The sequence below is a fragment of the Nelumbo lutea genome, chromosome 1 (assembly GCF_056320005.1).
Source record: "Nelumbo lutea isolate HS-2025 chromosome 1, American lotus-T2T, whole genome shotgun sequence".
NCBI classification, from domain to species: Eukaryota; Viridiplantae; Streptophyta; class Magnoliopsida; order Proteales; family Nelumbonaceae; genus Nelumbo; species Nelumbo lutea.
In genome coordinates, this window is record NC_142684.1 from 68,667,010 (window position 1) to 68,811,188 (window position 144,179).

At 40.0% G+C, this 144,179-nt stretch overlaps 2 protein-coding genes, 1 long non-coding RNA gene, 2 other non-coding genes and 3 pseudogenes across 10 annotated transcripts; 3 read left to right on the forward strand and 5 right to left on the reverse strand.

The window, feature by feature from the left end:
- Positions 1-2,144: 2,144 nt before the first annotated feature.
- LOC148875115 (protein translation factor SUI1 homolog pseudogene) lies at positions 2,145-2,483 on the reverse strand (annotated as a pseudogene).
- A 2,424-nt stretch (positions 2,484-4,907) lies between these two features.
- On the forward strand, positions 4,908-12,829 carry LOC148875116 (scarecrow-like protein 21 pseudogene; annotated as a pseudogene). 3 transcript variants are annotated; one of them, XR_016105349.1, is made up of 3 exons: positions 4,908-5,042; positions 8,065-8,136; positions 10,640-12,829. The product of XR_016105349.1 is annotated as a scarecrow-like protein 21 pseudogene, transcript variant X1 (transcript). The 3 variants fall into 3 exon arrangements; XR_016105351.1 differs by lacking the exon at positions 8,065-8,136 and having other exon boundaries at positions 4,924-5,042; XR_016105350.1 differs by lacking the exon at positions 4,908-5,042 and having other exon boundaries at positions 5,173-8,136.
- Positions 12,830-13,768: 939 nt separating this feature from the next.
- Positions 13,769-62,348, reverse strand: LOC148875117 (putative WRKY transcription factor 20). Of its 3 annotated transcripts, none has more exons than XM_088964748.1 (6): positions 61,591-62,348; positions 60,200-60,394; positions 45,561-46,131; positions 45,294-45,462; positions 45,034-45,192; positions 13,769-14,545 (listed from the first exon to the last, which is right to left on the reverse strand). In XM_088964748.1, the coding sequence occupies exons 1-6, from the start codon at positions 61,933-61,935 to the stop codon at positions 14,035-14,037; spliced, it is 1,950 nt and encodes a 649-aa protein (XP_088820874.1). In that variant the 5' UTR covers positions 61,936-62,348; the 3' UTR covers positions 13,769-14,034. The 3 variants fall into 3 exon arrangements, with proteins under 3 accessions (XP_088820874.1, XP_088820875.1, XP_088820876.1); XM_088964749.1 differs by having other exon boundaries at positions 45,294-45,504; positions 45,672-46,131; positions 61,591-62,234; XM_088964750.1 differs by lacking the exon at positions 13,769-14,545 and adding an exon at positions 18,070-18,423 and having other exon boundaries at positions 61,591-62,234.
- LOC148875118 (THO complex subunit 5A-like) lies at positions 28,511-39,467 on the forward strand (annotated as a pseudogene).
- A 16,613-nt stretch (positions 62,349-78,961) lies between the features above and the next one.
- On the reverse strand, positions 78,962-79,049 carry LOC148875119 (small nucleolar RNA SNORD96 family). Its single transcript, XR_016106032.1, has one exon. It is a non-coding gene; the product is annotated as a small nucleolar RNA SNORD96 family (small nucleolar RNA).
- A 22,765-nt stretch (positions 79,050-101,814) lies between these two features.
- LOC148875120 (small nucleolar RNA SNORD96 family) lies at positions 101,815-101,902 on the reverse strand. The gene has a single exon (XR_016106031.1). It is a non-coding gene; the product is annotated as a small nucleolar RNA SNORD96 family (small nucleolar RNA).
- Positions 101,903-116,845: 14,943 nt separating this feature from the next.
- On the reverse strand, positions 116,846-118,833 carry LOC148875121 (uncharacterized). Its single transcript, XR_016110872.1, has 2 exons — positions 118,491-118,833; positions 116,846-117,206 (listed from the first exon to the last, which is right to left on the reverse strand). It is a non-coding gene; the product is annotated as an uncharacterized LOC148875121 (long non-coding RNA).
- A 2,184-nt stretch (positions 118,834-121,017) lies between these two features.
- LOC148875122 (Protein kinase superfamily protein) lies at positions 121,018-122,799 on the forward strand. Its single transcript, XM_088980645.1, has 2 exons — positions 121,018-121,203; positions 121,434-122,799. Exon 2 carries the CDS (start codon positions 121,505-121,507, stop codon positions 122,396-122,398), a length of 894 nt encoding a protein of 297 aa, XP_088836771.1. The 5' UTR covers positions 121,018-121,203; positions 121,434-121,504; the 3' UTR covers positions 122,399-122,799.
- Positions 122,800-144,179: the final 21,380 nt, after the last annotated feature.

Genomic DNA, 144,179 nt, shown 5'->3' on the forward strand with positions numbered 1-144,179 from the left:
TATTAAATTAATTATTTACAATAACAATAAATTAATGTAAATTATTTAGTTTTTAAGCCTAAATGGTTTACTATTAATCAAAGTAAATGCAATTATAGTAAATTAATGTAACTATGATAAATTACATTGTTTCTAATTAAAAGTAAACCATTTGTTGTTAATTATTGTAAAGCCAAGTATGATCAAGGTCAACCAAGTGGTCTAGATTGGTGTAAATAGACTTTAATAATTTTCCTAAATTATTTAATAATTATTTATTAAAATAATAATAATGGATTATTATTTAAATAATTATGAAGCAATTTCTGATAGATTAATTTCCTAATTTAATTATCCTAAATTTTTAATAATTATTTATTTGAATAATAATAATGGATTATTATTTAAATATTTTTGGAGAATTTTTTAGAGATTAATTTCTTAAAATTTTAATTACTTATTTAAAAAAGCAATTATAGATTATTAGTTAAAGGGTTTCCCTAAATTATTTAATAATTGTTAACTATAATTTTTGACTTCATAGAAATTAATAAATTGTGCTAATTAGTAATATCTTTTATCAATATATTATTATTATTATTATTATTATTATTATTATAAAAAATTAATGAAAGTTTATTAAATTACAATGATTAATGTAAATTACAATAAACATTGATTATTTATTAATTTTTTGTAGATTATTAAATTATTTAATATTTGTTAAATAATGGATTATTTCTAAAATAATTATTTCATAATTTTTGGTAAAATATTTTCTAGAAATTTCTAATAATTTTCATAACTAATGAATTATTTAATAGTAATGGAAAATTCCATGAATATATTGGAAACATCGAATTCCCCTTATTCCCCTCTTTGCTTGAAATCACATTTACAGATATAAATATTGTTTGATTTGGAAAACCGAATCTTAATAAATTATGACCCAATTTTTATGGGAGAGTGGAGAGAATAGAGGGAGATTAGAGATAGAAGTGAAGGAGAAGATAAAACATATATTGAGCTAATTAAGGAGAGAAGTTAGGTTGATATAGAAAGTGAGAAACATGAGTTGTGGGGGAAGAAAGAGAAACCAATGAGAAGGGAGAAGAATGAAGAGAGAGGGTGCTGAGATGGCAAATTGGGAGTGAACCGTCTTGCTATATATATAGATGGATAAAATACAAAAACTTCCCCTGAAGTTTCTGACAATCATAAAAATCTCCCTTATAGTTTTACTTTAGCAAAAACCTCCCCTAGATTGTTAAAGAATTTGATAAAACCCCCCCTTCCATCAATGTCTAAGACGGAAAGCACTAAATGGAAGAATCATTTTTTCTAAATACCTAATTTACCCTTTTGCAAATTAGTTGCACCTATTTTTAGTTTTTTTACTGAAATAATACCCTTGCTGATGTATTATACTCTTTCCTCTCCCGTTGACCTCTTTACCCCTGAACTCACCGTCCGAAGAATAGGAACACAACATTCATTTCACCAATCCAAACCCATTATTCAGCTCTCCTTTCTTCTCCTCCCTCCTCACCGTCCCTACACAACACACCGAATTGTCATCGGAACCTTTCTGTGGGGGTGGTTCGGTGTTGTATTCCAATGCATGAAATTAATCTAGCTCTCTCTTTTAAACCATGAGAACTTGAAATTAATCCATCTATATTCCAACTAAATAGAACGTGAAATCTAATGAATCTTTGATTGAGATTTGAGGGACCATATACTGCTATACTGGAAAAGCGGAGGTTGCAGCCTGCAGGTTAACCAGCAGCTGTCCTGCAAACTGCAATGAAGATTGAAGAATGATCATAACTCATAACATAACATGACCTCTCTCTTTCTCTCTCTTCGTTTGACATTTGAATCTGACCAACGGTCATCACCAAATCTGAGTGTAAACTTGATGGCCTGTCTTCTTCTTTAGATGGCACTTGGTTGGGAATGGCGACCACCGTGGCTCCAACGGTGGTGTTATATTCGTGGTGAAGATTCAGGCTATGTGGAGGCGGTTGGGTGCTGTGTAGGGACAATGATGAGAGAGGAGAAAAAAAGAGAGAGATAAATAATGGGATCCCTCCTCTTCGGACAGTGGAGTTCTCTACTGACATGCATAAAGTATGGTAATGTAGGGACTAGTCCGTTGCTGCTCAAAAACCATGAATCTTGATATGTTCCTTCTTTACAATTCCGGCTTGAACGAGGAATGTCAACACATTTTTCTATTGATCACATTGAAGTTGAATAAATTGGCCTAGCTTTGGGTCCTGGACAATAGTACCATTTCAGCAAAATTCCTTCTTCAGATCCTTGAGTATTTTGAAGTAATTGAATTCCTCCCTCAAACCTTGCACTGTTAGGATTTTCCAACCATTTATCTGCTATATATGCACATGCACATACTCCTTTTCCCCAACACCCGAGTCCTCAGCATTTGCCTCTGCAAAGGGATGGAAGGCTGTAGGAATCTGGATGTCGTGTTCAGACATGAACCTTGGACGTTGAAAGTGGAGGACTACAAATGGAGTTTCAAAGGTATGGCCAGTTGAAGAAGAAAGAGATATGAGAGAGAAAAAGGGGATAACATGTTGATAGGGGTAAAATAGGTATTTAGAAAAAATGATTAATCGATTTAACGTTTTTTGTTTTGGTCATCGACAAAAGGGAGGTTTTCATCAAATTCTTTAAAAATTTAGGGGAGGTTTTTTCTAAAGTAAAACTATAAGAGAGGTTTGTATGATTGTCAGAAACTTTAAGGGAGGTTTTTGTATTTTACCGTATATAGATGGATATGATTAATGTTTACTTATGTTCTTAAACTAGGTCTGGGGTGAGTATCTCATAATGGGTCCTGGTCTCATGGTGAGATGTGTGGTGTTAGATGGTCGAGGATTGGAACGTGATTTGTTGGCATAAAATCTCAACTCAAGTTCTGGCTATGCAGTGAGAATTGCACATGTAACAGTGGATGGATGCCATTAGAAGGACCCAGTTAATTTTTTTGATTCACTAACTGAATTTAAGGTGGCCGCCCCTCCACCTTAAATTTTGGGTACTACTGAAAAGAATCCTCCTTAAAGTGGCCTCCACCCTGTTGTTGCTATCTGAACCAGGATTAATACCCAAATGCTGCCGAAAGTTTGTGAGAAATGCTTCTAGTGCAACTGCAGTAGTATTCCTTGAAATTTTCAATTGCTGTATTAATTATTCTCCCTTTCTGAGTGTAGGAGGTGAAGAAAGTTTTATTAGGAGTCAGGAACCTTTGTTGCCTTGCTTCTGATCTGTGGGCCCTTGAAATTCTCCTTTAAACCATTAATCCGTGTTGATAAGGAATGTGGGCCATAAGATGCTCTTTCTTTAGAGCAGATAAAGAGTAATCAAGATTCCCCTTTTCCTTAATTAATTCCTAGAAGATAAAAGGAGAAAAGATAAAGTTAGTTGTCCCATTAGTGCTTCAGATTCAGCCCTAAAATTAAAATTTTGGTTGTAATTCACCGGCTTGGACTTTGGAGTGATGTTGGCATTTGTCCATTTCTATTGTTATGAAAACGCCCTCATCCCCTTCTCATTTCAAGCAAAAGTGGGGTTATGGCGGTTAATTGAATTCTCTTTCATATCTCCATATAGAAAAGACAGAGGCAAAGAGACAAAAGGGCCCCTTCATTGAGTTAGATGTCACATATTACAAACTTCATTCATCAGATTTCAGATCAGTAACGCCAAGAGGTCTTTAATTATTCAGCTTCAACTATCACTCCTGTACTGTTTGATCGATCTAAAGTCTCCTTTTTCCTGTTGGTTGCTGCCTTTGCTGGTTCATTTGATCTTAAAAAAGATTAATAATTCTAATATCAAGTACATTTTTTGGGTTTCTTCATCATTTGCAGTCAAATAAAATGAACCCAGATGGGGATTTGATTTCTGTCATTGTATAAAAAGCTGGAATTCATCCTCAGTAATAAATGTATCTCAGTGCTCATTGAATTGCATGTAGTGATAGGGAATTAGCTTCCTTCCTTCTTCCTCTGCTTCTGCTAGTCTGCTACTATCCTTCTTTACTTCACGTGGTGGTGAACTGGTGATATAAATAAGGAGGGCTAAAAAGCTTGTGGATTGGGTTGGGTTGGGTTGGGCCGTATATTAAGTGTTAAACTTTGAAGGGTGTTTTCGTAAATATAAATAAAATAAAAATGCAGATTTTAGACGGAACCTAAAAGGTGACGAAGGAACGAAGAAAGAAGTTGATGAAGTGGTGGAAGGCGCTAATTTCCACGTCGTGATAATAAAAAAGCAGAAAGGTGACGGTGCTTCGCGGAGACGTGTGGGTCAATGTCCCATCTTGACGCCGTTATATCTATTTCCTTATCAAATTACCAAAGTTCCGGTCGGGTTCCTCCCTACGCCCGTACGCCCACGGTTTCGTACGTAGGCTAGCTGCCCCTGGTTAGCGGATTTTTTTCCCTACAGTTGCGGGACCGTGTTTGAGAGCTGAATTCTGTCCAGTGTACTTGTGAGTTGTGACAGTTAAGTGAGTTAACATGGCATTCAATCCTACTAAGGCCGGTGAAGGCAGCTTCAATCACCATTTAAAATAGCCAGGTGGCAATTTTCTATTATTCAGCAACGTGCTCGCTTGATTGAGTTGAATAATTCTGTTGTTATTGGCGTAGGAAGCAGGAATTCATGATGCGGCAAACTTGGCGGCTGGCCTCCTATACCGATTTATTTAATGTCATGTTCACCATTGCTATGGAAACCGTAGGGGATTATGGAGCCTTAAATAAGGGTAACCCTAACCCCTGTGAGTAAGAACCAACGTGTTGCGGTGTTGGTGCCTTTGAACTCTGAAATTTTGACCGAAAGCGTAGTTTTGTTCTTGTTATAGGCAGATAGATTCTTTATTAATCACGGGTAGGCACGTAGTTTTGGATAGAATTCAGGGGCATTTGTTAATCAGGACTTGTTATAAAAAACTTATACCGGCTTCCGTTATACTGTCTTACGATCGCTGCTAAATATACCCAAACCTAAGAGAGTCCTCCCATACGGTATGTCAACCACCAAATGATTTGATACTGAAATTGATACATTCATTTCTTATTATCTTGTTTGTCTGTCTGCTTCTTGTTGCTTAGAGGGAATTTTAACTTTTTTTCCCCTGTTTTTTTTCCTCTTCCTAGTGAAGGTGTTTGTTTTGAGCTGAAATACAGGGTTTGCTGTGATGGTTTCGGTTTTAATTGCAGTTGTTTTGGATGAGATTGAGGATTTTGATTTCTAATTTCTGAGAGAACATATGATTTTCGAATATGGGTTGGCAAGCGATTTATGAAAAATGGAACTATGCTTCTGAAATGAAAATCCCTTCCTTTTGTTTTCCTTTTTCAAAATTAGTTTTTTCTCTCATCGTTTATGAACATTTGGCAGCTACGCTGGTCACTTCAGTTTGAGTCTTCGGTTTGATATGCATCTCAGAGTACAATTTTGAAGTCTTCCTTTTCTTTTTTTTACTAGTTCTCGAATTTTCAGAAGTCTGAATTTTTGCTTAATTGTTGAATTTTATGAAGTTCAATATTGGGGTTGCAGTGGTTTATTTCCATTTTATGTGGAATGCTGCTTTTGTGAGTTTTTTGCAGTTACATGTTAATTCCAAATTGGAAGTTTTCTTTTCTTTTTATTTTTCTTTCGAAATTCTATTTTCACCAGGAACTTAAAACTTGTTTTCTTCCCCTGTTCTGAAATGGCTTTGATCGACCAATGACCTAGGGCACCTGTGCTTGTAATTTTCTTTTTTTGCTCTTAATAAATGCCCTGCTTACTCGTTCTCGAATTTTCAGAAGTCTGAATTTTTGCTTAATTGTTGAATTTTATGAAGTTCAATATTGGGGTTGCAGTGGTTTATTTCCATTTTATGTGGAATGCTGCTTTTGTGAGTTTTTTGCAGTTACATGTTAATTCCAAATTGGAAGTTTTCTTTTCTTTTTATTTTTCTTTCGAAATTCTATTTTCACCAGGAACTTAAAACTTGTTTTCTTCCCCTGTTCTGAAATGGCTTTGATCGACCAATGACCTAGGGCACCTGTGCTTGTAATTTTCTTTTTTTGCTCTTAATAAATGCCCTGCTTACTCGTTCTCGAATTTTCAGAAGTCTGAATTTTTGCTTAATTGTTGAATTTTATGAAGTTCAATATTGGGGTTGCAGTGGTTTATTTCCATTTTATGTGGAATGCTGCTTTTGTGAGTTTTTTGCAGTTACATGTTAATTCCAAATTGGAAGTTTTCTTTTCTTTTTATTTTTCTTTCGAAATTCTATTTTCACCAGGAACTTAAAACTTGTTTTCTTCCCCTGTTCTGAAATGGCTTTGATCGACCAATGACCTAGGGCACCTGTGCTTGTAATTTTCTTTTTTTGCTCTTAATAAATGCCCTGCTTACTCGTTCTCGAATTTTCAGAAGTCTGAATTTTTGCTTAATTGTTGAATTTTATGAAGTTCAATATTGGGGTTGCAGTGGTTTATTTCCATTTTATGTGGAATGCTGCTTTTGTGAGTTTTTTGCAGTTACATGTTAATTCCAAATTGGAAGTTTTCTTTTCTTTTTATTTTTCTTTCGAAATTCTATTTTCACCAGGAACTTAAAACTTGTTTTCTTCCCCTGTTCTGAAATGGCTTTGATCGACCAATGACCTAGGGCACCTGTGCTTGTAATTTTCTTTTTTTGCTCTTAATAAATGCCCTGCTTACTCGTTCTCGAATTTTCAGAAGTCTGAATTTTTGCTTAATTGTTGAATTTTATGAAGTTCAATATTGGGGTTGCAGTGGTTTATTTCCATTTTATGTGGAATGCTGCTTTTGTGAGTTTTTTGCAGTTACATGTTAATTCCAAATTGGAAGTTTTCTTTTCTTTTTATTTTTCTTTCGAAATTCTATTTTCACCAGGAACTTAAAACTTGTTTTCTTCCCCTGTTCTGAAATGGCTTTGATCGACCAATGACCTAGGGCACCTGTGCTTGTAATTTTCTTTTTTTGCTCTTAATAAATGCCCTGCTTACTCGTTCTCGAATTTTCAGAAGTCTGAATTTTTGCTTAATTGTTGAATTTTATGAAGTTCAATATTGGGGTTGCAGTGGTTTATTTCCATTTTATGTGGAATGCTGCTTTTGTGAGTTTTTTGCAGTTACATGTTAATTCCAAATTGGAAGTTTTCTTTTCTTTTTATTTTTCTTTCGAAATTCTATTTTCACCAGGAACTTAAAACTTGTTTTCTTCCCCTGTTCTGAAATGGCTTTGATCGACCAATGACCTAGGACACCTGTGCTTGTAATTTTCTTTTTTTGCTCTTAATAAATGCCCTGCTTACTCGTCCCCCCCCCCCACCCCTCCCAAAAAAAAAAGACTTTATCTGCTTATTTTGAAACTTGAAAGTGACATCTTGTTTTCGCCTCTATTTATGGATGAGGGGGTTGGGGGAGGGGAGGGAAATTTATATTCTTCTTTCTTCTTTTTTGGAGTTTCAGTGGTCTTTGGATTGTTCCCCCTTTTCATTGTTATACTTATTCCATGTAAAAGCTGAGAGTATGGATAGTGCCAAATTATCAGGTGTAAAATCCCAATTTTGGTGAGGAAATAAGTTTTGGGCTTTTGTTTTGGCATCCTGTTAGGGTTTTCTATAGGGCTTTTCCTTCTAACCGATATATTCATCAGTCATCAGAGGGCAGAAAGTTGGTTATTGTACTTGCTTTAAACATGTCATACATGCAGGTGCTTTAGAATTTATATGATGGGTCTCATTTCAATGTTGTTCTGTCATAGAAAGACCTTATTAGATGATTGTCCTTCCAAGTTCCAACCCGTTAACTTTTTTTGGAGGTTCAGTATATCTTTTTAACAGTGAAATAGAACTCACTGACAGTATATCTAGGACCCAGTATCAGTTGGTGTAGTTGGTACTTTTGGCTTGTGGGATGTCCTGCTGATACGCACAGAATGTTGTACCTGACCTCTCTGTGTGTGTCACCCCAACATCCTCTGGATTTTTTACTACAAATAAACCAAATTCTTCTGTTGACAACAGGAAGGAAAAGAAATGATAGTGAGAACTCCTAATGACATAGCTGTACATTGTCCCTTGGTTGCCTACTATCTGGTAATACTAGTGCTCTTTTCTTTTCTGCAATTAAAATCTTTATTTTCCAAGTTTCTATATAGTATGCTGAAATTAATTATTGATTTCAAGAATCTATTAGAGATATTTTTACCGGATGTGTAATTTTCCAAGTTTCCCTCAAATAGCTGTAAAAACATCTAGGGTTCCTACATCCAAGATTTCGAAAGGATGAAGGTGTTGCTGAGGCATTACGGCCCAAAGAGGTGGAGCATAAGCTTCAAAAAACAAGAGTCATCAAACCTTATAAATGACAAAAAAAAAATAATAGTAAAACATTATACAAGGTAAAAGCATTTAAAAACAAGAGTCTTAACATAAGCTATATGTTGTAGCATTCAACAAGTAGCAATTTGTCAACTAACAACCATGAACCTTCCACATTAGAGTTCCAAAATCCAGATTTCCAAATTGTTCAAATGACCAATCCTAAATGTTCTAAGCTCCAAGTAATTTTTGTCCATTATCATATTTGTGGTCACTAATAGGATCATTTTCTGAACCATCCATTCAGAATGGGCAAATTTGTCAATAAAATCAAAGAAATTAATTAAAAGGAAAAAGGATGAAAATAGGGCAAATCATCAATTGCTTGTAGATGGCAATATTAAAAAAAAAAAAAAACTAGTTAGATTTCTGCTCACCCAAGGGTTTAGGAATGTCAGGAAAAAAAATGAATCAATTTGATTAAGAACAAGGAAAAACCATCACCCCGCTGACTCAACCCTATAAACCATGAAAAAGAATTCTGAGACCCAAAGAATTCGACATCTTTTCTATTATTTGGTCTATAATTACCAAAACTACCCTGTCTATGCAAGTTAAAGTTTTAAAAATATTAAAAACGAAATTAAAAAAATTACGTCAAAGAACATCTCGGTCTCTAAGTTTTGAGATTTAAACATTTAATTGCCTCAAGCGTTGAGGAATGAGGCATACACCTCATCTAATGGAGTGCTAAGCTTCAATCCTATACTTTGAGAATTAAGCCTTGAGGCATCTTCATTGTGCCTCACAGCCCTCACCACCAGGCATAGCATGCCTCTTATCTCAAGGCTTGTCTTTTAAAACCATGCCTGCATCTTCTATTTAGGCAAATTTAGTCTGAACCTCTTGTAAGAACAAGTTTTCTCTTAATAACTATGGGGCACTTTTCTTTTAGTTGATAAGATCTTTATATATAATAAGAAAATGAATAGGCATTTACTACATTTTCTGTAAGTTGCTTGTGCCTTTTCATGTATGTATGGCATGCCTAAAATGAATTGAAGAGTTATTTCAAACATCTTTTCACCTGAATAAGCCCTTGAAAATGATCCTTTTATTCTTTCAAAGCTTTCACGAATTCCTTAAGGGTATTATTTGTCTAGGTTAACCCAAAATCAACTGATCAACTTGACTTGTAGGCCAGGTGCCATCATTTTTTCAATCTCTAATTGGCCTTGAACTAGGAATTCCTGCCCCTTTACAATTTTCACTGTTATATAGTAGTAATTTCTTTGCTCAGTAGTTCTAAAGTTCTCCAAGTCTGGAACTAGGGGCCATTTGATAACAGATGAAGTGGCTGAACTGAATGACTTATTGTTTTGTCTTTTTGTGAATAAGTTACTAAGGAATCTCTGAGCTCCTTAATGGCTGAAGATGAAGTTGGGTTGATAACTATATCCTGAAATGTTTAGTGTTTAATTATTTTTATCCACTAAAAGACAAAGCAATAATTCATTCAGTTTAGCCACTTACAGGTGTTAGCAAGCAGCCCCATTAATTTGGTTCCAACTTATATGACATTGTAATTGTTATCCAAGCCTAACTTCAACCGATCAAGATAACCTGACCAAAACTGGACAGGTTTAAGTAAATTTCAGGTTAGGCACATTGCAATCAAAGTTTTGGTTCTCTTTCTGTTTGCACTATGGGTATATGCAAATCATATATTTCTGTATAGGACATAATATCATACACCTTCAATATGTAACATATACATATTGAGGAAACCATGCAAAGTGCACCAGGAAATATCACTATCACCTAGAGAATGCTTTGACAACCATGTTTTCAGCTGTTATTATGGGCTCCTAGCTTATCTCTACCTGCATGATCTCATATGCCTTCAATTCAACGAAAGCAAGTTACATGAACATTAACAGGGGGAATGCCAACAATCTTGTTGCACCAACTAGATCTCATAAGTACTTGTTCTCAATGTATCCAGATTGCCCCATATTTTTCAAGAAACCACAATTACATCAAAGATTCATCTGTGGTGCTCTGGACCACCATAATGTCTGATTCTTAAAGTATGGTTCGGTGTCTCAGACAACCTGTCTGGTGAATCCCTTATATATGGATAAACTAATTATTATGGACTGGCTAATTATTATTGGGATATCTATGGTGTTTTGTATTCTGGCTCTGCGTGTGCATAGTTCTCCTTAATCATTTTCACCATCAGATGTGATATGACCCTGTTTAATCTTTCCTGCAGGCTATGTTGAGCTGTTAGCTTTCCATTTTCAAGAGGCATAAATGGTATGGGAATAGGAGAATTATTTCTGGATCTGCTAATTCAGTGTGATTGTGGCTTGGTACTGTACTGCTGTACTGGCTGTTTACAAAAAGAAAAGTTCCATGCTGAATGCACAAATACCAAATAGCACCAGTAAGACATGACCTTTTAACAGATGAGTTCTCAGCTAAAGTCTGAGAACATTTCTTCACAAAAGAAGTATCAATATTACTCTGGGTTTCCTGTGGCTGGGTTAAGTCAATTAGTAGGCTATTCTTCAATGCAAACTTCTCAGAAATACAGACATTCAGTTGGGTCCCACAGCTCATATTATCAGCCTGTTCAGGAGGTTGGGTCCTATTGTTTGCCTCAGAATTTCCAAAATATGGATCACCAATGCTCCAAAGTAAGCAGCCAAGAGTCCAACTTTCCCATTCAAACTTCTCATGAACAGTACTGTACCCTGGAGTCATCTTCGGCAACTGGCAGTTACACCGTTTATAGTTCCCCGTCTACTCTCAGTTTCTCACCTAACGGGAGTCCCATATCACAGCAGGATTCTCATTCCTACCCAGCAGATCCACATCATTCTCATTCCCCCGACTGTACTCATGGATCGCCAGTAAGTGGGTCATGCATAACAGATGAGGTCAATGATCTAAGACACAAACTGAGAGAACTGGAAATTGCAATGTTGGGGCCAGAATCAGATATTGTTGACAGTTTCCATGAAAACCTTGGTGGTGGAGATGACCAAGCCCCGTTAGAGATAGAGAAATGGAGAGAAATAACGGAGATGATCTCTAGAGGAGACTTGAGAAATTTGCTCATTGCATGTGCACAAGCTATAGCAGATGACGATTTATCAACAGCAGATTGGTTGATGGCTGTGTCAAGGCAAATGGTGTCAGTCTCAGGGGAACCAATCCAACGCTTGGGTGCCTACATGCTGGAAGGTCTGGTTGCAAGGTTGGCATCTTCAGGGAGTTCAATCTACAAGGCCCTGAGGTGCAAAGAGCCTGCAAGTGCTGAGCTCCTCTCATACATGCACATTCTGTATGAGGTTTGCCCATACTTCAAGTTCGGATACATGTCTGCTAACGGTGCCATTGCAGAAGCTTTGAAGGATGAAAGAAAAATCCACATCATTGACTTCCAGATCGCACAGGGCAGTCAGTGGGTCACTCTTATCCAGGCTCTTGCGGCTCGTCCTGGTGGACCCCCACAAATCCGCATCACAGGAATTGATGACTCCACCTCAGCCTATGCTAGGGGAGGAGGACTTCATATTGTAGGGCAGAGGCTATCGAGGCTTGCAGAGTCGTGCCATGTGCCCTTTGAGTTCCATGCAGCAGCAATGTGTGGAAGTGAAGTGGAGATTGAAAACCTCTGTATTCGACCTGGGGCCGGGGAGGCTCTGGCTGTGAATTTTGCATTCATGCTCCATCATATGCCAGACGAGAGTGTGAGCACTCAGAACCACCGGGACAGGCTTTTGAGATTAGTAAAGAGCTTGTCACCTAAGGTGGTGACACTGGTAGAGCAGGAGTGTAATACCAACACTGCACCATTTGTTCCACGATTTATAGAGACACTGAACTATTATACGGCCATGTTTGAGTCAATTGACATGGCATTACCAAGAGATGACAAGCAACGAATCAATGTGGAGCAGCACTGCCTAGCGCGAGATGTGGTCAACCTTATAGCATGTGAGGGTGCTGAGAGGGTGGAACGTCATGAGCTTCTTGGGAAGTGGAGGTCTCGATTCACAGTGGCTGGGTTTACTCCATACCCATTGAGCTCGTTGGTAAATGCCACCATCAAAACTCTTCTGGAGAATTACTCTACAAACTATAAGCTGGAAGAGAAAGATAGCGCACTCCATCTTGGCTGGATGGACCGGTCTCTGGTTACCACATGCGCATGGAAGTGAATAATTCATATCACTTAGTGCCACGGAAGTAAATGGTTATTAGCACTTAGCACACTGATCATCGACTCCGACTCCTCTTTTGCTGTCTATTATTAGCTGTAGTTCATCACTCTAGTAAAATATGTAATGTAATCTTCTTGCCTTCCCCCTTCGAAGAGAAAAACACAAGTGCTTTGACTTGTTCTTGGTTTTCCAACTTAAATATTTGGAACTACTAAGTTCTGTCATTAAAATTTTGATGCTGTAGTTACTAGTTGGCCTTTGTCCAAATGAGTATATTATGGAAGGTGTCAGCTCTTTGAGCCTGTCTTTTCTTGCTAGGCAAATGGGTCTATGCAATAGCCTGATGAATGTTGATTTTGTACCAAAGCTAATTCATATTTATTACTATTATCATTATTACTGTTTTTTTTACATCGTAAATATCATATAATACACATTACAAGGGGATTAAGGGGGTGGGGACAGGGAAGGTGCACGTGAGGTCCACTGACCTTACCAGAGTTTGCAGTTAGCCAAGTGATCATGAATATCTTCTTATTGTTCAGCAAGTTTGGACTGTTATCCGGTGTCTCATTTTTTTCTTTTCTGAGTGATTGTATCTAGTGAATTTGTATTCTGAAAATTTATTAATTAAAGTTCCCCTTTTCCGCCTTAGGGTAATGTATTACATTGGTATTGACCATATGGTATGATTCTATTTCTGGATAAATCCAAAATGGATAAATCAAACCTAAATTAATCTCCTAAATCAAATAAAAAAGCTGCCCTAATTAAAGTTATGATGCGGATGATTAATCCAATTAAAGAAAATCAAAATATATGTAGGGTGGAGTTGCCCCCATACAACAATGGTAATTAATTAAGTATATCAAAACTTGAACCATTCATCGACCCAAAAAGCTGGCATGGCAACGGGTTTGGCAGTTCAACTGGGGTCGACTGTCAAGAACCAACTGGTCAACTTCCGGGTAACCAGATCACCTTTTAACCATCCAGGTCAATGACTAAATGATGGTTTGAAAACAGTGGAAGGCATGCATAGTGTATTTTCTACTTGTTGAAGACATGATTAATGGTATCTGATCTCCCAAATTGAAGTAATAGCAATTAGGGTTTTTCTTAGCAGAAACTAAGAAGTAAGAACTGTAAACAAAAAGGTAGCTCTTCTCTTAGCACGCTATAGTATACAAGTTCTGGGGTTATAAACTTTTACCTGTATACCCGTGTCACATTTGTACACATTGGGTTTTCAAAGGTTAATAATGGCATATACAATAAGAGGCAGCATTCAGGAGGAGAAAACACAGTTGCAGTAAACAGTTATGAGATACAGCAATAGGGGGATTTAGTGAGTTATATATACTTCCAACGAGATACTTGCCTTGGGATAACACCCACAGTTCTTATTGTTGTTGTTGGAACATGTAAATAAAACTTAAGGGCCCATTAGTAATTTTCCCATGTTCTGCTGATAGGAGTTAGATGAATGACTTAAAGGTGGAGCCTCAAAGCTAAAGTTTTCAGCTCTATCTTCTCTAGATCCATACCGAGCCACGCCATCATTTAAACCAGCATAATATGCCGAAACAGGGGTCGCCTGAATTATCATACTACAACCAGGATTGGTAATATTCATTTCAACACTTTGTGCAGGTTTAGCATCCAGTATTTGCTGCGTTTCATTTGATCTATTTTCGGGACTTGAGCTGATGCCAACCCCAAGATCAAGGCTAATATCGTTTTCTTCCACTCTAGAACTTAAAACACCATTTAATGTTGCACCATAATTGGTGCTTCCTGTTGTGTCATGACTACTAGCCCTTGCAGCAGGTACATCATGATTATGTTTTCCCTCGTATGTTGTAATAACTGCTTTTGGATCATGCGACGCCCTCTCCACATGTTTCCTAACTGGGCATCCAGCATTTGTACACTTGTAATAACTCCTACATGACATGAGAAGGAAAAGAAGCATCATGGACCCCAAATACAATCACAAAAACAGACATCACGTTTGACCAACTATCTTTCATAAGAGAACGATTTGGCAGTCAAGAAACAATGCATTCCTATCCAAAGTGAGCATGCTTAAAATAAAGATCTAGAGCCAGAAGCAGCAAGATGATAAAATTAGAAACAAGCACACATTTACAAAAATGCAGGTAGTTCAATAGGTTAAAAATATGTTAATTGATTCTCTTTCTTGCTTGGTGAAAAGAAAAGAACAATGATGTGTACAGCCTATTTGAGTAGGCTCTGACAGGGTATTGAAACTAAGTTAAAGAACAATGATTGATGAAAAGAAAAGAACAATGACAAAGAAATGGAAGTATGGTTTCGATCTGAAGGAAAATGGGGCGAGAAGAATAAAGGAAAACATAAGTTAAACAAGCAAGAAAGAGAATCAATTAAGTTTACATATTTATAATTAGTGTAGAAAGCACTTCTCTGGTAGCTTACAAGATGGTGAAGCTGAAAGGGCTACAATGAGCAACAACTCAAGGAGATTGAAACAATACCTAATTGACTGAAAGAAGAAAAACAAGGACAAAATTAAATCAATGTTTTAAAACGCAGAGGTATGACATGAGGCATTCCACTACCTGGAGGTGTGTGAGGTGTAGTTCAGAACGTCAGAGGCGTAAGCCTCCCGAACACAGAGGCACAAGAGGAGGGGGTGAGGAGGAAGGAGGGGGAGTAGTAAGAAGAGGAAGGAGGATCTCATTTTTCTTTATTTTTAATAAAAATCTTTTATACTAAGAAGAACAAAGATGTATAACATTAGCTGAAAAAGGTGGGTCTTGTCTTCCCTATATTTCTCCTTTTTCTTTCCATCCCTTCCCTTTTCTTTTCCCTTTTTTTTCTTCTCTTTCTTTCTTTATTTTTCTTCCCTTCCCTTTCTTTCCCTTTCTCTCCCTTTCTTTGCCTTTCCTTTCTCTTTTTTCTTTTTAGGGTTTTTTTGTCCTTTTGTATGAGGTGAATGTGAAGTGCATGGAGGCGTACACCTCTAGCATGCCTCATAAAAAAGGCATATGAGGCACACACCTCTTGCACCTGAGGCATATACCTCAGATGTATCAACGCCTCTGGCAAACACCTTAGGGCATTTGGGGGGCACCTCACTTACACCTCTCACACCTTTTGAAACACTGAAATAAATGTTAGGTGATAAGGATGAACACTGAAGTTGTAAGCATGTTTGAACTGAAATGGTAACTAAGGCTGCATTTGGTAAGAGTGCAAATGCTGAACCCAAACAAATTTATACTCCAGTCCAGTTTTGCAGGCATCTGCTAAGAACATGTTTTTGCACTGGAAATGACAGCAAATTAATTTTTTCTAACATATTTGCATCTAAAATAAGAGCAATGTTTGCTTCCAATTAAAACTTTGTACTCAAACTAAACCAACCTTGCATTTTGATGAACCGTAGATATTTACATTTGCAATCTTACCAAATGCAGCCTAAAGGTCCATAAAGAGAACAAGAAAACATTTTTCTATTGTGTAATAGAAGTTTCTGAGTTATTGAATCAAAAGGAACATCCTCTAATATCCTCATGCAAGATGACAAAAGAAGGCCTCTGAAAAAGTTGTTATGACCACAAACCTCAAAACCCACTAAGACCAGCCAATCAAACTGTCTACCCAGTCAAACTGCATTAACTGGCTTAAAAAGACAAAAAATTTGAAGTCTTAACATCTATAAATTTTCTTTCATCAGAATCCATAACCAGGTCAATCAGTTCATCCCTGAATCTAGACCAAGTTGAACTAATCCACTCAACTTTCAGTTAGGATATTTAAAATACTGATTCCGTACCCTCTTGACAACACTCCCAATTTACTGCACTAATTGGACAAGCCAGATTTGCACACAAGACCTTGTAATTGCAAGCAAAAGTGAAATCATTGAAATATCCATACCATGCATATTACTAATATACATATATGTTTAAAATCTTATTAAAACATCATAGAATCATATGAACTTCATAGTTTTTGTAATGCACACAACATTTCTTGGTGTAAGATAATATAAACTGATGCTGAAGACATTGTCTATGGTCGTCAAGGTGTTTCCCAGGCTGGTGCATGTTTGTCTTCTTTGCAATTTGTGATTTGTTTGTAAAGATTCATGGACCTTTGCTGGAAGTTGTTAAAGGGTTATTAATCTAATTAGACAATGCATGCAAAATCTAAATATTTTAACTGCCCTAAAGTCTCAACCCTGTTGGTCTTCCTACCAAATAAGCCACCTAGAAGTATCAAACCAAATTGTTCATCTTTTGGATAAATGTAGAGTACAATGTATTGAACTCCAATCTATTCCACAGCTTGGAAGACTAACTTTTCACGAGAATAAAAAATGATAAATAAATATAAGCCAGATACTCTTACACAAGCATTTTGCAACATGTATAGACTTTGTGGCATAGACAAAAGGCAAGGTACTAACCAAAAATGGAGCAGTTCTATTAATATCCAAAATTTGACAAGAAAAAAGAATACTTGGAGCTGAGTTTTATGAGGATACAAGCATAGTGAAACTAGGAGTCATTGCTTGGTGTAATGGAAAAGATCTAAAACAAAAATCAGGGCCAAATCCAGTCCACCACCCCTCCCAAGACCCCAGAAAGCTAGGACTAACATTGGGTAATGACCTTTTTATAATCATAGTGAAACTAGGTATCCCAACCTAAGACTTTAAAAATCAATAAAATAGTTTTCAAGTCAATTAGACATCATCTAGGCACATAGGCATTGACATTATATATACAAGTATTAAAACATATTGGCAGCTGAAGAATTAAGTTGTCGATGCATGAAGAGTGTATACATTGGAAAAGAAAAACAGAAGAAAAATATCCAATTTACATAGAAATGGCTTATTACAGCAGTCACACTTAATCAAATTTTGTGCATGTGGTGCCATGCTAAAGTATCCAAATTACATATGACATAAAAGAAAAGAAAAAGAAAACAGAATTTAAATGTATCACAAAATGTGCTACCTTTGTTAAAAAGATCTGGAAATGCATTAAAAAATATTGAGGAAACAGCCCAAATCAAAAAAGTCATGAGCATGTTTTCTGGTTGAAGAAAGAAATGCTAATACACATTTGTCCAGTAGAAATATTCTGTAAAGCATTAGCAACCAAGGGGCCATTGCTTGGTTTCATGGTAAAACCTCAGGTTGACACATGAGAACAGAGAGTTGAGTCTGAGAACAACCATTTCACACATTAGAAATGCTAGAGGTTAGGTATGTAACCAGTCCACCCCTCCCAAGACACAGGATATCCTGGAGCAGCATTGGGTAAATGGGCAATGGGCAATGGCCTTATTCAACATAAGCGACCAAAAGAATGTGCACAACCTTTACATTGATAATGCTTTTTATTTTTTGAGAAAAGGTAATGTATTGTATTAAAGAAAAAACACTGCCACTCTACACAACCAGAAACTGTGAACACAAAAAAAAAATCATCTGTACAAAAAGTGATGTTCAAACATTACAAAAATAACAAAGTGAAACTCAAAAAAGAGCTATAAGGAACATCTGTAAAATTTTCCATTGCAACCCAAGAGTGAATTCTACCCAGAATTCCTTTACAATTAAATCTTCTGAATTCTCCACCGCTTCAAAAATTCTGCTGTTTCTTTCCAACCACAGTCCAAAATAATGCCAAAGGAATCACTTTCCAAACTACTCCCCTTTTTATTCAGGCCCTTCAACTGCCAACTTGTTAACAGCTCTAGCACAGATTTTGGAAAACAAAAGTGTAGCCCAAAAGAGTCGAACACTTTGGACCACACCCATCTGCAAACTAGCAATGCAAAAATAAGTGGTCAACAGATTCCACTTCCTCACTACAGAAAACGCAGTTAGAGTTATCAATTAGAACCTCCCTTTTCAGTAGGTTATCTGTAGTCAGACATTTGTTGAGAGACGCTGGCCACATAAGAAATGCAACCTTCTTCAAAGCAACTGTGCACCAAACGCTCTTCCAAGGGAAATTGCCCATCCCTCTCTCCACCAGCTTACTATAAAAAGATTTAACTGAAAAACTGCCATCCTTGCCCCACCCCCCCACTCTTTTATCAACTTCCCCCAATCTGTTTGGTATAAAACTGTACAGTTTATGTTAGGGGTGCTCACAGTTCAGTTAACCGAACCATGGGCCTATTTTCCAAACTGAAATGGTAGTACCGGTTTTTGGAAAACCAGTAACCAAAACCAAACCAAAGCCAATCGGTTCAGTTAACCATCGATTTTTTGGTTTTTTGATCTTTATAATATATTATAAATATATAATAAAAAACTAGAAATACATATAAAATACTATATTATAAAAAATAAATAATATACTATATATTATAAATATATATATATATATATCTATATATAATGCATAAATATTCATTTATAATATAGAGATAATAAAAAATATATATAATATACATAAATATAATATATAAATATATATACTGGTCGGTTCGATTAACTGCCGGTTTTTTATATTGGTTAACCGAAACCAAACCAGTACCTTCGGTGTCTCAAAAATACCAAACTGATCGATTCAGTTAACCGGAATTTTCAGTTCGATCTCATCGATTTGGTTCAGTTTTTCAGTTTTCCATGATCACCCCTAGTTTATGTATTATATCAGCCAATTGCTCTACCTCCCAATCGTTTAAGTTTCTCCTTGTTAGTGAAGGAGTATTTCAGTCTTTGTACCTGTTGAGATTGCTGAGTTGTTTTATTATGTTAGTTCGAGTGCCTCTTACTTAAATAAGGGCACTGATGTCTTTTCCTATCACATTAATAATATAATAACAGGTCTGGCCAAAAGTAGGGTTTGATTTTTTCCTAATTTCGAACCAGACCTTTTCTCTCATTCTTCCTCTTTCTTCCTTCTTCTTGCTTGCTTGCTTTACTTGACTGTTAATAGACAAACAGACTTCTAGGGCAGGCCGAACTTTAACATGGTATCAAAGCCAAATTAAACAAATCGGACTTGCCTAGAATTCTGTCTTCTGTGCATTCGACCTAGGTTTTTCTTTGATTTCTCAGTTGTCGATTGGAGAATGGAAAAAGGGCTGAAAAGGAGTGATTGCCCTCTTCCCTTGGAGGTGTCTATGCCTCCGGTTGTGTCGTGTGTGGTCGGTTGCTGTGTTTTATCAGCCCTCCCCTAATTAATGTAGGGCTGGTACATGTGGTGCAGTGGGTGTTTTCTTTCTTCGTGTGGTTGTCCTTCAGGCGATGAGGTTCTTTTATGCATAATTTCTGTTATGAAGCACATAAGAGGTATGGTACAGATCGTATGGAGGGGTTTCAGGTTGTAGTGTGCTAGGGTTTATGCTGGTTTGTGTGTGATTCGAAGGGCAGTGGTGTTCACATAGTGGTGAAACTTCAGGTAGCTGTAGAGTAGGATCTGTGGTGTTGCAAGTGCAACTTTCAGCACTTATTATTGCTGAAATCAGTGTGCAGAATTCGGTGAAGTGTCCGTGTCCAGTGTGCAGTGTGTAGTGTGCAGAATTTGGTGATAAAAGAATTCAGCAATGGGAGATAACTGTGATAGTAAACCTAATGTGATGATATCTACGAACTACCTGGATATCCAAATGACCTCCATTAAACTGAATGGAGAGAATTATGTCCCTTGGGCTAAGTCTGTAGAGGTTTTTCTGAAGGCAAAGAAGAAGGTGAAGCACATAAGAGAGGAGAAACCCTCTACTACTTCTCATGAATACGAAGACTGGGAACAAGAAGATGCACAGATCATCACGTGGTTATGGAACAGTATGGAACCCAGAATTAGTGTGAACTTCATGTTTCTTGACACGACTAAAGGGGTGTGGGATCATGCTAAGAAATTGTATTCTAGTCAAGACAATACAGCCAGGGTATATCAACTGTATCAGGAATACTTCAATCTACAACAGGGCAATCAGAGTCTTGAGGAGTACTATGCCAGTATGAGAAACATCTGTAATGAGTTGAATGTTTATCACCCTCTCACTCCTGATGTCAAGATTCAACAACAATAGAGGGAGCAACTTGATGCGACTCGGTTTCTGGTGGGGCTGAAATCCAAGTATGAACCAGTACGAGCCCAGATACTAGGAGGATCAGCCCTTCCATCCTTAGAGGAGGTGTTTGCTCGATTTCGGAGGACTTCCATTGGATCTATGGAAAACCCTAATGTCTCAGATAGATCAGCATTTGCAGTGTCGAGAGGTCGAGGTGTTAGAAGTGGGGCTCGAGGAGCCCAGTCTGGCCGTGGTGGTAGTAGTGGCTCAGTATATGGCCGAAGTGGTAGTGGTGGGTCTACACATACCTGTGGTGGTGGTTGTACTAGAGGCAGAGATTCAGGGGGAGCTCGTGGTAGAGAACATGGCTAGGGTCCACGGAGGTGTACTCATTGTGGTTTGGATGGACATACTATTAATTACTGCTATGACTTGCATGGTCCACCCTCGACTTGGGCCAATCATGTCATGACTAGTGACACCAGTTCCAGTTTTAGGCAGGAGAACAGTTCAGCTGATCAGATGCCTCCTACCTCTTCAGATGGTCCAGGCAAGGAGATGGTGAGTGTTCCTCGTGATGAGTATGAAAGGTTTGTTCAATCCATGTCGCAAAAGAACACAACTACTTTTGCACACTCAGGTATGGCTTGTTTGGCATACACACCCAACCCCTGGATTATTGACTCTGGAGCCTCCGATCACATGACTAGAACTCCAGGTGTGTTTTCTTCTCTCACTCATTGCTCAACATCACAATCTGTTACACTTGCTAATGGCTCCACATCATCTATTTGTGGTGTTGGTAATGTTGACCTGGACCCTGTATCCCTATCCTTAGTTTTGTATGTACCTAAGCTTCCATTTAATCTTATGTCTATTAGTAAACTGACCAAGTCACTTAATTGCTCCATTACATTTTACCCCTCTATGTGTGTTTTTTAGGATCTCAAGAGGGGGATGAAGATTGGTGGAAGGCATGAAGCCGGTGGACTGTATTATCTTGATAGTGGTGGAAAAATGTCAACAGCCCTTCAGTCATCTATCTCTCCTCTCCAATGGTATTGTAGATTTGGTCATCCTTCGCTGCAAGTGTTAAAGTCTTTGGTCCCTTCGTTGAGTCAACTTTCTGTTCTAGATTGTGAGTCGTGTCAATTTGGGAAACACCATCGTGTTCCCTTTAGCTCTAGGGTTGACAATCATGCATTGAGTCCTTTTTCTTTAATTCACTCAGATGTTTGGGGTCCTTATAAAGTGATGTCATATAATGGGTACAGATATTTTGTTATTTTTGTTGATGATTTTTCAAGGATGACGTGGCTCTATTTAATGAAGGAAAGAAGTGAATTATTTACCATCTTCCAAAAATTTTATGTTGAGATTCACAATCAGTTTGGTATTTGTTAACAGGTGTATTATATGTACTGTACACAAGCTTAGTACCTGCAGGGGTATTTTCGTAATTCTGTAGACATTGTTATGTACGGCCAGAACAGTATAAATAGAAACTTCACTCGACTGAAGCTAAGTTTTGTTGAGGCCTTAACTCAGTTGCCTCTTATTCTTCTTCCTCTTTTCCTTCTTCTTCCTTCTTTTCTCCTTTTCTTCTTCTTGGTCTCCTGCTCAACATGGTATCAGAGCAAGTTTGTCCAGGCCTAGAAAACAAATAGTTGAGGTCTCTCTCTACTGCTACGAAGGAGCTTTAGTACTGATGCTTGAAGACAAGGAAGAGGAAGCTTTTCTAGTGCTGCGGTTAGTCTCCACTGCCGAGTAGGGCTCTGCTACAAGTATGCTGACTGTTCAACTTCCTAGCACAGAAAAAGGGTTCGGCTACATGTATTTTTGCTGGTAACTGGGTTGCTTCGGCTAAGAGGACTATAGAAATCCATCCCAGATGTTCGAAGGAAGGCTCTGACCTGAAGGGAAGTTCGAGTTTGTTAAAGTTTGACCTGCCCTAAAATTTTGTCTTGTTCGTTGACTGTAAAGTAAAGTAAAGTAGGAGAAGAAAGAAGAAGAGAGAAAGATGAGGAAAGAGATAAAGGCTGGTTCGAATTAGAGAAGGATTCATCTCCCTAGATTCGGCCAGACCTGTTATTATATTATTAACTAAATGGAAAAGACTTAAGTGCCCTTCTTTAAGTAAGAAGCACTCGAACTAACATAACAGTACACATCAACCTTCTCAACAAGTACAAAGACCGAAATACCCCTTCACTAACACCACTAACACTCCCCCTCAAGCTGGTGAGTATATATCATATAATCCCAGCTTGTTACATATGTAGTCCACTCTCCCCCGACTCAAACCTTTTGTAAACAAGTCTGCCCACTGGTTTCCCGTACTAACATATGCAGTTTCTATCACCCCACTCAGCACCTTCTCTCTCACAAAATGACAGTCAACTTCGATGTGCTTGGTTCTTTTATGAAACACTGGATTGGAAGAGATATGAACTGCTGCCTGATTGTCACAATAGAGCTTCATTGGAGTACTGATGTCATATCCTATCTCCTGTAGAAGGTTCCTCAGCCACACTAATTCACAAGCAGTATGTGCCATGGCCCTATATTCTGCTTTTGCACTGCTTCTTGCCACAACTGTTTGCTTCTTACTTTTCCACGTTACCATGTTACCCCCCAGAAAGGTGAAATAGCCTGTGGTGGATCGTCTGTCAGACATAGAACCTGCCCAATCAGCATCGGTGTATCCTTCTACTAACAGTTTTCCACCACTCCTGTACAGCAAACCACGACCAGGAGCTCCTTTCAGATACCTCACAATCCTTAGCACTGCATTCCAATGTGGGACCAAAGGTTTCTGCATGAACTGACTCACCACACTAACCGCAAATGAAATATCTGGCCGAGTAATGGTTAGATAGTTTAGTTTGCCTACAAGTCGTCGATATCTGCCAAGGTCTTCAAATACTTCACCTATATCACTACTCAGCCTCATATTTGTTTCCATAGGTGTCTCAGCCGGTTTAGTACCCAACAACCCTGTTTCTTCCAATAAATCGAGCACATATTTCCTCTGACACAAATTAATGCCATGCTTAGATCTTGCTACATTTATGCCCAAAAAGTATTTCAACTTGCCAAGGTCCTTTGTCTGAAAGTGTTCCTGTAGGAATGCCTTCAATCTGTCAATGCCCATTTTGTCATTCCTAGTCACAACGATATCATCCACATACACCACCAATATTATTTTGCCTGCTGAAGAGTCAAAACTGAAGACAGAGTGATCAACTTGGCACTGTTTCATACCAAACTTCTTGACCACCTCACTGAACCTATCAAACCATGCTCGAGGGGACTGTTTAAGTCCATAAATAGCCTTCTTAAGTCTGCATACCTTACCATCCTCCCCTTGAGCAACAAACCCTGGTGGTTGCTCCATGTAGACCTCCTCGAGCAAATCACCATGCAAAAAGGCATTTTTGATGTCTAGCTGATGGAGAGGCCAATCATACATAGCTGTAAGAGAGATGACGACACGAACTGACCCTATCTTAGCAACCGGGGAGAATGTCTCTGTGTGGTCAATGCCATAGGTTTGGGAGTACCCTTTGGCAACCAGCCGCGCCTTCAGGCACTCAACACGACCATCTGGCAAGTACTTAACACTATACACCCACTTACAACCGACAGCCTGCTTCCCAGGAGGAAGAGCGGTGACATCCCAAGTGTGATTATGATGCAGAGCAGAGAGCTCTTCTTCCACAGCACGGCACCAATCTGGAGAGGTAAGGGCTTCCTGGACATCCTTAGGGACAACCACGGAGGATAACAAAGAGATGAACTAGCGATGGGAGGCGGAGAGGTGGGTAAGTGAAACAAAATTGGAAATAGGGTGAAGGGTGCAAGTATGTTTACCTTTCCGAAAGGCAATAGGAAGATCTAGGTCGGAGGCTAGTGTCGGAGCTGGAGCTGGATCTGTCGACGGTGATGAAGCTGGAGGAGTTGCAGCCAGTACACACGGGCGATATGTATACACGTGACGGATGGGTGGACGGTCAACCAACGGTGATACCGGAGGCAAGGACGTAGGCATGACTGGAACCAGAGGAGGTGGATCAGCCACGGGAAGAGGAAGAGGTGGTGATGAGGAGGAAGCAGCAGCACCGGACCCGACGAAGAACGGAGTAGACTCGAAGAATGTAACATCAGCACATGCCAAGGAACGACGAGAACTGGGATGATAACACTTGTACCCTTTCTGAGTTCGGGAATAGCCAAGGAAGATACACTTCAGGGAACGTGCATCTAACTTGTCAGTCCCAAGACCCAGATTATGAACGAAGCAGACACACCCAAATACCCGAGGAGGAAGCAGAAACGGAGACATGTTGGGGAATAAGACACTAAAAGGAGAACGACCATCAAGGATAGACGTGGGCATCCGATTAATTAAGAAACAAGAGGTGAGCATTGCATCGCTCCAAAAGGTTTTGGGAACATTCATGTGATGCATGAGGGAGCGTGCAATTTCTACAAGATGACGGTTCTTTCTCTCAGCCACCCCATTTTGTTGCGGAGTGTAAGTACATGAAGTTTGGTGTATAATGCCATGTTGGTCCAAGTTTTCTTGAAAAGATGAAGACAAGTATTCACGTCCATTATCAGAACGGAAAATTTTGATGTGAACGCCAAATTGATTGCGGATCTCAGCATAAAATTTCTGGAAGATGGCAAATAATTCACTTCTTTCTTTCATTAAATAGAGCCACGTCATTCTTGAACAGTCATCAACAAAAATAACAAAATATCGGTATCCATTATATGACATCACTTTATAAGGACCCCAAACATCTGAATGAATTAAAGAAAAAAGACTCAACACACGATTATCGACCCTAGAACGAAAGGGAACACGATGGTGTTTCCCAAATTGACACGACTCACAATCTAAAATAGAAAGTTGACTCAATGAAGGGTATGGAGCACTTAAGGGACTTAGTCAGCTTACTAACAGACATAGGATTAAATGGAAACTTAGGTACATATAAAACAGAGGATAGGGATACAGGGTCTAGGTCAACATTACCAACACCACAGATAGATGATGTGGAGCCATTAGCAAGGGTAACAGATTGTGATATTGAGCAATGAGTGAGAGATGAAAACACACCTAGAGTTCCCGACATGTGATCGGAGACTCCAGAATCAATAATCCAGGGGTTGGGTGTGGATGCCAAACAAGCCATACCTGAATGTGCAAAGGAAGTTGTGTTCTGCTGCGACTTGGATTGAACAAACCTCTCATACTCGCCCCGAGGAACACTCACCATCTCCTTGCCTGGACCATCTGAGGGAGTAGAAGGCAACGGGTCAGCTGACCGGTTCTCCTGTCTAGAGCTGAAACTGGTGTCACTATCATGGCATGGTTGGCCCACGTCGAGGGAGGACCATGTAAGTCGTAGCAGTAGTTAATGGTATGTCCATCCAATCCACAATCAGTACACTTCCGTGGACCCGAGCCACGTCCTCTACCACGAGCTCCCCCTGAATCTCTGCCTCCAGTACGACCACCACCACGGGTATGTGTAGATCCATCACTACCACTTTTGCCAAGCTGGGCTCCTTGAGCCCCGCTTCTACCACCACGACTTCTCAACACTGCAAATGCTGATTTATCGGAGACATTAGAATCCATAGATCCAATGGAAGCCCTCCGAAGATGAGCAAACACCTCCTCTAAAGATGGAAGAGCAGATCCCCCTAGTATCTGAGCTCGTACTAGTTCATACTCAGACTTCAACCCCACCAAAAACCGTGTCACATCAAGCTGCTCTCGCTGTTGCTGTTGAACTTTGACATCAGAAGTGAGAGGATGATAGACATTTAACTCATTACGGATATTCCTCACACTGGCATAGTACTCCTCAAGGCTCTGACTTCCTTGTTGCAGATTGAAGTATTCCTGATACAGTTGATATACCCTTGTGGTATTATCCTGACCTGAATACAGTTTCTTAGCATGATCCCACACTTTGGTTGTGTCAAGAAACATGAAGTTCACACTGATTTTGGGTTCCATACTATTCCACAACCATGTAATGATCTATGCATCTTCCTGTTCCCAGTCTTCATACTCTTGAGAATTAGCGGGGGGGTTCTCCTCTCTTATATGCTTCACTTTCTTCTTTGCCTTCAGAAAAACCTCTACAGACTTGGCCCAAGGAACATAATTCTCTCCATTCAGTTTAATGGAGGTCATTTAGACATTCAGGTAGTCAGTAGAGATCATGACACTAGGTTTACTATCACTGTTATCTGCCATTGCCGAACTCCCTTATCACTGAATTCTGAGCACTGAATTATGAGCACTACACATTGAACACTACACACAGACACTTCACCGAAATCTGCACACTGATTTCAACAGTAATAAATGCTAAGAACTGCAACACCACAGACCCTAATCACCGAAATCTGCACACTGATTTTAGCAGTATTAAATGCTGAAAAACTGAACACCACAACCCCTACTCGCCGAAGTCTACAACCTGATTTCAGCGATATCAAGTGCAGAAAACCACACTTGTAACATCACAAACCCTAATCCACACTATTGCCCTTTGAATCACACACAAACCAGAATAAACCCTAGCATAAACCCTAGCACACTGCAATCGAAACCCATCATGCGAACTGTACTACACCTCTCATGTATTCCATAACAGAAAATATGCATAAAAAAAAAACACTTTACCTCATCGCCTGAAGGTCAACCACATGAAGGGCTGAGATACCACTGCACCACACGTACCAGCCCTAACTAGGGCTTAGAAACCACAGCAACCAATCACCAACGACACAATCGGAGGCATAGGAACCTCCTAGGGAAGAGGGCGATCACTCCTTTTCAGCCCTTTTCCCAGTCTCCAACTCACAGCTGAGAAACCCAAGAGAAACCCTAATTCGGATGCGCAAAAGACAGAATTCTAGCAAGTCTGATTTGTTGAACCTTGCTCTGATACCATGTTAAAGTTTGACCTGCCCTAGAATTCTGTCTTGTTCATTGACTATAAAGTAAAGTAAAGTAGGAGATGAAAGAAGATGAGAGAAAGATGAGGAAAGAGGGAAAGGCTGGTTCAATAAGTAAGAAGCACTCGAACTAACATAACAGTACACATCAACCTTCTTAACAAGTACAAAGACCGAAATACCCCTTCACTAACACCACTAACAGAGTTTATGACTGTACTGCCTATTGCTGGTACTGAAATTTTTTTTCTCCCTGTTTATGGCTTCTTGCACGACTGTTAATGTTCCAGAATCTGAGTAGGGATTGTTCCCCTTCCTCTGATTGTATGTTGCCCTAGTCTGCTCTCTAAGGGGTTGTTGATGAACCCTAGAACTTGAGTGACTATTTGGCTGCCCTGGAAAGTGGATATCAGCCGATTAGGTGTGGTGAATCACCACTTGTATTGCTGCTCCTACTGTGTTTTTCTTGCGGGGCTGAGAAGCTATATCAAAGTTGTGAACTGTAGGTCATTCAAACCTGGTTACACTGCATGTGCAGTTCGTATATTGTTTTGTGGACTCCTACACAGTGTAGGTGATAAACCCTAGTACTGTAGTTGCAGTGTTTGTGCTTGGTTCTCTGTGAGGCCGAAAATTAGCAAGTGTCTAGTTGTGGACTATTGCAACTCTGTAAAACTGTGCTGTGGTTTTGTGTATTTCTAAACTGAGAATCATGAGTAGTGAAGATTCAGCTACATCCGGAATCTCCACAATGCTGAATGGAATGAGTGGGAACAGTGATCTATCATTCCCTATGGCTGTTGTTCCTCTTGATGGGTTAAACTACCTATAGTGGTCAAGGGGAATCAAACTATACATAACTGCAAGGGGAAAAGTAGGTTACATAAATGGAAGAATCAAAGAACCACCTTCTGGAAATGCAGAACATGATAAATGGGACCACGAGAACAGTATGGTTATGTCATGGCTTTTGATCTCCATGCAACCGCAAATAAGGAAGAACTTTATGTGGGCTGAAACTGCAAATGAGATATGGGATCAGGCAAAGTCCACATATTCCGAACTTCGACACTATGCCAAAATTTATCAACTGCAACCAGCCTCATCAACTTATAAACAGGGGAAGAGGAGTTTATCAGTTTATTACTCTGACCTGACAACTGTTTGGAAGGAGCTGGACCATTACCAGAATATTGAGTGGAAGTGTGAGGAAGATACAAAATTGTATAAGAAACTTGCCTCACAGCAAAGGGTGTTTGCCTTTTTACATGGTCTCAATCCTATCTATGAACCCATCAGAGTACAAATTCTAAGTTCTAAGGATCTTCCTTCAATTCAGGAGGTCTATGCACTTGTCCAGTCTGAAGAGAGCAAAAGGAACTTGATGAACAGCACTGGAGGGGATGCAATTGTGTTGGCGGCAAAGGGGGGTCCCTCTACTAGTGGTGGACCTTCTTTCAAGAGAGGGGATCTCCAGAAGAAAGCAAAAGATAAGGAAAAATTGTGGTGCACTAATTGTCAGAAGCCCCGGCACACCAAAGATACTTGTTGGGATCTCCATGGGAAACCGAAGTGGGCTCAGGATTTACCTAAGAAGCAAGGCTCAGATGGTATTAGAAGACCCGGGCAGCAAGGTACCAAGAAACACCACATGGCCAATATGGTTACTCGGGAGAATCAACCCTCCACCTCCACTGTGACTCAACCACCACATGGCCAACATAACTACTCTGGATCCGACCCAAGGGATGCTATTGTCAACTCCTTCCGTGACCATTTGGAGCTTTATGGTAGAACAATTCGCCAGATGGATGCTCCTCTCACCACCTCTTTTGCATCCACATCAGGTAATCATACCACAGCTTTCCATGTTGCTTCTCACGACCTTGACTCTCCATGGATCATTGATTCTGGAGCGTCAAAACACATGACTGGTATGTCATCTTTCTTCCAAACTTATCACCCTCTTTCCGGAAGAGATAAAGTGAGACTAGTTGATGGATCATAATCTCCCATAACTGGTCAAGGAACTCTCTCTCTTCCCCTTGGCCTTACTCTTTCTAATGTTCTTCATGTTCCAAAATTTCCTATGAATTTGTTTTCAGTCAGTAGTGTTACAAATTCCTTAAACTGCTCCGTGATTTTTTTCCCTTCCTATTGTGTGATTCAGGATCTAGCCACGGGGAGGACAATTGGTAGGGGTCGTATGGTTGATGGACTATATATGCTGGAGAATACGGCTGGCCTTCTTGTTACAAAGTCTCTGAGTCAGTTCAGAAAGAGTAAAATGTATTTATGGCATTGTCGCTTGGGTCACTTGTCTTTTGAGTCATTGAAAGCTGTTTTCCCAGAACTGTGTAAGTCCGTGTTTGTTTCCAATTTTTCTTGTCAAACGTGTCAGTTAAGCAAGCATTGTAGTTTCCTCAAAGAAATTGTAAATCTGAGTTTCCTTTTCACATTGTGCATTTGGATGTGGTAGGGCCTGTTACTTTACCTTCTGAGAGTGGCTACAAGTACTTTATTACCTTCATTGACGATTATTCCAAATACACTTGGGTATATCCAATGCGAACCCGTGAGAAAGTACCAAAAATTATCCAAGATTTTCAGTGGATGGTCTTCACCCAATTTCAGACCGAAATTCAAATATTTCAATCAGACAATGCAAAAGAGTTTTTTCATAGTGACCTCACGGAGTTCTTTGCTTCACATGGCTCACTTCACCAGAGCTCTTGTGCTCGCATGCCACAACAAAATGGTGTGGCTGAACGGAAGAACCATCACCTTCTTGAAGTGGCACGGGGTTTACTACTCCACATGAATGTTCCCAAACGTTTTTGGCTTGAGGCCGTCCTTTGTTCTACATACCTCATTAACCGAATGCCCTCTCGTTGGTTAGAGTACAAAGTTCCACATCAGCTTCTCTTTCCTAAGGCCCCTCTTCTTTCTATTCCTCCTCGTGTTTTTTGTTGTCAGTGCTTTGTCCAAAACCTTTCCCCCACCCGGGGAAAATTGGACTCTCGTGCTATCCCGTGCATATTTCTTGGCTACTCATTCTCTCAGAAAGGGTATCGTTGCTTTGATCATGTTTCACAGAAATTCTATGTCTCCATGGATGTTACCTTCTTTGAGGATGAGGCATTCTTTCCTGTTTCTCCTCAGGGTGAGTGTAGGTATGAGGAGAAAGTGGTTCAACTTCCTCCTCTCCCTACTCCTTCTCCCCTTTCTCCCTCTGATCCTCCACCTTTCCGTGTTTTTTCTCGTCGTCGTAAAGGCCAATCAGGTTCAAGAGTTGAAGAGAATCCAGAAGCCGTACCTCAAATGCCATCAAATTCCTTGGGGGAAGATCATACTCACTCAGGTAACTTGACTCCTAACCTCCCTGTTGCTAATGATCTTGACCTTCCCATTGCCTACAGGAAAGGGGTTAGGTCGTGCACCACCAAACACCCCATTTCCAACTTTGTTTCCTATGAGAACATCTCACCTTCATTTCGTGCTTTTCTTACCTCCATTGACAGTATCCCTATTCCCAAGAATGTGGCAGAAGCTCTCTCAGTTCCAGAATGGATGAAGGCCATGAAGGAAGAGTTTGATGCTCTTCATAAGAATGGCACATGGGAACTTGTTGATCTCCCTAAGGGAAAGGATCCAATTGGTTGTAAATGGGTGTTCACTGTTAAGCATGGGGCTGATGGAACCGTAGAGAGGTATAAAGCTCGTTTAGTGGCAAAGGGTTTCACTCAAGTATATGGAGTTGATTATGCATAAACATTTGCTCCTATTGCCAAAATGAACTCTATTAGAGTTATTTTCTCTCTTGCTGCCAATCTGAATTGGGATCTACATCAGCTCGACATCAAGAATGCCTTCTTGAATGGTGACCTTGAAGAGAAAGTTTATATGGTTCAACCCCCCGGTTTTTTGGCTCAAGGAAGTGAACAAAAGGTGTGTAAGTTGAAGAAGTCTTTATATGGGCTGAAGCAATCATTGAGGGCATGGTTCAGCAGATTTCATACTGCAGTTCAGGAGAGGGGATACAAGCAATGTCAGTCAGATCACACACTGTTTGTAAAAAGAGTAGAAGGTAAAATAGCTGCCCTAATAGTATACGTGGATGACATAATTGTTACTGGTGACTGGAAGGATGAAATTCAAAGTTTGAAGGGCTTCCTTAACACTCGGTTCAAGGTGAAAGATCTAGGACCCGCCAAATACTTCCTTGGGATTGAGGTTGCCCGATCAAAAAGGGGTATCTTCATCTCCCAAAGGAAACATGTCCTAGATTTGCTCAAGGACACGGGAAAGATTGGGGTTAAACCAACTGACTCTCCCATTGATCCCAACCATAAGTTAAGTGACAGTCAAGGTCAACCACTTAAGAATGTGAAGCAATTTCAGAGGCTTGTAGAGAGATTGTTGTACCTTTCTATGACTCGTCCAAACATAGCATATGCTGTTGGTGTCCTCAGTCAGTTCATGCATGCACCTAGGTCCACTCATCTTGAAGCAGCGGAGAGAGTACTACGATATCTTAAGTTCCAGAGTGCTGGTTTATTATTCCAGAAACATGGACACTTGAGGGTTGAAATTTACACAGATGCGGATTGGGTTGGATCTCAAAGTGGCAGAAGGTCTACTAGTGGGTACTGCACCTTTGTAGGAGGGAATCTTGTTACTTGGAAGAGTAAGAAGCAAACCGTGATAGCTAGATCCAGTGCTGAAGCTGAGCACCGTGCAATGGCACACGGAGTAGCCGAAGGTATGTGGATAAAGAATCTATTGGGAGAGTTGGGTTTTCCAGTTGGTAAACCCATGACTCTACTTTGTGACAACAATGCAGCTATCAGTATTGCTGCCAACCCGGTACTACATGATAGAACAAAGCACATTGAAGTTGACAAGCATTTTATCAGAGAGAAAATCATCACAGGTGAAGTATGCACTCCATACATCAGCTCTGAAGACCAACTTGCAGACTTATTTACAAAAGGGCTAAACTATTCCAAACATAAATGTCTCTGTGACAAGTTGGGCATGATTGATATCTATGCCCCAACTTGAGGGGAAATGTTAACAGGTGTATTATATGTACTGTACACAGGCTTAGTACCCGCAGGGGTATTTTCATAATTCTGTAGGCATATTGTTATGTACGGCCAGAACAGTATAAATAGAAAGCTTCACTTGACTGAAGCTAAGTTTTGTTGAGGCCTTAACTCAATTGCCTCTTATTCTTCTTCCTCTTTTCCTTCTTCTTCCTTCTTCTTTTCTCCTTCTTTTCTTCTTCTTCTTGGTCTCCTGCTCAACAACGTTCACATTAAAATTTTCCGTTCTGATAATGGCCGTGAATAATTGTCTTCATCTTTCAAGAATACTTGGACCAACATGGCATTATACACCAAACTTCATGTACTTACACCCCACAACAAAATGGGGTGGCTGAGAGAAAGAACCAACATCTTTTAGAAACGGCATGTTCCCTCATGCACCACATGAATGTTCCCAAACCCTTTTGGAGTGATGCAATGCTCACCTCTTGCTTCTTAATTAATCGGATGCCCACCTCTATCCTTGATGGTCGTTCTCCATTTAATGTCTTGTTTCCCACCATGTCTTCGTTTCCGCTTTCTCCTCTGGTATTTGGGTGTGTCTGCTTCGTCCATAATCTGGGTCCCGGGAACGACAAGTTAGATGCACGATCTCTTAAGTGCATATTCCTTGGCTATTCCCGGACTCAGAAAGGGTACAAGTGTTACCATCCCAGTTCTCGTCATTCCTTGGTATGTGTTGATGTTACCTTCTTTGAGTCTACTCCATTCTTCATGGGGTCCGGTGATGCTTCTTCCTCCACATCACCTCCTCTTCCCCTTCCTGTGGCTGATCCTTTTCCTCTTGTTCCAGCCGTGCCTACGTCCCTACAACCGGTGCCACCCTCCATTGACCGTCCACCTATCCGTCACGTGTATACACATCGCCCACATGTACCGGCTACGACTCCTTCGGCTTCATCACCGTCGACAGATCCAGCTCCAGACCTGCCACTACTACCAACAGCCTCCGACTTTGATCTTCCTATTGCCTTACGAAAAGGTAAACGCACTTGTACCCTTCATCCTATTTCCAATCATGTTTCCCTTACCTTTCTGCCTCCTATCGCCAGTTCATCTCTTTGTTATCCTCGGTGGTTGTCCCTAAGAATGTCCAGGAAGCCCTTACTTCTCCAGAGTGGTGCCGTGCTATGGAAGATGAGCTCTCTACTCTCCATCATAATCACACTTGGGACCTCACCGCTCTTCCTCCTGGGAAACAAGTTGTCGGTTGTAAGTGGGTTTATACCGTTAAGTACTTGCCTGATGGTCGTGTTGAGCACCTGAAGGCGCGATTGATAGCAAAAGGGTACTCCCAAACCTATGGTATTGACTACACAAAGACTTTCTCCCCGGTTGCTAAGATAGGGTCAGTTCGCGTTATCATCTCTCTTATAACTATGTATGATTGGCCCCTATATCAGCTGAATATCAAAAATGCATTTTTGCATGGTGATTTGCTCGAGGAGGTCTACATGGAGCAACCACCAAGGTTTGTTGGTGAGGTGGTCAAGAAGTTTGGTATAAAATAGTGCCAAGTTGATCATTCTGTCTTCAGTCATGACTCTCCGACAGGAAAAATACTACCGGTGGTGTATGTAGATGATATCGTTGTTACTGGGAATGATAAAATAGGCATTGACAGGTTGAAAGCCTTTCTATAGGAACACTTTCAGACAAAGGACCTTGGCAAATTGAAGTACTTCTTGGGCATAGAGGTAGCAAGATCTAAGCACAGTATTAATCTATGTCAGAGGAAATATGTGCTTGATTTGTTGGAAGAAACATGTTTGTTAGATACGAAACCAACTGAGACACCTATGGAAACAAATACGAGGTTGAGCAGTGATATGGGTGAAGTATTTGAAGACTCTGGCAGATACCGATGACTTGTAGTCAAACTAAACTATCTAACCATTACTCGGCCAGATATTTCTTTTGTGGTTAGCGTGGTGAGTCAGTTCATGCATAAACCTTTGGTCCCTCATTGGAATGCAGTGCTAAGGATTGTGAGGTATTTGAAAGGAGCTCCTGACCATGGTTTGTTATACAAAAGTGGCAGGAAACTGGAAATATAAGGATACACTAATGCTGACTGGGCCGATTCTATGTCTGATAGGCGGTTTACCATAGGTTATTGCACTTTTCTGGGGGGTAACTTGGTGACGTGGAAAAGTAAGAAGCAAACAGTTGTGGTAAGAAGCAGTGCAAAAGTAGAATATAGGGCTATGGCACATACTGCTTGTGAATTAGTGTGGCTAAGGAACCTTCTACAGGAGATAGGGTATGACATTAGTACTGCAATGAAACTCTATTGTGACAATCAGGCTGCAGTTCATATCTCTTCTAATCTAGTGTTTCATGAAAGAACCAAGCACATTCAGGTTGACTGTCATTTTGTGAGAGAGAAGGTGCTGAATGGAGTAATAGAGACTGCATATGTTAATACGGGAAACCAGTGGGCAGACCTGTTTACAAAAGGTTTGAGTCGGGGGAGAGTGGACTACATATGAAACAAGCTGGGATTATATGATATATACTCACCAGCTTGAGGGGGAGTGTTAGTGAAGGGGTATTTCGGTCTTTGTACCTGTTGAGATTGTTGAGTTGTTTTATTATATTAGTTCGAGTGCCTCTTACTTAAATAAGGGCACTGATGTCTTTTTCTATCACATTAATAATATAATAACAGGTTTGGCCGAAAGTAGGGTTTGATTTTTTCCTAATTTCGAACCAAACCTTTTCTCTCTTTCTTCCTTCTTCTTGCTTGCTTGCTTTACTTGACTGCTAACAGACAAACAAACTTCTAGGGCAGGCCGAACTTTAACACTCCTGAAAGTAGGAGACCAAACTGTTGTTCCATTATGAAACAACAAACTGTCTGCCACCAAAGCTTCCTTGTTAACCGCCAAGTGAAAAAAGTCCAGGATATAGGTCTTTCAACCTAGCATCTTCACACCATAGGTCATCCCAAAACCTTACTCTCGTACCACAGTACCATACCCAATATTGTATCTTACTCCCATACATTGATAATGCCTTTTTTGGGGCAGTTATTAAAAAGCACAAAAATTATCTTGTCTCTATAAGGAATTACAACATGATATGACACATATATGAGTTGATACAGAAAAAAGAAGAAAAGAGAAACAAATTCAATTCTTTCTCATGTGGGTCCCATGAGTCACCTATAGCAGTTCCCAAAGTTAGTAAATGTTCAATCTTCTAGACTTTTTTTTATTTTGGTAAAAATCAAAATAAATATTTCGGTAATTTAAACTTAATATTTATAGTGATTTCCATAATTATTGTTTATAGTAAAACTATCATTTAATATTCCTCCTAATTTCTAGTTTCCATAGATTAGGAAATGGTGCATTAAAGAGCTTGTGCAAAAGTAGTTCTTGGGTATTAAGTTATCCTTGTCTTGGTCATTTAACTATTTGAGTTTGTTAAGGAAAGCCTAGGTCTAACCAATCAAAAAGGAAAGCCTGGACCTAGTCATTTAACTGTTTAATTTGTGGTATATATTGAGATAAAATAAAATTGAAGTATTTGATGTATAGTATGTTATGGACGCATTCCTCGGGAAGATGTACCGTCGCCACCGACAGCAACAGACACCTGACCCACCGCCAGCAGCAACAGTGATTCAATGATTCTCATCCTACCAGTCCGGCAACAGCAGCCTTATCTAGATTAGATTAGATCATCTTGCTTGTTCTTATCTTATTCTATTGCTCTTATCTTATCTTGTTAGTAGCTTATCAGATTAGGATTAGCTTATCTTATCCTTAGCAAGATAGAACTGGAAGTCTCCCTATTCAACAAGGAGACTCCTTTTGATTAGGACTCTTGTAATCTCCTATTTAAGGAGACCCCATTATTGAATGAGGATATCAAATTTCCAATCAAGAAAGAGAGTAAAAGGAGAGTTCGGTGATCTCTTGGACAAATCACCCTCTAGGACGCCAAGATAGGTTCAACTAGGAAGGGGAGGAACAAGGGAAAACAAGAGCTTTTCCCCGTGGACCAACCCGTGACACGACCCTATTCCCGGGCCCATAACAACTTGGTATCAGAGCCAACCGTCATGGGAGATCTGGAGCATCTATCATCCAGGGTCCACGAACTGGAGCATAGGCTCGTGGAAACCAGCGTGGAGGTTCGTGAGGTTAAAGACGATGTCCGGGAGCTGCAACGCTTGCTGGAATCGTATTTCTCTAACAAGGAGAGGAATCCAGAAGGGGTTGTAACCACAAACAGCCGCCGACTAGACTTGACGGAGTCATCCGGCGAACAGCAGGTCGTCGCCCTGGTAGCCGCAGTCATCCCCAAGTACAACAGGCTAGAATCCCCGTCGTACAATGGCAACGGAGACCCCTTAGGCTGGTTGTATCGCTGCGAGCAGTTTTTTCAGAATCAACGGACAGATGACTGGGATAAGGTAAATCGTTCTATATTGCTAGAAGAGAATCGTGTTAAAGCAGAAACAAAACGTGCTAAGGCACCAATAGATTTCACTACATTACAGCTCCACAATTTGATGTATGAGAAAATTCATTTTGTGAAAGCCATAAAGGTGCGCAAAGATTTCAAGTCAAAGTATCTGGATATTGAACTTGTGCTTGAGGAAGAGTTTTTCAGTTCAGCCCCTCAAAATATTAAAGGATATGTACTATCAAAAGACAGTGCACATGACCTGATGCTAAAGCAACTTAATTTTGAGCTTTTCCGGCGAAAAGAACTCTGCAAACTTCATGAGAAACTGGAGCAACACAAGAAAAGCCTTATGGAGACCATTGCACACCGAAAGAAGTTCCTTTCAAGTCTCTCGAAATCTCTGAAGAAAGCATCCTTGCCTGTCCAACACCAACTAGGGGTTCTGCATACGAAGAAATTAAAGCAGCATAATTTAGCAGAATTACTGCCACCTCCACTCTATGTGATTTACTCACAATTGCTGCTCAGAAGGAGGCATTTGGGGAGAGTATTGAATTGGAAATTATAGGAAGCATGAAGGATGCTCAAGCCTTTCCCCACCAGCAAGCAATTAAGGACAATGGTGTTTCTACAAATACAGAAATGAATAAGTTGGAGGATGATGCGCCTGATGAGGAAGAGGAGGGCCAAAGAAGGAGAAAGCGGCCAAAGAAGGTTACTGGAAATGAGAACCTTGACCAATCAGGAATCTATCGATCTCATCCTCTTAAAATCATCCTTCATATACATGATGATGAGGTTTCAAATTCCAAGCCTGCAAAACTGGTTACTCTGAGGTTTGAATACTTATTGCAGTTGAATGTTGTATGTGTTGGGATTGATGGCTCTCAAGAAGGACCTTAGAACAACATCTTATGCAACTTGTTTCCTGATGATACGAGTACTGAGCTTCCCCATCAGTCAACTAAGCTCTTTGTTGGTGCTACTGTTGAAGTCTTGGTAGAATGGTGTAATTTACCATCGGCCGAAGCCACATGGCTCCCATTGGCAGAGTTCCACACCATATATCCAGAGTTCGAGCTTGAGGACAAGCTCGTAGTCCAGGAGGGGAGTAATGTTATGGATGCATTCCTCGGGAAGACGTACCGTCGCCACCGGCAGCAACAAGCACCTGACCCACTGCCAGTAGTAGCAGCTATTCAATGATTCTCATCCTACCAGTTCCGCAACAACAGCCTTATCTAGATTAGATTAAATCATCTTGCTTGTTCTTATCTTATTCTATTGCTCTTATCTTATCTTGTTAGTAGCTTATCAGATTAGGATTAGCTTATCTTATCCTTAGCAAGATAGAAGTGGAAGTCTCCCTATTCAGCAAGGAGACCCCCTTTGATTAGGACTCTTGTAATCTCCTATTTAAGGAGACCCCATTATTGAATGAGGATATCAAATTTCCAGTCAAGAAAGAGAGTAAAAGGAGAGCTTGGTGATCTCTTGGACAAATCACCCTCTAGGATGCCAAGATAGGTTCAGCTAGGAAGGGGAGGAACAAGGGAAAACAGGAGTTTTTCCCCATGGACCGACCCGTGGCGCGATCCTATTCCCGGGCCCATGACATAGTACCTACAATGTTTTAAAAGATGCACCTTGGGCATGTTTGGCTCATTGCTATGGTTTTTTTTTTTTTGGTAATAAGAAAATTTTTCATTAAATAATAAAGGAAAAATTACAATCAAATGCTGAACAGATTTCACCATACAAGAAAGCTTAACTTTTTCTATCCAGAATTATATGAACAAAACCATACGCTTCCTAAAATCCCACTACTTTAGACCAAAGTAGACTATAAATTAGATATAAGTGCTTCCCTTTCCTTATTAGTATCTTTAATTGAGCGCTTCCCTTCATAAGTGCCTCTCTCTCTCTCTCTCTCTCGAAGCTCTGAATTAGGCAGGTTCCTAACAGATTGTTATCCAGAAGGTCAAAATCAGTGATCAGTTAATTTTTCCACTGAAGATTGGATTTCGCAACTGAAAATTTTAGATGGTAAGTTCCAACTGAGAGAGATAGGTAAGAAAGCTGCTTTCATTCAGGAAATAACCAGAGAGACCCAGATGTGTAGCCAGAGGGGGGATTCTCTTGGGTTCTACAAATTAGAAAGTGAGGGATGTGAAAAATGAAATTCTATGTGAGATCAGGTACTTCAACAAAGATTTTCATGGTGTCAATGAAATTGCTGAATACATTATTAGTATATTGCAGGGAAGAATCTGGATATGTCCCAGACTCAAGTGCAGAGAGTGTTCTTTAATTTACTTCAGATAAGATAAGCCCAGGAAGCATGCATGCCTTACAAAGATGTACAGAGCTGATTGTGTGTACACAGCAGATCCTGACTCATGGTAAGATGCTTAGGGTAGTAGGAATTTAGATTAGAGTGTTGATAACACAATACTCTAATTGATTGACACAATATGACAGTTTACTTTAAGAATTTAGATTTGCACACTCTTGTATGTTAAACTCTTATTTTGTTCTCCTTTTCAAAAATGGAACCTCAGGTTGCTCAGGTGTGTGTCTTGTGCATCAAGCCCTAGGAAAACCTTGGGTTTTAAACTGCACAATCCTTGTTTTATTTTCCATAATAACAGAACCTAGCTTCCTTCCTCTCTAATTTTCCTTCTTAAACCTGCATTATAGATCTGAAATTTATTTAATCTTGGATTTAGATATTACAGAAAATAAGATCCCTTTCTAACCTGTCATTAAATCCATCCCAGATCTGAAACCATTCCCTTCATTAACTTCAGATCTAACCCTCACATAGCCCACAAATGCTGAATTGGTGGGACCGTGGAACAAAACTTAAATGAATATACTAACTTTTTTGCGGTAGCCCAGCTGAATTGTCACCCAGGTGCCAATTTTTAAATTACCCAGGCCAGCTAAAATGGCATGATACTTGTACAAGACATTGGTAGATAGATAGCTTGTTAAGCCAGTTAGGTCCCTCACCTTGATACCATGATCTAGTTTCAAGAACTTGTTTACTGCTTAAGTATTAACACATTGACCACCACTTATCTAAATAAGTCTATCATAAAAGATCAAAAATCAAAATATGAATACGAGGCAAAAGAATCTCTGATCACTAGCCAATGCCCGAATCACTAACTCATCTAAGGAGCACCTTTGACCTTCAAAAATCCTACTATTTCTTTCTTTCCACAGGACCCAACACACTACATGAGGGATCGTACACCATAACACCTTACCCCTGATACTTAAGCCTGTCAACTTCCGAGAGAAAAGCAGTTCAGCTAAAGACTTGGGATAGCACCACCTCACATTTAGCAGGGAGAAAAAATGGCAGAGCAGCAGATGGGCAACCTCACAATGAATAAATAGGTGATCCACATATTCAACTTCTCCATTGCACATCACACAACTTGTGGAGGGCAGCACCAGACCCCTCCTGATTAACTGCTCCTTGGAGAGACATTTACCATGCACTGCAGTCCAGACCAAGAAGGAGACTTTAGTAGGAATGTGAGGAAGCTAAATCTCTTTCCAAGGAAAAGCCTGAACCGAAACAGCACTCAGATTTGAATAAAATGAGTTCACTGAGAAAATCCCATCCTTGGTCCATTTCCAAACTCTGGAATCTTGCTGATTTGGGTTCAGTTGTTAGTCCCGAATCGCTTGTAGCAGCTCTAACAGATAGAGAATTCCCAATCATTGAGATGCCTCCTAAACTTTGGACACCAGTATCCTGTATTTACCCACCGCTCAAACTGATCTGCCACCACCACATCCCTGTCTTCTGCTATAAGGAATAGCGACGGGACAGTCTCCATTAGGGAGGCACCATTGCACCAGGTGTCTCGCCAGAAACTAATCCTCTTGCCATCCCCTAAATTTAGCCTAATCCCTTGGATAAAATGAGGATAAACCTTCTCAATTCCTTTGCAAACTGAGCAGCCAGCAGGTGAGGGTGCAGGTCCAGGGCCCCATCCATAGTTTCTAGTTCCAAGCTTTTCCGCAATTATCCGCCTCCAGAGAGCTTTGGGGCTAGAAATTAAAGATCCACAACCATCTACCTAGGAGAGCAGTATTTACCTGCCTAAAATTTCTCACTCCTAAACCCCCTGCCGAGACAGGTTTGCATATGGAATCCCACTTAACCTGATGGATCTTTTGTTCACCATCCTTCCCACACCATAGGAACTTCCTTTCTAGCTTTTCCATCCTTTCAGCCACCTGTGTTGGGATTGGAAACAGAGATAAAAAGTGGATAGGTAGATTTGCTAAGACACTTTTCAACAGAGTAATCTTAGCTCCCTTGGACAAATACCTGGACTTCCAACCCCCCAACTTCTTCTCTATCCTTTCAATCACCGGGTCCCAAATGGATTTGGAGTGACATTTTGCTCCAACTGGAAGACCCAGGAACCTGAACGGGAGTTTTCCCACTTTACACCCAAGCTCCGCAGCAAGATCCTGGATGTTATTGACCTCCCCAACTAGGATAATTTCACTTTTCTGAAAATTCACCCGTAATCCAGAGATCACCTTGAACCAAACCAGAATCATCCAAAGATTACTTAACTGCTCCTTTTCTGCCTGAACAAAGAATAAATGCATACTGTAGTAAAAGGGACCACGGTTCCTCCCTCTGCCACTCTAAAACCTTCCACACAGCCTTCAGCCGCAGCTCTTTTAGCTAATCTAGCTAAAGCCTCCACCACACAGAAAAACAGCAAGGGAGAGAGGGGGTCTCCCTGTCGACGACCCCTCAAACTTCTAAAGAAACCAGAAGATGACCCATACAAGTACAGAAAACTTAGCAGTCACACTCTGACTCAATTCCTCCATTTCTGGCCAAAGTACATTTTCTGCAACACCAAGTCGAGAAACCTCCAGTTTACATGATCATAAGCCTTCTCTAAGTCAATTTTGCACACCACCCCATTGCTGCCACTCCTTAACTTCGAGTCTACCAGCTCATTAGCAATAAGAACACTCTCTAGTAATAGTCGATTGGGCAAGAAAGCCCCCTGCACCTCTGAAATGATCTCAGGAAGTACCTTCCCCATTCTATTAGCAAGTGTTTTCGCCAGAATTTTTTAGAAACCTCCTACCAAACTTATGGGTCTGTAATCAGAGATACGCATCGGATTCTGAACCTTTGGAATCAAAGTTATAAACGTAGCATTTAAGCTACGCTCTAAGGATGCTCTTTTGTGGAAATCCAACATAGCCTTCATCACCTCTGGCTTTATGAAACTCCAACATTTCTTGAAGAACAGCATTGTGAACCCATCGTGTCCAGGGGTCTTCTCCCTCTAGACTTTTAATAACCCCCCAAACTTCCTGTTCTGAGAAAGATTTCTCTAAGTCTTCTCTTTGATTGTTGGAGAGGGCTTCAAATAGGCTCCCATTCAGATGTACCAGCCACACCTCCTTATACAGGTTCTTGGAGAATTTCACCACCTCCCTTTTAATAGAAGATTCCTCCTCAATAATCCTGTCTCCCACCTGCAGCTTCTTCAAAGTATTCTCCCTTCTTCGACAATTAGCCACTGCATGGAAATACTTAGTATTTCTGTCTCCCGCCTTCAGCCAAGAGATTTTTGCCCGTTGTCTCCATTTAATCTCTTCCTGATACGCTACTTTGTCAAAACACAATTTTTCCTCAGTCTTAGCTGCCTTCTCTTCTTCAGATAGGTTCACCAGCTCTTCTTTCCTATCCAGCTCTTCAATGGTGTTTAACAACTCTCCTTTTCTTAGTTCTACTGCCTTAAAATTGTTTTTCTTCCAGTATAGGATTTTCTCTTTCAACATCTGTAGCTTCTTTGCAAGAATGATCCTGAGCCTTCTACCCCAAAAGATAACCACCACTCCTTCAACTTCTCTTCAACCCCAACCTCCTTAAACCACAAGTGTTCAAACCAAAAAGGACCTGGTTTCCTCCTCAGGCCCTCCCCCCTAAGAAGACTGGGCCTATGATCAGACACAGATCTTGGTAGGGCTTCCTGAAACAAGAATAGGGGAGGGTAGAATTTTGGGGCTAGCCCTCAGCATCCTTGTTGAGAAGTGCTTTTATATCTTCTTATTTTCTGTTTTTACATCTCTATTCAAAAATATGGGGCAAGAAAACATTGTTGACAATCTTAAACACATCAGATGTGCATAACTGCATACAAAACCACCTTCTGCACCAGTAAGATAAAGTTATTTGACACAAACCAAGGGTTCTAAAAGAGCTAGAGAAGGTCCATAAGGACATAGGTTTAACCAGTGTTTACAACCCACCGTTGACCCAGCCGGTCGAACCGTTTGAACCGCCACCCAGCCAGGATTCTGGGTCCAGTTCAGTCAAAACCCGCCAAACAATCAAGAACCATTTGACCTGGCTGGTTCAACCGTTGACCTGTTCGACCCTGTGAATGGGTCGCAGGTTGCACAATCGATGCATGCAAACTTTCAGAGGCCATAACTTTGCACTCCGATGCCCGATTGAAGTGATTTTTTTTTTATTTTGGGTAACTTTTCAAGATCTATGTGTCCCAAGGCACCTTGCCCTGTTATTTTCGTGAAAAAACCCCTTTTTTGGCCTCAAATTGCAATTTTTTATTTTTTATAAATAAAAAATTAAAAACTGAATTAAAAAAGCATAAATTAAATATAAAAATACATATAACATACTTATATATTATTTATTGATAATAAATATATATATATATATATTTATGCACATATATATACTCTAAATTACAAGTGGGACAGTTTGACCCATTTGATAGCGATGCAAGCGGATCGGATCGGATTCAAATCCAATCCGAAGATCCGATCGGATCTTATAGGACTCAATTTGATTTTGAAACCTATTGATAAGTCAGATCTTCGGATCTGATCCGATCCGAATTGTTTTCTTTAAAAATTAATAAATTATTAAAAGAAAAAAAAATATGCTAATTTAAATAAAGTAAAAACAAAAAATACAAGTATTTTTTAATTATTTTCATCATATATATACATTTTTTTATAAAAATAAATAAATAATATAAAAAATTTATAAAAATATATTTATAAATAAATAAATATCATATATATATATATGTATGATATATATTTATATTTATAAATATATAATATATATCAGATCAGATAGGAGTGATCCAAATCCGATCCGATTTCTGATCGAATCCTATTATCTGACCCAATCTAAAGATTCGAACAGGGGTGATTCAAATTCAACCAAATATGATCAGATCTCGGATTGGATCGGATCATGATCCGATCCATTTGCACCCCTACCGTTCAACCCGGACAATCGAACCTGTGACCTACGATCTAGAGGCAAAAACGGTTCGGCCTCTGTTTAAATAGTAATCCATGGCATCTTGTGTAGACTTCCTCAAGGTTGAGGCTGAAAAAAGAGATTGAGACATTGATTTTGACCTGAAGTTTCTGAACCATGATCATGGTAGAGTTTAGATCCCATGGATTACTCACTTAACATTGAAAACTGCAAGATAACACCAGAAAGGAGGAAGAATCATGTTAACCATTATGCATGGCCAATGGATGCAACTTTAATGACCACACACACCGGACTGATAGAAGAAAAACCAGAAATTTTTCTAAGTTTCATCAAGATCAATTAGCAAATCATAGAGAAAAGGTGAGAACCTATGTTATCCAGCTACAGCTGGATATGGCATCGGGTATGAAATTTACACTAAGAATTGATGCACCCAACATGGTACAGCACCCTTGTACAGGTATCCAAGTATCATAGGTGAGAATGATCAACATTTCAGATTCACAAAAATATTGTTTCTACATGAATACATGTTAGATAGAAAACAAACCTTGGATTAGGATTTCCTTTCACCACTTTCTGTCCATATTTGCGCCAACGATATCCATCATCCAATATATCAACCTCACTTAGAGTTTGAACTACAACACGTGGTTCCCGTGTTGGTTTAGCCATTGGAGTAACATCTACACAACCAATGTCCTTCTTCCTGATTAAAACATTTTGACATTTCAATGAAGGTTCACATGCAGTCATGGATGCACTGTCTTATGGAAAATACAAAAAGCCCCTATATCAAAGTTAAGGCACCTTCGCTTTGACTCAGGATCCTCATCATCATCAAAATCATCCCCGACCCTGTTAGAATATCCAACTGTACCTTCTACGTCATCATCACTCGCTGTGACAGGAGAGAGCTCAGGGGTACCATTTGGCTCAATATGATGAGTTGTCTGGCCACGTGGATTGGACGACTTATCTTCAATCATGACCATGTCAATACGGGAAGAAATATCAAGCACTACATTAACAAAAATGTATTAGAACAACAAAAAATCAGTGAAGATTTTCTGTTACCTTCTGAGCTGGTTAAGGAAGAAAATATATTAGATTTTTCTTCTTGGATGGACAAAATTGTACCAGATGCTGATCGGCGGCTAGATTGAGGTTTAGGATGATAATGGCTACCTTTATATATGATCTCCGTAATTTGCCTGTCATGAGAGCGTTCCACTTGCTTTTTCACTTGGCAATTAGGATGTGTACATTTGTAATAGCTTCGTGGAAACTCACTTCCTTTCACATGTTTCTGCCCATATTTTCGCCAGTTATATCCGTCCTCTGCTGTTTTCTCAGCTACAACAGGAGGATTATTTCCTTTATGATCATTATGAAATACCTGGAACCCACTATCAGAGCCTTGTTTGTGCTGCAATTCATCAGAAGCAGTTTGAAGAGGAACACCATCCCCTGAAGTAGCCAATTGACCTGGTGGGTTTGGTACAGTTACAGATAGTGTCAATTCATGTGAGGAGACAGCTGAGTTCTCGCTTTTAGCCGAGGATAAGGCTGCAAATGAGTGAGACTGATATTGACCCTGGACTTGCACAAGTGGTTCACGTTGCTGGTACTTCAGACCTGCAGAAGCCTTGAAAGAAAAATCAGAGTTAGGTTGTATACACGTAGAAACTTGAATAAATAAGCAAATGCTTCTAGGGGGACCAAAAGAAAAGGATAAAGTAGAACACTAAGTCCAATAGGAAGGCTTATTTCCACATTGTTGTATCCTTGTGCAGTTCAACTGGAAATAACTTTATGGTGGAAGTAAGGTTATCACCTTTTGCCACATATATAGCTAAAGACATACTATAAATAATACCTTTTTATTAAGGATAAATTTTTTTAAAATGAGACAGAATACAAAGATAAAAGAAACTACAAACGACAAGTCTAAAGATAAAAAGAACTATAATAAACAAAATCATCCTAGAAATGGAAACCAGGGCCCACTAATAGCGATGGTAAGATCAGTTCAGAGTGAAAGGAATATAAGAATATACCAGATAACCCATAGCCTAAAAGGCTAACCCAGTACAGTTGGGGCCTCAAACAGCTCATTCCTGGCACCTCCTCTAGGAACAATTGTTGAATAATAAAATCAAAATAAATATAAATGATCTCACCACAAAAAAATAATAAGTCCACCTCATTGCTTGCAGCATTGATTTGACAATTGATATCAGATTGTCTCCATAAGAGGGCAGTGCTGGTGCCTATCAATTAAGGGAACACATGTTCCATAATTATTTATATTACAGTTACTCAAGCTAAAATTGTTTACAAATTAAGCTTGTTCCTGACCACTGTGCTCCTTTTGTAAAAGTGGAATGAGAAGAAAGGACTCCATGCATTTTATCATCACCAACATCTCATAGCTTCTATCTGGAGTTGTCTATGATTCCTGTCCACTGAGTTTACTCTATCTTAGACCATAAAAAACTGTCTAAAGCCTTCAGAAATCAAGCCAAGGCAGTTGGGGCTTTTCCTTACCCATTTCAGGTATTTCAGTTTGCATCAAGTCACTATCTAATTGGTATTATTGTTGGTTTTTGTTGCCCATGACTAAACCATCTAATAGAAGATTCCTGCCAATCGATTTTGGGAAAAGAAAGTGGGGGCTTAAAGATCACAACCCTCTGACCACAGAGAAAATAACAGTAAAGCAAGTATATTCTCCTATGATATTGTCCTAAGAGGCAAGATTATCACCAGCTTGGTTAGTTTGGCACCATGTAGAAATGAACTTGCAACTTCAACCTTGGTAGATCTCTAATGCCAATCAAATTTGGAAGTAAATGCATCTTATTTGATCCTCAAAGATGTCTATTTATACCCACTGGAACATGATTGCCATGTTTGACTCCATTCCCAATTTCTCTTTACCAAATCCTCATTCTAAGCCATTATTTCTGGCCTCCAACAGGCATTGCATTCTTATTAATAGAAGTTATGATTCCCAAGTACAACCTAGGTTTGTTCTTTTGAGACGTGCGCTAAAACAAACACATAAATCTGCTTTTCTTACTTTTCGAAACAAACCTGTGTATGTTTTAAGCAACTAAGAATCAGTTAATGACCTCCAGTGTTGTTGCAAGATGAACAGGAAGAGATGCCATTTCTTTTTGGGTCTTCTAGCCCTAGAAAGGCTTCCAAAGATGGGCCATGAAAATATTGAAATAATGGATGGGAGTGTAACAAAACTTGTCAGCTAGTGTTATTATCCTCATTCTAAAATTTGAACCCATATTCTCGAACTTGCCAGCTACTGTTATCTACTCATCTCCTCCTCTTGTGTTCTGAACTATGCCTCACACCTCTAGGTAGTGGAATGCCTCACATGATGCATCAACATTTTAAAAAAATTGAATGGAACAACCTTCTTACAAATGACTAGATATCATAAAGGACTACCAGACCATCAATCACATAAAACTCAGTTAAACAGGACTACTGTGTCAAAGTCATAAAGATCTATCTACTCAAGGCCTACTAGATGCTGGACTAGTCTCTTAACACAGAGTAATCTCTCAATGTTATTAAAATCATTGGAGGGAACTATTTAGCTAGAATATATTCTTAGTGGAGGAGGCAAACTTATTAGGATCATTGGTTAAGGATGATAATTTTTGCAGTCCTTGTATACTGGGGACTTTATCTGATTTGTCCAAATTTGCCGGTTACTGAAATCCTCCAATTAACTTCTTGAAGGTATAAAGTTTGTTGGGGCAATTATTGACATAATCACTACAAGGGTAACACAATGGGTGAAATCTTTGAAGTTATTTGAAGATGTTTCTATAAAATCCCTACTAAACAATTGGAAGAAAGTGGCTTGTTCAGCTCCTATAAGGAATGTTCCTCATCCATTGTGGTCTCTTCTGGATCCTGGCTTCACAAAGCTGAATTTTGATGGCAGCAGTGAAGGAAATCCTGGCCCTTCAGGCATTGGAGGGGTCTTTGCGAATGAGGAGGGTGAGATTATTGCTATGTTTTCAGGCCCAATTACGGAAGGAGATTCTCTCAGAGCTGCAGTTATGGCTGTCTTGGAAAGTGTCAGAAGGGCTAAGGAACTCAACATTAACAGCCCGATTATTGAAGGTGACACTAAATTGGTAATAGATATGTTGAAAAAGGATGAGAGTAGCATGTGGAACAGTGATTTAAAAGGCATGCCTAGGCGCACAGGCAAAGTGCATTTTAGGGTAGGTGCCTCGCCTAGGTCCTAGGTGCAACGCTTTCAAAAGGCACATGCCCGATGTGCCTTGCGCCATGGCCCAGGTGTACGCCTTTTGAAAATTGTATGCTTCTTTTTCTTTTTCTGAACCTAACGGATGGGCCGGGGGCTACACCCCTCGATTGGCATAAAGGCAACTGGTACGATCAAGAATGTAATATGTTTTACATCACATTGAAAGGGTTGAGAGATCCATCCCATGGACGCCCAAAGATTGCAGAATAAGGGGCGAATTTCAAAAATTTTTCTCTCCCTTCAACTGGGAATCACATTCCCTATTTAGAAAATCATATTTTCAAGGATCAATCTTGAACCTTAAACTGAACCAGATCTGAACCAAAAGGAATGGGAGAGAATAATACCTGATACGGAGAAGTAATATCTCCCAACGAAGGTGTTCACGCCCAAGGAAGGATCTAAAGACTGCTCCCACTGAAGATGGCGCAATGCAGGATGGAGCAGAATCAGCAGTGTTCTTCCCAATAACTCTGTCCTTCACAAGAAACTGCAGGATGGAACGTGAGCACAGCTTCCCTTTTCAGTCCTTTCTCAAAGAACTGATGTCAAGATCCAATCTTGACTTCTCCCACAGCTGGAGATCGAACTGGCAAACAGGGCGGCAAGAGCAGGGAGGTGGCAAGAGATTATTCGCAGGGTGCAGAATTCTCTCTTCTTGATTTCAGCACTAAAGAGGATCCGATGTGTTTATTGGTCTCTCTCAAGGTTGCCGCCCCCTCCTTTTTGTTACCTTGAAAAGATCAGCTCCTAATCCCATTAGGAGGTGCTTATCCAAATCATATTTGGATCAGCCTTCTCTTCCAGTGATAAGGTTAAACCCTTATCTTATCTGCAGATTAGATTAGCTTTATCCTAATCCCATTAGGAGGTTTCTAGATCTGAATCACATTCAAATCTGGACTCTCTGAGTGGATAGGATTAAGACCCTATCCTAACTGCTAATCCATCTCAGAATTCACCCCTTTAATTAACTAAATTAATAGCCCAGTTCGAAATGGGCTTTAGGCCCATTAAGCTTATGTGCTCACTTAACCTTCCTAACTGTTGCCCAGTCGGGCTTCCTTGTATGGCGTGGGACCCAAGCATTGATCTACACATCAGCAACATGGGTTCGGCCCAGCCTTTGTTACAAGGCCTGGTCGAATACACTGTTAAAGACAGTGCACCCCCTGAAACCCATCAAATGGGCTCTATGAGCCCAACACTTACCCTAAGTGGTCCCTGGGCCAAGCCACCTTGTAACACCCACGGACTATGGGCAGATGCAAGATTAGCCCATCAGGTATTATCCTCAATGGTCTTACACTTAACCTCTCAGCCCAAAATGATCATACACTGCCCGACAAGAGAGGACCTCTCCCTCGGCTGCAAGGAACAGTGTTGCACTCTCTACTTATATGGATCCCGGGAATTAAAACCTTTTGCAAACATTTTAGAAACCATAATATATATACTTTTATATCTCATATAAAATATACTTCACAAAAACAAATTTCAACGGTTGAAATCGTCTACCGGCAGTCTTGGTTTCCAACAGTGAGAGTGCATCCCCGATCATTACCTTTGTCCGACAAAGGGGCTGATCCTGTCACTATGATCACCCGCTCAGATGAATTCTCAGATTGTCTCAACATACCCAGGTTTTGACCCCCGCTAAGGATCTCACTGATTGGTACATCAAAGACAGCCCGATCCGACACCTAGTGCAGTATCATAATCGAGTCTAGGGGTCGGGTGTAATTTTCCAGTTTTACCCATCAATCTCCAAGGTCCAGGGCAATACTGGAAATCTGGTCTAGTTCAAAGATTCAATTAATCACACACTGTATGTGCCTAGGGTCTCACCCCGGTAGCTGAGACAAGCCACCCCAACCGATTTGGTGGCACCACAGTGTCAGCCTTGTCAGGATAGGTCTCCCCAGACCAACCCACTGGCTGTGAACATTATAAACTAACACGAGTCTCAATAAGTGTCCAGTTTAAGGGTAATACACAGAAACATACCAAGGGAACATGAATCAAATATGTACTTTTATTCATTTACAATAAACTCATAAAGTACATCAATTTTGATTGAAGCTAAGGGCATACAAAACTGTCTAACACACATTAGCTACTTGAAGTTAGGGGTGAGCATTCGGTTTATTTGGATAAAAACCGAACCGAAAAAACCAATTTTTAAAAACCGAACCAAAACCAAATTATTAAAAAACTGAAGAAAAACAAAACCGAATTTTTTGGTTCGGTTTTTGGTTATTTCGGTTAAAACTAAATTTTATTAATATTACACTAATACATATTATATTATATATATATATATATTAATATATTAATATATTTATGTATATTATAGTATATGTATATGTTAATGTATTTTATATATTTTAATATTATATATAATATATATTATATTATGTATATATTAATTCGGTTTTTTTAGTTAACCAAATTTCCAATCCTGAAAACCAAAACCGAAACTGAAATTTTTTAAAACCAAACCAAAAAACTAAAAACCGCAAAAACAGAACCAAACAAACCAAAACCGAAAATTTCGGTTTTAACTGAACAATATGCTCACCCCTACTTGAAGTAATGCAATTGAGGAAAAAAAGAGATTGTGGGCTTTACATGCTGGAAAATGTTTTATATGTTTGATTTTATTTTTAAATTTTCATTTGAATATGCTTTACATGTTATGTTTATGTATATTAATTTTAGATTATAGGTTTTTTAAACAATTAATTTTAAAATTTAAGTTTATATTTCTTATTAATATTATGTTTAATATTTTTTCATTTTTTTGAATTTCCTGACTTTTTTTATTTTTTAGCAATTTTTTTGTATTTTTGCACCTTGCTTCAAAAAGGTGTGTGCCTCACCTTGCACCTTCCACCTCAAGCGCAAATTGGCCCTTGCTCTTTTGAAACACTGATGTGGAGTTACTTAAATGAAAAGAGAATCTTTAAGTGGTTGACTTGGGATATGATAGTGAGATTGCAATGGATCAAGAGGTGTGCTAACTCTTTTGAAGGTGCACTGGCCAAACAAGGGGTGGGAAGAAATCCTTTGTTTTGGGCTTATCTGTAATTTTTTAGCTTATTGGGGGAGTTAAGAAAGTTTATCTCGCCCCTGCCTTTGTACCTACCTCTTTTTTTTCTTTAATGAAATGATTCTGTTACTCGTAAAAAAAAAATAGTTTGTTACTAATAAAATTCAGATAAGGTGTCCGTATGATTTCAAATAAGAAGGAGAAGAAGAAGGAAGAGAGGAAGAATAGTTTTAGCCGAACTAGAGAGAAAAACCATCTTCTCTAGTCGGCCACTCTTTTATTTATACTTTTCTAAAATAGACAAGAATTACTATTCTGCCCACACTTAAGTGAGAGACACATCAGCTAAACAACTAATATGTAACTTAATATAAAATGTCTATACTACCCTTCTACAGTCGACTCTTAAGCTGGTGAGTATATGTCATATAGTCCCAGATTGTTACATATATAGTCCACTCTTCCTCGATTCAACCCTTTGGTAAATAGATCTGCCCATTGGTTTCTTGTGTTCACATATGTTGTACTTATCACTCCACTAAGCACCTTCTCACATACAAAGTGGCAATCAACTTCTATATGCTTCGTCCTTTCATGAAACACTGGATTAGAGGAGATATGAATTGCAGCTTGATTATCACAAATTCACAATATAGCTTCATAGGAGTGTCAACCGAGTATCCCATCTCCTCTAGGAGATGCTTTAACCACACTAGTTCACATGTTATGTGTGCCATGGCCCTATATTTAGCCTCTGCACTACTTTCTACTATCACTATCTGCTTCTTACTTTTCCATGTCACTAAGTTCCCACCAAGAAAAGTGCAATACCCTGTAGTGGACCTTCTGTCAAATATGGAACCGGCCCAATCAACATCCGTGTATCCCTCTATCTCAAGACTTCTTCCACTCTTATATAAAAAACCACAACCTAGAGCTCCCTTCAAATATCGTACAATCCTTAGGACCACCTCCCAATGTGGAATTCGAGGATTCTACATAAACTAACTCACTATATTGACCGCAAATGAGATATCAAGTCGAGTGATGGTTAGGTAATTAAGCTTACCCACCAACCTTCTGTACCTTCCCGGATCCTCAAACTCCTCACCTGCATCACTACTCAACTTAACATTCGATTCCATGGGTGTTTCAGCTGGTTTGGCACCTAACAACCTTTTTTCTTCTAACAGATCAAGAACATATTTCCTCTATCATAGATTAATACCATTCTTGGACCTCACTACCTCTATCCCTAGAAAGTATCTTAATTTTCCAATATCCTTTGTCTAAAAGTGATCATGCAAGTAAATCTTCAACCTGCCAATCCCAGATTTGTCACTGCCTGTGATAACCGATAACAATATCATTTACATATACCACCAAGAGGATCTTCCCAGCATTGGATTCATAGCTGAATACGGAATGGTCAACCTGACACTGTTTCATACACGGGGAGAATGTTTAAATCCACAAATAGCCTTCTTAAGTCTACATACCTTCTCACCCTCCCCCTAAGCAACAAACCCTGGTGGTTGCTCCATGTACACTTCCTCAAGGAGATCACCATGTAAAAAAACATTATTGATGTCAAGTTGAAACAAGGGCCAATCAAACATAGCAATAAGGGAAATCAAAACACGAACTGACCCAATTTTGGCAACCGGAGATAAGGTGTTTGTGTAATCGATATCATATAGCTGTGAATAACCTTTGGCAACTAACCGAGCTTTCAACCGTTCAACACTCCCATCAGGTAAGTATTTAACCGTGTACACCCACTTACAGCTTACAACATGCTTACCAGGCAGAAGAGTGGTGAGGTCCCACGTATGAGTACGAATCAGGGCCAAGAGTTCTTCTTCCATTACTTGGTGCCACTCTGGAGAAGTGAGGGCTTCCTAGACATCCTTGGGAACAGAGACAATGGATAACATAGAAACAAAGTGGCAATGGGAAGCCGAAAGGTGAGATATAGAAACATAATTGGAAATGGGGTGGAGAGTGCAACTGTGTTTACCTTTCCGCAAAGCAATAGGGAGATCAAGGTCCAAAACTGGGGGTGGGACTAGGGTGGTAACAACTACCGGATCCGTCGATGGTAATGAAGTTGGAGGAGGAGCTGGTGCCTAACGATGTGTATACACTTGCCGGATAGGTAGTCGTTCCGCAGGTAGCTGCACTGGAGGCAAAGACTAGGTCACAACCGGAACAAGGAGAACTGGGTCCTCAATTGGAACTAGAAGAGGAGGTGATAGCAACGGAAGAGAAAAAGCATCTGACCCGAAGAAGAAAGGAACAGACTCAAAGAATGTAACATCAGGACACACAAAAGAACACCGAGAACGATGATTATAACACTTATACCCTTTTTGAGTCCTGGAATAGCCAAGGAAGACACACTTAGTAGATCTAGCATCTAACTTGTCCATTCCAGGCCCAAGATTATGAACAAAACACACACATCCAAAAACTCTGGGAGTGAGGGAAAAATGAGACAACGTGGGAAACAAAACAGATAAAGGGGACTGACCTTCAAGGATAAGCATGGGCATGCGGTTAATAAGAAAGCAGGATGTAAGTACAACATCACTCCAAAAGGGTTTGGGAACATTCATATGATGTAAGAGGGACCAAGTAGTTTACAAAAGGTGACGGTTCTTTCTCTCAGCCACCCCATTTTGTTGAGGGGTGTAGGTACACGAGGTTTGATGGATAATGCCATGTTGTTCCAAATATTCTTGAAATGGTGTATAAAAATACTCACAGCCATTACCAAAATGAAGAATTTTAATATGTACACCAAATTGATTACGAATCTCAGCATAAATTTTTTGGAAAATAGAAAACAGTTCACTCCATTCTTTCATAAGGTAAAGCTATGTCATCCTTGAATAATCATCAACAAAAATTATAAAGTATTTGTAACCATTATAAGACACTACTCTGTTTGGACCCCAGATGTCTGAATGGACTAAAGAAAAAGGACTCGATATACGACTATCAACTCTAGGACTAAAGGAAACACGATGATGTTTCCCAAACTGACACACATAGTTTTCAAGGCGCCAAGGTGAGGCTGGGCGTTAGGGGGGCACCTTGTCGCCTAATCGCCTAGGCGATGGATTTTTTTTTATATAGAAAACATAGATCCTAGGATAGTTCCCTAGGTACCATAGCCATATTTCCTTAATAATTATTCATAATTTTCAAAAGAAAAGTATGGAGTTCATGTTGAAGTATAGAAAATGTATTGATTAGACAAAATTTTAAGTTTTTCCTTACTTATGGGTTCAAGTTTTAAAGTCTTTGAGGGCTCAATACAGCATTTAGCAATGTATGTATTGATTAAATCCTAACAAATAAGAAAATTATAAAAAGAATTTAGTATATAAACACACAAAATGAATATTTTAGTTTAATAGTGCCTATTTTATAATTATAATGTCAAAAAATAAAGAATAAAAAAGTATTTAACAATACATAGTACAAAACTGCTTGGCGATTAGGCGAGGCAAGCCTCAAAGGGCGCCTTGTCGCCTAGGCGTCGCCGTGATAACTATGCTGACATGACTCACAATTCAAAGTAGAAAGACAACTCAACGATGGAACAAGTAACTGAAGAGCTCTGAGAGACGGATGACCAAGTCTACAGTGCCACTAATGAGGGGAAAGAGATGTCTGAAGGGCTGTTGTCAAACCACCTCCATCAAGATAATATAGTCCACCAGCTTCATGCCCTCCACCAATCTTCATCCCCATCTCGAGATCCTAAAACACACAAGAGGAAGGGTAAAAAGTTATCGAGCAATTAAGAGACTTAGTCAATTTACTAACAAGCATCAAGTTAAAGGGAAACCTGGGAACATATAAAATTGAGGATAAGGATAATGAGTCGGTGTCAATACTACCAACACCACATATGGTTGATGTAGAGCTATTAGCAAGAGCAATAGATTAGGATATGGAAGACGGAGAAATGGATGAAAACACACCTAGAGTCCCTGTCATATGATCAGAAGCTCTAGAATTTATAATCCAACGGAAAGGTGTGGATGCCAGACAAGTCGTACCTAAGTGTGCAAGGGTAGTCGTGTTCTGCTGAGATGTACCCTAAATGAACCGCTCATACTCACCCCGTGAAACACTCACCATCTCCTTTCTGGAAGTATCTGTAGATGTAGAGTGGATCTTATCAGTAACTTGAGATTCTTGTCTCAAGCCACCACCATTTACAGCTACATGATTTGCCTACGTTGAAGGTGGGCCATGTAGATCATAGCAGAAGTTGATAGTATGTCCCTCCATACCACAATGTGTACACCTTCTCTGAGTATTACCACGTCCTCTACCATGGGCTCCCCCTGAGTCTCAACCTCCAACACGACCACCACCACGACTATACACTCCACCACCACCACGACCATACATGGGTCCACCACCACTACCACGGTCAAGTTGACCTCCTCTACCACCACGACCTCCCCCACTTGTAACTACAAATGTAGACCTATCCGATATAGTGGAATTCTCTGTGGGTCCAACCGAGATCCTCCAAAGACGAGCAAACACTTCCTCAAGAGAGGGAAGAGCAGATCCACCTAGTATCTGTGCCATTACTAGTTCTTATTCATGCTTTAGCCCTACTAAAAATATGTTTACATCCAACTGCTCTCTCTATTGTTGCTGAATTTTGACATCAGGCGTAAGAGGGTGATACACATTCAACTCATTTCGCGGATTTCTCATACTTGCATAATAGTCCTCAAGACTCTGATTCCCCTGTTGCAAATTGAAGTATTTTTGGTATAATTGATAAACCCTAGTAGTGTTATCTTGTCCAAAATATAGCTTCCTTGCATGATCCCAGACCTCCTTGGCTGTATTTAAAAACATGAAGTTCACACTGATTTTGGATTCCATGTTGTTCCATAGCCATGTCATAATTTGAGCATCCTCTTGCTCCTACTCATCATATCCCAGAGAATCAATTAGGGGTTTATCTTCCCTCACATGCTTCACTTTCTTTTTGGCTTTCAGGAAAACTTCAACAGACTTAGCCCATGGGACATAATTCTCACCATTCAGTTTTATAGAGGTCATCTGCACATTCAAATAATCAGAAGGCACTATCACACTTGATTTGCATTCACTGCTATCTCCCATGACTGCACAAGGAAAAAGAGAGAAATTCTACCACTAGGTTGTCACTCTACTACACTAATGAATCACCACACTACACACTAATAACTGAATACTACTAGGGTTCCTAGTATCATAGGTTTCAGCAACAACACTCACAACTCTTCACCACTGTTGCCATCCACTGTCAGCAATATAAACCCTCGCAATACATCTCACGAATAGGATATTCAGTTCTGCAACATATAAAAAAAAAACTCTGCCACATAACACAATTCCATTCAAAGATCATGTACCTGCCGAGTAGAGGGTACCAAATCTGCACTGTCACCATCACAAAACCAGCCCTCTTCGAACTGCCGAGTAGAGAGTTTTCTACCAACCACACAAAACCACAACAGCAACACTCATTGGAGACATGAAAACCCCCAAAAGGAGAAAACGACCAGTCCTTTTCTTTCTTTCTGAGAAACTCCTAGTTATCAATGGGAATTCTGCAAAACCCTAGAAGAGAATACGCAGAATAGAGAAAAGAGGAGATGACTGATCTGAACTGATTATCGTGGCTCTGATACCATGATAAAATTCAGATAAGGTGTCCGTATGACTTCAGATAAGAAGAAGAAGAAGAAGAAGAAGAAGAAGAAGAGTCTTAGCCGAACAAGAGAGAAAAACCATCTTCTCTAGTCGGCCACTCTTTTATTTATACTTTTCTAAAATAGACAAGAATTACCACTGTGCCCTCACTTAAGTGAGAGCCACATCAGCTAAACAACTAATATATAACTTAATGCAAAATGTCTATACTACCCTTCTACAGCCGACTCTAACAGTTACTATATAAGTTATGGTTTCTAATAATCATTCAATCGTGTACAACTTAAGTGTAAAAAACTGCAGACCCAAGATGATCCATTCTGGAATCCAGAGTAGTACAACGGAAAATTTTCTTCTTCTTCTTTTGCAGTGGATGAAATAGTAAAGGTTACTTGTTTAAGGTTTACTTTTTTCCTTGGCTGGTGCCAATCAATATCCAGCATATGTTGGCTAATTTCAAAAGAATTATTTCTTAGTTGTTTTCCTTCTTATCTTCTCTATGCTCATTAGACTTATCATTTTTTGTAAGTAAACATAAAAATTATTAAAAGAAGAGTTCAAGGAAGGTGACAAGAAATCATCCGAAAGGAGAGGGGAAAACATCTCAACAATCAGCCAAAGCCCAACTCCAAACCCTCAAAATCACCTCTAAAACAACTACATCAAAAGAGCATTAGACTTATCATCCATGGTGATTTCTGAAAAATGCCCTGTAAGGTATTGGATCTCTTCCCTCTAAAAGAACTATCCTACATGGCATGGCCATTGTGAAGTTGGAAAAAGGCTTATCACAATATTGTTTGGTTCTCAGACTTCGATGATTTTGGGAGTGATTCTATGGCACACATTCTCAGTATTAAAAAAGAAAACTATAATTTCCCCTCCTATCTCATCAACATTTTTTTATTTTTAACCACAATCATGAGATTTTAAGAAAGGGTGCCATGTCATGTTGAAAACTTCATCTTTAGTGTAAATTTCATACCTGACACCTTGTCCAGCCATGTCCTTGCTGTGTCTAGAGCATAAAAGAGAAGACAGAAACCCCAACTGCTGAGAGCACCAGCAGAACAGACTACAGCCTACAAGAGGACAGAATGCAGACACTGAAATAGCACACAACCAACTGATGCTCAGCAATTTTTTTTATCAATAAACTGATGCTCAGACCATAGGCCTACCTCTGTTGTACGTATCCATCTTATAAATACTCAGCAATCTCCTTCTATCCCATCAACATTCCACCACACTTGATCTATAATTCATGTTTGACAAGATAACAGTCTTGTCCAAGAAAAACTTCAGTTTTCTTTCACAAATCCACTCTTCTTATCACATGCCCTAGCCTAAGAATTGATCTCCTCTTTGTCTTATTTGCTTTACTATCATTGTTATTATGAGATGAGTTACAAATTTCTTTTATCCTATTCACTGCACCAAATCATTATTATGAAATTAGTTGCAACTCTGCCAGTGTGAGTTTGTCTTATATTGTCAGTCCCAAGCCTGGAAAAAGGAGGGTTGTGGTAGCCTTCACTAAAACTTTTGCCAAACTCTCATGGTCATGGATGCTGATTTGTCTTTCCGTGCTCATGCAAGGGCATTGATATAACCGCCCTTAATGTAATGATGGATATAGCACTGAACAGAACTGAATGGAAAAATAGGATTCATGTAGCTGACCCCATATAGTTGGGACTAGGCCTAAATGTTGTCACTGTTGTTGATAATGATGATGATGATGACTGCACCAAAACATTACCTTGTTTCTATCGACCTTAGAAAGAAGCATTTATCTCACTTTCTCTCTCCCTGACAATAACAATTTCCATTCCTTCAAATTTTAGTCCTACAACTTGAATTAAAAAATGCTATCACCCAATGTTGATCCCTACTATCTGGGACCTTGGGAGGAGTGGATTGGATATGTACCTAACCTCCAGCATATTTTGCACAAAGTGGCCAGTCTCAGACTCAAACCCATGCTGTCATGCTTATCAGCCCAAGATTTTACCATTTCACCAAGAAATAACCCCTAGCCCTACAATTTAAATTGTAGTGGAACAATTTTTGAGTCCTTGGATGAAGGCAAGGATCTCTCTTGATTTTATTGCCATGATGGTAGGGCTGAAATAAGAAACTATATCTCCATCTTCATCATTCATGGAAACCCTCCACTCCATAAAGGATCTAGGTTACCAAGAAAAAGAGCTGGATCACTGCTTCTTTGGCACAACATTCCTAAAGAACTTAAAGGCAACAAATTTCATGATTCCGTCCCAGGATAGGATATTTTAATATTGTACACCTTCAACAGAACATACAAAACTCAGTCTAGCCATTCATATTTACTTATAAAAAACTAGTGGATCCATTTATAAGTTTATAAAGGGTACTATGTTCACTGAGCTATTCATTTTCACTTACCAATTCATGTTACTTTGTGATATTATGTTGAAAGACAACTAAAGCAATCATTTTGACTAAAGACCAACCTAAAAAGCCATCATCTGACTAAAGGTATAAACTGAAGTTAATAATACCAATTCTAATAATGTTTTTCAAATGAAAAACTATCTGTTAATCAATGGCATAATAAAACCACTAGGAAGTTACCGAAGTTCCCAAAGAGGACAGGCTTGAACTCTGGATTGATTTTATATGGGGTTTAAACTCGAAATCAGTAGAACTTCGCTTATCATAAGTACTGTTATTGGATGCACCAATTGTAGATGAGAATGTAGCAGAACCATCAGGGCCATGCATGATTTGAAGCTTGGATAAGGTGCCAGTAGTAGGAGAAGGCTCAGCCTGCAAAACCAGGAGGCACACATCCAAAAAAGTTAGACGAAATTATTTTTCCTTTGCACCTGATGTCAAATATGGATAATGGAATATTGGAAAACAACCAAAAATGCCATGATCAGTAAAGGACAATCTGTGAAACCATGGTTTTTTAAAATCTTTATTAGCATAAGCATTTTCTCAGTAGTTGGAGGTTTGGGAGGAAAAGTAAAGAAACAAGGGATGAAATCCAATAAACCTCTCGATAACTTTCCAACAGCCAACAAGAAGCAATTGAAGTAAAGAACTAGACCAAAAATATGCAATCAAATTACCTATTCGTTCAGTACCTTCATCTTTCTGCGCACTCTTCTACCAAAACATCATACCCATATAGACCACCATTCCGATTGCAGACACCAAGTATCATATATTTAATGCCAGACTTGGGCAAAGACAAAAAATAAATCTATACATCACAAAATAGGAAGATGCATTTTGCAGAAAAAATGACATTTCCTAGGGAACAGTAATAAGTTCAGAGATTTAATAGAGACATATTCTGGTACAAGTCAATACTAAAGCAGCCATTTTGAAATTGTCAGACGATAATATACCAGCATAAAGGAGCCAAAACAAAATAACGTAAAGCGAGCAACAGAATCTAATTAACGGCTTTCGCTGAAATCCGTTCTTTTGGCAATTCACACTGTAAAAGAAATAATAAACAATGACATTATATATAGATGTACAAAATCACGTTTTCTAACAAGATTCGACTAAAGGAAGACATTAACATAAATATACGTATGTATTTCGGGTTTTGATTAGTATATTTTATAAAGAATTTCGGATTTTTAAATAAGAGAATTAAAAGAACAATATCCAAAATTTTCTATTAGAATAACAGTTCTAAAAATAGAAGGTTCGACACAATTAACACCAAATATTATCAGTCACTACTATATAGTAGCAAGATGTGTGTATGTATGTGTGTGTGTGTGTGTGGAGAGAGAGAGAGAGAGAGAGAGAAGGGGGAATCCGAAACACAGTGCCCGCTCGAAATTCATAATTATGAAAAGTGGGGAGGCCGATTTGGTTAACTACTACAGTCTACAGTACATCAATTACGTCGCAAAAGCTTCAAACCTTCAGCTATGAATAGTGAAACCTTATTAGGAGGGAATTTTTCAGATATTTCAGTTAAATAAAAAAGCCCTAACCTTTATATTCGAGAGAAGAACAGGAGAATCAAGCAACGTTGTCGGGCTCAAGCCAGGAGGGATAGTCAAGCACGGCGACCGCGTAATCGGAAGTCTGGCAGGCGACAGCAATTTATACTTGGCAGCGTTGGATCCGGCACAAGAGGAAATCCTGGGGTCCTGTTTAACGGAAAAATCGTCCCTTTTCGGGAACCCGGCACTAAAAAAGTCGTCAGAGCTAGAAATCAAACCATTATCGCCATTAGAGCCATCTATCCGAAGCTCAGAAGCTCTCGCTCCTTCTTGATCATCAGCTCTTGACTGAGAATATCGGAGCTCATAGTTAACATTCTCCCCCTCCCCCATTGCCGATTTCAGAACAGAGGAGGAGAGGAAGCAACTGTGGCAGTGCGCGTGTGAATACGAATTACAAAGACGACGAAGCTTGTCTAGTTTCAGTTTATAGGGGTAATATTGGAAATTGAGGGTGGGATTGTGTGTATTAGGAGATTGTCAGAGAGTTACAGAAGGAATAGTTTGACTTGCTCGCTTCACTCAAAATCAAATGAGGGTCCATTTGACGAAATTGGCCTCAAGGCTTACACCACATGAACTAGGAACTATTAATTATTCTCTCTTTCCAGTTCCATTACGAAAGGAGTAACCAAAGGAAAGGACGCCCTCATCGTTGATGGATTTAACAGCTGGAAGTCTGGACTCTGGAACCGCATCTGATCTGATCTGCTACGACCAGTACTGGGAACTGGGAAGGAAGGCCTACTTTACTATGGCTAAGGTTGAGACTACTAGAGTCCGGATCTGGTCCTCCTAACAGACATTGCAGCCATACATCGGGAGCATCTCGCTATGAAGGACAAAGGGAGATGTTCCCGATGTACGGCTGCAATGGCTCTTTTAGTTTTGGACCAGATCCGAACTCGGGCATCTACTACGCCTAGGCGGGTATCACTGCACCGCATCAGGCTGGCACTGGCAGGCTTGCACAGTTGCACCTTGACCTACCACTTACCATGCAAATTTGTTTCTTGTACGCCAGCCTTTGCGAATTGCAACGACTGCCGTAATCCGCATCATGAGTGGGAACCGCAGGATAACATCCAATCATGATGAGCCACGTCATTATGTTAGTAGACCCCATGTATATGGAGATGACGTGGTGTGATATTCCACTTCCATCTTAGAGTTGGGGGTAGGTGTAAGTTGGGAATTGATGTCAATTTACGGACAAGTATGCGTGTTATAGGTGGAATTGTTCATAAATTTGAATTGTTGTAAGTATGCATTTTAAATCTGAATTCTGAGGTGGAGTGCGGTCTAAATCGGTTTAAGGACAAGTTTCAAAGTGCTTAGGGCTTGTTTGGGAGGACTTTTAGGATGGGCTTCTTGTGTTTCAAGCTGGACCCCATGTGGGAATGTCATAAGCTATTTGTTAAGACATGTCAGCTGAAGCCGCCACGTGGTCGCTTCCATAGTTGTTGTCTTTGGACTACAAAGAAGTGAAGTCCCACACGGGTAAGGAGCTGAGGAGGGCGGAGCCTCTCGAAAACCTTGATGGGCAACCTCATCTTGACAACCCCGTCGAGCCTATCCGGCTATAATATGAATACTCACCTATTTAAAGGCATTTCCATTTCAAGGTAAAGGATTGTTCAACTCCCAACTACCTTATTGCTCTCTTCGGCTCGAACCAACTCGCCCTCTAAAGCTTGGCTCGATTGACTTCATCCTCTCGCTACTAATTTGAGCAACGGAGTGCCTTCCTAGGTATTCTCTTCCCATGCCTCTTCTATGGTTGCAGATCACCTTGGTGCACGACTTTGTCCTTCCAGTTCAGACTCATCTAATTGGCAATATATTATCTATTGTGTGTTCGGTTCAATACACTTCAGATTGTACAACATCAATGACATTTGATGAAAATCCAAAAAGCTTGCCATTGCATTATGAATGCCATAGCTCACCTCTAGGTTGATTCTTTATAACGAAAGTGCCCAACCACTATGGCTCTAGCATCGTAACTCATCTCTAATACAGAAGTTGTACCAAACTAGCTCTTAAAACTAAGCTCTTATTAGACGAAGACCACACCAATAAGCACTTACATTGCATTTGGCATTACTTGTTTTAAAGATTCATCTCTTTTTTTTTATTCTTAAAAGGAGATAAGTCCTTAAATAAAGGAATGCCACATGCATATACTACCCCTATTTGACACAAGTGATTTTTCACCTGATGCTCATGAACACTTATTAGAATAAGCATTCTGAAACTAAGCCAAAAACAAATTCTAAAGAATTCATTTTTGTCACAACACAAGGCTAAAACCGAGAATAAAGGCCTTTGATGTATTGCATTGATCCTATCAGGTAGGCATCTTTCTACCAAGAGACACTCACAACACAATCCCAAGTAGCCATTCATGGGGAGATGTTGTGAGTATTTGGGACAATGTTGTGAGCCTATGCTGATAGTAGATTTGAACTCGGCCATATCAATAAGGTCACTTCATCTAATCAAGGTGAAGACATATCCATCAAAAGCCTTGAATTCAATGTTTCAACTCAACGCTATGATAGGGGTAATTTTATATTCTAAGAATTTGTTCTACTCATTAGGGAGCAGAATTTTGTAATTTTAGATGAATCAATAAAGGGTCACGAAAAATCTCAATTATGCATGAATATTGATCTTTCACTCCACTACTTGTGTGTGTGTATATAAAGCCTATTTGGTTTTATTCATCTATTGTTAAATTACTATTGCTTTGTTGAACCACAATTGAGAAGTGGAATTTTGACATTGTTAAATATAGGCTTATGTTCCAACCTATTAGCAAATATAGCTTTAGTACAAAGAGAATAGAAGTAGGATATATGATAGAACCCCAAGACAAATGTGGAAGTCGAAACGACTTCTATGCTGATACCATAGGGATTCGATTAGCTGATTACTTACATGAGACTTAGACCTGTTCATGGGTCGGGTAACCCGATGACCCAGCTTGGTCCTTGGATGGGCTTAAACAAGTTTTTAAGCCTCTAGGCTTGACCTTGGGCCCAAAATGCTAAGCTTGATTATTTTTTGGGTTGGTCTCGGGATTTGTCAAAAAAGCCCGGCTTGAGCCCAACCGAACCTATTATATAATATAATAAAATATATAATTATTTGTATAATTTCTAAAGCCTAACCTGACTTACCTTTTCCCCTTTCCCTCTCTTCTTGTTCTCACTCTCAAAGGGTTGAAGCAGCATCCACCAGCACCAAGTCACCAACGAACTAGCAATCTCCAACGAGGCAGTGACAAATATAGGCTAGTAGCGGCAAGCGGAAGCCATTCTTTCCTTCTCTGGCGAACTCAAGTAGCAACGAGCCCTAGTTGGTCCTCTTATCAGTCATCTCTCATCTATTTTTATCATTCTCTGATGAGGTGGCGATCCCACCTTAGATTCTTAGATAGTAGCGACCGCCAACTAGGTCCTCTCTCTATCTATCAGTCGACTATCTGAACTTTGTTTTTTTTTTTTTTCATTTGATTCAGCTTTGATGAACTCTGTTTCTTTTGTTTATTTTGACTGTCATTCTAACTTTATTTTTTCAATAGCCAAAATAACTAAGGCTAACACAATATATATTTTTTCCATCTCACGAGTTATTTCAAATATAGGAAATCAAATAACTTATCTCCAATGCTAGCAATTTTTGGGTAGTTGAATTTTATTGTCTTCAATGTTGCATTCAAACTACTGCTAGCAATTTTCCAAATTATTCAAAAATAGTCTAACTGGTAAAATATTTAGGAATTTAGTTTTATTATATATTTATTCATATGCTTGGATATATTAATATTTACATATGTACATAAACCTTTTGCTTGCTGAATTTTCGTTGTATGTCATTGCCATCAATGTTCCCAGCCAACATCTAAAATTTAATTTCAGGAGTTGTATGCCCTTATTAATGGTGTTGTTTGGAGCTTATAGAGGTGCAAAGTGTTTCTTTGGATTTTGTACTCTCATTTAGACATTTAGATGTGACTTTGGTTGCAATTTGGGTTGAGCTCAAGAGACTTATCCACCCTTAAACTTTGAGTTGGACATGTAAGTCCACTCTTTGATTTTAACCATGAAGATGTCAACTTTATAAATGACATAAGAACAAATAAAAAATGAATAATAAGAGTTATTTGCCTCTATTTTTTCTTTTAGTTTTTCTATTTAATTATGCTTGTCTTATTAACAAAATTGGAACATATCATACAAGTTATTTCATATATAATAATTGGTATGTCAATGGCAAGTGAAAATGCGGCTGTAGGAGTAGATATAGTAGATGATGATTATCAAGAGTATGATCAAACTTCCAGTAAGAAAATATTGACATTTAAGGTGTGGGAAAAAATGGAAAAGATTAATTCAAAGAATGCACGATGTAAGCACTTCAAGAAGATCTTACAAGGCAAATCAAGTAAGGGAACTACTCACTTAAAGCGTTATTTACAACATTTCCCTAGACATACAATTCTAGGTATTATATAGTACAAAGTAACTATTCAATCAAACACTAATAGAAGTACTTTTTTTAAAAACTACAAGATTGATCAACAAGAGTCTCGTAGGGTACTATCAGTTTTTCTTGTATATGAAAAACACCCTTTTACTTTGGTTGAAGAACCTAGATTTAGATTATTTACTCTATCTATAAATCCTAAATTTAAAAATGTGAGTAGGCATACTACTAAAAGAGATATCATGTCTAACTATGTGAAAGAGATAAAGAGGGTGTGAAAATTGATTTATCTAATATAATTGGTCGAATTTGTTTAACTTATGATAATTAGAGAACTGAGCATATTGATGATGAATTCATGTGTATAACTGCTAATTAGATTGATAACAATTGAAAGTTACAAAAAACAATTATTTGCTTTAAACCTTTGGCACCTCCTTTTGATGAACTTTCTTTAGAAGTGAATGGAATATTGATCAGAAAATTTTTAGCATCATAATAGATAATGCTAATTACAATGATGTGATGATTAACCCTTTGAAATTGAGATCTTTAATTTATAAATCTTTAGTGTGTAGTTGTGATTTTTTTAAGTCCATTGTTGTAGTCATATTTTGAATCTTATTGTGCAAGCTATTTGAAACTTGTTGATGATGTTGTTGCTAAGATGATAATGTGAAAAATATAAAGAAATCAGCTACTCAAAAGCATAAGTTTTATAAACTTGTTGAAAAAAGTTTTCACTTGAACACAACTAGAAGATTGAGGTTAGACATGTGTATGAGATGGAACTCAACTTATTTGATGCTTGAATATGTCATCTATTAGAGAAAGGGGGATAAACTTCACAAACTCTTAAAAGCTTTTTATGATGTTATTTGCATGTTTTCTGCCACTAAGTACCTTATTTCAAACATTTACTTCAAGGGAGTGTGGATGATTCATAGGCATTTAATTGCAATAAGGAATCTCATAATTTTATTATTGACATAATTAGAGATATGAAAGAGAATTTTGATAAATATTGGGTTGAATATAGTATGATTTTGTTTTGTGCTATTGTGTTGGATCCTCATTGCAAGATAAGGTTAGTAGAGTATTGTTTTAATAAACTTTATGGTGATGGTGTTGAGGAGTGTGTTAATGCTATAATTAGAACTCTTCATTATTTGTTTGGTAAATATAAAGAAAAATTTTCCTTGACCTCCTTTGTTGGATCGTCTAGTCAAGTTAATCGGATTACTGAAAACTTGCATCCCAATCTGATTGGATTTGAAAACTTCATATTTGAATTCTAATCCTAACGGACTCGGGTCGAATTTGGATTTAATTTGACTCTGCTTTAGTTTTCTTAAATACAAAAAATAAAAAGTTAATTATTTTTTAACTTTTGTATATTTTTTTATAATTATAAATATAATTACATAAAATTTATATATTAAAATCAATAAATATTATAACATAATTGCATTTGGACTTTAATTGGATCGGATGGGTCAAATTTGAATTTTGATTTGATTATTAATCGAATATAGATTATAAAATCCATATCCAACCTGATTACATAACTACATCATCTGAATCTGAAATGATTGAATCAAATGTTGGATCAGGCCTCAAATTTTCGAGTATCAAGCCTAAAGGCAAATCTATAAAACTATGTCTTTTTTGGAATATCCTTATCTCTTCTAAATCATGTACCTGCAACAAATAATTTCTTACTTGTTATCATTTTAATTTTCCATATATTGGGATTGCTCCCAAGTTTTTTTTTAAGTATGTTCATTTCTATTCCTATTCTCTTAGGTTTATTTCAATGTTTAGAAAATTGGACCGGATTGATTGGCTAGGCCGATTGGATCATAACCCGGCTCCTTGGCCATTTAGGTCATACCCCTAAAACCACATTGTATAAAAAACCAACCAAAATCATTGACCCAATTGATCGAACCGAAAAAATGATGACATGGTCCTGGTTTTAGAAAACCACTTGTTTTTTTATTCTTTTTTTAGCGCATAATGCAAAGTTCTAAAGGCCATAACTTTGCGCCCAGATGTTTGATCGGAGTGATTTTTTTTTTGGATAACTTTTCAAGATCTACATGTTTCCAAGGTGCAAAAGGTTCTTTAACCCACTATCTTTGCTAAAAAACGCCTTTTTTGCTTTAAATATTAAATTTTAATATAAAAATTTAAAACTAAAATAAAAATATATATGTCATAGAAGAATATAAATATATATTTTGAGTATATGCATATAATTAATATCATTATACATATAATTATATATCATATAATTGTGCATTTTATATAATATATATTGTATAGATTATATTACATAACAAAATATAATTATATATTCTAAATATATTATAATCTAATATATAATTTATTACATAATATATATATCTTATACACACATACAAATATTATATAAAATAAAAATATTACATATAAATTATCATCACAGTTGGACCTTCGATTGGACCCCAATTGAACTTCTGACCCATGAACCTCTCCCTTTTCTAGCCTAGTCCAATATGTTTTCTTGCCACTCATTTTTCTTGATATGTTCCCAAACACCATTTTCCATACAAATTTGACAACCTTATGAAAGTTCTATAAAATTTTCTTCCATCCTCAGTTTCACTCTCTTTCCATGTGGAGCTTGGAGTGCAACCTTCTTTAGATATCTCTTGATCCCCACAATCAGGGGCGGAGCCAAGTATATTTTGGGGGGGTCCTTGCCCCCTCTCCCAAACTTTTAGTTAAGACTAGAGGTGTAAAGTGGGTCGTGTTGGGCCCGTGGGTGGCTTGCGTAAAGTACGGGCCATGCCATGTTGGCTCGTGGGCTGTGTCATCCTCCCTAGTGAAAAAATTGGGGGTTGGCCCGGCACGACCCATGACCCAGGCCTGTGCGGGCCCATGCCATGTCGTGCCGTGGGTCAAGCCTTGGCTAGGTCGGGCCGTGCATTGAGCCAAAGCTATTTATTTAAAAAAATGACAAAAAACTTAAAATTTTAATTTCATATGAATTTTGTGTATAAAATTGCTTATATAAATAATAATTAAATAAATTAGTATAATAATTTTTAAAAAATATTTATTTTATTAATATATTATATAATATATATTATTATACAATTATAATATATATAATATATATGGGCCGTGCTGGGTCGGGCTACGGGCTACGAGCTGGGCCATGCCTGTTCGCGGGCCAAGGGTGGCACGACCCAATTTACACCTCTAGTTAAGACCACCATTTATATGGTTAGTAGTAAGTGGAGGCAAAGGTAAAAATAGTAAAGTGGGTCCTTGTCCCCCAAAACTTGAACTTAGATTTAAGGATCACTCTCTAATACTCCTCCAACTCCCAAAATAAAAAAAAAATGTTTATTTTTCTTTAGAAAGCTATAATAAACCCAAACCTTCTCATCCCATTTCTCTCAAAACTCTACCTATACTATTTCATTTTTTTTTGTTAAACTCCCACACCCCCCCACCCCCTCGGTCCAAAAAAAAAAAGAAATTTCTTGGCTTCACCACTGCCCACAATATTTATTAAACTTATTAAAATATCTTGTTTTTAAGGCATCTATTTTTGTATCTAATTTTGCATTCAGTATCTCTTTCTCTTCATGTTGTGTCATATGCAAAAATATACATCATGTGATCTCTCTCTAAGTAGGCTTAATCAATTCACTTAAAGATATAGTGAAAAATAATTAAGGGTGACGCTAAACATGGTAAATTTCAACTAAAACCAGATATCCTAGCGTCTCTCCAACTCATGTTCTAGGTTTTAACTTCTAACATAAGTTTTTGCACCCCTCAAAATTTGAGTCTTTTTTTTTCATTTTTTAACCCCCAAAACTCATTGTTGATTGCTTTTTTTTTTTTCTTTTTTTGAATTAGACAAGATATTGGACCTAACCTACTCCATCACAAGTTCTGCAAATGAGTTATATGTCTAAGGTACAAATGTAACCCTATTTGTCATTGGTTATGGAGGTATGGTCCATTTAATTTGAAGTTGGAATTAGAATCCAAACACTTTGGGGTCAAAGTCAAAATAGTCTATTCCCATAGTATGCTTGGTTCATATGTGTTGGGTTTTAAAATCATTAGAGGTTAAATCCAATGGGTGTTTGATTGATAAATTGCATAATAGAGCATGCCTATACATGCACATTGAAAATGATTTTAAAATGCCACAAAAAGTCTTGTTTTATCTTGTTTTCCTTCTTTTAAGTTTTGTTCGACATTAAAAAACTATTGAACTTAAACTTTTAAACAAGAGCTTGTTGACACTCCTTAAGAGTATAAAGAAGAAGGTATAGAGACTTGCCATTGCACAATGCGTGCGTACGTGTATGTAGTGCAATAAGGCACTTTAAAGGCACATTTTGCTCACACTTCGCATGGTCCCACACAAGGGGACTATATTTTGAATACACAAAATTTGTGCAATGACACATGATGTGATTAGTAGAAATCACTTGTGATTTGTAAATCATATATCGTACAAAAATCATAGGCCAATTTGCAAATCACAAATCACAAGTTGTAATCCATTTGCAAAATCACAAACACGGTTTACAAATCGCTAATTGCAACTTGCGATTCACAAATAGTTGCTCAAAACCTTCTGCATATAGGGTTCGTTGGAAGTTGAACCATAACCGTTGATGTTTTAAGTTAATCCAATGGTCAAAACTCAATCAGGTGTAATGAAAATACAATATTCAAGCACTAACAAGCATTAATTGTGAAAATAACAAAAATTGAATTTATGATTGTACAAAAAGCCTCTTTAATAATATATTCCTTTTCAAGTTGACTCTCCAGAATTTATAAAATGATGTAAATCAAATTGATTTTACACACAAGTTTTCGCCCATTTCTCATTGCACAAACACTCTTGTCCATTTTAGTTGAAAAGAGTATTGTCTCATAGAAGGTTTGATTAGAGATCATTCAACTTTATTGGTTGTAGTTTCTCACCCTATTCTCTATTGTATCTTAGGAAGGAATTTGCCAATAAGCCAACAACGAAGTTAGAAAAATTGAGTGAAGGCAAATAATGTTCTAAAAGACAATGTCTTTAAATACGCCTCAAAGCTTCTCATCTAACTTTCTACAACTATTTTCTCAATAATATGGGTATTGGAATTATCTTCAATGGGATTTCATTCCCAATGGAGGGAGGGAAAATGGCAATTCTATCAAATGAGAGAATGCCATTCCACTAACACTGAAAATGAGATTCAGATCCCAAACCCCTATTCCTGCAAATCAAATGTGTCCATAATATTAAATTATCAACTTGTGTTTCCCGGTGGAATGAGGCTGTGGCATTCAAGGAAGGTTTTAGATTAACCAAAGAGGTTAGTTATACAAGCATTTTTTTAGATGGGGATGCGCAGCAAGTGGGAGGAAGGCAGTAATCCCCGGCAAATAAATCAAGACGATGATCACCGATTGCAAAACTATGTTGAAAAGATTCCCTCATTACTCAATTCGTCACACACTTGGAGACTAGGGACGAAATAAGCCTCATCCTGCCCGTGAATTTGGCATCAATCCACGGGCAGGATTCAGTCCACCCCTAAAATCTTAGTTCGATTCTAAGGATGGACTGAACTATTAAAAAAAGATATTATAGTGTTCACGTGTAGATACTTGAATTTTCTTGAATCGATGGTGCTTTTTATGGAACTATATTCTTATGCATTTGTCCATAAAAAATAAATTTTTATTATATATTTTCAATCTCTCGTACTGAAATAGAGATATGAATAAAAACTAAATTTTGTCCGAAAGAATTAAAAAAAAAGAATAAGATGGTACAACCCATTGCCATTAGAAAGAGGTAGGCACCCTTCTTCATCCGTTATTTATTCCCAGTATCAAGCATTTAGAATAAATTCATATTTTTCTTGGGTGGAATTAATTAAGTATTTGTAATAAATTATTCTCTTCATAGTTGGGGAAAAGATTGATAGTACATTATCATCTCTTAATCAATCAAATCCCATGATTCTTACTAACAATACAAAAAGAAGCCTTTTACTTTTAGTTGGTCATTTCACTTGGAATCAGCTCCCATACAGTATAGAATATAGGGATCAGGTGGATCAAATAGAAATAAACACGCCAACCAAATGTCTGTCTAATGAATGCTGGTTTGGATAGGCCATGGGCCATTGTCATCTTGTCTCTCCAACAGCATAATCAATAATGGAATAATCTCAACTTAGGCAAGTAGGTTATTTTTCACTGTTGTTAAATTACTTCTAACTGTTTGGTTAGTTGTTTTTTTCAAAAAAAAAAAAAACAGCAAAGGAAAATGCTTTGCCATTTTTTAATTTTAGAAAACGTCATTTTTATGGTTTTTCTGTTCTAAAAGTGTTTTGGTGTCGTTTACTCAAAAAAGAAAAAAAAAAATCTGCAATGAAACCAAACAACATGCATAATTTTTTGGGGAAAGAATTATGGAAAGGGAAAAAATTGTTAAGCTATCAATTTTCAAAGGAATATGGAAAGGGAAAAAATTGTTAAGAGTTGGACATATAAATTAATGAGCCCAGAGTTATCTACAATTCAGAGTTGCAATATGGCCCTGATCTATTAAAAACAAAAACTTTGTGCACATAGCATCCAATGCACATTGGAAATCTCTCTCTCTCTCTCTATATATATATGTTAAATTTAGGGAGAGATTTTCTTAATGTGCAATTGAATTTCTATGCTTACTAAATGTGTATAGACTTATTACTTGTAGGTTGGCAATATAATCATACCCGAAATATATGATACCAGGAAAATAGAAACTAATCAACTAGTACCATAGAAGTAACAAGGGAAATTCTCAATTAATACCTTGTACTTTGGGTTTAGTGTCACTTTGTTTTCTGAACTTTAAAACATGACAATTCAGCACCTAAACTTTCAAAAAATGCAAATTTAGTATCTATCTTTAACCAGCCATTGATGGTTGATAAAGAAAGTTAGATGACACTCAAAGAACATGTGTCATTTCAAATCCCACATAACGACTAATTAACGACAGATATTGGATAAACACGTTTTGAAAATTCTGATATTAAATTGTCGCATTTTAAAGTTTAGGGACCAAAGTGGCACTAGGCTCAAAGTACAAAATACTAATAGAGAATTTTCGTAAGAACTAACAAACATTTTGATTATTTAACGAAAGAGTAGAACCCAACATTAATAATCTCAAGTCAAGATGGGTGTACAAATGATATAATAATCATGTCTTCAGGGAGTATGTTGAGCAAAATGCTCCCAACCGTGCTCAAAAATGGAATCCTCTGTAATAGAGCCAGGATACTTGCACTACATCGGTCTTTAGCCATATAAAGTCAATCGTCGTATACTTCACCGACAGCAGATCTATGACATTCAATGAGGATGTAAGAGCCTTTCTCCTCCATTCGACACCAGATTACATTGGTGAGTGGTCTCTTCATTAAAACGATATCTGATTTCAAATGACTAGAGATTAGAGAATAGAGAAGAAAAACTCCAACCGTTCATTTCATTTCTCATATTGTTTCTTTTTGGGCAGATTTTTTTTAAAACCTCCCCAACGTTAACTTTCCATCACATATGATAATATGATATAAAGTAATTGATATATTTTTCCAAAATTCTTAAAATGAAATTTTGTCACAAAAAATTCAGGGCACAAGGCCATAAGCAGAAAATGGGACCATATGGGGGCATGGTGGGCGTCTACAGATTATGGATTATGGTAGAGAAGCTGGGTCCAAGCGATTTGGTTGGGGTTCATGTAGGTTTTGAAAGGTGTAAGTTTAAGACAATTTAAATAAACAGTGCAGAAGCCAAGCATTATCATTTCCTCTTCTTAAATATTTTAAGGACCTCTTCGTTTTTCAGATTTTAGAGTCAACCAAATATTTACTTTCTCTAGAACATGGAATCGGATTTCAGAGTTCAACAAAAAAATACCATCTTTAATAATAAATTATTAATTTTTAATTAGAAAATGGAAAGCATGGTTGAAATGCTAAATCCAGTAAACTAGTATATGTACTTCCCCAATATTATTCACATCCAAGTATGAGGCCTAACTTATAATTTAATAAGCTTTGCAATGCAACCTTTAATTAGAAAATGATCATGCAACTTGAATGTAAAACCAATTCTACTTTTACTGGAGAGTTGGGATCTATTTTAAACAATGAAAATTTCTTGTTTGTTGATAAGGCATAGATTATTTTTTTTTTATCAATAACAGTAATTTTATTAAAAATATATGGAAATTACAACCAAATTGGAAGGGGTAAGACATCTTATCCCTCACTTGCAGAATTGAAAACACCTATTACAATATAGCCCAAAAGAAATTAGATCTTCCCACCCCCTGTTTAGCCAAGGTGTCAACCATGGAATTAGTGCTCCGCTTGGCCCATTGAACCCTTACAATCATATTCTGAGTTAGCTGCTTGATTTTCTTTCTTTCATTTGAGAACTTCCACAGGCTAGACTCTTCCTTCTACAACCAACTAACAGTCAATTGAGAGTCTCCTCCCACCAACAACTTACTAATATTCAACTGCTTAGCTTTTTTTACTCCTTCTAGAACTGCCAAAATTTCAGCTCTCAGAGAATCCCCCAACCTATAGATCCTAAGAACATAGCAATAATTTGACCCTTTTCATCCCTGAAAATACCACCTATGCCTGAAGGGTCTGAATTACCTTCACTGCTACCATTGAAGTTCAATTTGATGAAATCCAAATCTGGTGGAGTCCAAACAGGTCTAATAGCACTAGACATAGGAGTTGACTGAGCCACTTCTTCCTAGTTTCTAATGATGTCTCCTACTGAATAGGCTTTAAAAAGCTTCAAAGACTTGACCCAGTGAGCCACCCTAACATAAACAATTTCTATGAGGGCTTCCTTGCCTTTTTCTTTGTCATGAAATAATATTTGATTTCTTTCTTCCTAAACCATCTAACAAATAACAATTTTAGCATATTTCCACAAAATTTTACCTCCCTTCTTTAAACCCCTCACTGGAGTGGAACTGAACAAGCTTTGCACGCTTGAAGGGGAGGGCCACCTACAACCAAATAAAGAAAAGAACCAACACCAAATCTCTGAAACAAAATGGCAAGAAACAAGCAAGTGATAACAACTTTCACCATTCTTCTTACATAAGATGCACCAATGCGGAGATAAACACCAATTAGGCATTTTCTTTTGATGTCACAAATGTTATACTTTTCTATGATTGTTTTTCACCAAAAAGCACCTATCCTAGGAGGGATAGGGCTACCCCAAACTTCTCGGACTGGAAAAGAAGACCCAGGTACCGGACTAGACTGTGTCAATGCTTTGAAAAAAGATGAGCAAGAGAAGATACCCGAAGGGACAAGAGACCAAACCCTAGAATCCGCACGGGAAGGTTCAAGAGCTACCTCATCCAAGATTTTAAGCAAATTCGAAATGGGTTTCAACTTAAAATCTTTGAGAGCCTTTCTAAGACCTAAGTTCCAACCAATAGTAGAATTAGATAGGGTAGCAAAGGTTGCTACTGGTTCATTTTTAAACATAGACAAAACTTACAAGGAGAGGAATTGCTCTTTCAAAGGAAAATCCCCCACCCAAGTGTGTTCCAAAAAATTTGCCGACAAAGTAGAACCAAGATCATACCTGATGAAGGGAAGAAAAGACTGAAGGATGGCATGAATGGACTTCCAAGGAGAGGCTCTTGAAGCCCTAGATGATAGTTCCGTATCCCAGCCAGCTACCTCTTGCCCATGAATACTTAGGATTATTTTATCCCACAGATTCTCCTTTTCTTTGGACCATCTCCATAACCATTTTCCTAACAAAGCTTCATTCTTCTTCTTCAAGTTCCCCAGTCCCAGTCTATGGTCCATTTTCTCCTCCTCGGGTTCCCATAAAAAGTCCTTAATTAGTTTGTCCAGCTCCCTACAAACTCCTTCAGGGATTCTGAACACCAACAAGTAATAGATTAGAAGGTTTGCCAATGTTGATATAATCAGGGTTATCCTACCCCCAAAGACAAGTAATTCTTCTTTCAAGATCACCGGATTCCAAAAACTCCTTTTTCTAGGATTATCCCCTAAAGGAAGCCCAAAATACTTCAGTGGCCAATGAGCTATCTCACAACCTATCGCTCGGGCCGTTTCCTCCACCTCTCCTTCACTCATATTAATACCAATCACACAACTCTTATCAAGGTTTACCTTAAAGTTAGTCATTAGTTCAAACACTTTAATCATCATCTTTAGACTACTCACCCCACTAATCTCCTTGCCATCACAAAAAAGAATTGTGCCATCTGCAAATTTTAGGTGAGTGATTGGAACCCTATCCCTCCCTACTCTCCAACCCCTAATTAGATTTTGGAGTCTGCCCTCTCAATAAACCTCCCTAACACTTAAGCAATTAGGGTAAAGAGGAACGGGGAGAGAGGGCCCCCTTGCGTAATACCCCGGACAGCTAGAAAGTAATCCACCACATTGCCGTTTACTAACACAGAATAATGGCAAGTTCTAATGCAAACTTTTATCCACTTGCACCACCTTTGCCCAAACCCAAAAGACTCTAAAACTTCCATCAACAGAAACCAATAAACCAGATCATATGCCTTCTCTAAATCCAGCTTACACACCAACCCTTTATCCCCTTTATTTCTGTAATCCTCCACACTATCATTTGCAATTAAGATTTGGTCCACAATTTGCCTACTCATCACAAAGGCACCTTGATTATGGGAGATAGTTGAGGGGAGTACCACTCTAATTCTTCTGGATAACACCATAGCAATGATCTTATAGAGGCTGTTAACTACACTAATGGGTTTGAACTCTTTAGGGTGACAATCCCCAACCTTCTTCGGAATTAAAGCAATAAAAGTAGAATTCAGGCATGGGTTTTTCACACATCTTTCAAAGAATTCCGAAAACACTCATTGAATATCAGTCTTAATTATCTCCCAACAATCTTGATAGAAGGCCATTGTGAAACCATTAGGGCTCGGGGCTTTAGATCTATCCATGAAGAAAATGGCATTATTGATTTCTTCTAAGTCAAACTCTCTTTCCAGCCACAACCTCAACTCATCAAGGAGCTTAGGCCAATCTAACTCTTCGATCCTTAATCTCTCTTGCAGAGGCTTTTCGAAAATGGATTTAAATTGTTTCGCAAAAACCCCAGCAATCTCTTGCCGTTGAGTTAAGACCATCCCGTCAACTTCCAACTTAGATATGGTGTTTTTCTTTCTTCTACCATTCGCTATTGCATGGAAAAATTGTGTATTCCTATTTCATTCCTTCACCCATTTGTGTCTAGATTTCTACCTCCAACTTACTTCTTTGAAAATTGTGTCCTCCAAATTCTTCCTTAACTCCCACATCGGTTCTTTATCCCGATTCTCAAAACATCCACTTTCTTCCTTCACATCTAACTCTTCTATTTGGCTAACCAACTGATGCTTCCTCTCTTATATTCTCCCAAAATGTAGGGTATTCTATTCCTTAATTTTGACTTTCATCTCTTTTAGCTTCCAATGGAATTTCATCCTAGCCCAATTGACTTCTGGGTTACTTTCATTCCACCAAATTTTCACTTTGTCTTTGAAGTCCGGGTGAAATAACCACATATTTTCAAACTTGAAGGGAGAAGGCCCACAACCACCGAGATCAGGCTTACATGTCATTATAGGCCAATGATTAGAAGTAACTCTAAGTAAGGCCTTGACACCAAATCTCCCCAATGCTCCTCCAGTCTTAGGTGAACAAGAACCTACCGAATTTGGAACAGATACATTTAACTCAAAAGCATTAATGAAATCATTGAACTCTCTCATGCTAGTAGTGCTCTTTTGCTTCACCTTGTTACTTTCTTCGATGAACCTAGTCACATTGAAATCCCCTTCTACACACCATGGCCCCTCCCATAGACCATTGGGGCCATAAACATTAGTGATGACCCATTTAAACCCATCTGACACCTGTTTAAATTTGACAGAAATTGAGAACCTTCCCATTAACTCTTCCACTCCCTCCACTACTTCATCCTTCCACGAAATAATTAACCCTCCAAATGAGCCCCAAGAAGAGCTCATAACCCAACTTAGTCCGTTCACTCTCCACACACTCCCCACTCCCCTTCGTTCTAATAGCCTACTTTTCTTCCCCTCCTTCAGCCCCTAAATACCCTTTCAGCTCATTTAGATCTTTCACCTTGCAACCTAACTTTCCTACAAATTATTCAGCTAATAACTCCTTTCTTCCCCCCCACCTCACTCCTGTTCCCCTCCTCCTTCTCCAACTTACCACTGCCCAACTTTTATTTAGTGCTTGTAGATGAGATTCAGACCCAACTTTTATTTGGGCAATCCGTTTCAGTTCGCTTTTTTAGTTTCTCTATATTCTGTTCTATAAAAAGCTTTATTTTTCGCCTGTTTATTCTTATAATTTGAAGTTCAACTCTTGAACGCCTCTTCTCTCGTCCTCAAGAAAGCAAACTAGGCAATACAATTGCAATGCAAACAATAACGCGTAGTAATTTTTCAAAAACGAATCAGGACATACCCTGTTCTAGTTTACCAACATTGCCAGGGATTCAGAGACACGAGGTGTTCAAATTATAGAATAAATAGCCGACGATTTACTTCTAATCGAACGAAAGATAGAAAAACTAAAAAAGCAAAATGAAACGGATTGCACAAATAAAAATGCCCATAACAAACAAGAAAGCATAAGATTCGGATTAGAAATAAACATTATAACGCATCAAAATGGATCGAAATATTGTGAAAAAGAGTGAAAACAAAATGCCTCTGAATAGCAGAATGACAGCAAGGCTTAGGAAGCCATTCAGTCCCGAAAGATGGTATTTTTATATGATATCATCATTGGCAAAGCATTTAAATAGATAACTATGGAAAAACAGAATGTATGTCTCATGGCCAGTCCCAAGGGGAAATAGCAGAAACCGCTCCCCAAGGCGATGGAATATGAGACCACCCGATGACAGAGGTCTTCCCAAAAGGTAAGTCCATCAACGTCCCGACTTTTATCTATGACGTTTACACTGGAATGTACAAATACAGTTGATTTGTTCCATTATCAAGTAAGGAAGATCTTTGCTAAGGTTGACTCCCCCGTCAATTAAAACAAAAGCTATAGCTTTAAATAATGCTGGTAAACTCCAGAAAATATACAAAAAAAATAACGGATTATGTGTTTTCGGTAAATCGGAATAAGAAAATTGAATTAAAAGATATAAAGAAAAGCTAATGAAAAAAAAAATCAGGAAAAGAATGCAATTGGGAAACTTCAAAGTTTGCAAAGGCTCTCCTTCCGCGTGAACGGAACACAGAGCACTAGAAATCGCATTCATTGAAGAAACTCTGGTTGAGAAACACAGAAAAAATTCAAGAAAAAAAAAAAAAAGATAATATGAACGAAGAACAGAGCCATCAAGCTGAATACCAAAATATAACGATAGCCCTGCGATTAGAGGCCTTATTAGGAACGAAGACGGGGTAATAGCAGACATCACGCCCAAAACCCTACCGCGAGAATCGATGAAGCAGACGGCTGGAGACTCTCAGTCCTGAGTCCTAACCCTACTGCTGCCAAGAAGACAATTCCCCATGTGAGAAAGCTAAGGGAAAGCTTCTATTTATAGGCATATGTTATCTTGACACGGCCGTCCGATGCATATCGGGGGTGATGAATTCACTATCAGTCCCGGTTCTTGAGAAGATAATATCCATCCCAACCCAATGGGATCGGGGAAACCCGATACCCGATGGGGACGGAAAAGATTGTCGTCCCTGATCCCACAAAGCAAACGGATCCATGCCTTTTGATCTAGTCGGCGTTTATTTCTATTGTGAAAGAATAGCTAGCGAAACTCTAGGTGGTGTTCATTGGGTTGTATAGAATTCAAGGTTCCATACTTCAATCTGGATACCAGCTACGCGTATGCCGGAGTTGAGGACTCAAATTGTTCACACTAGTTGGCATGATTACACGGCTCCACTTTTTATTTTATAGAAGGAGATATTTGGGTGATGGGTTGAGCTGGCCAAGGATGCCATGTGGCAACCTCCACAGCCCTCCTCTCTCTCTAGACATATTGACACCATGTATGATAGAAGAGCACGACTAAGGAGGAGTGTCCTATACGGACAAAGAAGCAGAATCCATCGGGGAAGAGGAAACATTTTGAAGACTTTGGCAGATGACCTCATCCCGATAACCCTGGAAGCCCTATCCATCTGGAACACAGACACTCAACTATAAATAGGTATTCTCCGCTCTAGGTAAGGGAATTTTTGAGGAACACTCTTTGAACACCTCTCTGCACTACCTCTTCAGCTCGGACCAACATTATTTCACCAGCTTGGCCCAACCACCTCTTTCTCTAACCAACTAACTTGAGCGTCAGAGTACCTACCTGGGGAACAACTCCTTGGGCCTCTTACCTTTTCTCTTGGTTGTAGATCTTGTTGAGTGGCTTCATCCTTCCACTTCGACCTCGTCTAGTAGGCAAGATTATCTGATTGTGTCTTTGGTTCAAAACACCTCAGATCGGATAACATCAAATTGGTGTCGTCTGTGGGAAATGTACAAAAAGCAATTTCCCAAAAACCTTTTCCGCACACTTAAAGCAACCATGCCTAAAAACACATCCGACTACTCCGGAGCCCATTCCCCATCTTGGGGATCCTACTCACTTCGCAATTCTCCACTTCTGGAGCCCTAGCATCAAATTGTGGTCGATCCCGCGCAATTCCAAGCCATGTAGAAGAAAGTCGACCGCATCCTAGTAGCCATGCCACCTCAAGCTACATGCCCTGACACGCAGGTGCCTACTATAGTCGATCCTTGCATCGAGGACCCCAAACGATCGCAGCCATCTAGAGGATCTGACTCCCTAGCTTGGCCTCACTCACATGACACCCATAGTAGACCTCGTCACTCCGCCCAAGTGCCGGTGAAAGAACAGCTTGGCCAAAGTCTACAGTAGTTGCCAATCTCGATAGCCGAATCCAACCTAGTCCGAGATCGGCCCACAATCCCAAAAGGGGAGAAGTCTGCGAACATGGCCCTAACAAACAAAGATGTTGAGATCAAAGAATTGAGAGAGTGATTGGCTGAACCAGAGCACAACCAAGAGGATAGAAGCATTGCCCCTTCAACAACTTGACCAACAGAGCAGCGCCATGGTCAACAACCTACCAAAGAGTCGTCTTCACCCAAGAGATCGTTGAGGAGCTTCCCCAACCAGATGCCGACCTCCTTAGTTCGAGAAGTACGATGGAGCCTTAGAACCCAACAACCACATTGAGGGATCAAGGCAATAATGATGTTGTACGAATCCTTCGAAGGCCCCATGTGCAAGGCCTTCGACGTCACACTCCACGGAGCATCTAGAGACGTAGTTTTGATGCAGTTCAATGCCAGCCAAAGGCACTAGAAGATGTTAGCCAACTTCATGCAAGTGTGACAACGGAAACGAGAGACCTTAAGGCAATACTTGGCGAGGTTCAACATTGAGGCCCTCCAGGTCCGAGCTCTAAATCAATCAATAGCAGTGACCGACATCATGAGCGGACTGCGTTGCTCGATGTTTAGTCTCTCTTTGCAAAAAAACCCTTCGCCCAACTTGACCATGCTCATGAAGCACGCACAGAAGTATATGAATGCCGAAGAGGCCTAAGTGTTGCGTAGGGAGGATGAAGACAAACACGACCAGAAGCGCAGAGACCACGAGAGCCGAAGACCAAACCGAGAAACCAAGAAGTTGGATCGCTGACCTAACTACAAATCGAGGACACTGCAGCTGACATGTCACAACTTCACTCCACTTAACGCTCCATGGGCTCACACATTGATGCAAATCCGCAACCGCAACTTTGTCAAGTGAACCAAGAAGATGAAAACCTAGGGCTACAAGAGAAATCGAGACAAATTTTGTGACTTCCACCTTGACCACGACTATGACACCAAGAGCTGCCACGACCTTCGCCACCACCTGGAATACCTCATCCAACGTAGTTTCCTTTATGGATTCATCAACATCAAAGAACATAAACCTAGAGAAGAATTGCATCGTGTCGATGAGCCCCTAGCCTAAGCTCCCTTGGTTGGGATCAATACCATCATCTCAGGCGGGACAACCCTTAAAAGGGGAAACTAGGTGTAGAATATCTACTTGAGGAGTTGAAGTGCCAAAACTAAAATGTACCAACGACCATTGGTGTCGAACACTAATGATGATTAGACTATTCAAATTCAATAAATAAAGAATCCTCTTCAAGCACAAATGACCAAACTTCCGTATACAGCCTAACCGAACTCCACTTTGACTAACGATCGCAGCAAGACGACAACCCCACGAAAGACCCGACCGACCACAAAAGGTTGAGGCCAAAACAAGCCCTGACGGTCACTGCGGGAATGATGTCCCTGCCACATATTGGCAAGAGAACAGCCATCGAACTCCATACACCCACCCAACTTGTAGTCGGAGCAAAGCTAACCAAGGACCACGACTAGACCTACCAAAGAGCGTGCAACTCTCAAAGACCAGGTGCCACCAAACTCCCTAGCAACGCTGAGAGCTTGGAAGCACCTCGGCCAGCAAAGATAGAAGACCTTGGCCAGCATAAGATTGAGGCCACTAAACCGGAGACCTCGACCAGTAAAAATCGAATACCTCGGCTAGAATGACACTAAGGTACGAAGTTGATAATCCCCACCTTCTAGCATAAAGTCCAAGACCTCAGCCACCAAAGACTGAAGACCTCGACCAGCATAAGACCGAGGACACTAAACTAGATACCTTGGTCAGTGAAGATCGAAGACCTCTGACTAGCCTGAGAGCTAAGTACAAAAGCACAGTCTATACTCCCTATTGACGAACCTAATTCTAAAGCCCAACAACTTAGAAAAGGGGGAAAACAACACAAAAAGTGCTCGATAGAAAGACCAAATTTCCATTAATGGAAAAAGAAAGAAAAAAGAGCACATCAATTGTCCGTTGTAGCATCCTTGGCTCAGTCCTGGATGTCAGCAACAACAATATCCCCACCATCGGCCTCTTCGACATAAAATGGGCCAAACCCTTGAACAACTTCGATCACCTCCGGGAAGTGACGGATCACCCTCCACTGATAGAGAGTGAATCCCTCTTGCCAGGAGTTAGTAACGTAGTTGTCCATCTGATTCTGATGAGCCTCCAAAGCCCTATACTCGGAGATGCTCTCATTCTTTGCTTGATCAATCCTCTTCTCAGCCTCCTTGAGCCCCCCTCCTCAGCGCATCTCGCACCTCCTTGAGATAGTGGATGGACCCTTTAGCTTACGAATAGTGTCATTCCTTTCCTCGATGCCACGCTTCAAGTAAGCCAACTCTGCTTTTAGTTGGGCATTATCTACCTCTCGTGACTCTTAGAATCATCGCAACCTACAAAGGCGATCAATAAGGCCGACGACTGAATAAACCGACTACAAGACATCGGATAGTTAGTACAAAAGAAGAGAAACAAGGAACAACAAGTAAAGCCGAACTCACTGCCATGACTTGATGAACAATTGCACTCTCCATGAAGCTGCTGGGGTGACTGCCGTCTTCCTTCCTAATATCGAGGAGCATTACACCCCGCGAGTTGCTCAACCACCCCTTTCGTTTCAAGGGTGTCCTCCAGTCGAATCGACCACTGCGGCACGTACACACCGACTGAACCCTCAGCCATAGCGCATTTTGGAGCATCCTCCCTCTGCGACGAAGACCGCCCAAGCTGAGTTGTAGCCTCTTCGGAGTCGACCACCATGACCTCCTTTGTTGAACTCAACTTCTTGCCCCGCCAAGGTGTGCATTCCATTGAGCGCCATTGAAGCTGTGTGCCCTACGTCCTAGCCGCTTATGCCTTCCTCACAGTTGCAACCTTCATACGCCAAGCTCTCTCCTCAGCACCAACTATGTCCATCTCTACACAATTCATCACAATTAGACAAGCTCAAAGAAGAAGAAGAATAAGACTATGCAACCCATGAACCAGACTAGGATTGATCAGCTGAAGGGCACATTAGCCCTGCCATTGTTAATAATCGGGACAAGGTGTACTCCCCGATGTACACCCGCACTATCCTTCTCACAATAGCTATCTCCTCCTTCAATAGCTTAGTCTAGGAAGGACCCTTATCCTTGGTCCTCGGAACTGATAGGGTAAGGGAAAACGACCAACCTCCTCGGCGCTTCACAAAGAAAAAACCCTCTTTTCAGTGCTTAATGGAAGAGGGAAATCCAACACGCACCTTGGTGTTTGGTCTGGCCGACAAGTAGTAGTACCCCTGCTTATAGTTCTTCAAGTGGAGAAAATATCCAAACATCGATAGGGTGATCTCGATGTCCTTAAGAGTGTAGTAGCAGAGCATCCCGACCAGGTACCAAAACAAGTTAGACATCAATTGAACAAGCAGGACCTAATACCACCTCAAGATGGCCACTACCTAGGGATCTAAAGGGAACCTAAGGTCGGCTATCAAACTGTGGACAAATACACAAATCCTCCTAGGACGAGCTAAAGTGACCTCCCTGATCCCAAGGCACCTCAGTTCGTACTCCTCGGGAATGTGATACACTTCTCGGATCCGAGCCAGGTTGACCGAGGAAATGCTACATGAAGCCAAGGAAAACCACTCTTCAGACTCCACATCGTCCTCGGCTGCCTCGTCGGCACCGATCTCTTGGACCTCAGCACCGCCCTCGTCACTGACCTTGGCCACATTGGCATTGGTCTTTGACGCCTTAACCTCAGTTGCCTTGCGCCGAGGACTACCCTCACTCTCACCCCCAAAGTGTACCCAGTGAAAAGGGAAGATGAAATGAAAGACATCTTACCAAAAAAAAAGATGTTCGGGACACCTGAGAAATCAAGAAAGGGACGTCGGCCGAAATCCAAAGCAAACTCTTCTCAAATGATAAAGTGAAATGACTCGCCTACCCCTTTTTATAAAGGCAACCAATAGTTTATATCAAATCAGATCAACTATGTCGATATGACACTACACTTTGCCCGTGTGTGACCTTGGGAGTACGAAATGATGCGTCTGCCGACCCATCTCAAAAATGACATGAGTGTTGAATTGGTTGGTCTGCCTAGCAAACTGGCTTTACTCTGGGCCAGTCAACTCAAAGAAATTAAAGTTCCTCAACCAAGGACTACATAATTCTTCTATGCCTAGTTGTGGCCAAGCATTATAGTCCTCGACTTTGGAACTGGGGGAGTGGTGTTTAGGTGATGGTTGAGCTGGCCAAGGATGCCATGTGGCAACCTCCATGGTCATTCTCTCTCTCAAGCCACATTGACACTACGTGTGATAGAAGAGCACAACTAAGAAGGAGTGACCTACACAGAAAAGGAACCGGACTTCGTCAGGGAAGAGGAAACCTCTTGAAGACCTCGGCAGGCGACCTCATCCCGACAACCTCGGAAGCCTTATTCATCTGGAACACAGGCACCCAACTATAAATAGGTATTCCTCGCTCTAGGTAAGGGACTTTTGGAAGAACACTCTTTGAACACCCCTCTACACTACCTCTTTGGCTTGGACCAACATTATTTCACCAGCTCGGCCCAACCACCTCTTTCTCTACCCAACTGACTTGAGCGTCGGAGTACTTAAATGGGGAACAAGTTCTTGGACCACTAACTTTTTCTCTTGGTTACAGATCTCCGTGCACGACTCTGTCCTTCTACTTCAGCCTCATCCAGTTGGAAGGATTATTTGATTGTATCCTCGATTCTTAACACGTCAGACCTAGCAGCAAAGCAACAAAATAAATATATTTTATTTGTCAATGTCTACAACCATTGAGAAGTTACGTGTTCCTGCCCTTCGTATGCGGACCAGAAGGAAAATTGAAAATTCCTTCACCCCAAAGCGCACAATCCATCCAGCTATCTACTGATCAACGGTCAACCCAATTCAGGGCTTTATTATTCTGGAAAAGTTCATCAGATGGTTGGTGCAATGATTATGGAAACACTAATAACTCTCCTCATAAAATAAATATATATTTAATAAACAAGAAAAGTAATCGGAATGAAAAAGGCCCAAAAAATCTCAATTGTAATCCCTTCGTCCCTTCGTATGCAGTTTGTTCACACCCTACCCCTTTGAAGTTTGGAATTTGAAGAAAGAAATAAGATGACATACAACAACAACAACACCCTTCCTTGACTGTTACAATCATGGTTTTTAAAACTGACCTGGAGATCGAATCAGTAAGGGGTCCAGTTATTGGGACAATTGACTAAATGTACCCTTTCTATTTAAAATTTGTCTAACACTACCCTTACTATTTTAGACAATTGACTAAATCTTACGAGCAATGTTAAATATGGACCAAAAGGTTGAAATATCCATTTTACCCTTTAATTCAAACTTAATACTAAAGCTAAATTTACCGTTTTATCCCTTGTTTTAATACTGAAAACAGAGACCAAGCACCATCATCTTTGTAGGTGGCGACACCAGCTACAACTTCCAAGCACCATCCTAGACTGGCCTTCATTGAATCCATCAAGCCAGTCTTCTCTCTTTGAAAGGAGAGGATCCCATGTTCGTCAATCTATGTCACGGCATTGCCGGTGGCTGCCCACTTTGTTAGAGATGAGGCTAAGCGAGATTCCAGCAACAATCCCACTTCAGACCGGTGGTCGTTTGACTCCAATACATCTGTAAATGGTAACAATAACAATCAATTAGTCATCATTAACCATTGGTAGTCGTGAAGATCTGTGCGTACAATTGTCGTGCTTTCATATGTGTGTCTCAAAGACAAACGGTCATTCAAACTATCATAACAAAATGGCATTTAAAAAAAATTTAGAGAAGAAAAAAATCAAAGAAAACCCTCACCCATTCAAATTCATGTCCTGAACGACACTTCTAACTCCAAAAATCCAACTCCGTAAAGATTCAAAAGCTCTTGTTCTTCCTCTGCAACATTGCAACCATTTTATGAATTGCCACAACGGCAATCGACATTTCTTTATGGACTTTGTTAGCTCTCTCTCTTCCTTTTGCCCGAGTCACGTAGCGGATCACAGTGCGGCAACAATTGGAACAACTCTTGTACCTGCTTCAAAGTTGTACGGGCACTACCGCTCTCTCTCTCTCTCTCTCCCTCTCCCTCTTCCCCCATTCCTTCGTACCTTCTCCGAAGCTTCCAGTCTCTGAAAATTGCATAGCATATTTGCAGACAACTACCAATCCTCCACCTCCTCTGGAAAGGACTTATGCTAGAAAAATCCAGTGGCCAAATATTTGAAGAAACGTAAAGCTTCACTTTATTGACACCGATCGGTTGGAGCAATGGAAGAACATTTTCCAGAGACGAGAGATTGTTCGCAATCCGACCATAGTTTATCCCCACAGAAGCTACTAGTGTGGGGAACAAAAAACCTACAAGGAGATTGGATTTGGGGACAAAAGGTCAATTACTTTATTTTCTAGAGAATGTGACGGGTGTCTAAGGGCAGAGAAAAAGTAAAAGAAATCCCTTACCTAAGGCCAAAACAATGATTGAACAACTTATGGCCATTAAGGAGTGGTTTGGTGTAGCTACCGCCGGGGCGAGGGATCATGAAGAAGAAGAGAGAGGGATGAAGGGAAAAATTGGGTTTTAAAGAAAATTTATAGGTCACATGGTGTCACGTGTGTATGGATTTCGATAGAACATTAACGGATATTAATGGTAGGGGTAGAGTTAGTCAAATGTTAGAAACAGTAGGGGTGGTGCAAGACAATAGTTAAATAGTAAGGCTACAGTTAGTCAATTAGTTAAACAGTAGGGATAGTTTAAGAAAATTTCCCTTTTATAATTATAAATATAATTATATAAAATTTATATATTAAAATCAATAAATATTATAATATAATTGCATTCAAATTTTAATCGGATTAGATGGGATCAAATCCGAATCCGATCTTATTATTAGTCGAATATAGATTATAAAATCCATATCCATCCTAATTACATAATTATATCTGAATCTGAGATAATTGAGTCAGAAGTTGGATCAGGCTTCAGATTTTCAAGTATCATTGACAGGCATAAAGGCAAATCTATAAAACTATGTCTTTTTTGGAATATCCTTATATCTTCTAGATCATGTACTTGCAATAAATAACTTCTTACTTGTTATCAATTCAATTTTCCATATATTGTGATTGCTCCCAAGTTTTTACAAGTATGTTCATTTCTATTCCTATTCTCCAAGGTTTTCTTTTTTTCAATGTTTAGAAAATTGGACTAGATTGATTGGTTTGACCAATTAAATTGCGACTCGGCCCTCTGGCCATTTATGTCATACCCCCAAAACCACATTGTATAAAAGCCAACCAAATCGTTGACCCGGTTGATCAAACTGAAAAATTGATGACTTGGTCCCAGTTTTAGAAAACCACTTCGTTTTTTTATACTTTTTTTAGCACATAATGCAAGTCCTAACGACTATAACTTTGTGCCCAGATGTTTGATTAGGGTGAAGTTTTTTTATGAATTTTGGGTAACTTTTTAAGATCTACATGTTTCCAATGTGCAAAAGTGCTTTTCCCCACTATCTTTGCTAAAAAAACACCTTTTTTTTACTTTAAATATTAAGTTTTAATATAAAATTTGAAAATAAAATAAAAAAATATATGTTATAGAAGAATATAATTATATATTTTGAGTATTTGCATATAATTAATATCATTATACATATAATTATATATCATCTAATTATGCATTATATATAATATATGTTGTATAGATTATATTACATAATATAATATATAATTTATTACATATATAATTTATTACATTATATAATATATATATATATATATATATATATATATATATATATATATATATATATATATATATATATAACTTATACAATCATACAAATATTATATATAAATTATCATCACGGTTGGACCTCCGATTGGACCCCAGTTGAACTTTTGGCCCATGAACTTCTCCATTTTCTAGGTCAATGCCCAGTCTAGTTTTCTAAACTTAGTTTTTTATATTCACACATCTCAACATTTATGTTTTCTTGCCAGTCATTTTTCTTGACATGTTCCCAAACACCATTTTCCATATAAATTTGACAACCTTATGAAAGTTCTATAAAATTTTCTTCCATCCTCAGTTTTACTCTCTTGCCATGTGGGACTTGTAGTGCAAACCTCTTTAGATATCGCTTGATTCCCACAATTAGGGGTGGAGCCAAGTATATTTTGGGGGGGTCCTTGCGCCCTCCCCCAAACTTTCTGTTAAGACCACCATTTATATGGTTAGTAGTAAGTGGAGGCGAAGGTAAAAACAGTAGAGTGGGTCCTTGCCCCCCCCCCCCCCCCCAAAAAAAAAAAAAAAAAGTAAATAAATAAATAAAAGAAAAAAAGAAATTTCCTGGCTTCACCACTACTCACTGTTTATTAAACTTATCAAAACATCTTGTTTTTAAGCCATCTGTCCTTAAATATAATTTTGCATTCAGTATTTCTTTCTCTTCATGTTGTGTCATCAGCAAAAATATACATCATGTGATCTCTCTCTAAGTATGCTTAATCAATTCAGTTAAAGATATGGACTCAGTTTGGAAGCAATACAGATTCAAATATGTACAACATAAATATATATATATAAAATAATACAAAATATAAGGTTTTGCACTCTACATATTTGCATTTGTACTCCTTCCAAACTCAGCCATAGTGAAAAATAATTAGAGGATGACTCTAAACATGGTAAAGTGCAACTAAAACCAGATACCCTAGTGTCTCTCGAATTCATGTTCAAATTTTCAACTTCTAAAATAAATTTTTGCACCCCTCAAAATTCACATGCTTTTGAGTCCTTGTTTTTTTCCATTTTTTTATCCCCCAAAACTCATTGTTGGTTGCTTTTTTTTTTTTTTTGAATTAGACAAGATATTGGATGTGATCTACTCCATGACAAGTTCTGCAAATGAGCTATCTAAGGGACAAATGTAACCCTATTTGTCATTGGTCTTGGACATATGGTCCATTTAATTTGAAGTTGGAATCAAAATCCAAACACTTTGGAATCAAAGTTAAAATAGTCTATTCCCATAGTATGCTTGGTTCATATGTGTTGGATTTTAAAATCATTAGATGTTAAATCCAATGGGTGTTTGATTGGTTAATTGCATAATAGAGAATGCCTACACATGCACATTGAAAATGATTTTAAAATGCCACAAAAAGTCTTGTTTTATCTTGTTTTCCTTCTTTTGAGTTTTGTTCCACATTAGAAAATTATTGAACTTAACTTAAACTTTTAAATAAGAGCTTGTTGACACTCCTTAAGAGTATAAAGAAGGTATAGAGACTTGTTATTGCACAATGCGTGTATATGTGTATGTAGTGCAATAAGGTACTTTAGAGGCACATTTTGCTCACACTTGGCATGGTCCCACACAAGGGGACTATATTTCGAATACACATAATTTGTGCAATGACACATGATGGATTAGTAGAAACCACTTGTGATTTGTAAATCACATATTGTACAAAAATCGTAAGCCAATTTGCAAATCACAAATCACAAGTTGTAACCCATTTGCAAAATCACAAATCGCAAATCCTGATTTTTCAAATTGCTAAATGCAACTTGCAATTCACAAATAGCAGCTCAAAACCTGCATCTAATCTAAACTGCACATAGGGTTCGTTGGAAGCTGAACTATAACCATTGGTGTTTTAAGTTAATCCAACTGTCAAAACTTGATCAGGTGTATTCAGAATACACTATTCAAATGTTAACAAGCATTAACTGTGGAAATAACAAAATTTGAATTCGTGAATGTACAAAAAAACCTCTTTAATAACATAGTCCTTTTCAAGCTGACTCTCCAGAATTTATAAAAGGATGTAAATCAAGTCGATTTTACACACAAGTTTCCGCCCTCTTCTCACTTACTCTTGTCCATCTTAGTTGAAAAGAGTGCTGCCTCATAGAAGGTTTCTTTCGAGATTCTTCAATTTTATTGGTTGTAGTTTTTGACCCTATGCTCTATTATATCTTAGGAAGGAATTTGCCAATAACCCAACAACAAACTCAGAAAAATCGAGTGGAGGCAAATAATGTTTTAAAAGACAATGTCTTTAAATATGCCTCAAACCTTCTCCTCCAACTTTATATAACTATTTTCCCAATAATATAGGAATTTGAATTATCTTCAATGGATCTCTTTCGCAATGGAGGGAGAAAAAATCATTCCACTAAGACTGAAAAAGAGATTATCCCAAACGCCTATTCCTACAAAACTATGGAGAAGAGATTCCCTCATTACTCATCAATTCCTCACACAACTGGGGACTGGGGACGAAATAAGCTCAATGCATAGCAAGGAAATCATTTACTTTTTCTCATGCATGTACATTTGATTTAGCTCCTATAATTTTATGCATTTGTCCCGAAAAACAGATATTTTTTTAATAAATTCATCTTTTCTATGGGTGGAATTAAGTATTTGTAATAAATTATTCTTTTCATAGTTGGGGAAAAAGATTGTCAGTACATTATCATCTCTTACTAAATGAAACCCCATGATTCTTACTAACAATACAAAAAGAATCTCAACTTAGGTAAATAGGTTTTTTTTTATCACTGTTGTTAAATTACTTCTTACTGAATGAAGGTTGTAGCAAAAATATTTTATCTGTTACTTGTCAAAATATTTCCTCACTGTTTGGCTAGTTGTTTTTTTTTAAAAAAAAAAAAAGCAGAAAAAAATGCTTTGCCATTTTAAATTTCAGAAAATGTCAGTTTTTTTATTTTTCTATTCTTAAAGTGTTTTGGTGTCGTTTTCTCAAAATAACTGCAATGAAACCAAACAACATGCATAATGTTTTTGGAAAAAAAACACACACACACATATTGGAACCAAAACCTCCAAAGCTATCAATTTTCAAAGGAATATGGGAAGGGAAAAAATTGTTAAGAGTTGGGCATATAAATTAATGAGCCCATGGCCCTGATTTACTAAAAACAAACATAGTGTTTGTTAGCATGGGCGCTTTTTGGGACCGATTTTTAAGAAAAAACACCCATTCTTCCAAAACCTGTTTTTCATAAAAAAACGTTTCTGTCATGTAGGCAACGAGAAAACACTATGTTGTTTGGTAAGGTGATTTTCATTGCCTTTTTTCATGTATGCTGACAAGTACCACACAGGATACACATCAATCAACCATTGGGGGAAACGGTTCACCGATGCATGAAATGCCAAATTTGGCATTTCAGAAACCCTTATGTGGATCTGACGTGACACTATTTTTTTGAAAAATGGTCATGGTTCCAAACATCCCCAAAAACTCTGTGCACATAGCATCCAATGCACATTGGAAACATGTGCCTATATGTATATGTTAAATTTGCGGAGAGATCTTCTCAATGTGCGACTGAATTTTCATGCTTACAAAATGTCTACAATTTTTTCACTTTTAGGTAGGCAATATATTCATACCCGAAATATATGATACTAGAAAATCTTGAAATTAATAAACTAGTACCATAAAAGTAACAAGGAAAATTCCCAATTAGTATACCTTGCACTTTGCTCCTAGGGTCACTTTGGACTCTAAACTTTTAAAACATGACAATTCAGCACCTGCACTTTCGAAACATGCAAATTTAGTACATACCATTAACCATCTGTTAATTGGCATTTGAAAAGAAATAAATGTTCTTTGAGTTTCACCTAACTTTCTTTATCAACCATCTAAATGTTAACAAAAAAATGAACAATCCCATAGACGACGCCAATATGTTGTTGCTCGATCCAAAGTATTTCTTGAACCGAGGTCAACTGGGTGGAGCCGAGGTGGAGGAATGAAGCCTTGCATCAAGATCTGAAACCAAGAATAGAGTTAGAGGCCCGAGGAGTTATTCCCCGGGTAGGTACTCCAATGCTCAAGTTAGTCAAGAACGATGGGTGATTGGACTGAGAAGTTGAGAGAACAATGCTGGTCCGAACAGAGTAACAGTATGGAAGCTGAAGAATCCCAAAGTCCCTTACCTTAAGCGAAGGTTACCTATTTATAGCCAAAGATCCATGTCCTCTTCGGATGAGGCTTCTAGGATTGTTAGGATGAGGTTTTTTGTCGAGGTCTTCGGGATAAGACCTAATCCCTAGCAAAGATGTCCTCTTGATCCATACGGGGTTCTCCTTCCTTGGTTTCACTTATCCATCTAATGTGGTGTCGATGTGGATGAAGACATAAGATGGTCATAGAGGTAATGCATGGAACTTGGAGCCAGCTCAACCATAACCCAAACACCACTCCCCTAGTTCTGAAGTCGAGGAGTGTAGTGCTCGACCGCTGTGTGGCGTGGAACAGCTCTTCAGTTCTTGGTTGAGGAAATTGAACTTGAAGTCTAGTTGAGAGCATTGTCTAGGTTGAATAGCTCAGGGTTGAACTAATGTTTTGGGCGAATCGATCGACTCGATGCCCATTCCATTTTTTAGACGGGTTGGTGGGAGTGTTGTTTCATTTCCTAAGAGAACGCACGTGCAAAGGGTGGCGTTTGATGTACGCCATTGATTTGCCTTGACTTGGATCACTGGTGCCCTATAAAAGGGAGTAGAGAGCATTTCCACTTTGTCTTATGCTGACCGAGGTCTTTGGTCTTCGTTGTCCGAGGTCTCTACCTTAGTGGCCTTGGTCTTATGCAGACTGAGGTCTTTGGTTTTTATTAGCCGAGGTCTCTGCCACAGTGCATCGAGGTCTTTGGTCTTTGTTGGTTGAGGTCTCTGTCTTACTAGCCTCGATCTTATGCTGACCGAGGTCTTTGGTCTTTGTTGGCCGAGGTCTTTGCCTTAGTGGCTTCGATCTCATACTGACTGAGGTCTTTGGTCTTCATTGGCCGAAGTCTCTGCCTTAATGGCCTCAATCTCATGATGACCAAGGTCTGCCTCAGTGGCCTCGGTCTGATACTGACTGAGGTTTTTGGTCTTTGTTGGCCAAGGTATTTCTGACGGGTTTGTCGAAGCCCTCAAAATTAGTACTAGTCCCACAATAAGATATTTGTAGTAAAAGTGGTGGTAGGTCAAATCCCATAGGGAGCAAATCAATAATCTCTTAGCCGAAAGGTTACTATATATGAGTGGGAAAATTTAATAACTAAAACTAAAAGAATAAGAAAACACTTAAACAAACAACAGAAAATCAGTCTTACCGAATTCTGGTTCAAGGGTTCGGGTTGAATCGATTGGCCATCGGTCCTAGGTAAATTTCAGCATTCTTGCAATTCAAACATTTAACCTTAGATTTATTAGGATATCCATAATAAACCTTGTGCTTTCCTAATTCAGTTGATCAAACCCAGAATTCGATCAACACTTATCACCACTCAACTGGGTACGATAGTGTTCCATGTTAAACAGTGATAGCATTAAGATTTGTGAAAACAGTTAAACCAAAATAATAATAGTTGATATAGCTGCAATTACTGAATATTGTTCCATCGGTTCCTTTAGGTTGAACCATGTTAAAACATTGGTCAAAGGCTATCATGAACAATTGACCCAAAAATATATCAACCTAATTGCTACTTGTACCATTATTCGTGACAATTACGGATCACCAAAATCATGGATAATAGTAGGAAAATCAATATTAATTCAGTTTGTCAAACTAATTAACATTAACATCCACTAAAAATATGTTTAAGAATCAATGAATACTTGAATTAAAAAGCAAGAAAATAAATTAACTACAGAACCTCACAATGACACAATCGAACCTCCCCCCTTGAACCAAAAAAAGAAGCTTAGTTGCTCATGTTTCGCGCAATCTGCATGCTTTGCTTCTCCATAGCCAAACTGTCTTCTTAAGCTTCTTAGTCTTCTTGATGATCTCTTGGATCTGAGAGTGAGTGATGCTAGAGCTGGTTCACCCCCCTCTTTATATAGCCAGAGGAGATGGTTGTTTTTCAACTCCTTCTAGGTGATCATCTTATCTTTATGGAGTCTTGATCTTCTTTGAACTAATCGTATCTTATCTCTTATCTAATGATCTAATCTCAATCTCCTTATTTCTCTAGGATTAGATTCAAGACTTTAGATCTAATAAGATTCTATCCTTGGAGATTATATTTGAAATTTGGACTCCTAACTCTTGAGTTCGAGTTGGACTGCTTCAAGGTACTTATGCGAGTTGGGCTTAAGTTGTAAAATGGGCCTGGCTACGAACTTGCTCCGACTTCGGGCTCGTTTTCGTACTCGATTCGGGCCGAATCTGTAGAAACCCAAAACATAAAAGTTGTAGGCATTCCTTTCATCTTTCTAATGCTTCTTGAATGTCCAATTCGGAGTCCGGAATTGAGAGTTAGGCCTAGATTACTGACTGTCGCCGAAACTATGCAATATCACTCGATTTGCCCTATTTTTTTCCAATTGCCTTCTTTATTGCCCTGAATCGAAATACAAGAGTAATGAGTCCATTTAAGTGCTAAATAAATGTAAAAGAGTGAATATTAGGGGATAAAAATAGGGTTCTTTTGGTCTCATCAGTTTCCAAGCTCTCAATGTTGCTAGGGAGCTCAATGGCACCTGATGTTGGAGAGTTGTGGTGAGAGCGGGATCCCCAAGATGGGAATCGACCTGTAGAGCGATCGGATGCATTTCTTGGAATCTTTCTTGGTTGCGCAGAAGGAGGGTTTGGGAGATGGCTTTTTGTGTGATTCCCACAGATATTGCCAATCTGATGTTGCTTGATCCGAGGTGTTTCTTGAACCGAGGTCGCAGTTAGATAATCCTGCCAACTGGGTAGAGCCGATGCTCAAGTTAGCCAAAAATGGTGGGCGATCGGGCCGAGTAGTTAAGAGAACAGTGTTGGTCCGAGCAGAGTAACAATATGGAAGTTGAAGAATCCCAAAGTCCCCTACCTCCTGGCAATTTGGGCAATGGAGGATGATTACACGGTTCGGATTGGAGATGCCTTTACTAACACTCCATCTAACTCGAATTATGATGGGAGACAGTCCCAAACTTGATATGGAAGTGAATCTCCCAACAAGAAGTCTAGGAACTCACAAGTAGGAGATACCCAACGAAGTGGGTTCAGTAGAGCTGTAAAGATCAAGATTTACCCTCTCCAAATAAAAACAAATGTAAATTTTGGTTTAATTTTGTTTTGATTTTACTTCATTTTTATTACTAGGAAACAAAATAGGGTAAATTTTGAAATAAAAAAAATCAAATTATGAATCCGTATCATTTGCACTATCATAGTCTTACATCAGTGCGAATGAATTTGCACTGAATATTTAAAGAAATGCTTAAAGTGTAAGTTTTAGACAATTTTAATAAACAGTGTAGAAGGCCTGCATTATCATTCCAGATAACATTCCTCTTCTTAAATATTTTAAGGGGATTCCCCTTCTGGTTCAGACTGCCCAAATAACAACAGATTGTAGTTTGCCCAGAGAAACTATGTACTAGATCATTTCAAGACTCAAGAGGAATTGACAGTGTTATGGCCACATACATCTCTACAATAATGTATCTAGAAACTATATGTCTCAACCCAAGGCAATACAAAAGATGGTTTGTTTGGACATGCTTCTCTCACCAGCCTTCTCCTTTGGATTTTTCTCAGTCTAATAGTCCAAAAAAGCATGGCCATTTGAGTTCACATCGGCATTCTTGGGGTGGTTGCATGGCGGAATCAAGCATCATAGCTTCAATAGTCTCAGTTCACATCGGCTTCAAGCTTGTAGTTAGACTCTTTGGCCTCAAGCTTATAGTTAAAGCTCCTGTCAGTAATTCATCGGCATCAAGCTTGTAGTCAAGTTCTCCGGCCTCAAGCCTGTTTTTCTATATCAGGGTTAGTCTTCAGTTCACCTTGATTTGGATTGTTTATTTCTCTTCAATCCTATTATCACCAAAAGGAGGCATAGACGGTTAGGGAATCTAGTGGCATCTATTAAATTCCAACATGTAGAAGTGAGCCAACCAGGCTAATAACTCAGAAGATGAATAGTGTCCTACTACATTCCTTGTAACTCTCCACGTCTCCAACATGCAGTATTCCCTCATAATAGGTGGCGGTCACAGCTCCATCACAACACATGGCAGTCATTTTCTTACACCTATAAAATTCTAGCCCATGGTTTTCTTGAGCAGAGACATTTTCTTAATACAAGTGGCAGCTTTTTAACTTGGGCACTCAGGTAATCATTCTCTCCATAAAAATATACATTTGTTTGATTTATGCTTATATCCTTGTATCCATCGTCTTGGTATTACTATGAATATGAAAATACTTTCATGAAATGCGAGAGGTTCAAATAATCCTCAAATGTAGAGACATTTAAAATTCCTCTATTGGAGATATAAACCGGACTTCATGTTTATATTTGAAACTCGGATGTCAAAGGAAAATGCATTAAAATTTTGTAAGAAGTTCCCTCTCATGAAACATTGTTTGGTAGAGGTTGTTGGTAATTCAAGTGTCCTTTGCTTTTGGTATCAAAGTATATCTCTCTCAATACTCTTCCAAAACTCACATATTATCAAATTAAGAGTTGATCATCAATCTTTAGTGTCATCTTGGTTTCTTATATGGACCAATGGCCAAATGGGGCATGATAGAGTTTTTGAAAGATTTTACAAGGCACTAGCAAGTGATCCTTGGCTATCTTTGTTTCCCAATTCTAGGATATTGCACCTCCCAATGATCCACTCTGATCACAGCCCAATCCTACTTGATACTTCTATGAAAGTGGATCGCGATAAGTCCCAATTCCACTTTTTATCCATATGGGCAGATCATGATGACTGCAAGGGAATTATTCAATCAATATGGGAACAAACCTTATTAGGATCAGCTACATACAGAATAGTCAAAAAGCTTAAACTGTGCAAAACAAGGTTGAAAGAATGGAACATGGTCTTTGGAAGAATTGAAGTTTAGCTTCATTCATTACAGAATTCTATTCAAGCATTACAACATTCCTTAAAGTCTTTTGGAGAAAGAAGGAATTGCTACATCTTCAATTGCAATATGATGACTGGCTTAAGAATGAAGAACAATTTTGGAGAGTTAAATCCAGGGAACTGTGGTTCAAAGATGGTGACTATAATACCAAATTTTTTCATCAAATAATGAAACACAAGAGAAGACACCAAGAGATAATGTGCCTTAGAGGACCAAACAACTCTTGGTGGACTGAAAGCCAAGATATCATGGAGGCTTTTGAAAGGAAAGCTTAAAAAGTGGGTGATGTAGATGAGTTATTTACCAATAAAGGATTGAATGACAGACAGACTCTCAAATTCTCACTCTCTTGAGGCCTCCTACATGTGATGAAGTCAAAGAAGCATTATTTCAAATGAACTCACAAAAGACTCCAGGGTCCGACAGATATTCTGCTTTTTTCTATCAAAATTTTTGGTCTGACCTTGAATAGGAGATTTACCAAATGGTTCTAGATTTCTACAACATTGAACATATAATGAAAGAAATAAACAACACTAATCTAGTCTTCATACCTAAAGCTAAATCTCCTGTGGAGCTGGCTTAGTTTTGTCCAATCAGTCTATACAATGTGTTATACAAAATTGTTACAAAGTGGATGGGTAACAGGATACAACCACTTCTCCAAGACATAATTGCTCCTAACCAAGCTGGTTTTCTAAAAGAAAGACAGATTTCAGATAACATTCTGCTTGCCAAGGAGATCCTACACTCAATGAGAAAACAATGTAAATGTTTGCCTTACAAATAGACATGTTAAACGCTTTTGATAGGATGGGGTGGGCTTTCATTATAAAGACATTGAGAGCTATGAAGTTTCCTTCCAAATGGTGTAATCTTTTTGAACAATGTATTTCAACACCTTCATTTGTCGTCAAATTAAGAGGTTTAGTAGAAAGTTGTTTCAAGTTAAAAAGAGGCATTAGACAAGGGGACCCAATATCCCCCTACCTCTTTATCATTGGTATGCAGGTACTCACTTCACTAGTGCAGAATGCAGAAGCATCAGGTCTCATCTCTAGTTACAAATTAAAGGGCTCAAATAATTGCATTAGTCATTTGCTCTTCGCAGATGACTATTACTTTTCTGTGAAGCCACTCCTCAATAGCTTCGAAACCTTAAAGCCATACTAAATCGATTTGAACAATTATCAGGCCAACAATTCAATCTCTCCAAATTAGATATACCTTTTAGTAATAATATACCCAAAAGTCACAGGAGAATCTTATCTTCAATTCTAAGTATTACAAATGTCAGGACCTACATGAAATACATTGACATCAAGATGGGGGGAAATAAGGTAGAAAATGAGCAACAACAAGACCTGCTTCACAAGTTAAAACTTTGATTAGAGTCTTGGCAAGCAAAACTTCTCTCACAAGCAAGGAGTACCTTAATACAATCAGTAGCTCAAGTTGTTCCTATTTACACCATGAGCACAAATATTTTGCCTAAGAAGTTACTTTCACACTATAATAAATTATGTAAAAATTTTTGATGGACAAACTCTCAAGATAGAAATAATTTTCATTCAATTTTATGAGAGAAGCAATGTCAGCCAAAGCACAAAGGAGAAATTGGGCTTAGACCATGCCTAGAAATGAACAAGGCAATGTTCTCAAAACAAATTTAGAGGTTCATAAGTGATGGAAATTCTTTCTAACAAGTTTTATCAAAGCTAAATACTACCCCAATGATAGTGCTTTCAAAGTCAAACTGAAAAAGAATTGTTCCCCGTGGTGAAGGGAAGCTTTCAATCTGCTATCTTCCATTAAAAGCAATATATGTTGGGTCCTTTGTGATGGTCAAAAGGTAAAGGCTTTTCAAGACCCTTGGTTTCCAGGTTTCCCATGGGATCTTCAAGTTCCACAACAATTAAAAGACATGAAGGTTTCTTGTTTCTTAAATAATGATAACAATGGGAATTTATTTCTAATTGGACGGTTCTTTCCTCTTTCATCTTTAGTATAAATTTAAAAAGTAAGACTCCTAAGTGAGATTCCAAGGGATAACTTGTATGGACAAGAACTCAGAATGGAGTTTTTTTCTCACCAGGTTCCTTCTTTAATTGGTCTATTTTATGGAAATTAAAGATGTCATACAAGTATCAACTCTTTATATAGAAGGCCCTATGGAATGGAACTTCTGTATAGAGCAAATTTCTCAGATAAATTTGTTTGGACAATAACTCAGAATGGAGTTTATCCAGTTAAGGAATTTCTCTATATTAGGCCTTCCTCACCAGGTTCCTTCTTTAATTGATCTATTCTATGGAAATTAAAGATGCCATACAAGTATCAACTCTTTTTATGAAAGGCATAACTTCTTCCATCATATCTTTGCTGCAAATTTCTCGAAGGGAAAATAGAGGATAGATGTTATCCTTGCTGCAATTCTAAAGGACTTTCATCATATCTTCTTCCGCTACCCATTTTCTAGGATTATTTGGTGCGGTACCCAGCTAGGCATCAATCCAGAAAACATTCCAGAATAACCTTTCCATCTCATCATTCATTCTTGGTGCAACAGGCTCAAGGAGGTTCAGATAGAAGATATCCGGTGACGGAACACCATATAATTCATTATGTTGCTTGTCGGTCTTGTATATATATTATAAATATTAACTACACGTGTAACAGTGCTGGCCTTCTAATGCCAAAAAGAATATATTTTTCTCCAGAACATCAGATTTCGGAGTTGAGCAAAAATTTATTTTGTCTAGAACAAATACCACTTCTCATAAAAAATTTTATTTTGATAATGGAAAGCAAGGTTGAAATGCCAAATCCAATTACCTAGTATATGTACATCCAAATATTATTATTATCCGGACAAAGTTGTTATTTAATACGCTTTGCAATGAATTCTTTAATTAAAAAAAAAGGCATTTTCTTATAATTGATTGGTTAATATAAAGCAATTATTAAAATTCATCTACAAGATGATTATGCGACAGAATGTTAAAACTAATATGGGCAAAGAGAACTGTATTTTAACGTTCCCCAATTCTACTTTTATTGGACAGTTGGGATCTATTTTAAACAATTAAAAATTATTGTTTGTCGTTACAGGCTTTGGTTAATTTTAATTTTAATGCTTCTAGATTAGATTCAGACCCAACTTTTTATTTAAGCAATTCGTTTCATTTTGCTTTTTTAATAGGCTTTATTCATCGTCTTCTTATTCTTATAACTTGAAATTTTGAACACCTTAAATTGATCTCCAGAAAGCAGACTTGACAATACAGTTGCCATGCAAACAAAAAATGTAGTAACTAATTTTTCAAAGACGAGTCATACCATCCCCTGTTCTAGTTTACCAGCAATGCCAGGGATTCAAAGACAGAGATGTACAAATTAAAGAATAAACAGACGACGAATAACTTTCAATCAAACGGAAGAGAGAAAAACTAAAAAAGCAAAATAAAACAGATTGAACAAATAAAAAGTCGGGTTTGAATCTCATCTTCAAGCACTAAAATCAAAATTAATTCATGCCCGTAACAAACAAGATAGAAGAAGATTCGGAATAGAACTAAACATTATAACGTAATAACGTATCAAAATGGATCGAAATATTGTGAAAAAAGAGTAAAAACAAAATGCCTCAGAATTGCAGAATGACAGCAAGGCTTAGAAAGCCATTCAGTCCCGAAAGATGGTATTTTTATATGATATCATCATTGGCAAAGCATTTAAATAGATAACTATGGAAAAACAGAATGTATGTCTCATGGCCAGTCCCAAGGGGTAATAGCAGAAACCGCTCCCCAAGGCGATGGAATATGAGACCACCCGGTGACGGAGGTCTTCCCAAAAGGGAAGACCATCAACGCCCCGAGTTTGATCTGTGACGTTTACACTGGAATTTACAAATACAGTTGATTTGCTCCATTATCAAGTAAGGGAGATCCTTGCTAAGCTCTCCCCCGTCAATAAAAACAACAACTATAGCTTTAAATAATGCCGGTTAACTCCAGAAAATATACAAAAAAAAAACGTATTTTATTTTTTCGGTAAATCAGAATAAGAAAATTGAATTAAAAGATATAAAGAAAAGCTAATGAAAAAGAAATCAGGAAAAGAATGCGATTGGAAAACTTAAAGTTTGCAAAGGCTCTCCTTCCCGCGCGAACGGAAAACAGAGAACCGGAAATCGCATTAATTGAAGAAACTCTGGTTGAGAAACACAGAAATAATACGAGAAAAAAAAAATAATAATATGAATGCAGAACAGAGCCATCAAGCTGAATACCAAAATATAACGATAGCTCTGCGACTAGAGACCCTATTAGGAACGAAGACGCGGCAATAGCAGACATCACGCCCAAAACCCTACTGCGAGAATAACGATGAAGAAGACGATTAGAGATTAGAGACTAGAGACTCTCAGTCCTAACCCTACACCTGCGAAGAAAACAATTCCTATGTGAGAAAGCTAAAGGGAAAGCTTATATTTATAAGCATATGTTATCTTGACACGGCCGTCCGATGCATATCGGGCGGCGAAAGATGCATTAGAGCAGATTTTTATGCTCAAGAAGATTAGGGTTTCCAATTTTTAGGTTAGCCGTGATCGACAAAAGTTGGACTTCGTTCCGCAATGCATTAATAAAATTGGGCCATGAGTAAAGAAAAGGCCCACAACCTCCTCCAAACCGATAGCCGATCAATTCCGTCCAAACCATGGTTTTCAAAACCGGATCGGAAAACTGGGAACCGATTCTGTTTTTTTCTTAAAATTGTTTGTAAGCCTTGAATCGGTCGGTTAATCATTCGAACCGTTTAAATGATTTTAACGGTTTTTCAATTTTTAAATTTTTTTTATTAGAACAGGCCAAACATTTAGGTCAACTCGATAACCGGACCCCTGACCGATTTGATCACCGGGTCAGTTTTAAAAACCATGATCCGAACAGCCCCGAACATTCAATTATTTATTAACGTTTCATACTAATTTTGTAAATGAATTATTTATTATGCTTGTAAATGAATGTAACTAACCTCGAATGCTTACGAAAAAATACCTAGAATCAGCCATTCTATCCAAACCACTAGGTTAGTTCTAAGGTTTAGGTGTTTAACCTATCCAAACCAATTTAGAAAATCAATTTTGATTCACATTGGTAAGATCCAATTTGAAATTGAATTTTTTTTTTAAATAAATCTCAAAATACTTTGAAGTAAGGTTCAACATTTTGAAATATTTCAATTTGTATTAATCGATAAGTATTGTTTTTGGGCGAAGTCAGTGTAGAGAACAGTACCAAATCACTGGTATCATTCCTATAAGCCAATATTAGTACCATATTGCACATGTATGAGAGCATTTTGACCTGTTTCGGTAGTGTATTGACCGATACACTACCATATCAGTCAATATGCTATAAATTTCTTGTATGCGAAAAAGCAAGTTAAATTATATGCTTAGAAAAAGGCTTCTAAACCCACACCAAAAGCCTTTTCTCGCCAAAAGTGAGCAAACCCCTTTCTTACATTCCCATATTGCAAAATCTACCAAAAACCCCAAATACAACCACAAAATTTAAATATCTTGGCAAAAGGGGTGAAAATAAGTATGTTTTTCCCATTTCTTTGATAATATCATGCAATATTTTGTGTGTTTTTTTGTTTTGTCTGGATGCTTAGAAACACTTTATATGCATCCGTATACTCCCTTTGTGTTGAAAATCCCACATTTTTTGTGCTACAAGTAAATCTACTAGTTAGGACTTGTGTGCCACACGAGCTTTATTTATCAGGAAAGTTGAGGACAAAGCTCTATGACATTTCCAACTAAGTGGTGTCCATCCAAGTTCAATTCAAGTATATTTGTTGGGTTATGTCTAGTTTATCCAATCATAATCTAAGTTGTGTTTTAGTGAGAGTGGTTAATTTCCTATTTTCTAGATAAATTTGTATTTTTTTATTTTAATGTTATCTTTTGTTTTTTGGAAAATATTTTTTATTAATTTTTATTGGTTTATTATTATTTCTGTATTATTTTTAGGTAACATTATAAAAACCATCTAAATAACAATTCTATAAACTACTCTTGTGTTTTGGCCCTAACAATGGCCTCCCCTATAGTTTTGGGGAAAAAAAGTGTAAATACCTCCTTTCCCTTCGCTTTTCAGCAATAGAGAGATCGAAGTTACCCAAATTCCCTTATCATTGTTAATATATTATCATACACAATTTAAAGTTTCAACTTTACCCTTCACAAATTTATTTTGCCACACAATTTTCAAGGAATAATTCTCTTTACTCTTCTTGAACAAAGTAAGGCAAGATGACTGAAGTAAAGTAAAATTAATGCATTACATCAACAAATTTATTTGGAATTATGATGAAAAGAAGGTATTTACACATTTTTTCTTCAAAACAACATGGGAGGTTTTTGTTAAGGTCAAACACACTAGGGAGCTTCATAGGATTGTTAGAAAATCCAATGAGGCTTTTATAATTTTACTTATTTTTAAATGGAATTTAAATTGATTTAAAAATATTTTTTTTTGAAATTAGTAAAAATTAAATTTAATTAAGTATATTAAGTTTTTATAAATTTAAATCCCTTATGAAATTTAATTAACTATATTGAGTTTTTTTTTTTTTTCAGTAGAACTTAATTTGGTTTTAAATCAGTAATAATTAATTATAAAACTAATAATTGTTAGATAATTTTGTATTGGTTTTAGTTTTATATTTATATTAATTTTTAATTTATCTTATCCATTTTATTGATTAATTTCTTTTTAGTATATTAATAAAAATATTTTTATCAATAATAATAATTAATAATTATTTTTATTTTATTTAAGTAACTTACTAATTTATTTTTAGTAAGGTTAATTGGTTTTTATTATTTTCAAATGGAATATAAATGGGTTATAATTTTACATGGAGTAGATTATTTAGCATAGTAATATATCATTGAATATCTCAATTTCAAAATAATTAATCTTTACTTTAATGCATATGTATGTGTGTGTATATATATACTTTTTAGGAAAGCTCATCTTTACACCTTTTAGGAGAAACGCCTTTACTTGACATCGGGCCATCTCGGCTTGAGGAACCCAAACCTCAGGTAGAGCGACCGACCTCTGGAGAGGGGGTCCCATCTTCTTCTCGAGGTCAGGATCCGGACAACTTCGGCCCTTTCACGATGACCTCGGATAGATTGTTGTAATTGATAGCTCGTTATCGTCTCCCCGACACTCTCGTCTTCAATATTCCTTTGGGTCAATACCCTTGGGTTCACAGTCATCACGAGCTTGCGGTTTTTGAGGAGCAGCTCGTACCTGGGTTGCGCTTCTCGCTCCACCCTTTTATCGTAGAAATCATTAAGTTCTTTAACATCACTATGGACCAGCTACACCCGAACTCCATCCGTACTAGTGTTGGCACGATCTCACTTTTCCACGAGTATAACCAACCTCTTACCCTAGACATCTTTAACTCGATTTGCTCCATTAAGAAGAGCTCTTCATGCCTGCGCGGGGACACACGACAGAGCTATTATATCTCTCCTCGCCCCAGGTTCAAGGTTTTATTCAGTAACCAAAACAAAGTATCGGCCTGGAAGAGGAGGTTATTCTTTGTTCGGAATCCTGAAGGATGGCCATTCTCGACTCATTGGTGAGTGACCATGAAGGACCCCAAGGTGAGGCTGGATGTTGAGACTAGGACAGTCATCAACTCTTAGAGAGACCTCGACCTTAAAATGAAAGATTTCTTGGCCGAGGAAAAGCTTGTACGAGCTGGGCTGAGTCCTCCTAGTAGGCCTCCACCTCGGCACACACATTACTTCTCCTTTTTTCTTTTCGCACTTACTTCGGATTGCATCTAACTCTTTTTCTTCTCTCTTACAGAAGCTATGACGGGTGTTGACATTGCTAACCTTCTAAGGAGTGTTTAGAAGGGAAAGAAGAGAAAGGCCTCGAAGAGGTCTCGTCGAGAGGAGGCCGACTCTTTGTTTTCTGTCGATCCCAAGGTTGTTGCGCCATAGCCGACCACTACCGAGCTCCCGGAGGAGGAAGTTCACTCCAACCCCCGGTTGTTGACCTGGACGAGGACCAGGATGAGGGGACCCTACCTCGCGAGCCTGAAGGTACTTCGGTGCCTGAGCCTCAACCCCCCTCAGCGAAGGAGAGCATAATGACTCCTCGGCTTGGGCTTCTTAAGAGTAAGGATGTCGTGTTTCCTATGGAGGTCGCAGAGTGGGCTGACATGCCAATGAGTCAACTCGGAGGCAGAGTGACTAGCTACTATATGGTGGTAAGTAACCTACCCCTTCACTTACTTTCTTATTCTTCTATCAATGATACTTACACCTGCTTTCTATTTTTTAGGTGAACTATGTTATCCACTCACTCGTCTACCAATCTAAGATCCACTTGAAGTGAGCTTCGGAAGCCGAAGAGAATGCTCGAAAGCTTTACCGCGAGTGAATTTAGCTCGGGGTGAAGTTCTCAGAGCCAAGAAGGGAGCTCGGAGCCAAGAGGAGCTGATCCTAGTGCTGACGGAGGAGAAGAAGAAGCTCAAGGGGGAGAAGGAAGCTCTCCTCCGGGAGAATGAAAATCTTGAGGCGATGATCAAGGAGCATACTGAAATCTTTGACATTGCCATTTAAGAGGCGAGGATGCAGGAAAGAGATCACGCCATCAAGGAGTTCAAGGAGTCCCCTGAGTTTCACGACCTCCAGGTCAAGTATGGCTCTGGCTCGTACCGGTCGGGCTTCAAGCTCTGCAAGTGGTTGATGCGGCAGAAGTTCCCCGAGCTCGATTTTGGGTCCATCTCCATGTCCATTGTTACTCCAGAAATGGCGAAGGAGGCTGACAAGGAACTTGACTCCTCCGAGGGAGAAAGCGATGACGAACTTCTCGAGGCGAGACCGTTAGGGGAGGCAGGCCGAGATGACATGGAGGAGGACCTCATGGAGACTGACCTACCTGTCGGAGGGGATTTTGGCAGATCAGATGTTTAGTCATGCCTCTTTTCTTGGACCCCCCCATATAGTGTATGTCTCGGGCCTCCGAGCCCGGTTATAATAATCATGTACTTGGAGTTTTTATGTAAATGAAATATAACGATTCAAAAAATCTTGTGCAAAAATCTTCTTGTGTGAAAATCTTTCTAAAAATTTTCTAAGTCTTGGTTATCCTGATGTACTAGTCTAGCGAGCTGACCTCCAGGTCGGAACAATCATTGTGTTTGTTGTATGCCAAGGTGGATAGACAATGTACGGTATACACCCGACCTGTCTATGCACGGGCTACATACTTGACCAAGTCGAAGAAGCGATTGGGGATCGTAGCGCCTATGCTAAAGAGGCGACTAGGACTTATCTGCCTATGCCGAAGAGGCGACTAGGACTTATCATAGTGCCGAGGTCTTTTGTTAGTTCGGTGCCATAGCCCTTAGGCTCTTGAGAGTGACCGCGATCCTCTCTCTAGTCGATCATCTTTTTCGACCAGTTCAGTGTTCACATAGACTTAGAGAAATTTTGCCTTGGAGTTATGGGTTCATAAGTAATATCTTCTTAGGTTATCGATATTCCGTGCTCGAGGTACCTGCTTCCCTTCCAAAGTCTCGAGCTCATATATGCCTTCCCTGAATACCCACTTTACATGGTACAGACCTTCCCAATTCAGTACGAGCTTACCTACGTCGGGCTTAGGTACTATAACTTTCCAAAGAACTAGGTCGTCGACACGAAACTGGCCTTTTTTTGACTTGGGCGTTATAGTACCGATCTACTCTTTGTTGGTAGGTTGCGGTCCGAATGTAGGCTAGGTCTCGTACCTCCTCTACCAGGTCCAGGTTGGTATGGAGCTCGTCATTGTTCGCTTCCTCATCGTAAGCCTCCAATCGTAATGTGGGTACCTTGATTTTCACCCGGATCACCGCTTCTGTACCATACGTGAGGTTGAAAGGGGTCTCACCGGTCGTGGTCCTAATAGTAGTTCGGTAGGCCCAAAGGACACTAGGCAGTTCATCCACCCACAATCCCTTGGCTCGAGCTAAGCGAGCTTTCAATTCGTGAAGCATCGCCCTATTAGTTACTTCTGCTTGCCCATTCGCCTAGGGGTGTGCCACCGAGGTAAAGTTTGTTGAATCCCCATCTCGACACACCACTTTTGAAACTTAACATCTTTGAACTACTTCCCATTGTCGGATATCCACACTTGGGTTAGTCTGAAGCGGCATACTATGCTTTTACACTTGGGGTAGTTCATCCACCCACAATCCCTTGGCTCGAGCTAAGCGAGCTTTCAATTCGTGAAGCATCGCCCTATTAGTTACTTCTGCTTGCCCATTCGCCTAGGGGTGTGCCACCGAGGTAAAGTTTGTTGAATCCCCATCTTGACACACCAATTTTGAAACTTAACATCTTTGAACTACTTCCCATTGTCGGATATCCACACTTGGGGTAGTCCGAAGCGGCATACTACGCTTTTACAGAAGAAATTATGTATGTTGCGGGCTGTGATCGTTACCCGGCTTCCACGGGTACTATGATTCGACCAAGAGGTCTGACCTCCTCGCCGCTGAACCCTATCAAAGGCATATCTACCAGTTTCAAGTCACTCTACTGTAACTGTAATTTATCAAAGGTCTCCTTGAAGAGTATGTCTACTGAGCTACTTGATTCCACCAAGATGCGTTTTACCTTGAAGTCGTTAATTCATAGCTTCACCACTAAAGTATCATCGTGAGGGTATTGGATCCTGCGTGCAATGTCCTCAGTGAAGTAGATCGGTTCTTCAAGTCGAGGTCACTTTGGCGGGTTTTCACCTTTGTTTTCCAATTCGCGGACCAAGGTCCTCCTAGTTGCTGATGTACATCCGGCGATGATGGACCCGCCGATGATCATGTTAATCACCCCACAGAGTGGTCTTTCCTCTGGTAACTGTCGTGGTGGTGGCTCATTCTGCCTGCTGACCTCGAGACCATTCCTCCATTGGTCCCCTTGTTGATATGCCTGTTAGTTTGCTTGTCGGTCTGTTTGCCTCTTCTCTCCTCGCAAGATGCAATTCTTTAGGTACCCACGGCGGATAAGTTCCTTGATCTCGTCGCGGAGATTCCTGCAACTCTCCGTGTTGTGTCCATGATCTCGGTGGAAATGGTAGTAGAAATTCGGGTTTCTTATTGTCGGGTCTCCCCTTAACCGGGGAGGCCATTTGACGAAGGAGGAATCTTTAACAGCCATTAAGATCTCTCCTCGCTTAGCATTCAAAGGCGTATAGCTCGTTCTCTCCATAGGTGGGGTCCTGGAGCGTCGACCTAGCTTGTGGGTGCGCGAGGGGGACTGGCTTCTTGACCTGCTTCTTCCCTTGCTTGGGGACTTGCTTTTCTTTCTTTTCTACCCACGGGGACTTGTTTTTCTTTCTTTTCTGCCCACCATTGCTCGTTCCTTCATTCTCTCTCCTTCTTTTCCGGTGGTGGATTGTCGATCTTTTGGTTGATCTCCTCCTCGGTACCGATGAACTGATCTGCTAACCTGAGGAATTCGGTGATATCTTTTGGTTTGTTAGATACCACGTGCCACTTGAACTCTTTGTGGGTGATTACTTTCTTTGCCACAATGAGTTGCACCACTGGATCGAGGTCCTGTATCTACAAGCAAGTATCGTTGAAGCGATTTATATAGCTTTTGATTGATTCTCCTTCCCTCTGAACTACGTTCAGAAGGCTTTCTTGCGACTTCGAACACTTCTTGCTGGCAATGAAGTGCGTGTTAAACAGGTTGGCAAATTGGGACCAGCTTTTGATGGAGCCCGGCGCGAGGTTCTGATACCAAGTTCAGACAACCCCCATAAACGTAGTGGAGAAGGCCACACACATGCAAGACTCGTCAGCCCTAGCTAGGTGCATCTAAGACTGCAAGGAATCCACATAATCATTGGGGTCAAGCGACCCGTCATACTTGTCTAACGGGAGTACCTTGAAATCTTTTGGCACCGGAGTTGGCAAGAGCTCGGGAGACAGAGGAGATGACTGACAAAGTAATGGGGGCGCAATCTTCGTAACCAATGAGCTCACTTCTTCCCTTTCTTTGGCTTGCTCTACTTGCTAGTCTGGCTTCGTTGGCGGATTGTTTCTGGCCGAGGAGCGGCGTGTCTTGCGACATCGCTGCTACTGCTTCTTCACCAGTTCAACATTGGTACTACTGGTTTCGGTATGGTATGGTATTTCAGCATCACTACAGACATTATCATGAGGTAGATCCTGGTTCCTTCTTACTAGGTTCTCTTGGTTGCGGGGTTTGCACTGGCTATCGTGAGGGACGGAGGGGTCCTACCTCGAGTTCGCACCTCAAACTTCGGTCTGGTTATTATCTCCTCGCAAGCCATCATTTTCCTGCTGGGAGTGACAAGGTGGATTGACCCTGTTGAGCTGACTATCCCCGGACCTATTTCTAAAATTTCCTTGCGAGGCTGGAGGAGTGTGCTGATTGTCTCTCCTCCCACGGGGCGAAACTTGACCCCTGGAAGGTATCGGTACTTGCGGGGTCCCCTTACCCCGATGGGGGGATTGGTTGACATTCTGGCTGGTTCCAGGCCGATTTGGGTTCTGGCCCTGACGCAACTTTGGGTGCTAGAGTGGAATTGGTTGCTGGTTCGGTTGTAGTGGTGGGAACTATTACTGGTACTGCCGGTATAGATAGTGCTGTTGATACTACTAGAATTGTTGGACTTGCTACATCTGGATCTGTATTGTCCAAACACACTGAACGAGGTCATGGAACTGTGAGTGACCGATTCTAGGAGGGACCACAAATGGCTCGGAGAAAGTCACGCCTGCTGGGGGAAGCGGGATGCTAACTTGCATAGTGCCCAACGGTACAGACAGTGACGAGACTCCTGACACTGTAAGAGGAATAGTAGACTGGCCAATACATACCGTAGGACCTTGGGGGAAGGTTGATTGCTGATCTTACCCCCTGGTGACATTCATCTTGATACTTTTTCCTGTGTTGCTGGAAGAGTCCATTGGGATAAATTGAAAAACATAAAATTCCAACTAAAGTTGGGATGACCTTTCGATCGTTTCCCACAGACATCGCCAATTGATGTTGTGCGATCTAGATACTCCTAGTTGGAAGACGATTCGATCTCCAGTTGCGTGGTGAGCTGGACCAATCTGCACAATAGTAGATCAGAGAACCCAGGGTAGCTAACTTGGCGAGCTCGCTCCGATGCTTAAGTTAGTACTTATATTGTGAATGCGAGCTGCATACTTGAGTGCTTGAATGCTAGTGAGTAATCACACATACCTTTGCCTTGAGGTTTTATGTCCTTATATAATGGAGTAGTCGTGAGCCTTACAAAAGAGCTATGGGATCTTCGGGCTGTGCAGATAAGGTTTGTTTCATTTTTGATGGAGAGCAATATATTGATAAGGTTTATCGCTTACCTCCGATTCAGGCGGAGCTAGGACGAGTCTCACCGTGATCCCGAGAAATTCGGGGTCCATTGCGGAGGCCTTTGGAGTCGATTATGTGGCGTTTCGACTCTTTAGCTCCGAACTGGCATTTCAATTCTTTAGTCTTGAACTTGAATGGGTATCGAAGTGTCTCTACGTCGAGGTGGTTTTTTAGGTCAAGGAGGCTGGATACTCGAGCTCCAAATGTTGCGAAATGGGTTCGTTTGGCTGAGTTGGCACCCCTCGAGCAGATCGCGTCTACGTGTCCCCTTCTTACTAGGTCGTGCCAAATCACCCTTCATCATATATAAAAAATTATATACATCAAAGTTCATATAAAATAAAATTTTAAGATTTTTTTAAATTTTGTATATATTTTTTAATTTATTTAAATTAATTTATTATTTTTTCAAAAAATAAAAAAACATGATTTGGCTTCGTTTGTGGCCCGTCTTGGCCCAAGGCTTGGCCCACGACACAGTACAACATGGGCCCGTTGTTAGACAGTTTTGTATGCCCTTAGCTTCAATCAGAATGATGTACATTATGAGTTTATTGTAAATGTATAAAAGTACATATTTGATTCATGTTCCCTTGGTATGTTTCTGTGTAATACCCTTAAACTGGACACTTAATGAGACTCGTGTTAATTTAGAATGTTCACAGCCATTCTAAAGAGGGACATATTTGATTCATGTCCCCACCATCGAGCTCTTTGGCATCAAATGGGCCAAACCCCTGAACAAATTTGACTACCTTCGGAAAGTTATGCATCACCCTCTGCTAACACAGAGTGAATCCCTCTTTCTATGAGTTAGTAGTGTAGTCATCCAGCTCGTTCTGATGAGCCTCTGAAGCTCTATACTCTGAGATGCCCTGCTCCTTCGCTTGAGCAATTCTCGCCTTGGCCTCCTCGAGCCACTTCATCAACGCATCTCACACCTCCTTGAAATCATGGACGCAACCCTTTAGCTTATGGATAGTGTCATCCCTTTCCTCGACACTGTGCTTCAGCTCGGCCAAGTTCGCCTTTAGCTCAACATTCTCTATCTCTCGCAACTCATAGAATCATTGCAACACGTGATGGTGATCGACAAGGCCTATGTCCAAACAAACCAACTACAAGACATCAGATAGTTAGCACAAAAGAAGATAAACAAGGAACAACAAGTAAAGTCAAACTCACCGCCATGACTTGATGAAGAGTCGCACTTCCAGGAAGCCGCTATGTGATTGTTGGCTTCCTTCCTAATACCAAGGAGTATCACACCCTAGGCGAGTTGCTCGGCCTCCCCTTTTGTCTCAAGGGTGTCCTTCGACCGATCCGACCATTGTGGCACATACAAACCAGTTGAACCCTCAGTCGTAGCGCATTCTGGAGTGTCTCCCCTCTACGACGAAGACTACCCAAGCTGAGTTGTGGCCTCCTTGGAGTTAACCACCATGACCTCCTTCGTCGACCTTGGCCTCTTCCCCTATCGAGCTGAAGCTCCATGCCCCTGGGCTGCATGCCCAAAGTCCTAGCTGCTTGTGCCTTCCATATGCCGAGCTCTTTCCTCAGTTCCATCCATGTTTGTACCAACAGAATTCATCATAGTTAGACAAGCTCAAAAAAAAAAAAAAAAGAAGAAGAAAAAAGACTACGCAACCCACGGGCCATACTGGGATTGATTGGCCAAAGGGCACATAAGCCCAACCATGATCAATAATCGGAACAAACTGTACTCCTCAATGTGCACTCGCATTATCCTCCTCACAACAGCTATCTCCTCCTTTAACAACTCGGCTTGAGAAGGACCCTTATCCTTGGTCCTCGGAACAGATAGGGCAAGGGATAATGACCAACCTCCTCGGCACTTCACAAAGAAAAAACCCTCTTTCCAGTGCTTAATGGAAGAGGGAGCCCCAACAAGCACGTTGGTGGTTTGCCCAACAAGTAGTAGTACCCTTGCTTGTACTTCTTCAAGTGGAGAAAATATCTAAACATTGGTAGTGCGATCTCAATGTCCTTAAGAGTGCAGTAGTAAAGCAGTCCGACTAGGTACCAAAACGAATTTGGCATCAACTAAACAGGTAGGACCCAATACCACCATAGGATGACCACTACCCCAGGATCTGAAGAGAACTTAAGGTCGGCTATCAAATTGTGGACATATACACAAATCTCCCTGGGATGGGCCAAAGTGGCCTTCTCCCTAATCCCAAGAAACCTCAATTCATACTCCTCGGGAATGTGATACACTTCCCAGAGCAGAGATAGGTCGGCTAAGGAAATGCTACACGAAGCTGAGGCAAACCACTCTTCAGACTCCACATTGACCTCAACCGCCTCGTCGACACCGATCTCTTGAACCTTAGCACTGCCCTCGTCATTGACCTCAGCCACATTGGTAGCGGTCTCTGGTGCCTTAACCTCGGCCGCCTCACTCCGAGGACTACCCTCACTCTCACCCCCCCCCCCCGAAGTGTAACCAATGAAAAGGGAAGACAAAGTGAAAGATATCTTATCCAAGAAAAAAAAAGTTTGGGACACCTGAGATATCAAGCAAGGGACGTTAGCCGAACTCCAAGGTACAGACTCTTCGCAAATGACAAAGTGAAATGGCTCTCCTACCCCCTTTTTATAAAGGCAACCAACGGTTGAAATCAAACTAGATCAACGACGTTGATTCGACGCCGCACATTGCACGCACGTGACCTTGGGAAGATGAAACAGCGTGTCTGCCGACTCATCTCAGAAACGACGGGAGCGTTGAACTGACCGATCTGCCCAGTAAATTGTATTTGCTCTGGGCCAGTCAACTCCAAGAAATTAAAGTTCCTCAGCCAAGGACTACAGAATTCTTCCATACCCAGTCGTGGCCAAGCACTACACTCCTCAACTTTGGAACTGGGGGAGTGGTGTTTGGGTGATGGTTGAGTTGGCCAAGGATGCTATGTGGCAACCTCCGCAGTCGTCCTCTCTCTCAAGCCATGTCGACACTTTGTGTGACGGAAGAGAACGACCAAGAAGGAGTGTCTTGCATGGACAAGGAAGCGGACTCCATCGGGGAAGAAGAAACCTCCTAAAGACCTCGACGGACGACCTCATCCCGACAACCATGGAAGCTCTATTCATCTAGAACACGGACACCCAACTATAATTAGGTATTACCCACTCGAGGTAATGGAGTTTTGGAAGAACACTCTTTAAACACCTCTATTTACTACCTCTTCTGCTTGGACAAACATTATTTCACCAGCTCGGCTTGCCCACCTCTTTCTCTACCCAACTAACTTGAGTGTTGGAGTACCTACCCGAAGAACAATTCCTCGGGCCTCTGACCTTTTCTCCTAGTTGCAGATCTCGATGCATGGCTTCGTCCTTCCACCTAGGCCTCGTCCAGTTGATAGGATTATTTCATCGGTTCGAATAATCCTAGATAACAAGGCAATAAAATAGATATATTTTATTTGTCAACGTCCACAACCGTTGAGAAATTACGTAACCTAGGATTAGATAACAAGGCAATAAAATAGATATATTTTATTTGTCAACGTCCACAACCGTTGAGAAATTACGTAACCTAGGATTAGATAACAAGGCAATAAAATAGATATATTTTATTTGTCAACGTCCACAACCGTTGAGAATTCCTTCGCCTCCAAGCGCAGACAATCCACCCAGCTATGGACCGATCAACGGTCAACCCAATACAGGGCTTTATTATTCTTGAAAAGTCCATCAGATGATTGGTGCAATGACTATGTAAACACTAAGAACTCTCCTCATAAAATAAATATATATTTAATAAACGAGAAAACTAATCCGAAAGGAAAAGGCCAAAAAAATCTCAATTGTAATCCCTTCGTCTCTTCCTTCATATGCAGTTTGTTCACACCCTACCCATTTGAAGTTTGAAATTTGAAGAATGAAATAAGATGACATACGGCAGCAGCACCCGCCCGTGACTGTTGCAATACTTGCCGTCAACGGAAGATAGGCAGGCAGAGCTTATGCGATTCCAATCGGTCGCTTCCACTTTATTTATCGGAACTTGGAAGCAGGCAAATTGGTAATGGCAACTCTAACACTCATATTTTTAAACAGGAAAAAGTAACAGCTGAATTCAGCCAAACAATTTGTATTCAGGACTGGAATACAAAGGGCCCTTATTTTAAACCGGGTAGAGATGAATGAAATAAAATAATTCACATGGTTTTGCGTGCTGGTTGAATACAATATTTGCGCCCAAGTTGGGTTGGGGTGGTCACATGTTTCTTCATATGTATCAGTAACTGCAACACGGATTCCTCTCCTCTCACCTTATCGTCCTTCTACTCAAATGTACGCTACCATATCGCAAATCCTCTAACCTACTTTTTTTGACTTTCTAGTCCTCTAGTTAGAAAATGACACTTCTTTAACCGAACCTAGACCATCTACATAACCTTCTCCATCAGATCCGTTCTTCGTTGGTATTGTGGGGTAAATTTGGTTAATTGGATAATTGATCATTTTTTTTGTGCTATAATAGTTTTTATGAAAAAGTATCAACTACTATTCCAATTGAACACTACTACCTGGGTGTCATTGGATTGGGGGAATTGGTCAATGGATATCTCTTTTTCATTCATCAACTTTATAATGTTCTTTTTGCATTAAGTAATGGGCCCATATTAAAGGATAGGAATGGCAGGGGGGCAGGGCAGGGCAGGCATTCCCCGTCCCCGCCCCATAGCTAAAATCCCCACACCTGTCCCCGCCCCATCCCCGGTATTGAGGTGAAGATTCAACTCCCATCCCCTGCTCGAGGATAGGGAATCCCGACATGTACCCGCCCTGCAACCAAAATTCTGGGGACGAGTAATCCTTGACATGTACCCACCCCGCCCCGATAACTGTATCCAATTCTAAATGATCACATTGACATTACTGTATATACCGCATCCGAATTAGTTCAAATCCGTTTACATCCTTACTATCCAATCACCAATTAAACCCAATTCCATCCAAAAACCCAACTAGTGAAGTGTTGTCCTTTCCAGAATCGATTATCATTCTTTCTTAAGCTCCTGCATTGTTTCCTTAATCTATAAAAATGATCACATTGCACTAATCAATTTGACCAATTTGAAGACCTAACCAGTAGCTCATTAGCACGAGAGTAGAACCTATGAAGTATAAACACCAAGCATCCATCAAGAATAAATCAAGTCCCATGGTGGACAAGTCTGTGATGAAGAAAATTGGAATCTGAGCTCTGAATCCAGGCAATTTACCATTATCTGCAACACATTCTAAGTATTTAATTTAACTCAAACACCATATGTTATGTTTTAAAGAAGAGGAATACAAAGGAAATATAAGAATGGGTTAAAAAACTACAAGCTAGTCCCGCAATAAAAAAAAAAAAATGCCACAATCAAGTACTCACGACTCACAAGTATCAACCGTAATCCTTCATCGTGGTTCTAAATTCCAATCCCACAACGACAAACCAAATGGCCCTACACGGGCTACACCTTAGCCCAGCCTCAGTATCTCCTCCTAGGACTCTTTGAACGGTGTCCACGGGGTGATCTGCAAACAAGAGGAAACTATCACAATCCGAATAAAGAAGAAAACTATCAAATATCAATAAAGAAGAAAACTATCAAATATCAATAAAGAAGAAAACTATCAAATATCTCACGAAACAACCTTTTGGCTTGGAGCATGCATGTACTCTTCCAAGGGGGAACTTTGTAAGAAAAATCTAAATATGACGTTAAACTTTGCTTGCTGATAAACATGCTTCATAATATGTTATACATTTTAATATTTCCATAATTCCATCCAATAATTTGTCATCATAAAAAAGGGGGAGGTTGTTCATCTTATTATATTTTTTGATGATAACAAATACAAAATCATTAAGGCTACTAAGAGATGTCATGCCATGACCATGCATTAAGGCTACTAAGAGAGAACCCTAAGGTAATATAAGCCCTTCACTGATAACCATGCATTCGGCATAAATTTTTAGTATAAAGAACTCTATAATCAAAGGAAAAGTCAAAGTTTTGCTCAAGCTACTCGTATGCTAATAAGTTTAAGTTTGGAAGAAAAGCAATTGATTTAAGGTTATTCTAAAGCAATCATACTAGGGCCTGTGTAACTCAACATGATGAAAAGATTAATCGGGCATAAATTTTTTTTCTCCCACACCTTAGGAGATTGAAATATCATCATCAATATCTAACCATGAACTCCGAGCCTTGATGGTTTTGGAATCCATCAATATCTAACCATGAACTCTGAGTTTTACTGCACCACAGTCCCTCTTGAAACTGTTTCAAGAGCCAACCCTCTCAATATCTAACCCTCTGAGTTGTGCCCAGCACTACAGACCACAGTCCACAGTCCCTCTTGAAATTCTGAGTTTCAAGAGCCAACCCTCTCAATATCTAACCCTTTGAGTTGTGCCCAGCACCAGTCCCGAATAGGGATGGCTCCTGTTTTTGTTTTGAATTACTCTGAGTTTTACTGCATTTTTATTGTACTCATCACCCTGACTCTCTCTCTCTTTCTCTACCTCTGTGAGGTCTGAAGACCCTAAACCGCACTTCTCTCAGTCTTCTTTGTTTGTCCATCGACTCCATCCTTCCTCGGCCAATCGGCCTTGACGAGATTACTAAATGGTCGAAAGACCACAAAAGACAAACATAAAAACGGAAGAAGCAACTTCTTTTAGATTGAAACAATATTTTGTATGAGTGCAGGTGAAGGCTCTTGATATGATACAAGGTAAAAGCATACTTCGATTCACATTTAGAGGGAAACCTTTCAACAAAAGAAGCAACAGAAGTCATGAAGGAAAAGTACCAGTGAGAGCTATTTTCAAAACAAAAACTGGTTTGCTCTGTACTAGGGTGGTCGGCGGTTATACGGTAGCGGCGGCGCCCGGCGGTCGGCAAACGAACGAGACTTCTTATTTCTTAGTTTCTCAGTCTACAAAAACGTTGGTCTCTTGCAGACTGAGCCACAACTCTGTGCACTGTGCTACGGCGATCGGTGGCCGACAGTCGGCGGTTCTACGGTGGCGGCGACGCCCGGCGATCGGCGGTTGTGTTCTGTGAAGGTTGTGCGACACTGCAACTGCGAACTGCGGTTCTGGTAATCTGGTTCTACCTCTGCGAGCGAAGAAGAACAGTGAACATTGTTGACTGAACGTATTACTCTTACCCTAATAATTTAATACACTATATAAGGGGTATAATTGTAAATTACAACCGGGGTCGGGGATTTATAGGCAGACTCCATCCCCGCCCCATCCCTGGGGCAAAAAAAAAAAAAAATCCCCGAACCCGACCCGCATGCATTTGTTTCTGGGGAAAATCCACCCCCATTCGGGGCGGATTGGGTCGGGGACCCGGATTTGTGGGTAAAATTGCCACCCCTAGTAAAGGGATTTTCATTTATCCAAATAAAACTTATCCATATCTTAGGTGGATAATTAACTTTTTCACACAAGAAAAAAAATTAAAATGGGCAAATGTGTTCCATTATGTTTTATTAACATTAACTTTTATTAGACATATTCAGACCCGTGGGATCGGGCTCGGGTCGGGCCTAAAACATCGAGCCTGACTTTTTCAGGCCGGGCTCATGCTTTCTCAAAAAAGCCTAGTTCGAGCCCAATTTGATAATGTATTTTATAATAAAAATATATTTATATAATGGTGATAATTTTCATTATTTTTTTTTCAGATTTTGAGGTCTTTTAATATAAATAAAATAGTTTTTAACTGAATAAAATAGAAAAAAATCTTTTATTTTTTGGTCAAATTTTTGGCTCAGATCGGATTCAGACCCATTCTTCAAGCTTTTTATGAGAACTGGGCTCAGATTCAATACCTAAACCCGATGATTGGGCCATGCTCGAGTTTGAACCTGAACATATATATTTTATTAGTATAGAGGTAAAGCCCAGCCCGATCTAACCGAATAAATGAAATAAGTATTACCCAAAAGAACAATTTTCACTCGAGTAAGCGCATTACTCAGTTAAACAAAATAAGCCTGAATCGGCACGTAAAGAGCAGTGTGACCCAATATGGGACTATGCCATTAAGTAATAACTTACATAGAGCGTGTGTCTACAGTATAGCCTTGAGTTTTAGGTACAAAACCCAATATGGGACTACTTGAATTTCATCTAAATTACCAGTATCCCTGGAAACTGGAAAGTATTTAAAAGAGAGTGGGAGAAATCGGAAAAGAGAGATTCTTGGTTGTTTTAAGTACAAAAGTCGATAACTAGTGGGATGTGTTACATGTTCATGCACCCTATGGATTACATTTCTTAAATTTACCATGTTTTCTCGTGAGCCCATCACTCTTGCCAACTTCATGTGATATGGGAATGGGAACAATTCACGTAGTTATATTATATAGAGTACAGAGAGCCATCTTGTAGATCAGGACCGTCTATACCGTTGATCAACTTCCCTTTATTCTAGCCAGGTTTTTTTGACCGCCGGTATCCATCTACATTGTTGACTCCTTCCGGATGCCGTGACGTGTGAAAACTTGGTCAACAAATTCCCCCCAGTATGCGCAAATCCCAGATAGACCTTTCAGTTACAGCTTCCATCTTTGTTGACCACGTACTCTGGAAGGGTCTTATGGTAAATTCATCGCCAGCCACATCCTTTATGACGAAGGCAACCTTCACTGTTGACCGCCAACGTTCACATGATAATCACGATTAGCCTCCCGTATTACGAGTGAAACTGTAGATTAAATTCAATTAAAAATTAATCTTGCCTTAAAAAAAATAAATTATCTTAATTACTACACAGGTCACAGCCTCACATGATGAAAGAGCATTAAGTGGGATTCCTATCCTTCCACTTTAACTACGATACTCGTTACTTTCCTGGGAATAAAAGGAAAACGAGTACAATCGCGTAATTATCCTCCAATTTGGGTCCAAATTACACGTTTAGTCTTCAGTCTATGCTTGAGTATGGAATGTACGACCGTTAGATTTAGATGAAAAAGATTCCAATTGTATGATCCTTTCCATTTCCTTGGTACAGCTGGCAAATTCCCTGAACAAGAAGGTAAATCTAGATTAGAAAAAAAGAAAAATTAGAAAGATTCCAAGGAAGAGGATATTCTACTTCTATGTGAATTTGGGAAGGTAGATATTGTCAAATCCGCTGCTAAATGCTAATAATCCTATAAGAGTTTTCTCATTAGGATTAGGATTCTTATTCCTGATAACGTCAAAAACTCCGCTCCGCTTTACCAATTTAACCCTAACTCGGTTTCTATTACGATTAACTCTTACGTTAAGCAAGCCCTAGTTCGCCGTCTATAAATAGGGTTCTACCGAATCTTTTTCTCTTTCCATTATTTTGTGCTTCAGTGCTGCTGTTGTTTGTTTTCTGAAAGATTTTTTTTTTCAGCCTCTCTGTCTGCCTTTTTGTTGTTTTACTGTCACTCCTAGGATCGAAAAAGATCAAAGAAAGTCCGATAGATGTCTCCCGGCATCTCGTACAACGGAGAAGCTTTAACGTCGTTTTTCATGGTAATCTGTTCTGCTTCTTATTTTATAATTTAATAATCTTTTCAGTTTTCTTGTTTCGATCAATTGAGAGTCGAGAGTTCCAAGCCATGGCCATCGTTGTATATGGAGCTTCGATTTCCAACGCTTGATTTTTTTTTTCTTTTCATTTCGTCCGGTCTGAGCTTCTTTGGATTTTTCTTCGTCGTCGTTTCTGCCGATTTGATGTGTCTGAACGTTTATCTTGGTTTTAGGGTTTAAGATCCAGAAACTAGGAGTTTCTCTCCCGGTGTTGGTGATCGTTGGCTCATCTTGACATCGGACGATGCCTTGTGTGACTCCTGATCCATCCGACAAGGATGCGGAGCCTTTCGTGGAGGTGGATCCCACGGGACGATACGGTCGGTATAGCGATCTGCTTGGTGCTGGCGCGGTGAAAAAGGTCTATCGCGCGTTCGATCAGGAGGAAGGAATCGAGGTGGCATGGAACCAGGTCCGACTGAGGAATTTCATCGAGGATGCTTCGGTTATAGATCGCCTTTTTTCCGAGGTTCGTTTGCTCAGGACTTTGAAGAATAACAACATCATTATGCTGTACAATGTGTGGATGGACGAGGAGCAGAACACGTTGAATTTCATTACAGAGGTCTGTACGTCGGGTAATCTGAGAGAATATCGAAAGAAGCATCGCCATGTGTCGATGAAGGCCCTGAAGAAGTGGTCGAAGCAGATTCTCAAGGGTCTGGAGTATCTCCACACTCACGAACCTTGCGTCATCCACAGAGATCTGAATTGCAGCAATGTCTTCATCAACGGAAACATTGGACAGGTGAAGATTGGAGATCTGGGATTAGCAACGATAGTGGGGAAGAGCCATGCGGCCCACTCAGTGCTGGGGACACCGGAGTTTATGGCACCGGAGCTGTATGAGGAGGAGTACACTGAGTTGGTGGATATATACTCGTTCGGTATGTGCGTGCTGGAAATGGTGACGCTAGAGATACCATACAGCGAGTGCGACAGCGTCGTGAAGATATACAAGAAGGTTACAGCCGGGGTGAAACCTCAGGCCTTGAACAAGGTCAAGGATTCAGAAGTCAGGGCGTTCATAGAGAAGTGTCTGGCCAAGTCGGAGAACAGACCATCTGCCTCGGACCTCCTTAAGGATCCTTTGTTCTACGGTATCGACGTTGATGACGAGGTGATTGACGAAAAATAAATTCTTTGTTATCGTCGTAATCAGCTGCAGCAGCATCTTTTGAAGTGAAGAAGCGGAGAATTGACAGGCTATTGTTTTGTTCTTTTATTGTTTCTTTGCTGTTTGATTTCTCCTCTTTTAATTTTAGTACGGAGAGGAATAGATACAAGTAGCTAGGTGGATTGAGGAATATTTTCTACCATCTTTTTCCTTCAACATTTTTTGTTTTGCCTTGTTCCCCCCTCCATGCTTGTCGCGGGGGAGTTGCTTGGCCTTGTCGGGTGGGTTAAAGTAGGGTGGAGAGGGGAATGAGGATTCGAGGTGGTTGTTTTTCATTTTTTCTTTGCTTTATTGCACATCTCTTTGTACAGTTTGAAAAATATATGTGTATAAAATAGAGGCTTAATGCTTTTTCAATTGAAGCAGTAGTGCCAATGCCATTACTAAAAGGTGTTAGGTGAGACTATAAAGTGGGTTAGTGAAGGTGTATTCATGGTGACGGATACCGATCCTTTGTTAGAAAGCCATACTTTTGGTCACTCTTACTATGGTCGCGTTTGGATAAGTTTCATGATTTGTTTGTGTTTTGAATCTTTTGATAGTTATAAAGCACAAAACCCCAATTTTGACTTTAAATGATGATAAATTGTTGAAACCTCCCCAAGTTTCTAGTAGTTGCTGAAACCTCCCCTAAACCACCTGAACTTTATAACACAATTGTAAGTAAACCCTCTCTGTTAGAATTCTCTAACAAGATGTATGAAAATGTCTAAACTACACCCAGTTATTTTTTACCAAAAAGGATTTTTTTTTCCCAAATTCTTCTTCATATCAATGGTTACCCCAGGTATCTCTATTTTTCAAATTTACTCAAAGGTAAAGCTGCAACCTTGAGCTCTTATTTTTTTTACAAACTTTGTATTGTTTTTTCTATAAAAACCATCCTCAATATGTTTGGTTTGAAGGAATTTTCCTTCAAAGTTCAAACCAAACATAGCCTACAGGGGGCCTAATTCCAAGGTGATTGCAGCAACGCAAAGCTCAAAAGTAGAAGGTGCAAACCAGACCGTCCATGTATATGCATTCGCAAAAATATGAAGACAAGTCCGGTTCTGGTTGCATTAGATTGGGTCAAGCCTCAACCCTAATAACCCAACCCAAGTTGCAGCCCTACTTTATTTGGCCCCTTAATTTCTGCGTACTCTTGCTTGTTATGATTGTATAACGAATATCCAGCCTTTAACACCTTCGTTAAGATTTTAGAAAGATAAGGTTGAACACGGTAGAATGGTGGACATATAGTTGGGAAAAGGCTTTGGTGATTTCTGGTAAAACTGAACTCTGATATCTTAGAAAGCAAAAAAGAATTGAATGACTGTAAGTGTAAATAGCCAGATTTTAAATGAAGAGAACTTCACGAAACATAGAGAAACAAAAGAGACGGTGAGAGAAAGGGAGGGCTTGAGATAAGGATGAAAGATACAGGCAATTGTGTGACAGTGAGGTCATTCTTTGAACAAAAAACTATAAAACTTGTGTAGGCTCACTGAGAGGCGGATTGACCTCTAACCAACTAAGGGGAATCTGTACAAGCTCAGTTGTTACACCAAACGGGTCAGGCTGGGTGGGGCCGGCTAGAGAAAGTATATAACATACAAATGAATAGTGAGGGGAGGTTTTACATAACTTCCCAAATTAAGATTCCACTGAAGAGGCGTGCAAACATGTCTATTGATATAATTATAATACTGTTTATTAAGTAAAAGTAGTAAGATAATTCATAGTTTAGTTCAGAAAATCAAGTCAAACTCTCCATCTTGTGTTGTTTCTTCATCTACAAAAGAACATCTTACACTTTCTATTTGCATTAAGAAGTAAGTAACACTCTTTCGATGACTTAGTCATGGTGCTGTCACTCTCCAATGCTCCACCTACTGCAGTTTCCTATTGTTGTCCCCGTATTAAATTTTGAATTCTACCAGCATTACTGCTGAATTAAATTTTGAAATACGACGGAACAGGTCGATTTCTAAGCTCACAGAACAAAGAAAAAAAAAGACCAATTTCTCAGCCAGATCAATACAAAGAGTTTGTGATCGGATCGAATTGCATTTTTTAAACTACGATTTTCTTTCACCTACGAACAACATTGGTCATTGACAATTAAAATATACTTCAATGCGTAATCACATGGATAGTTTCAATCTCCTTCCGTAGTGTCACAACTCACAATGATGTTCAGCGTGGCATCAGCCGTTGGTATTTTGATGCAAAGAGGACAATATATTAGACGCCATAGAGTTAACACTTGAGAAAACAATTAGAATATTTTATAGAATGCTTTATATATATATAGTTTTTATGTTTTAACTTGGGACGGTGAATGATGTGGCGTAATCCGTCTGCTTCTTGCTGGAAACGATCTGGCTGCCAACAACGACGGGGACTGAATAACCTACAAGAGATGAATCAGAGATCCCAGGGTGGCTTATCTGGCGGGGACACTCCGATGTTTAAATTAGCACACAGTAGAGAGCTTGAAGATGATATCAGAGAATTCTAGAACTAAAGAGCAAAGAATACACATCATACCTTTGCCCCTGAGGGGTGAGGTCCTTATATACCGGAGTCTGCATGGGTTTGGTGGAGCGGTTCCTGGATCATCGCTGTGATGGAATCCGTTTGCATGTTAGGTGGGGATAATCTCACCATCCGGTAAGGTCGCCCACTTCCGCCTGTATCGGGGAGTGGGTGAACTAATGTAGCCGCTACAGAGTACGATCCTGTAAGATGCGGGGTACGGTGGTGAGATCCTCTGGGTTGTCATGTGGAGGTTGACCTGACTAGGTAGCGAGTTGCCTGTGAAGTGCCGAGCTACTTGGTGGCGAGTTGCCTGAGCCCATGCTCTTCAGACCCATCCTGCTCTGAATGCCGAAGTGCCTTAGTACTGAGATGATCTTGCACCGAGGTAGGCTTGTCTCAAGGTGGATTCTTTTTGAAGTGGTCCATCTGTCCGGGTTTGATATGTAGCGGACTTGATATCGTATCCTGGTCGTGATGTGATACCGGAGTGACTTCAGTTCGGGGTATCAGGGTACCCGAGGTTGCATTGTAGCGAACTAATTTGTCACTTGTGTCGAGTCACGTCCACGTGCCGATCTGATCATGTTGAATTGTCACTTATGCCGAGTCACGTCCACGTGTCTTCCTGTTACGAGGTCGGGCCAAATTTCCCTTCATCAATTGCCCCCACTCCCCGAGCTAGGGGTCTTGACCTGGTGCGGGGAGTTCACAATGTGACAAGTGGATTTGGCTCGAAGTCCAGGCTGCTCTATCAGATGGGTCGCGTGCGGTTTACGCGCGGATGTCATGCGATCTATAAATTCCGTGGATGCCAAAAAACACGCTAAACTGTTTTCGACCTCGAAGGTCATGCAACCGATTTTCTTCAGAGCCGTTAGATTGCTTTGATCTCGACCGTTGCTTCTCCGGTACAGTGGCTATAAATAGGGGGGACCTGAGACTCATTTTTCTCGCCACAAATTCACAAGTTTGTTCTGAGGTCGCATTGGAACCCCTCAGCTCGCCACCCCTTCTTAGTTTTTTGAGGTCTCTCCCTTCTTTTCTTGGTGAGTTCGCAATTTTCTTAAGTTTGTATTTTATTGGTTTAAGTATGTCTAGTTCTAGTTTAGACAACCTTTTAAGTAGTGAGTTCGAGGGTGCCATCATGCTAACTATGGCCCCTTCGGGGGACGCCAGTTCATCGCTGGGTGACTCCCATCTTCGATTTCTGGAAGGGGTGTCGGTGCCCGAGGATGAGCCACCTAGGCTCGGGGAGACCGAGGTTCAGGAAGAGGGACTGTCCTCTAGAACAGAGACCCCATCTTCTTCCCGAGGTCGGAACCCAGACGACTTTGGTCCCTCAACTATGACCTCGGATAGTGATGGGTTGTCGAAGCCCTCAAAATTAGTACTAGTCCCACAACAAAATATTTGCAGTAAAAGTGGTACTAGGTCGAATCCCACTGGGAGCTAACAATAATCTCTCAGCCGAATGAATATTATCACTGAGTGAGAAAATTAAATAACTAAAATTAAAAGAACAAGAAAGCAATAACAAATTTAACTAACAAGAAGTAATCAGTCTTACTGAATTCTGGTTCAAGGGTTCGGTTTAGTCAATTGGCCATCGATCATAGGTAGACTTCGGTGGTCTTGCAATTCAAGCATTTAACCTTAGATTTATTAGGATAGCCATAATAAACATTGTGTTCTCCTAAATCAACTGACCAAACCCAACATTCGATCAACACTTATCACTAATCGACTGGGTACGATAGCGTTCCATGTCAACTAGCAATAACATTAAGCTTTGTGAAAATAGTTAAACCAAAATAACAATAATTAAGATAGCTGCAATTATCGAATTATGTTCCATCGATTCCCTTTAGGTTAAAACATGTCAATGCATTGGTCAAAGGCTGTCGTGAACAATTGACCCAAAAAGATATTAACCTAATTGCTACTTGTACCATTATTCGTGACAATTACGGATCACCAAATCATGGATAGCAGTAGAAAAATCAACATTTATTCAGTTTGTCAGACTAAATAACATTAATCATCCAATGAAAATATGCACAAGAATTAATGAATACTTGAATTAGAAAACAAGAACTAAATAACATTAATCATCCAATGAAAATATGCACAAGAATCAATGAATACTTGAATTAGAAAACAAGAACTTAAATCAAATACAGAACCTCACAATGACTCAATCGAACCTCCCCCCTTGAACCAGAAAAGAGAAGTTTAGCTACTCATGATCTTCAAACTCTCCATGCTCAGCTTCTCAGTGGCCGAACTGCTCTCTTGGTAGCTTGAGTTGCTTGAATGATCTCTTAGATCCTTGGCTTGAGTGATGCTAGAGCTGGTCCGCCCCCCTCTTTATATAGCAAGAGGGAGAGGGCTGTTTTCCAACTCCTTTTAGGAGATTAACTTCAAATTAAAAAGTCCTAATCTGTTTTGAACTAATCCTATCCTATCTCTTATCTAGTGATTTAATCCAATCTTCTTATCTTGATAGGATTAAATTCAAGAATTTAAATATAATAAGACTCTCTTTCTGGAAGTTACATTCGAAATTGGGACTTTAGGCTCTTGAATTCGAGTTGGGCTGCTACAAGACTCTTCTGCGAGTTGGGTTTCAGCTGTGAAATGGGTCTGGCTGCGAACTTGCTCCAACTTCGGGCCTGATTTGGTATTCTATGCGGACCGAATCTGTCAAAACCTAAAACATAAAAGTTGTGGGCCTTTCTTTCATCTTTCTAGTGCCTCTTGAATTGTCCAATTCGGGGTCCGGAATTGAGAGTTATGCCCAGATTTCTGACTATTTCCAAAACTGTGCAAAATCATCCGAATTGCCCTGTTTTTTTCCAATTGCCTTCTTTCTTGCCCTGAATCAAAATACAAGAGTAATGAGTCCATTTAAGTGATAAAATGATGTAAAATATTTGCTCAGCCTCCTGAGCCGGCGAGCACTTCCAGACCCCGATATGAGCTTCCGAAAAGGAGTATCCTGACTCACCAGTTCGGGATTCGCAAGAGCGAGGAGGCCATCTTCTCTACGGAGGTCGCGGATTGGGCCGATATGCCTACGGCTCGGCTTGGGGGTCGGGCCACCAGCCACTGCATGGTGGTAGGTGCTTTTACCTTATATTTTTGTTTCTTTGTGAATTTTTCAAAATGTACTTACCTTGGTTTTTCCTTTCCACGTGAACTCAGCCATTCACGCTCTGATGTGTCAGTCATAGATTCATTTGAGGCAGCTTCAGGAAGCCAAAGAGGAGGCACAGAAACTGCATCGCGAACTTGATAAAGCTTAAGGCGAGGTGCTCCAGGCCAAGAAGGGAGATCGAGGCCAGAAGGAGCCAATTCTAGCTTTAACTGAGGAAAAAGAGAAACAGCAGGAGCAGATCTCCGCATTAACCAAGGAGAACTCGGTGCTTATCAATAAGAGAATGAGGCTTCGACGAGAAGTTGAAGATCTCAAAGCGATGGTTCAAGAGTGAACTTGGATCTTCGACACCGCTATTGAAGAGGCACGAAGCTAGGCTATTGATCACTTCAAGCGATCATCGGATTTCCACGATCTCCAAGTTGAGTATGGTTCGGTTTCCTACTGCTTTGGCTTCAAATTGTACTAGTATGTGATGAGAAAGAAGTTCCCCGACATCAATCTCAAAGCCATCTCCGCATCTAAACTTACTCCCAAGGATGCAGAGGCAACTAATGCAGAGCCCAGCTCGTCAGAGGAAGGAAGTGATAATGAGGTCCATGAGGAATACCCCTCGAACCAGGAGAACGCGGAAGATCGTATGGAGACTGACCCAGCTGACAAATCTTAACCATGATCCTTGAGCTTTCTTTTCTTTTCTTGTATTGAATGTACACCCCGAAGCCGCCGAGCTCGGGTTAGAACAAAATCTCTGTACCTGCACCTTTTTGTGAATGAAATACCAATCTTTTGACTAATCCTTCGTGTAAAAGATGTTTTGAGTATAGATAACTTCTGATCTGGGCAAAAAATGTGTAGGTTACCCGAATTGTCGAGCTACCGAGCTAGACAATATGTAAGGATAACCGTAATAGAAAAATTTTCTAAGTGTTTGTCACCCTGAATTGTCTGCAAAAGCTTAGTAGAGGTAACTCCACGTAACGTACGCCGAGGTGAGCGACATCGCGGGGCAAGAAAAGTAAAAAATTTTAAGTGTTTGTTACCCCAAATTATCTGTGCACAGGCTACTTATTTAGATGCTAGTTGTCCCTTACGAATTTAACCTGTTATTATATGCTGAGGTGGACTAGACATCGTAGGACTTATACCCGAGATGTCTATGCCTTAGGCATTAGAGGTAATTTGCCTATGCCAAAGAGGCGACTAGGACTTAGGTGCCCATGCCGAAGAGGCGACTGGGACTTTGCTCGTCCATGCCGAAGAGGCGACTGGAACTTAGCTCGCCCATGCCGAAGAGGCAACTAGGACTTAGGTGCCCATGCCGAAGAGGTGACTAGGATTTAGGTGCCCATGCCGAAGAGGCGATTGGGACTTAGCTTGCCCATGCCGAAGAGGCAACTGGGACTTAGGTGCCCATGCCGAAGAGGCGACTGGGACTTAGGTGCCCATGTCGAAGAGGCGATTGGGAATTTGGTGCCCATGCCGAAGAGGCGACTGGGACTTAGGTGCCCATGTCGAAGAGGCGATTGGGAATTTGGTGCCCATGCCGAAGAGGCGACTGGGACTTATGTGCCCATGCCGAAGAGGCGACTGAGACTTAGGTGCCCATGCCGAAGAGGCGACTGAGACTTAGGTGCCCATGCCGAAGAAGCGACTGGGACTTAGGTGCCCATGCCGAAGAGGCGACTGAGACTTAGGTGCCCATGCCGAAGAGGCGACTGGGACTTAGGTGCCCATGCCGAAGAGGCGACTAGGACTTAGCTCGCCCATGCCAAAGAGGCGACTGGGACATAACTCGCCCATGCCGAAGAGGCGACTGGAACTTAACTCGCCCTTGCCGAAGAGGCGACTGGAACTTAGGTGCCCATGCCGAAGAGGTGACTGGGACTTAGCTCGCCCATGCCGAAGAGGCAACTGGGACTTAGGTGACAATGCCAAAGAGGCGACTGGGACTTAGCTCGCCCATGCCGAAGAGGTGACTGAGACTTAAGTGGTGAGGAAGTCTTTTATCAATTCGCCAGTTCGTGCCTGGGCCAGGTTGCCAGGTGGGCGCCTTAGAGCTATGACTGTGCTGCATCAGCCTCGTGATGCTGGTCACCCACTCCTATAAGAAGCTACTGGGAGCTCGACCAACGGGGGCAGCACTACTGACTTTAGGTTGCCAGCTCGCATGGGAGCCTTGGAAGGATCAACCAGCAAGGGCGTCCATGCAGTCTATTGGCCGTCAACTCCCGCAGAAGCCACAAAGAGCTCATCTTTGTAGAGGGGACCTAGCAAAGAGGATTGACAAGGTTTTATCTGAATTGAAAGTAAAGTCGGTAGAGCTGCTTAGTCTGTTAGCTTCCTGCATAGTCTTTGAGTTCATAAAAAATGGAAACTATAAAGCGAGAGCTTTAGTTTCTAAAAAGTGAACTTAGCTTTCTGGACGAAGAGAATTTTGTCATTTAGGAGATGAGAACTTAGTCTTTTGTAGCGTATCCCACATAACCACAGAGGGTTCAGCGAATGTCGTGCAAAATATAGGAGGGAGTGGCGCGTTCACTTGTGCAGTCGCTTGGGGCATCATCAGCACTGGGACCCTAGCCGCAGTAAGCAGTATGGTGAATTGACCTATGCAAACAGACGGGAACTGAGGTTGCCCTCAGGAGATGTTCGCTTCATTGTTTTGTCTGACGTTACTAGAGGAAGCCATGGATTTGATTTTGAGCTTGAGATTTTGAAAATGGAATCAAGGGCTTTTAGTAGCGAGTTCCCACAAACGGCGCCAAATGATGTGGCATAATCCGGCTGCTCCTTGCTGGAGACGATCTGGCTGCCAGCAATGACGGGGACTGAGTAACCTGCAAGAGATGAATCAGAGATCCTGGGGTGGCTTACCCGGTAGGGACACTTTGATGCTTAAGTTAGCACACAGTAGAGAGCTTAAAGATGATATCAGAGAATTATAGAGCTAGAGAGCAAAGATTACACATCATACCTTCGCCCCTGGGGGGTGAGGTCCTTATATACCGGAGTCCACACGGGTTTGGTGGAGTGGTTCCTGGATCCTCGCTGTGATGGGATCCGTTTGCGTGTTAGGTGGGGATAATGCCACCATCCGGTAAGGTTGCCCACTTCCACCTGTATCAGGGAGTGGGTGAACTAATGTAGCCGTTACAAAGTACGGTCCTGTAAGATGCGGGGTACGGTGGTGAGATCCCCGGGGTTGTCATGCGGAGGTCGGCTTGACTAAGTAGCGAGCTGCCTATGAAGTGCCGAGCAACTTGGTGGCGAGCTACCTGAGCCCGTGCTCTTCAGACCTATTCTGCTCTGAATGTCGAAGTGCCTTAGTACTGAGATGATCTTGCACCGAGGTAGGCTTTTCTCAAGGTGGATTATTTCCGAAGTGGTCCATCTGTCCGGGTTCGATCTGTAGCAGATTTGAAATCGTTATCATGGTCACAATTTGATACTGGAGTGACCTCAGTTTGGGGTCTCAGGGTACCCGAGGTTGCTTTGTAGAGAACTGATCTGTCACTTATGTTGAGTCACGTCCACGTGCCGATCTGATCATGTTGAGTTATCACTTATGCCGAGTCACATCAACATGTCTCCCTGATACGAGGTCGGGCCAAATTTCCCTTCGTCAGGTGATATTCTAGGTATAACCACCATTCTAACATCTAAACAATGGTGTCTCATCTGCCACTGTAACAATTGTGTTTGGTTAGAAATAAAAGCAGCACTGTGTCGAGGGAAAGAGAAGACGGTGGAATTGGAAATAAATCCCACTCTGTTGCAGGTACAATTAAATGCTGTGTGTGTTGTATTCTCCCTGTTTGCTTTTACATGTGTCCAAGCATGACTCCTGCTGTTATCAGTAATTACAAAACCCAGCTTATGTACAAATAGTCCTCAAATTAGACAGGTGGCAAAAGCATTTCCCCGTGAGAGGAAGTCCGGCCTTTATCTTACTTCTCAGTACCGGTGAGATAGGAGAGAGCTAGAGTGTTCTTTTTTTTTTAACGGGGCCAGGTCTCGAGCGCAAGGCCCAAGAGCATAATATCGGAAAGGAAAGGATCAAAGGAGATGGATTATGACGTGTTGAATTCAAATTCTATCCAATATTACTGGATGGGTTCATAAAAAGTAAAACGTATTAAAGGATGATATAATGTAATTAATTAAAAGCAGACATTGACTAGTTTTTGGGAGGGCAGACAGCCAGTGGGGCAGTGACCCATTTGATATTTGATATATCATCAACACTCCACAGACAGCAGTCTCTGGATTGAAAATGCCAATTTCTTGTTATTTGTGGCTATATGAGAAGGGGTGGTGGGAGTCATCCAGCACAGCAAGCCAGATATGTGGACTAACTTGTCTTTACTCTTTAATTGCCATGTTGGTTGGACATGCAAAATGATTCATTCATCTAAATAGGACTCATTCATTCATTGAGAGAGATGGAACCAACCCACAAGGTCTGGACAGCACATCAGCACGAATATTAATTACTAGATGTATGACGTTTACAACGCTTCTGTTAAGGCGGCCTACTTCGTTTACAATACAATTTCACTTGCACTCAGCTATAAGCATATATGTTCAAAATGGGTTAACTAAAATGAAAATTCTGTCTTTAAATTTTACATTGTTTGTTTATAGATATAAGTGTAAATGAAGTAAAATTAAGGGCTCATTTGGGTTGCGGGAATGAAGGTCTGGAATGGGAATTAGAACCAACCATTCCAATTCCAACTATTTGGTCGGATAGAATGAGAATCTCATTCTTATTTAAGGGAATAGCCATTTCTTCTCCCTTCATTTGGGAATGAACTCTTATTCCAACGGAACCCTTTAAAACAAAAAAAATGCATAATTTAAGTTCAAGATGGGGATAAGGTCTCTAATATTATATTTTTTATGTAATTAATATGCAAAAAAAAAAAAAAAACTCTAATTAAGACTGATATACCATAATAAGTTGTCTGAGTCAAGCTGTTTAGCACAAGGATGAGCTTCCTTTTTGTTTTATTAACTTAATTATTTATATTTGTATTTAAGAAAAGAGAGTATACAGTCCATTATTTGTTCTAAATGGCAATCAAAATGATAAGATCTTGCTTTATATGAAAAAACAATTGAGGCAAGAGGGAAGAAGTGACCCCACCACTTTATACATAAGAAAGCTAGGATGTAAGCGGTGCAAAATTTGCAATAATTAAGTACAAAGGAAGAAGGGACCGCAAATTATGGTTAAAAACAAATAGGTTGCAATTTTAAGCTAGGTAGTTCAAATTTGAACAAACTAATGTTAAAAATAACATTATCCTTGGGGTCATGTTGAGCACCAGCTGTTGAGCATGTAGTGATGGGATTATGAAGGAGAGAAATAAGTCAGAAAAGCTGTGCCACATGGTGAAGAACCGAGGCTCACTGTCTCACTCACCGTCACCGCTCGCCATTATTGATCCTACGAAGACATATTTTGTATAGGTGAAAGTGAAAAAGTGAAACTAACTGTGCGTAGGTAGTGTGATGAGAAATGTAGAAGATTACATGAGGGAAATGGACCAAGAGGTTACAAGACTATAAACATTAGTGGGTGGATCTGTAATCAAATGGTTCAGCAAAGTGGGCTGATCCAACTAATTAGGTTGGGGCCCAGAATGGACTCTCACACAGTCACACTTTCCTTGATATCCTCTATGGATGGGCCAGAGCATGGCTTGATTTTACAGGGTCACATATAATGCTTGGACACATAAACTCTCACACAGTCACACAGTCACATATAATGCTTTTTTTTAATATTAAAATTTAATTTTGACAATTTAAAATGCATATTTATTTATGAATAAAAAAACTATTAAAAATTTAAAATTAATGTAGGATGACAAAGTGAAGAGGGCATTCAGCACAGCCGCTCATTTGTAATCACTTCTTTCAGCACAGCCTTGAATGCATTTTATATAATATGGGCTTAGTGCTAGATTTTGATAATGTAGAAGTTAATAAGCATTATATGCGTTAGACAATAAGGGAGGGGCCTTATTTATAAAAAAAAAAAAAGTAATGGCTGATGCTTTCATCTCAACTCAATGGCTGGAGTCTGGATATGAGGTGTTCTTGGGGACACGAGGACTCGATGAATTATAACAAATGATGATTGCTCTGCAATGAATAGTCTGCAACTAGAAAGGATGTGTCCGGCCCAAACAAGTTAATTATAGATAGATGTTGCCACGGTGTTATTTGGAGACCCGAGGACTCGATGAATTTAGTGAGAATTTGAAATTCGCCCCAAATGGGTTTAATGGGTTTAGAGAGAAATGGTAAATTGTTGAAGCCTCTCCTCAACTTTGAAGTTGGGTAATTATAATCATCTCCTTAGTAAACCCCCTCTCTTAGAATCTTTTAAAAATCGGCATGAGTGTCTTAAATAATCGTGCAGTTACTTTTGACCAAAATGTTTAATTTTTAATTTTTTTATGTGAATTGTTATCTTAAATCCTTTCAATTTCTTTTCTATAACTGATTTAATTTTCAAATCTGTCCTTTATGTCTGTAGAGAACACTGATGTGGGCCCCACAGCTACGGTCCCACTGTGTTCGTAGGGTAGAAGATGTTCTAGTCTGCCTAGGGTTAGCTATTGGTTATTTAGTTGTTTCAGTTGTTATTTATTTCAGTCTTATTTTTTGTTCTATTTGTTATGTAAAGAATAAAAGCAGACTTGTCTTTTCCATGTAATGAGCATAACCTATAAATATTAATTAAAATGGCGGCGACAGAATATTAAGCTTCTGCTCTTCCTTTCAACTCTTGTGTTCTACTGCTTCTCCTCCCTCTTTCTCTTCTTTCCTCTTACTTTTCTTCTTATTTTCGATCCTTAAATCCATTAGGGTTCAAGACTGATAACAGTCCTGAACTTCTACTATGACAACCGCTCAAAGGTAAAGCTGCAACTTCAAATTTTCTTTTTTCTTTTTTAGTTGTTCATAAAATTTGTATTATTTTTTTCTGTAAAAAACAGCTTCAATAATAATTGTATGGGTATTTTGGACATTTTTGTGCCTCTCATTAGAGGATTCTAACAAAGGGGGTCTACATGCAAATATGTTACAAATTTCAGGGGAGGTGATTGAAATTACCAAACTTCAATGGAGGTTTCAACAACAACCAAAAAATTCAGAGGTGGTTTTAATAATTCACCCAAAAAAAAATAAAAGTATAGTTCAAACCCTAATAACTATACACCTTATCTGGATGGGAGCCCTTCCTACTTTTTTGGTGTGAGGGGCTACTTATATTTATAATGCCATGAACCTTGGTGTAATGGTAAAATTTTGGCCTAACACATAAACTCTTGAAAGAGGATTTGTTTGTCATGAAAATTTAAGTATACGTACTTGACCAGTATTCATTATAGAATTTTCTAGATTATGAAATATCTTTATAGCTATATTTTCTTTATGAAATATATCTTTATAGCTATATTTTCCCTTGTGCAGAGTCATGGGTCAGAAAACACTCCCATTCCACCTAGAGATCTCCACTCCCATGATGTAGCTTCATCATCAAACGCCATACAATAAGTCAAATTTAACTTTATGTTTATATTTGTTAAAAAGTTTATGTTATACCTAGGTCTATATCTTTTGGTGAAAAAAATAACATCATTATTTTGTCTTTTGTAGGATATTGAACAGATACATGACATAGGGTTTTTTCATGCACATGCAATAAGTACGGAGAAGGAGAATGCCAATGCAAAGGGGAAATCCCTTCATTTTGGATGATATATTTTTCTTCTTTTTCCATATATATTTTTTGGTTAAACATAAATGTTTAATAGCAAATACTTTATTTATTAATTATAATTTTGAAATTTAATTTGTTATATTTTAATATATATTTATATTGTTAATTGAATGATTATATGGATGAATGTGATGAATTAAGGGGTCGTTCCTTTTATAGATTTGAAAAGGGAGAAAAGTTGGTCAATGGGATTTTGATTCCCATTGACCAAGAATTCCATGTTCTTTTTTCAGGTTTATGTGGGGATTAGGGAAAGTTTAATTTCTTGGGCTCCTAGGTGGGTAAATAACTTTTCCACCTTAGGGGAAAGTTGCCAACACTTGAATGGGACAAAAATACCCCTTGTAATAATGGATTTTTGTGACTAAAATAGTCTTTGCCTTATTTACACCGGAAATAAAAGAACATGGGTAAATGCACTTACCTGGGCAAGTCTTTCCAAGGAAACACTTACTTGGGTAAGTGCATTTAGCTAGATAAGTAACTTACCAAAAAGTGAATGGGGCCTAAGTATAAATCAGATAATTTAAAACCATTGGGATACGAACAAAAAACAAAATAGAAAATAAAAAAGAAATACACTTTTGGTGTCGTTTGTTCAACGTCACCAAAACTAGTATAACAAAAAAACAAGAGTTCCGGTGCGTCTGAATGACATATATGTTGGTTTTAGCGACATTTGCAAATGCCACAAAAAATCACCACAAACGACACGAAAACATTTTGAGTCTTTTATAGGCGCAACATTTGTACAAACGTCGATGAAAGTTTTCAACGACATTTATTGTAGTTTTGGTGACGTTTGTCTAACGCCGTGAAAACCCTTTTTTTTTGTAGTGACTCTTAGACATGTCATGTTAGTTAAAAGAAGCTACAAGTGACAATGCAAGCAGAGAGAATGTGGTCCTAGCATCCCCGCTTCTAGTATTCTTCAGTGTCATACTTGCATATGCTTTCTGCTCCTTATCAAATGAAAAACCACTATTTGGTGTAATAATATGCTCTCGTGATAGATTGTGTTTTGTTTCTATAGTTCTGTCTACCAAATAGCCTGATGGTGTATGATCCGGTTGCTCCTAATTGGATGGAAGTTCAGACGTCAGTTTACTTAGGTGGTCGATCAAACTACAAGAGAATATGGTAAGAGGACACGGGGTGGCTTACCCGGTGTAGGCACTCCAATGCCTAAGTTAGCGAAGAGTATTTGCGAGCTAAAAAGCTTTGTAAGCAAGAGAGATAGAGAGCTAATATTGCACGTACCTTGTAATGGTGGGGTTGAAGCCCTTATATAGGTGAGCTGCTGTATGTCTCATGATTTTTGTCTTCTTCCCCATGAATAAGTAACATAGACTTCTTAATTTTATTGGATGAAATGAAAGGGCTGGTCTCAACATAAATACTAGTGGCCTCCCAAAGTGTTCTGTCCTCATTCTACAACAGTGACATCATAGAGTAAAAAGGCATGAAATGCAAATCATTGTCGATAAGGAGAGTAAAAGCAAAAGCTCTTGACAATTTGTTAAGGAAAAATGGATTTAGACAAGTCATAAGATGCTATTACCTGAAAACCAAACGGAGTAAGTGTTCTGTTGTAAGCCCCAGAGCGAGCAATTCCACAATAGAAGAGTTGAGGAGAATGTGCTAGTAGATTTGCAGTCATGAATGACCTCCAACAACAATTTTGTTTGGATGAGCCACCTAAAACAAGTGTTTGACCAGAAAAACCAAGTCATAATGTATATACAAATATACCAATGATGTTTAACTTCCTTGACTGTAGCTTCAGCACTAGCAACCAGCTGCTCCACATACCTGTTTAAGACAAGTTAGATCTATGGATAAAGTTGTAAAATTTTAAGTTACAGAACTTAGTTTTTCTAGATTTAATTACAGTTGAATTGATAATAAAAGAAAAAGAAATTTCCTTTTACTAGATGGTATAGAGTCAGTTTTGATTTTGGCTTTTAGTGGTCATTGGGCTGATTGTTTATGTGAACCAATGACCAACTTGTATAGCTTCTAAGGGGTAAGGTATTTTTGGATATCTAATAAAATTTAACGGTTTCCACCCTTCCACTGGAAGTAAAGCTTGGGGTTAATAACAAAAACTGAAAAAAAAAGAACCATTGGGTAACATGAGAAGCATGTAAACAGAAATCTGAAGCAGCGTATGAAATGGAGATTCCATTGGTAAGGATGATATGTGAAGGGACAAGATAGGTAGCTGTGACCACATTTATTAGATAGATAGGATCTGCATTTGGGTGCAAAATGGAACTTTACAGGACTTTGAGAACCTGGGAAGATGAGAGGGTAATCAGATTACCTGTCATTTGCCTCTTCATCACCCTCGCCAATGATTGGTATTGTTGGACCAGATACAATAGCAAATCTGCAGGACATGGGACCATTAAGAATTATATTTGTCCCAAAGATATTTAATCACAAAATCCTAAAAACATGAAGCCAATATTTTCAGTTGATCAATGTCATTCTGATCTGACATCAAGGCAACAACTGTCTCATAATACTTTTCTTTACCACTCTCCCATGCATATTCGTTGTTTGCTACCTGTATTTCTGAAAAACAAATTAAGAATATATTTTTTAATTTCCTGTGGCATCAATATGTCAAATACCCTCTGCAACTTAATAGTTGTGGATCAAATCAAGAAATGGGATGTTCCCTTCTGGTGTTGCACCACTTCCATTTAGCAAAATATTAGTCTAGACTAGGCTCTTCACATCACTGGCGACCCATGTGAAAGCAACTCTGAAACAATGGAGTTCAATCAACTTCGGCAACCTATATGTCATTGGAAGTGAGGTACATCCTGATGAAGGAAGATTTGGCCCGACCACTCTATTACGTGATAGGTGGCAGAAACAACAGCTCGGCAAAAGGGGTCAAGTCTAGGCGGGAACAAGGAGACACGAGCGGACTGAACTCCCTATCGGGGGCTCAAATTCACCCTTTGTAACAGCTCGGGGTACACTTCGCCGAACTGACCCACATTGTAACAGCTCGGGATACACTTCGCCGAACTGACCCACTTTGTAACAGCTCGGGGTATACTTCGCCGAACTGACCCACCTTTAACAACTCGGGATACACTTCGTCGAACTGACCCACTTTGTAACAGCTCGGAATACACTTCGCCGAACTGACCCACCTTGTAACAGCTTGGGATACACTTCGCCGAACTGACCCACCTTGTAACAGTTCGGGATACACCTCGCCGAATTGACCTGCCCTATAGATACCTCCGAGCTCAAGACCGCCTCGCTCAGCACTTCGCATCACCTTCTGGGCACCAAAACCAAACAAGTCGTACCATGCCTGACACTAAGGGAGTTCGTGCCCGAGGGCGCCGCGCCTGACTGACTTGGGATCTGACGTTTGGCGGCAGCACTCTAAATGGCCACATGCCATCGCCACTGACACCGCCATCTCCAGTTAGAAAGACGGTTAGGCAGTGACGGTTCTGTCTCAGCAAAAAGGACGACGGCCGAATTGACAAGCACAAGGGCAATCATACCGGACCTGACAAGGGCCTCGGGACGAGCGCATGAAGTGATTATAAGAGCCCCCTGCCCCCCGACAAAGGAGGTATGCAAACTTTGCGCTATCTGGTATTACCTTGCTTTTGAAGGATTCTAACTTGAGCTTTGGAGCCTCTACATCGGGTTCCCCCCGGAGCTTCCCCATCTCCTTCGTTTCAGGTTCCCTGCTACCCCATTCAGAAGCAAGGCCGCAGACAGCTAAGACCGGACGGATCGCGCTCCATCAATTGGCGCCGTTTGTGGGAACACGCTTCAAAAAGCCTCCCTCCAAACTTTGATAACCCCTTTTCTTCAAAAAACCCAACACTCATGGCCTTCTCCAGCAACACCGGACGTGGCACGGAGACAAACACCACCGGGGAACAACTTCAAGTCCCCGTGGTGTGCGTTGGACAGTTCACCATCCCCCGTTTGGCAGATGGGATCCCCAGCTTGAACGCGCCACAAGCAGTGGCACCCGTAAACCCTCCTACCACAAGCATCCCCTTTCCTCTCCCCATTGAGACAACCTTCACTGAACCGACTGCCGTCCCCCTGGCAGCCAGCCAAAACCGGTTGGAGGACCTGATGCAGTGCATGCGGGCAATGCAAGCCCAAATGCAACAGTTCCAGCAGCACCAGCTTCACCAGCACCAAGTACTGCACAGCATCTCCCAGTATCACTATCAACAGCAGTTCCCCCAACTGCCACTGAACCAACCACTACTTCCACCTCGCCACCCCGCTCCGAGGCCGGTCAAGGCCTCCCCGCAGGATGGACGCCCCCACCAGGCGAAGGCCTCCCGGCCCCGGAACCACCCTAACATCCAGGCCTCGTCCCCAGGCCGAAGAGAGAAAAATGTCATCCCCGCCTCGCAACCCGCAGGCAGGTCGGGAACCTCGCCCGCGAGGTCGGCACCCCGGCGCTCCAAGCCCGAGCTCCCGCTCACCGAAAACCGATTCGGCGCTCTGGCGGCAGACTACCAGCATTCCGGGCCCATTGAGCTCGGTAACACGGAGGCCAGCAGCGCCAGTACAAGGCCCGCTCAACAGCGAAGGCGCCGGCGAAGTCGCCGAACCGCCACCTGTGCCTTATCGAAATTCAGAGGCAAAGACACGAGCTTGGACGAGGTAGGGGCTCCCCCGATTCTCTCGGTTCCTTCCCCCCTCGCATCGGAACTCTTGGCGGTCCCCTTACCAAGAGACTTCAAGCTCCCAGCTCTGGACAAGTACGACAGGTCCTTCGACCGCAATGACCACGTTGACGCCTTTCAGTCCCAAATGCACCTCGCTAGGGCCAGCGAATCGTGCATGTGCGTGGCCTTTACCACCACCCTCAGGGGGTAGCCCGCACTTGGTACAAGAACCTGGCCCCCGGGTCAATAAAGTGCTGGGCCCAGTTCGTGCAGGTCTTCACTGCACACTTCGTCACCAGCCAACGGTGCCCCAAAAGAGAGGAAAGCATCTTCGGAGTAGTCCAAAGAGAAGGAGAATCCATCCGGGGCTACATCAAGCGATTCAACGAAGCATGCTTGCAGATACCGCGGTTGGACCCCGCAGTGCAGCTCGCGGCGGCCAAAAGAGGGGTGACACATAAAGAATTCAAGTGGCACATGGTGGCCAACCAGCCCGCAACCATGGCCGAATTCCTCAAGCTCGCGGATAAGTTAATGAGGACAGAGGAAGAAATCAACCAACGAACCGAAGGCGGGAATGAGAAAAGAAAGAGAAAAGGCGAGCGCTCCAACTCGGTGAATAGAAAAAACCTGACCCGGGAGCCGAAGCCGAACCAGTCGTTCCGGGCCCCCCTAGCAGTTCGGACGGACTACATGCCGTTAAACACGAGGCGGACGGAGATCTTAATGACGATCAAAGACGCCCCGTACGTTAAGAGGCCACCTCGCCTAAAGGGAAATCCGAACGAGAGAAATAAGAATTTGTATTGTAGTTTCCATAGAGACCATGGTCATAGTACCGAACAATGTAATAACCTCCGGGACGAGATAGAGGGGCTCATCCGTCGCGGATACTTGAGAAACTTTGTACAGCACAACAATAATAACAATAAGGCAGGTTGGCAAGGGGAGCACGAAAAGGATGCCCCCGAGTCTAGCAACAGACCTGCCGAACCGTTGCAGAAGCAGCCTCCGGAAGAAAGGCCAGTTCGGGGAACCATCCATGTAATAGTGGGAGGTTCGGTGGTATCGGGGTGTACCTTGATAGCAGCCCGGACTTCAGTTCGTGAAGTGGCCCTCGAAGAACAAAACCCCCCAAAGAGACCAAAGACCGAAGAACCAATCTTCTTCACGGAGGACGACGCGCGAGGGGTCCACTACCCCCATGATGACGCGCTTGTCATTAAACTAAGGATCAACGACTTCGAGGTCAGGCGCGTACTCGTAGATTCGGGCAGCTCAGCGGTCATCCTCTTCAAATCAGCATTTGACCAGCTGCAGTTACAGAGGAGTGAGCTAAAGCCCGCGAACACTCCCCTGGTGGGTTTAAGCGGAGAGGAAGTCAGGCCCCTCGGAAAAGTAATCATCCCTATGGAAGTCGGCACATGGCCTTGTGCAGTCAGACTCAACCATGATTTCCTGGTAGTCGCGACCCCCTCCCCATACAATGCCATAATAGGGGGGCCGATCACGCATATCCTACGAGCGGCGATCTCCACCTACTATTTGGCCATGAAGTTCCCTACGGACTTCGGTGTAGGGGTAGCGCGGGGCGACCAGCTCGAGTCCCGCAAGTGTTATGTTGCCGCCCTGAAGGGAAAAACCAAGGCGGCCGACGACCTCGAACTGGAGCAGCCTGCGGAGCAAGGTGAGGAACGAGCTTCGCCCACGGAGGAAACTGTCGCAGTCCCGACTTTGGCTACGGACCCAACTCGCACACTTCACATCGGAGCTTCCATCGAGGATCCCCTACGAACCGAACTGGTGAGTTTTTTACTTCAAAATTTAGATATTTTTGCATGATCCACGGCCGACATGCCCGGCATTAGCCCTGGACTGGTAACTCACAAACTTAATACTGACCCTGTAGTCAGACCCGTTAGACAGAAGAAACGCAACTTAGCCCCATAACGCTGGAGGGCGGTCGACGAGGAGGTCGAGAAGCTCCTCGCAGCAAACTTCATAAGGGAAGTCCATTACCCGAGCTGGGTGGCCAACCCGGTGTTGGTAAAAAAGGCAAGCGACAAGTGGCGCATGTGCGTCGACTATACCGACCTGAACCGAGCTTGCCCGAAAGATTGCTTCCCCCTCCCCAGAATTGACCGCCTAGTGGACGTGACCTCGGGAAACGAGTTGCTAAGCTTCCTGGATTCCTACTCGAGCTACAACCAAGTTAGGATGGACCCATCCGATGAGGAGAAAACCAGCTTCATAACTGAGTTCGGCCTATATTGCCACAAGGTCATGCCCTTCGGACTAAAAAAAGTCGGGGCGACTTTCCAAAGACTTGTAAATAGGCTATTTCGGCCCCTGATTGGTACAAAGATAGAGTGCTATGTAGACGACATGGTCGTCAAGACTTAGTTTTCACAAGAATTAATACAAGACTTGGATTCTGTTTTCCAAATCCTGCGTCAGTTTAGCATGAAATTGAACCCCAACAAATGTGTCTTCGGCGTCACCTCAGGCAAGTTCCTAGGGTACATTGTCAATCGGCGCGGTATTGAGGCCAACCCGGACAAAATAAAAGTCATTCTAGATATGAGACCACCTCGGAAAGTAAAAGAGGTTCAGAGGCTAAACGGCCGCATAACCGCTCTAAGCCGCTTCATGTCCAAATCAGCAGACCGCTGCCTACCATTCTTCAAGGCAATCAAAGGCAAAGGGTTCGAGTGGACCCAGGACTGCTAGCTCGCGTTCGACGAGCTAAAAGGTTACCTCGCTAGTGTGCCAACCTTAGCCCGGCCCGAGGTGGGCGAGGTCTTAGAACTGTACCTCTCGGCAAGCGACGATGTGGTCAGTTCGGTACTAATAAACGAAACAGACTGGGTCCAGCGACCCATCTATTATGTTAGTAAAATTTTGCAGGGAGCAGAGGCAAGGTACCCGGAGATAGAAAAACTAACATACGCCCTAGTAACAGCAGCTCGAAAACTCCGCCCATACTTCCAGGCTCACACCATTATCGTCCTGACCGACAAACCCCTTAGACAAGTTTTACTCAAACCCGAGGTTTCCGGTCGACTGACAAAATGGGCCATCGAACTCAGTGAGTACGACCTCTGGTACAAACCGAGAACCGCTATTAAGGCCCAAGCTTTGGCAGATTTTATCGCCGAGTGCACTTTCAGCCACGAAGCCCCACAGGTCGAGCCCGAGGTCCCCAGTTCGGGTGGACCCGGAGATCCCGAGCCCATGGAGTCCGAACCCTGTGAAGTAGCAGCCAGTGTGGCCTCTCTCCTGGTCAGGCGAAGCGCGAACTGGGATGAGGAGCCCTGGATCCTTCACGTGGATGGTTCCTCGAACCGGCAAGGCAGCGGAGCTGGAATAGTCTTGTGCGGCCCAAGTGGCACAAAATTAGAATACGCACTACGCTTTGAGTTCGCGGCATCAAACAACGAGGCAGAGTACGAAGCATTGATCGCCGGGCCGGACCTAGCGCGAAAGGTAAAGGCAAAACACTTGGTCATCTGCAGCGATTCTCAGCTCGTGGTCAACCAAGTTACCGGCGAGTACGAAGCACGCGAGCTCTCCATGACC

Coding starts and splice junctions, on each gene's coding strand:
- LOC148875117 (XM_088964748.1), bottom strand. CDS start 61,935: ATGGGGGAGGGGGAGAATGTTAACTATGAGCTCCGATATTCTCAGTCA. Junction 46,132..60,199: donor TGTCCTCTTTGGGAACTTCG/GTAACTTCCTAG, acceptor TTTTCTTTCAAG/GCTTCTGCAGGTCTGAAGTA. Junction 14,546..45,033: donor AAAGGAAATCCTAATCCAAG/GTTTGTTTTCTA, acceptor CATGTCATGTAG/GAGTTATTACAAGTGTACAA.
- LOC148875122 (XM_088980645.1), top strand. CDS start 121,505: ATGCCTTGTGTGACTCCTGATCCATCCGACAAGGATGCGGAGCCTTTC.